This window comes from Anolis carolinensis, chromosome 1 (genome assembly GCF_035594765.1).
Source record: "Anolis carolinensis isolate JA03-04 chromosome 1, rAnoCar3.1.pri, whole genome shotgun sequence".
Taxonomy (NCBI): domain Eukaryota; kingdom Metazoa; phylum Chordata; class Lepidosauria; order Squamata; family Dactyloidae; genus Anolis; species Anolis carolinensis.
Genome location: NC_085841.1, coordinates 228,015,456 through 228,159,634, shown reverse-complemented (window position 1 = coordinate 228,159,634; position 144,179 = coordinate 228,015,456). Strand labels below are relative to the sequence as shown.

General features: G+C 41.9%; 1 protein-coding gene and 1 long non-coding RNA gene across 9 annotated transcripts in view; one reads left to right on the top strand and one right to left on the bottom strand.

Moving 5' to 3' along the window:
* The window catches only part of zeb2 (zinc finger E-box binding homeobox 2), a 186,433-nt gene extending 169,275 nt beyond the window's left edge, over positions 1-17,158 (bottom strand). For 2 of the 7 annotated variants that reach the window (XM_062966567.1, XM_062966581.1), the window contains exons 1-2: positions 16,667-17,157; positions 13,801-13,959 (exon numbers count right to left, since the gene is read on the bottom strand). In XM_062966567.1, coding sequence (XP_062822637.1) covers positions 13,801-13,873 — 73 coding nt within the window. In that variant the 5' untranslated portion in view covers positions 13,874-13,959; positions 16,667-17,157. Of the gene's footprint in view, positions 1-10,683; positions 11,642-11,682; positions 12,189-13,800; positions 14,182-16,666 lie in introns of those variants that run through there. The other 5 variants (XM_062966538.1, XM_062966548.1, XM_062966560.1 and 2 more) reach the window with 5 other exon arrangements.
* Positions 17,159-63,440: 46,282 nt separating this feature from the next.
* LOC103279183 (uncharacterized) lies at positions 63,441-134,332 on the top strand. 2 transcript variants are annotated; one of them, XR_010001489.1, is made up of 7 exons: positions 63,441-63,734; positions 123,888-123,966; positions 125,817-125,932; positions 129,395-129,548; positions 129,619-129,827; positions 131,713-131,808; positions 133,485-134,332. It is a non-coding gene; the product is annotated as an uncharacterized LOC103279183 (long non-coding RNA). The 2 variants fall into 2 exon arrangements; XR_010001488.1 differs by having other exon boundaries at positions 63,444-63,734; positions 129,627-129,827; positions 133,485-134,331.
* Positions 134,333-144,179: the final 9,847 nt, after the last annotated feature.

Below are 144,179 nucleotides of genomic sequence, written 5' to 3'. Positions count from 1 at the left end.
CGCCCGAAAGAAAGCCCTTATTGCGCATCAGTGCGCGTCTGTGATTCGTGCCACCCCCATCCGGGCATCAAACGGGTTCCAGGATTTCCCATGGAACCATCTGCGCAGCGCAATGCTGGTTGGAAACTGCATTAAATAGTCAGTGTAGATCGGCCACTCCGGTTTTCAGCGCGATCCGGTCCTGGCTCGGCAAGGGACGGTGCCAGACTCAATTAGATCACAAATGGGATCAGTTTAATACGGTGACCCTGAACCGGGCTTTCCAACAAGTCTCCCACAAGAGCTTTTGCATTTTTCATCTACTCTGTGCCCCCCAAGCCCCCATCCCCTCTTTCCAAAGCAATCCCGCCTGCTCGGTCATTCATAGAAAATAACATAAAACATAATTATGGGATGATTTGGCAGTTGACGTCCCTGCCAAGAGAAGTGCCAGAGCCCAGCAATGCGCGGCTGGCTACTCCGGAGTGGAAGCGAGGAAGGCTTAAGAGAAAACCGCGGGCTGTGTGTGTGTGTGTGTGTTTGTGCGTGTGTGAATGACACGAAAGGGCTCTGCCCCATCTCTCCTAAGCATCCTTCACTCGCATCCGATCCAGAAAGGGGGGGGGGGGACACTTTTGTAAAAAGGCTGCCTCCAGCCGGAAAAAGCAAGAAATAAACGGCACTCTATACCAGCCCCCTCTCTTTCTTGCTCTTTCTCTCTTTATACATATATATGTGCACGCGTACACCCATCCATCTATCTGTGACAAAAGGAGCCTGCCAAGTTGACACGCGGGTAACAACATCGCAAACACCTTTAATTCTGTCACGTCTCATAGCCTTTGCTTTCTCACACGTTCCTGGCGGTTCTAGCGTTGGCACCTACGGGGTTTCTTCCTTTTTGTGAGTGGATGTGGGTCCCCCCTCCTCCCAAGGATGGAAAGAGAGACACCCTGAGAAAAGCGATATTAAAGGAAAGTTGGCGGGGGAGAAGGAAGGGAAGAGCTTACTGAAGCTCCACGCGTGGTAGGAGCTAACCCAAATTTTAAACTAGTGCGATTTCCTTCCACGCTCACGAATCGTTTGGGTATAGAAGTGAGAGAATGTTGGAGTAGTGTCCTATTTGGAAGAAGCACGGCTCTCAACCACCACTGAAATTAATGAGATTTTAAATCACCACCATACCCGACTTTAGGAGGCAATCCACAGCCCCACTTTTGGAAACCTGGATGAGAAAACCAGTGGTGGGTTTCCTCATTCAACAGACTCGCCTTCCAAGGGACCTTTGTCTTTCTGATCCAAAGGACATAAACACCTGGAGTGGAGAAAAGGGCCACATTTGGATGTGTTGCTGGTTTTGCCCAATCAGGCCTAAAATTGAATTAACTGCTAGTTTTGCCCTGGTGTTTTGAAGGCAGTGCCCCAACCTCACATTCAACTTCTTGCAATACCTCTGGATGCATAAACTTCGCTCTCTCTTCCTCTTTCTGTCTTTCTCAAATACATACACACAATTATGTTCAGGCATTACAGAAGAACCTTAACAGAATGCCTTGAGCACAGGCAAGCTGATCAGATGAAGGCAATGGGGCTGCACGCAAAGCGTCAACCCCCCCCCCCCCTCCTTCCCTTAGTAGGTTAATATCACAGCTGCCTGGTAAGCCTTGATCCCCTACCTCACTCAACAAAAGCTCCCCCTCTTTTTTTGGAAACAGGCTCCTACTTCGCTTCCCCCAGCCCCTTAACTCACCCGCCTCAATGTTCAAGCTGCTTACTAAAGTCAGTCTGCCTAAGTCCTCCATAGAAGTCTTAGGAATGGGCTCCCCAAAAAGTGGGTGGCAAGGTTGGCGGAGAGAGAAGGTGTAGAGATAATCTCCTTTTCAAGGGGTGAAAATCAGGAATCTGTGTCACATGCTTCTCTCTAGCATCTAGCTGTGTGCGCTTAGTTTGGGAAGAGGAAGATCTGTCAGAGCTGCTGCAGGAAAAACGAGCTGGGACTTCACATTGTTCCAGCATTCCCTTTCTTAAATTTCCTTTAGCACTTTTAATCTAACTGCTGATGGAGATGAGGGTTGTTACAATCTCAAAAAACAAGGCACACACTGAAGAGAAAACCACGGGGTTTTGAAAAAATGACAGTTCGGAAGAAGAGAAATAGTATACTCGAAAACTTGTCACTTAAGATTTCTCCAGGAGCTTGGCTATTCCAAGCCTAGCAATCACATATTCCTTTCTCTCCCCCACCCCACCACGCCGCATCTTAAAAAAAAACTTGTTACAAATGGAAGCAAAGAAGAACACAGGCAAAATTTGACAGCTCTGCCTGAAAGGGCTTAAATACTTTTCTGTAAGCAGGATCTAGTTATAAATAAACGCTCTCTTCTTGTGTGCACGCGTGTGCGTCTGTGGAGAGAGGACGCAAATAGAAGCTCAGAAAATTAGAACTTGGTTAAGAACAATAAGCATCCTGCAATGTAAATAAGAGGAATCAGAAATTATTTCCCCTTCCCGACCCATTCCATGAGACAGCATTAAAAAGTAAGAGGTAACAGCAGTTAAGGGGAAAGGTAAGCCAAGGTAGCAGGTCTGTTTTATTTTCTGTTGTGAAGGGCCAAGTGACAGCCCCCTTTCCAAATAAACCCCACTTCTGAGCCTGATCTACCAACATCAGGAACCATTATAACATCTCACGGAACCATCTCCTTTGGCTGATCCTAATTGCTTCACATCACTATCTTCATATAGAATAGATTTCACGGGGAAATCTGATTGTAGCACCAGAAAGCATTATTGGGTCAACTGTTGAGTAGACCTTACTTCACAGTAACCGAGTTAACAGACTTGTGGATTTACATAGGAGTGTAACTACAGACAAGGGCAAAATGAAGGTGTTGGCCCCCAAAATAAGAATTGTGCCTCCCAGTTATACTGTTTCTTCAATCCCCAAACTTCTAGTTTTAACTGAAATCATCAGACATAGTTTACGCATTCCAAGAAAAAGAGATGGGCAAAGTTAGACACAGGCACCAAGTGGAAGAGGTCTGGATGTGGGTGATTTTCAGTACTTTACTGTCTGCAGGGATGGAAATTCATGTCCTGAAGGAAATATTCATTGGGAGAGGCAGGATTCTTATTTGAGGGGAGATAATCTTATTACCCCCCCCCCCCTTTTCTGGCTGTACTTGGAAAGCACTAAGCAGGTTCTATTTATTTTCACAACCTGTTTTAAAAGGGAGCAAATATGATTCACTAGCTTCTTGGAGCAGAGATGCCTTATGGATTATTTAAACTATCCAAAAAAGATGAGTTAAGTATGGTTAGCATCCCATCCCGAACACGTTTCCTTACCAGTTGCTTGCTGCCTGGTGAAGTGTTTAAGCCTGCAAACTGGAATGAAAGGCCGTTTAAGATGGTTTTACTCAGAAAAAAAGACCCACTGAATCGCTCCTGGGTTTAGGACGCATGGGATCACACTATTCACACTGTTAAGTGGGGATAAATCCCAGTGAACTCTGTGGGACTTACTTCTCAGTAAGCAGGCTGGGATCAAACCATGGCTCCCTTCAGTGAATTCAGGCGTGTCCTTAATGATCACGATTTGCTGCTTAATCCCACTCTCCTGCGATTAGGAAGGGTTTATCACTCTCTAAACTGATGTCAAAAACCCACCTAGAGATGGGCATTGATTTCAAAGCCATGCCACCGGACCAGGCAACCTGACGGATATATTAACACTGAATGCACCAGCATCTCCATCCCAAATCTGCTAAGCACCACTGGACAGTTAGTACTCCGAAGTAAGTCTGTGATCCTGTAACACCAAGCCCTCACCTCGCCAGCAAGGAGACCCTAATAAGACAGTAGTCCAAACCCAGTTTCAGCGTCAAGGATAGAAACATCGGATGGGATAAGAATCCCACTTCAAAGCCTTTGAGCAGGTTTTTGACCAATAAATCACGAGGAGGAGGCAATGAGTTTTCAAGTGAGCTTTTCTCCTCCCCAGAGGATGCTCGAGAAGGCATGGAGAAGGATGTTTAAATAACCCCACAAGCAAGCAGAATTTTGAAAGGCAGGGTGAAGGAGAAGGAGAAAATGAGGAAGGAATGAAGGAATGAAGGAATGAAGGAATGAAGGAAGGAAGGAAGGAGAAGAAGGAGAAGGAGAAGGAGAAGGAGAAGGAGAAGGAGGAGGGAAGATTAACCACTGCTTTCCTTGGGATAGTTTAAACCATTAGTTCTCAACCTGTGGCTCCCCAGATGTTTTGGCCTTCAACTTCCAGAAATCCTAACAGCTGGTAAACTGGCTGGGATTTCTGGGAGTTGTAGGCCAAAACACCTGGGGACTCAGAGGTTGAGAATCACTGGCTTAGACAATCCCACAAGTAGAAGTTTGAAAAGCTCAAAAGCTGGGTAGGGTCAGACGCAAAGGAAGAGGGCGAGAAGATGGAAGAGAAGGAGAAAAAGGCGGCAGCAGGCCAGACTGACACACTGCCTCTCTTGGGATGGTACATGGGTTAGGAAGCAGGCCTTCAGAGGATGCTGGAAGTCCAGACCCGGCCTAGGCCAAAGGTCGGTGGCCCTGCCTCCTAAGTGTCCCCTTCTCAAACCTGGTCCCCGACTCAAATGGGGGTGGGAGGTGAAGAGGCGTGGGCTCCCTCCCTGCCCCTCTCCCCTTTAAGTGTGATCAGCGGCGAGTGGCCACGAATAGTACCCGCATGCCATCTTGTAACACTATCTGCCTGTCAGGAGAGCGACGGCTGGGGCAGCTATATAAGGCTTGTAACCAGGGGAAGCCCAACAAACAGCCACAAACACCTCAGCTATTTGATTCAGCCTCCACCCTTCTGGCTTCCCTTCTTCTTCTTCTTCTTCTTCCTCCTCCTCCTCTTTCTTCCTTCCTTATTTCTTTCTTTCCTTCTCTCCTCCTCCTCCCTTTCCTCACCGTCTCCTCTCTCTCTCTCTTTTCTCTCTCTTTTCATCTTGGCTTTCTGTTGCAGAATGCAAATCTAGCCTGCCGGCGGGTGAATGGACTGAATTGTGATTAAGAAGAAGAAGAGCTCTTTTCTTTGTTCTCCCCTCAGGGGATGTTTACTGGGAGAGACACAGCGGATCAGATATGAAAGGCATTCAGGTCAGCATTGATGTGAGCGAAAGTGAAATCATACCTAAGGCATTCAAAAGACCGCCGTGTCAGGGGTTCAGCTAACGGTGCATCGACTCTGTGCCTCTCTGTCTCTGTCTCTCTCTCTCTCTGTGAGCCTCTCTCTCTCTGCTTTCCTCGTAGACACACGAAAATAATAACACAAAATAATAATAATAAAAATGATAAAAAAACACTTTAAAAGGGGGACTGTCCAAAAACAGGGCGTGTGGTTTATTTATTTGTAAAGCACCCAATATTTCTTTTCCCTGGAAAGTTCTCTCTGTGTATTTTACAAACCCTAAACCCTACATACTAGAAACTTGGGGAATAAATCATATTTATTTCTCCTCTCTCTCTCTCTCTCTCTTCCAACACGCCCAGGGGATGTTTTGCAAATTTATTTCCAGGTGGAAGGGAAGAAGGTCTCTCCATTCATTCATCCATCCATCCATCCCTGCCTCTCCCTCCTCCTCCTCCTTCTTCAGCGTGTAATGTGAAACCTCTCTTTCCTTGGCGACTCCATATGGGCTCTATAGGGCTGCGTTAGACATCTAATTGATATGACTGGAGCAGAGAGGAGGCAAGCCAGGCTAACCCACGCAGCCTGACAGACACGCGTGGATGAGGGACAGATATAGCCCAACACATCTGGCTCATAGGAATAAGTATCATTGAAACAGAGACTTGGGCCCTTCCACACAGCCATATAACCCAGAATATCAAGGCAGAAAAATCCCACAATATCTGCTTTGAACTGGGTTATCTGAGTCCACACTGCCATATATCCTAGTTCAAAGTGGGATTTTCTGCCTTGATATTCTGTATTATATAGCTGTGGGGAAGGGCCCTTGGAAGAAGCCACAAGGGTCATCCAGTCTAACCCCTTGGCAGGCAAGAATTAGAGAGAGAGAAACTGCCATTGACCCTACATTAAGATATGGGGAAGGGGGTGAGAACCTGGAAGGGCATTAAATTTGAGAATTTGGGGAATGAAGCCATCAAACACTCAATTTTCTCCCCAACAATAATGACTGAGAGAGAAGTATTTTGGAGTGTACTTCTGTGAAGTTTCTAAAGGCAGAGACACTTTGCTGAAAGCAATGCTGATAGCTGCACTGTTAGTTGTAAATATGTACCTATATAATTAACACGAACAGATAAACACCCTGACACTAACACAAACAAACACACACACACACACCCCTTTGGGAAGTCTTTCTGAGGGCCCTTCCACACACCCATATAACCCAGAATATCAGGGCAGAAAATCCCACCATATCTGCTTTGAACTGAGTTATTTGAGTCCACACTGCCATATATTCCAGTTCAAAGCAGAAAATGTGGGATTCTATTCAGCTGTGTGGAAGAGGCCTGAGCCCAGCAAGGTTTCTTTCCTGGAAAGTCTGCCTCCTGACCAAGGAAGAAGTTGAGGCCTGAGGGAGTTCAAATTGGGTTTATAAAACATAATGTAAAGGGAAATAATAATAATAATAATAATAATAATAATAATAATAATAATAATAATAATAATAATAATGGGAGGGGGGAATGTCACATTGAAAAATCATGTTTTTCCCCCCAGAAAAGTGTGACAGTTATCAAGTATTTTCTCCCTTGGAAAATACCAAAACACTTTATCTCCCCATTTTCTTTCTGGGCAACATTTCCTGCTGCCTGGCTGTTTCCCTCTGAGATTTCCCCCTCTTAAGGGCCCTTCCACACAACACTATATCCCAGAATATCAAGGCAGAAAATCCCACAATATCTGCTTTGAACTGCTCTGAATCCACACTCAGATATAGTGGGATTTTCTGCCTTGAAGTTCTGGGATGTAGGTCTGTGTGGAAGGATCCTAAGAAGACAAGGAAAGAGAGAAGGACTTGTGAGAAGGACAGCATTATATGGACACAGACACGAAGCCCATGACAAAGGGGCAAACATTATCTTGGGGTCTAATTTAGGGGAACGACGGTAGCCATTTCCCTGAGGCTGAAGGAACCCCTTCTTGGGGTGCCAAAGAGCGTCTAATTTAGGAGGACTGTCGGCAGCCATTTCCCTGAGGCTGAGGGAGGGAGGTGTGGGAAGACGAGCACCTTTCCTGGCCTGAGGGGAAAGGCCTGAGGGGAATCATCACTTCAGAGGGAGAGAGGAACTGACTCTTCCACTCCTGAGGGAATCGTCTCCTCCATCTCTAACCCCTTGGTGTGGCTGTTTGTTTGTTTGTATGTGTTTATTTCGTTGTAAACGGATTCCAGAGAGCGGCCTCTCCTCCACAGGCTTTGAGGGAGGAACGTGAGGGAAAGTTTGGGAAGCCGTTGAGGGGAGAGGGTGGGGGAGGGGCGCGCGCGCTCCCTCTTTCTCGCGCGCGCTCCCCAACCCCCCCCCCCCCACACACACACACACACCATCTCTCTCTCGAGACAGAGTTTCCCGCCCAACGGACGAAGGAAGGAAAGGAAGGGAGAAGCAGCGCGTCCACCTTGGCAGCGGAGGGAGGGGGAGAAGGGAGGTGGAAGAGCCCCTTGTTGGCTGTTCCGGGCACCTCCCTCGGGTCCTCGGGTCCCACTTCTTGCATGTATCTCAATACGGATTTGTGTTTGTGTGTGTTTAGCCTGAAGAGAAAACAAGACGCTCGTAAAACTATTTCCCTTTTTGACTTATGAGTGAAACTGACTAGCTTCAAGCCCTCTGCCCAGGAAATCAAACTGCTTATTTTATTTATAAGAAGCAAGGGGATGATGGGGATCTTATTTATCTTTTTCTAATTTCTGTCTCCCATCCTCCCCCTCCCCTCAGATATCTCACACTCCATCCTCTCGACGACAAACAACTCCCAAAATGTCCTGGGTTCAAATCCTCTCCCTTTTTCTTTTACCCTCGGGGACTCGTTTTATTTCCACGCGTGGAAAACCTGGGACCTTTTTGTCACGTGTGGAATGAGGCTCCCAGTGTCGTTTAAGCGGGACCCAAAAGGACCCGGATGAATAGTCGCTGGGGAGCCAAGAAGGGAGCGGATAATGGGGATTCAGGGAGAGCAGGCGCCCTTCCACACAGCCATATAACCCGGAATATCAAGGCAGGGAATCCCACAATATCTGCTTTGACCTGGGCTATCTGAGTCCACACTGCCATATATTCCAGTTCAAAGCAGACAATGTGGGATTTTATTCAGCTGTGTGGAAGGGGCCAAGAAGACTTTTAAAAACCAAATCAATTAGGGGAGCCAGGAAAGAAGGGGAGAATGGGGAGGATAGTGATTCGGAAGAGAATGGGAGATATTTTTAAAAACCCAAAATAAATCAGGTGGTGATGGGGAGCCAGCAAGAGAAGGCGAGTTGTGACAAAAATGGGGAGCCTTACACACTATCGAGATTCCTTACACACAATCCGGATTCCTTATACACAATCCGGATTCCTTACACGTTATCCTGATTCCTTACACACTATCCGGATTCCTTACACATTTTCCTGATTCCTTACACACAATTCGGATTCCTTGGACACAATTCGGATTCCTTGGACACAATCCGGATTCCTTGCACACAATCCATATTCCTTACACATTATCCGGATTGCTTACACACAATGCAGATTCCTTACACACAATCCGAATTCCTTACACACTATCCGGATTCCTTACACACAATTTAGATTCTTTACACACTATCCAGTTTCCTTACACACAATGCAGGTTCCTTGCACACAATCCGGATTCCTTACACACAATTCAGATTCCTTACACACAATACTGCTTCCTTACACACAATCCGGATTCCTTACACACAATCCGGATTCCTTACACACAATCCGGATTCCTTATACATAATCCGGATTCCTTGGACACAATCCGGATTCTTTACACACTATCCAGATTCCTTACACACAGTGCAGATTCTTTGCACACAATCCGGATTCCTTGCACACAATCCGGATTCCTTGTACACAATCCAGATTCCTTACACAACATCTAGATTCATTACACAGTATCCAGATTCCTTACACACAATCCGGATTCCTTGTAAACAATCCAGATTCCTTACACAATATCTAGATTTATTACACAGTATCCAGATTCCTTACACACAATCCAGATTCTTTATATACAATGCAGATTCCTTACACACAGTGCAGATCCCTTGCACACAATCCGGATTCCTTACACACAATCCGGATTCCTTACACACAGTCCAGATTATCTAAATCAGCAGCTCCTGAAAGTGGGTTTTTAATTCATGTTCTATCAAGGACTTTTCTTTGAAGAAGAGAAGGGAGAGAAGAGGCTTCTTTCTTTGCCCCAAAAGATTTGGTTCCTCCTTGCAAAAGAAAACAGCCCCAGCCTCTTCATTCCCCATCGTCTCCATCACTTTCACCCGACCATTGCCACTAGCAGCGGGGACTTTTCCTCTGTGGATGATGGTGATGGTGATGGTAGAGAAGAGGAGGGGGTGACGATAAGGGGGAAAGAGACCCCAGCCAAGGGGAGGCTTGCCTCCATCTCCCAGGAGCAGTGCTTCCATGCAAAGCAAGTCAGGCGGCTGGGAATCATCTGACTAGACTTTCCTGAAAAACTGACAGTTTTCCTGGGCTGTTGAGGGGGCTCCTGGAAGCCCCCCGAAAGAGGCAGACAGACAGAGAGCCCACCTCTCTTTCCCTTCTGTTCCAAGCCACCTACCCAAATCCTGTCCCTACAGGGTCCACACATACCGGCTCCAGCCTCCCCTCCTTGCTTTCCCATCAGCTTCAAAAACAACAACTCTGGACAAATCCGAAGCAGCATCTTCGCTTCAAATTGGCGACATCAATCCTTAAAAAACCTCCCAAATAATCTCGCAATGCCATGCAATGTTCCCTCCTGGAAAATATCTGCTCTGAGAATTTCCATTTGTATTTTAAAAGAGAGAGAGAGAGACCTCAAAGCAACACAAATAAATAAAGTTGTCTCACTATCTAGTTTCTTCTCTTGCCAATTTTGGGCAGCCTTTTATTATTATTTTATTGTTTGCCTTTCTCCCTCAAGCCATAAACATTTACATTCTCCTGCGACCCTGAATTTGGTTTTTTTTTTTAATGTTTTTGGATTAGTACCTTTCTGTGTCATGTTATCAGGGGGAAACACAACCTCCGTAAAGTGACATCTTTTCTAGGAATCTAGAAGAATATAGTACCATCTTTTCCAGGAATCCAAAAGAATTGGGGGAGAACACACACACACACACACACATATATGTTCTCCCTCATTTTTTGATTCCTAGAAAATATGTCACTTTATGTTTTTCCCTGACATATACACACACACTTTCGCTGTTCAGATAAATCCCCACAAATTCCCAAAGGGCCCAAATACATGTTTGGAGAAACAGAGATGAAAAGGGGAGGGAATGAAACAGAAACAGACTTTAGATCCATCTGTCTACCTGCCCCTCGAAAAAGCAAGCATTTATCATTTCAAAAAGAAGACCACAATCACTGCAGATTTCTACTTATTTTTCTATATCTTTTTAATTCTAAAACTGAGTAGGTTTGGAGAGAGATAATAAAAATAATGAAATACCCCTCACTCACCCTCAGTCTGCAACCCAGGTTTTGGGGGGCTCCTGAGACTTTGGCAGAAGTTTGCAAAGGCTGAAAGACAGACAGGGCAAAACTTTGGGGTCTGTGAAACAGACACAGCAACATTTGGGGATCCCTGATGCTTTCTAGGCCCTCTAACCTCCCCACATATATTGGAGCATATCAGAGGAGCAGAAGAAATATTATTTCTGATTATTTTGCCCCCTCTAATAGTGCCAGTTTCCTGAATGTATCGCATGCATTATTATCATCCATCTCTCTTTCTCTCTCTCTCTTGCTCTGGCTGAACAAACTGTTAGGCGGAAACATGGACGGTCTAGATATACACGCAGATATTTACCACACCGCAGTGGACAAGCTTTAAGGAGATAAGCTAACAGTCTTACCATACAAACACACACACACACACACACATCCAAGAAAGATAAGGAAGGAGGATTAAAGTACACCATCTTTCTCTCCAACACTCCACTCTTAAATAAGAAGAAAGCCTGGCCTGAAAGATCAACCCATTTGTTCTTTACACAGAGGAAGGGCTGTTTAACAGAAAGAGGGCACAGCAGAGCTGGCACAAAGGTTCATCTTTTTTACCTTTTGGGAAAACATGGAAAAGGAGGATTTGGAGGGCTGGGAGAGCCCTACCACCAGGATTCATTTAGAACCAAGCGATACAATTATAATTATAATAATGAAATCCAGACGAGGAGAGAGACATCTTCGATGCCATGTCAATAAATTCTAAAATAACAGTGAAGGGTGGAAAGACTTTCTTTCCAAAGACCACCTTAACTTTTGACAGGCAAGACGCAAAAGAGAAGTCAGATGCTGGGAAGTGACTCTCTGGAGTTGTTTTAATTTCTATTTCTGGTTTCTGTTTGTTTGCCTTTCTGGAAAGAACCCTAAAACCGAGCGAGGAGATCAAAGGCAACACCACGACAAGGGATGGAGGGAAAGAGGGGGGGGGGGGAGACACCAAGGAGTGTGACTTACTTAACCCAGCGTTTTCTGCCTGAAAGTCTTCTATCACTCCCCCATATGGCTCGACACCTCCACAACCGCCAAGCATTTTTGCACAACAACCTCTCCGGCCAAGGCTTCCCAAAAAAGCATTTGTTTGGAGCTAGGCTTGCTTTGTGTGTGTGTGTTTTATTTACTTCTCCACCCCCCCCCCCTTGTTGTTCCAGCTGGGAAGAAACCGGTTCAGATTCACACAAGGAAGCTCTCCAATCCGCTTGGAGATCTCTCTCCTCTCCTCACCCCTTTGCCCTAGTCTCTCTCTCTCTCTTGAAAGAGGGAGGAAAGTTGCTCGAAGTGGGGCCGAGAGAAAGTCCACTTCGGAGCGTGCGAGGCGTGGGGCTCAGTGTAATTGGAGGGGGGAGAAAGTTGGGCTTGATTGGGGCAAAGGGGAAAGGAAGAAAGGCAACTGAACAGAGACACAGATCAAAAGCTGCCGGATCCGAATTAGCACACAAGTTCCTAGCGCTCTTGGTAATCCCCCAATACACACACACACCAATTCCTCCCCGAGTGGGCAACCCCAGGGCCACCGGGACTCAATCCGGACCCGACTCCGAAGCCGGCGGAGGAAGGCCAGTTCCGGGGCGAAGACGCGCTCGGCCCTCCCAGCCGCCCCTCCGAGGAAGGGCTCTTCCGCCAGTTCCGCTCCCGGTTTCTCACGCTGCCCCTCCACCCCACCCCCTCCTTCCCTCCCTCCCTCCTTCCCTCCTGGCTTTTCCCAGAGCCTGGCCAAGCGCTTTGGGGTTTTCCTCCCTGCCTGACCGCTATTTCTCTCCTCCCTCCTCCCTGCTTTTAAACAGAGCTGGGAAAGAAGCGCGCGCTCTCTCTCTCTTTCTAAAACAACATAAACCCACACCTCCTTTCCTTCACCCCCCCTCCTCCGCAAACTCTGTTTGATACAAGGAAGGAAAGACCACCGGAAGGTTTCTCCCCCTTTCTTTGACACAAGGAAAGGAGAGTCCGAGGAGAGAGAAAGGCCCACCGGACAGTTTCGAAAGCACTCCCCTCTCTCACTCACTCCCTTTCTTTTTCTCTTTCTCGCTCACACATTAAGCCCGGCGCGCACTTTTCTCCTCTGCCTTTGCCTTGCTTGCTTTGCCTGGGTCTTGTGAGAAAGAGAGCGAGAGAGAGGGAGAAGAAAAGCTTGGCTTGGCTGGGAGGCGACTGTGGCGAGAGGAGGCAGCGATCAAAGACAAACAAGAGAAGGAGAGAGACGAGGCGGTGGAGCCAGGGGAAGGAGGGAGGGGGCTCCATGGGGCACCTAACGGGGCTTCCTGGGCGAGCGGACCGTTAGTTCCCTCGCCTTCCGGGCAAAAACTTTCAGAGTCGTACCTAGGAGAAGGCGAGGGGGGCGTCCTTTCCTTCACTGCTCCAACCCCCTCCCTTGCTTCCTTCCTTCCTTCCTTCCTTCCTTCCTTCCTTCCTTCCTTCCTTCCTTCCTTCCTTCCTTCCTTCCTTCCTTCCTTCCTTCCTCCCGGAAGGAATCTGCTCCCAACTCTCCCTAAGAAGCCCTTGGATCCGTTTTCCTTCCGTCTCTTCCCACTTTGATGGGACTTCAATGAAGGAAACCGGGAGGGGCGCGGAAGACGGTGGAGGGGGGCATAAAAAGAGAGGAAAGAAGAGAAGGTGGTGTAAAAGGAATATGGTAAACAAGGAGGGTGGTAGAGAATAGAAACGCCACAGTTTTCCTGACACTCACTTTCTCCTGCCTTGAACTCTCTCTGCTCTCCAGAAACACACAACAAGCAGGCAGATCCCCCCTCCTCCTCCTCCGGTCTCTCTCTCTCTTTTCCCTCTCGGTGGATCTTTTTTCTCCTCCGCCACAGCTTGGAAATCCCTTCCTTCCCCAAGCCTCCCCCCCCCCCCCCGGTATACAGACCCCTTCGCCCCTTGCTCGTTCTCCTTCCAAACCCACCCTCCTTTCTCCCTCCCCACCCCCTTTCCTGGGTCCTCTTTCCCTCTCGGAGCAAAGTCGCTGGGACCAAAATGTGAAAAGAAGCGAACGAAAGAGAAAGAAACAAAGTTTGACGGCGGCTTCCCCCCTACTCCCCCAGCCACCACCGCCCCCTCCGCTTTTCCGCTCCCGCTTACCGTTTTTCCTTCTGGGGTTGGCTTGCTTTCGCCTCTTACACCTGGGGCCATCCGCCATGATCTGCTGCTTCATTGATAAGCGGGGATCAGATGGCAGTTCGCATGGGCTCGGCGGCGGCGCCTGGCTTCAGCCTCAGCAGCAGCAGCAGCACGCAGGCTCTATGGAGCAACCAAACACAGGCACCGGGTGGGCATGGCGGAGTCCCGTTCAAACGCAGGGCGCCAAAGGAGCCGCAGCAGAAGCAGAAGGAGGAGGAGGAGGAGGAGGGGGAAAGCCAGGAGGCGGATGGCAGACCAGTTGGGCTTGAGACCCCAACCCCAAGCCTTGCCTCCCTTGGAAGCGCACCGGCCACCTGGGCGACCCATCCAGCGCTCCTCTTTCGGCCTCCTCTCCCTCCTCCTTTGCTTAAGCTCCCCCCCAACCCACCCCCACCCTATTTTCCAGTGATTTCTCTCGTCTCTCCCTCCACCGGGGAAGGAGATAGAGACACACATGACATCTTTCAAGTGACTCATGACCCTCGGGTTTCATTTTGCGCTTTGTTTGGGGCGCTTCCCTCCCCCCTTCCTTTAATGGGGTTCTTTTGAAAAACAAACAAGGGCCGTTTGACTCAAGCGCCTGGGAGGGTTTGGTTTGGCTCCGGAAAGTCCTGGGGAGCTCACCGACACAAGAAGCAGAAGCAAGCGCATCTTTCTTCTCTCTCGTTTTCTCTCTCTCCCATTCTCTCTTTTCATTTTCATTATCTCTCATTCTCTCCCCCCCCCTCTCTCTTTTTTTTGAAAGTGCGTGGCTACCAGCTGATAAGAACCACAGAAGAACAGGGCGATTTGCCTTGATCTCCCCCTCCGTTTAAAGTCATGCTGGCAACCTCAAACCTTTCTTCGCCTCTCCTCCTCCCTGGATGACATCTTGGACTGGAGAAGGGGTTAACAGAGGAAAAAGAGAAGCAGAGAGAGATTGAGAGAGACGTTTTGAACCCCTCTCAGGAGACTTTCTGCCTAGGTGATCTCATCTATTTGTGTTTTATTTTGTGGCGAACGGGAGCAACTTCTCGCTTGCCCGGCTTTGGGGTCTGGGCTGTCAAAATGGAAGGGGGGGGGGGAGGAAGAGGGGAGAGAATGGGATTAGAGTCCCCACCATGCCAGGTCTGGAAAGAGAGACTGTCGCTTTAAAACATATTTAAATACATTCACCCTATTAGCACCGCTATCTGCTGGAACTTGGTGGCTTCTTTGTGGGTGGGGAGTGGGTGGGTGGGTGTAAACCGGGGGGGGGGGGCGACGCTTATAAAAGATATAACAGATGCAAACGGCAAAAAGAAGGGACGATTAACCCTTGCTCTCCTGCGCCGAGGGCATCCACCGCTTTTGTCTGGCCCTTCTTTTGATTTCTCTCCTCCGGAGGCCATCCAGCCGTGGATCCTGAAAGCACGGTGTGTCCACCGCTTCTTCCCTGTGCTTTTTCGCGACAGGGAAACCCGCGGCGAGAAAACACGGGCTGCCCCCCAAAATCTTTCTTTACAAACCCTGTTTGTGTTTGGTGGCACAGAGAGACACTTTCCTCCTCCTGTTGTTGTTTCCCTATGAACTTTACATGCTTTTAAAAAAAGGAATAATTAAACTCTTCAAGTTCTCCAAAGAGTTTGGCTAAAAGGACTCTAGTTGGGCAGGTAAGGCGAGGACTGTGGGTCAAATTCTGCTCTCTCTAAACTCATCCCAAACAGGAGTAAAGAGCCAAACCTTCCCAGTTTAGGTTTGCTGCAGACTCCCAACTCCCAGGAGAGTTTGCAAATATCTCAAGTTAAAACACCCGCACACAAACACACACTCCAAAATCTAGCAGGAAGCCACCAAGCATTCCAAACAACCATCTGCCCTTTTGAAAAATCTCTGGGCTGAATGGCGAAATCTTGTCAGAACATCCCCGTTCATGGTTCCCACTATCTGTGTCCTCTTTCAGATTCAGTGTGATGTGTTTTCCCCCCTTCATTGAGAAATCCGGGAACGTCCAAAAAGTTTCCTTCCTCCCAGTTTCCTGCTTTCTTTACCTTTTTTATTTGGCTTTCTTTATCTTTCTGCAAGCGAGTTTTAAAACAAGTTCCAGTCACTACTTTCACTTCTGGCTGAGGATCCCAGAAGCTGAGATGTTCACCTCACCCAGCCTCAGAAGGAAAGCAAGAAAAGCAAGAAATGAAACTGCCTAGGCAGGCAGTTTCAACTGTAAACTTTCTTCTTTGCAGGAATAACAATAATAATAGTAATAGTAATAATAATAATAGCAATAATAGTAATAATGATGATAATAATAATATGATGTTTGTTTGGGTGGTGAAAATGCTTTTTTTAAAAAGGCTCCAGTTAAAACATGACTACCCAGTGGTGTTGTTCTTGTTCACAGCTTGAAAATCATTAACAGGTAAGTGCAAACTTTAAGATGTGTAAATGGGAATCCGAGCGGACTGCTGGTTCAAAACCGAAGCGAAGAACTGGAAAGAAGAACGTTTCACTTTCCTGGTGGAAATTGCAAGACATGTAATATTTTAAAGGTTGGAAATATATACCTTTTCTACCTGCTTAGCCAGGTAAACTGTCTGGGAAAAAAAAACTCCAGGTAAAGAACATTTGGAAAGGAGAAGGAATTGCTTCTGGACTGTGACCCCAAAGTGAATGGAGGAAAAATCCAAAGTTGTTTCCCCTAACATCACACCACTTCCTTCCCAGCTACAAACAAGGAAAACCAGAGCCGAGCCAGCAATTGTTTTAAAAGAGGGAAAGAGAAACAGAGAGGGAAGGAAAAGAGGGAAGGAAAGGCGGAACAATACTAAGTAAGATAGAAAAAGAAGAGAAAATATATAAGGGAACGTACCTGCGAAGTCTTGTTTGTAGTTTTGGCCAGCAATGGAGAGAAGAAGAAGCATGAAAAAGCCGCGGAGTGGAGGAAGGAGGAAAAAAAGGGGGGATGTTCAAGGAGATGTGTGTAGCTGTCGGAGGGGGAGGAAGGATGGCTCGCCAGCCTCGCCAAGAGTTTGTCGGAAGAGGGACCGTTATTCCTGCCGGGCAGGTTGGGACTGATCTCTTCTTTCTGCCACTCCAGGAAACACCAACCTGGGGACGGACTGACGTGTTACGCCTCTTCTAATGACATTTTTTTCTTTCTCTTTTCTGGAGGAGAGAGAGGAGAGGAGAGGACCCTGAAACACACGCCACCTATCTTTGTGGGGAGGGATAATTGGAGAGCACCAAACGTGAGCATCATGTGGAAACGTGATCGCCAAGTTTCTCTCTGGGAAGAGAAGAAAAAAAAGGAGGAGGAGGAAGGATCTGGGATAGATTATACCTTGAAGTCCCCGCAAACGCTTTAGTGGAAGAAATGAAATTCCACCTCCCTCTTTCCTCCCTCCCTCCCTGCGAATTTCCCTCCCTCTTTCCACCCTCCTTCCTTCCCTGGCCTGCCTCTCTCTCTCTCTCTCCCTCTCTCTCCCTCTCCTTTCCTCCCTCCCTAACCATGAAGTCTTTGGCATCATTATCCTCTCCACTAAATCCTACTGGATGCGAGGCGGAAAACGGGGAACACCATTCACAGAGCTCGCCGCCACTCCAAAGGGAAGAAAGTTACAAGAGGCTATGCCATTGCCTGCCTCTTATCCCTGCCTCGACCTCATCTCCGCAGAACAACCCAGGCCTCCCAAAAAATGCAAGCCAAACGCTAGCCTCCTTCGCCCTCGCCCCTCAATACCTGGGTCCCATTGCCCATTCCCAGAGCGTAAAGGACAGGAAACCAGTTAACTGGGGAGCAGGGAGAAAAAGGATGGAGCCAAAGATAACCGGTTTTCTTTGAACTCCTAACAGGGAAGCCCTTTCATTTCTGGAAAGACACACAGAGAGAAATATTTCTCGACCTAATTTTGGGTGGCTATCTGAGCGGAAGCAACTTGAGGGGAGTCTGAGGACATCTGCCTTGAATTGCTGGGATGGATTTGCAGCCACTTAAAGGTGCAAAGCCATCAAAGCACATTAAAGGCAGATGCATTTAGGTACTGTGTTGTCGAAGGCTTTCATGGCCGGCATCACTGGGTTGCTGTGAGTTTTCCGGCTTGTATGGCTATGTTCCAGAAGCATTCTCTCCTGACCTTTCGCCCACATCTATTGAAGGCATCCTCACAGGTTGTTGAGGTCTGTTGGAAGCTAGGCAAGGGAGGTTTATATCTGTGGAAGTACCAGGGTGGGAGAAAGAACTCTTGTCTGTTGGAGGCAATTGTGAATGTTTACATTAATCACCTTGATTAGCATTGAAAAGGCTTGCACTTTCAAAAGCCTAGCTGATTCCTGCCTGGGGGAATCCTTTGTTGGGAGGTGTTAGCTGGCCCTGGTTTTTTCATTTCTGGAATTCTCCTGTTTTCAGAGTGTTGCTCTTTATGTATTTTCCTGATTTTAGAGTTTTTTTAAAATACTGGTAGCCAGATTTTGTTCATTTTCATGGTTTCCTCCTTACTGTTGAAATAGTCCACATGCATGTGGATTTCAAGAGAGGAAATCCCCTATTTAGTATTTAGTGGATGCATTATTATTATTATTATTACCATCACCATCATCATCATTTGGTTAAATTTTTTTCTGGGGTGGAAGGAAGATTTTGGCATTTCTCCCCCTTGTGTTTACAGAGACTTAAGACTATGGTAGTACTTTAATTCTTTGCAATCTGCCTTCATTTGCTCTGAGGAATTTGCACCCAGGTAAATGTGCAGATGTAATTAGTTACTTCCAAGGGGATGTATACTATCATCATCATCATCATCATCATCATCATCATCATTTCTGGAGAGGAGTATGTATATGAACATATTATCATTATTATTCTTATTGTTACCACCACCAACATAAACATTTTTATCATCTAGTGAAGTGTGTAGGTATACTATGATTTTTTCTGGAGTGGAGTGTGTATGTGTGGATATTATTATCATCATTATTCATGTTATCACCACCAACATAAGCATCTTTATCATGTAGTGAAGTGTGTAGGTATACTATTATTTTTCTGGAGTGAAGTTTGTATGTGTGCATATTATTATAAATATCATTCTTATTGTTACCACCACCAACATCAGCCTCTTTATCATCTAGTAAAGTGTGTAGGTATACTATTATTTTTCTGGAGTGGAGTGTGTATGTGTGCATATTATTACCATCATTATTCTTATTATCACCACCAACATCAGAATTTTTATCATCTAGTGAAGTGTGTAGGTATACTATTATTTTTCTGGAGTGGGGTGTGCATGTGTGCATATTATTACCATTATCATTCTTATTGTTACTACCACCAGCATCAGCATCTTTATCATCTAGTGGAGTGTGTAGGTATACTATTACTATTAGCACATTATTACTATATTATTACTATTATTACCACTACCGTCTTCATTACCTAATGGGTGAAGATTTTGGCATCTTTCCCCCTAGATAGACACAAAACGATGAGAGTATTATATTATTATATATGGTGAGTATTTTATTATTTTAAAAAAATCTTCGCTTAAGAAGGCTGCAGGACTAATAGGGAGCAGAGGAAAGATGTCTAAAAATGGGGGAGAAGCCCCTGGAGATATGAGTATAGAGACACGACATGGGAATGGCATATTGTAAAATATTCTTATATATGTAGGGGGCTGGGATATGCTTTATTTAATCAGGAGTAAACTCGCAAGAAGTCTGACAGATGCACCTGAACCTTAATTTAACCAAAGAGGTGGAAGGTCCGCAAGCACGCCTGGACACTCGTGTAACCTCAACACGAGTACGTGTGCACGGATTAGACGGAGAAGTTTATACCTGGATAGGTGGGAAATAGAAGAGCCAGCTCAGCCTTTTCAGTCTTCGTCGGGATGGCAAGGAAGCCCCGAGACTCCACCTTTGCCCTGTGGGGATTGGTTCTGCCAGTAGGGGAGGGCTTTCCTTGCGACTGTGCGGTTAATTAAATCATCCTCCGACGCGGTTCCCGACGTGACGCGCCCCTCCTAATCCAATCAGGGGCCGGAGGTCCTAAACCGGAGTGATCCTCGCCTCCCCTTCCCATCTGCCCACATCTGGAAGTCGGCAATTGAGCAAATAGGAACCAATTGCCAGCCCTTCTTCCCAGGGGAGCCTTTAAAACATACACGCAACTTCAAAAGTGCGTCCTTAACGGAGGCCATCGAGGAAGCGGCTTTGGAAGGAAGAGAGAAGCCACACTGCAGACTTAACGCAGTTTGACACTGCCTGAACTTGTCAATGGCGCATCTCTATAGCTAGAGCCCTTTTCCTCTCCCCATTGAAATAAATGAGTCCCCAACTTTGACAGGAAGCTAGTCGAGCAGGATGGCACACACAGCCCTCCCAAGAGAGACTTTTTCTCTGTTTTGTGCGTCCGTGTTTGTGCTGGGATCCCCTTCCTGGGAGCGGGAAAAGAGAAGCCGACAAACCTTCGCGGCCGCTTTGCTTTCTCAAACTCTGGCGCTCCGTTTCCAAAAGAGCCAAGCATCCCCATGTATCTGAAAAGGGCATTGAAAAAGTTTCTGCCCCCCCCCCCCCCCGCGCCTTTAATAATATATTTAAAAAGCGGTCTTGCAAAGGGGCATATTACGCGTGGAAAGGGATTCCTTGAGCTGGAGTTTAAAAACCCGAGTCAAAGGGGAGATATTCAGGTATCTTTGAAGGATTGGTGCAGGACTGACTGCCTTGGGACGGGAGGCCCTTGCTTCCCACTCCCGTCCTGGCTCCGGCGTCACCTCGATCCCTCCCTCCTTTGTCAGTCCTTCACGCAACCCGACAGTTGCTTTATCCGAATCCTCCAAACAACCAGCGTTGGGCGCCTCTACACTGTAGAATTAATGCGGTTTGACACCCCTTGAACTGTCGTGGCTCAATGCTGTAGAAACTTGGCTTTGTAGTCTAGCTCAAGACAATATCAAACTCCCATGATTCCATAGCATGGGTTGTTTTGAGTTTTCCGGGTTGTATGGCCATGTTCCAGAAGCATTCTCTCCTGACGTTTCGCCTACATCTTTGGCAGACATCCTCAGAGGTTGTGAGGTATTGGAAACTATGCAAGTTGGGTTTATATATCTGTGGAAAGTCCAGGTTGGGAGAAAGAACTCTTGACTGTTTAAGGCAAGTGTGAATGTAGCAAATGGCCAGCTTGATCAGCAGTTTCAAAGCCTGCCTGAAGGAATCTTTTGTCGGGAGGTGTTAGTTGGCCCTGATTGTTACTTGTCTGGAATTCTCCTGTCTTCTGAGTGTCCTTCTTTATTTACTGTCCTAACTTGAGAGGTTTTAATACTGGTAGTCACATTTTGTCATTTCCAGGCAGGAAACAGCCAGGCTTTGAAGCTGCCAGGCTACTCAATGCTAAATCAAGCTGGCCATTAGAAACATTCACACATGCCTCAGGCAGACAAGAGTTCTTTCTCCCACCCTGGACTTATATAAACCCCACTTGCATAGTTTTTTTTAACAGACCTCACAACCTCTGAGGATGCCTGCCATAAATGTGGGCGAAACGTCAGGAGAGAATGCTTCTGGAACATGGCCAGACAGCCCGGAAAACTCACAGTGATTCCGGCCATGAAAGCCTTCGACAACACATTGTAGCTAAACTGTATGAATTCTACAGTGTAGATCCACACGAAGGAGGCGAGAGGAGATAATGTGTGGCTTCTTTCCCCAAAACACACCTGTAGACACAGGTAAGACAAGCTCGGAAACGTTCTTGGCGCGAGACTAACCGAGAGACATTTCCACGGAAGATGTAGTGCGAGGGTGCGTCTACACTGTAGAATTCATACAGTTTGGCACCAATTGAACTGCCATGGCTCGATGTTATGGCTTTCTGGGAGCTGCAGTTTTACCAAGTTTTTAAGCCTTCTCTGCCAAAGAGGTCTGTTGCCTCACCAAACTATAAATCCAAGGATTCCACAGCATGGAGCCATGGCAGTTGAAGTAGTGGCTTGCTGTGAGTTTTCCAGGCTGTATGGCCATGTTCCTGAAACATTCTTTCCTGACCTTTCGCCCACATCTATGGCAGGCATCCTCAGAAGTTGTTGAGGTCTAGGCAAATGGGGTTTATATATCTGTGGAAAGTCCAAGGTGGGATAAAGAACTCATCTGTTGGAGGCAGGTGTGAATGTTGCAATTAATCATATTGATTAGCATTGAAAAGCCTTGCACTTTCAAAGCCTGGTTGATTCCTGTCTGGGGAATCCTTTGTTGAGAGGTGTTAGCTGGCCCTGATTGTTTCATTTCTGGAAATCCCCTGTTTTCAGAGTGTTGTTCTTTATAAAATGTCCTAATTTTAACGGTTTTTTAAAAAAAAATACAGATAGCCAGATTTTGTTCATTTTCATGGTTTCCTCCTTTCTGTTGAAATGCTTATTCTGTCCACATGCTTATGGGTTTCAGTGGCTTCTCTGTGCAGTCTGACATGGTTGTTGCTAGAGTGGTCCAGAATTTCTGTGTTCTCAAATAATATCCCCAGACAGTAAACAGCCAGGCCTTGGAAGCTAAAAGGCTATTCAGTGCTAATCAAGTTGGCCAATTGCAACATTCACACTTTTCTCAAACAGACAAGAGTTCTAGACATTCATTCCACAGATATATAAACTCCAATTGCCTAGTTTCCAACAGACCTCACAACCTCTGATATAGATGTGGGCGAAACATCAGGAGAGAATGCTTCCGGAGCATGGCCATACAGCCTGGAAAACTCACAGCAACGCACTGATTCCGGCCGTGAAAGCCTTCGACAACACACAGACCCTATATTACTCCTATGAACTTCTAAAAGTGCTTCTTTCAACTGTGAAATACTAATGAATTCGGGCGAATCAGCTCCTCTTCTGATCCGAAGTGTTTGAAACGTGTCACCTTCTATGTCTGTTTCCCTACATTTCTGGTATTAAACTTGCCTCTAAATTTCCTTTTAAAAGAGAAAGAGAGTGAAGGGAACGACCTTTTCACTGAAAATAAAACAAACCTTTCTGAGGACAGAGACTTAAGCCGACTGAGAGAGCCAAGACTTCGCAATGGGGAAAACAACGGGCGAGGTATTCTCTTCAAGCTTCGACAGCCTCCTTTCCCGAGTTTTTCTGGTCATTGAAACACTTCAGAACAGATGTCCTGCGATGCTAGGACGGGCCTCTGAGGAAGACACGTGTCTGTGCGTTCGCACGTCAAACATTTGCCCCAAACCGCTGTTTCCCCCGCTTTCACTGGGCTGGAGCAACACAATAATAATCCAGGCTTTTGAATGCTGCTGAGGGCGAATGGGAAAGGTATGCGGTGGGATTATTATTTGCTATGGCAAATAATATTATACCATGGCATGGGCCAACTTCGGCCTTCCCGCCAAGTGTTTTGGACTTCAACTCCCACAATTCCTGGCCTCAGGCCCTTTCCTTCCCCCCCCCCCCCCTCAGCCGCTTAAGCGGCTGAGGGGGGAAAAGGAAAGGGCCTGAGGCCAGGAATTGTGGGAGTTGAAGTCCAAAACACCTAGAGGGCCGAAGTTTGTTCATGCCTGTATTATACCAACAGGCATATTTCTCCTCACAAACCCAGAAATAAACAAAACCAAGCGCCCCTTCCCGCCAAGACTTCAATCCCACCAAGGCCGCTTTTCTAACTTTTCTGTTAAGGAAGCAAGAAGTGGTTTGTTTTGATTTTACTTGAAACGCGCATTACAGTCGAAGCTCAGCATCCGCGCCGAAAGCAAAGGGGACGGTGGATAAGTGGAAACATCTCCCATCCCCCCCCCCCTTCTGCATAAAGTCCAAAAGCGAACTCCAAAACCCCACGGAAACGCCTATGCAATTAATTAGCAACACAGGCATGGCAGGGAATCCCAATCTTTGCGCGTCCCATTCCCGCCGCAGCGTCAAGCTCCAATACGCGTGGGAGAACCGGCGTTTCTTTTGGAGTTGTCAACTCATTCGATTCAAGGGAGAGGAAAGAAAGGGGCGACACTTCAGCGCAAAGTGGCGTCTTCTCGTCGTCCTTCCTTTGCTCCCCTCGCTTTCCCTTTTTCAATGGCATCCCAGGAAAAAAAAAAAGAGAGAGAGAGCGCGCGCGAGCCAGGGAGAAAAAAAGAGAGTGGAGAAAGAGAACGCGCGCGCCCCTCGCTCGCGCCCATCCGATCCGCCGGGACCCGGCTTGCCCAGCGCCACGTGACGTCGCGGACCCATTTCCGGTTTGCCCGGGCAGCCCCTGCGGCCACCTGCCTCAACTCCCTGGCGCGAGGCGAGGCTCATTTGCATGAGAAAAGGCCGCGCGCTCCAGGCGCATCTTGGAGGGAGAGGGCCACCAAAAGCCAAGGCGCGCTCAATGGGGAGTGTGTGTATTTTATTTATTTTACCATATTTATACCCCGCCTTTCTCAACCCTTGAAGGGGACTCAAGGCACCTTTACACATCTATTCGATGCATTAAAACAATGTTCATTTAAAATAAGCATTTTAAAATTGAATTTAAAACACATTAGGTGAAGGTAAAGGTTTTCCCCTGACATCAAGTCTTTTTATCCTTTTGATATTAAGTGAAGTAGCTGTGACATTGAATGTTTGCCGTTTATATGTATGCTAAACGCCCTGAGTCTCTGGGGAGAGAGGGCGGTCTAGAAAATAAAGTTCTATTATATTATTATTACTAGTCCTGTGGGATTCTGGGGGTTGGTGCTTATCTCCATTTCTAAGCTGAAGAGCCCGATTTGTCCATAGATGCCTCCAAGGTCATATTGCCATGGAGCGCTATTACCTTCCTGCAGGAGCGGTACCTATTGATCTACTCACATTTGCATGTTTTCGAACTGCTAGGTTGGTAGAGGCTGGGAGTTCACCCTGCTCCCCAAATTCGAACCACCGGCCTTTCGGTCAGCAAATTCAGCAGCTGAGCGGTTTAACCTGCTGCACCACTAGATTTCTAAAACACATGAGAAAAAATTAAAAACATTACATTAATTGTTAAAACTACGCTATCTGCAATCGTAATCCGGGCCATTCCAATAGTCATTGCACATCATTCCATATCCATCTATTGCACTACAATTGTTTTCCAAAGGCTTGGTCCCAAACCATGTTTTCACTGTCTTATGGAAGGTCAGGAGGGAGGGGGCTGATCTAATATCCCTGGGGAGGGAGTTCCACAGCTGAGGGGCCACCACTGAGAAGGCCTTGTCTCCTGTACCCAACAGTCACACCTCCCCAGATGATCTTAATTTCCGAGATGGTTCATAGAGGGAGATCCGTTCGGACAGGTAAGCTGGGCCAGAACAATTTAGGGCAGGGGTTCTCAACCTGTAGGTCCCCAGATGTTTTGGCCCTCAACTCCCATAAATCCTAACAGCTGGTAGACTGGGATTTCTGAGAGTTGTAGGCCAAAACACCTAGGGACCCATAGGTTGAGAACCACTGGTTTAGGGCTTTATGTGCTAATGCCAGCACTTTGAATTGTGCTTGGTAGCAGACTGGCAGCCAGTGGAGCTGACTTAACAGGGGTTGTATGCTCCCTGTATGACGCTCCGGTGAGCAGCCTGGCTGCTGCCCATTGCACACTTAGCACTTCCGAACAGTCTTCAAAGTCTATTTGAGGTGCAACTAGTGCATGGACCGCTATGGCAAAGTCTGACTTCCCAAGATACGGGTGCAACTGGTGCAAAAATTATATTTGTGCAAATACTCTCCTGGCCACCACCGAAACCTGTGGTTCCAGGCTGAACGATGAATCCAGGAGAACCTGTGTCTTCAGGGGGAGCGTAACCTTGTCCAACACAGGCTGTAAACCTATACCCTGTTTGTCCTTGCGACTGACCAGGAGTACCTCTGTCTTGTCTGGATTCAATTTCAGTTTGTTCATCCTCATCCAGACCTTTGCAGCTACCAAGCACTGGTTAAGGACCTGAACAGCCTCAGGGACAACTCAGCACTAGCAGCGAGGAGAAGTGTATCTATGCTGTAGAAGGAATGCAATTGGATCCCACTTCAACCGCCTTGGATAAGTGCTATGGAATCCTGGGACTTGTAGTGTGATGACACTCTAGCCATTTTTAGCAGATCCCATAGCACTGGACTATGGGATCCCATAGCACTTAAAGTGGGGTCAAGCTGCATTATATCTGTAGCGCAGATGCTCTCTCTCCCTGGTTTGCTCCACATTGTAGAGTGAATGCAGTCTGACCTCATGTGAACCACCTTGGCTCAATGGGATGGAGGCCTGACAAGGTGTTTCACCTTCTCTGCCAAAATTGCTGGTGCTTCACCAAACAGCAACTGCCAGGATTCAATACCATTCCATTGAGCCATGTTAGCTTAGTAATATAAAGCTACATTCTGTAGTGAAGATGTAATGCGGTCTCATCATTTATCCAGTAGGTTACCTTATCTAAGCCTAGTATTCTGGCGTGTTTTCTTCTTGGTCCCAGTGCTGAGAAATTTTCTGGGAAATTGGAAGGATGGTAGAGAATCTTTCTTTTTTAATAAATGAATAAATAGCTAGACCTATTTCATAACTGGATTGCTCAGTCCAACTTAAGGGTTTTGTTATTGTCAAGTCATCCAACCCATGGGAATCCTAACGAAGTTATAAGGTATTCTTGGCAAAATTTGCTCAGAAGAGGTTTGCCATTGCTTTCCTCTGAGGCTGAGTGAGTGTGACTTGCCCAAGGTCATTCTGTGAGTTTCATGGATGAACATAGATTCAAACCACCATACTGCAAAAAAACAAAACAAAAAACAAAAACAAAAAAAACACCCCCCCTACATTGCTGTAAACAACGTGGTAAATAACCTCTGATGGTGCAGGAGGATAAACCTCTGAGCTGCTGAACTTGCTGACTTAAAGGCTGGCAGTTTGAATCCAGGGAGCGGGGTGAGTTCTCACTGTTAGCTCCAGCTTCTGCCAACTTAGTAGTTCAAAAATGTAAATATGAATAGATCAATATATACCGCTCTGGTGGGAAGATAACCACACTCCATGTAGTCATGACCTTGGAGGTGTCTATGAACAATGCCAGTCCTTCGGCTTAGAAATCGAGATGAGCATCAACCCACAGAGTCAGATAGACTTAATGTCGAGGGAAAATTGTTACCTTTACCTATATATGCCAATAATAATTTCTGACTATCCGTTGTGTAATTAGAATAAGACAAACTACTTGGTCCACATATTGCTGAAATGAAGACATTTTTGCTTAACTAGAAGTGGGTTTTACGTGGAATACTAACAAGCTCAGTTCAGCCATACAGTTGAAGTTCATACAGTTGCCATAAGTCCACAGGCAACTTGAAGGCACACATCTATAATTCCTGGACTCGAAATCCTTGATTTCCAAGTCTGAATCTTTCATGCTATCTCTAGTGTTATAAAAGGAAAGCAGTAGATCTTTAAAATGTTAAGACTGCTTCTCCTGACCAAGCAAATCTACATATTTGCCTTTTTAGATAATCTCTAACTTATTTGGGTAACTAGAGTTTTCTTTCTGTTATTTCCCTCTCAAATTGAGCCTGGAAAGCAGTTTCACTTTTGGCTGTGTCTGATCATTTGGAAGGTGGTAGAAACCTGCAATTGCAGAAAGGAACACATTGGAAGGATATAATTCTCAGCCTGCATCCCAGCTCAAGACACAGTTATGTGGTTTCAAATTACTAATTTGTCTGAAACTTGAAAAGTACAGAAAGGTTGGCACTTCACTGACCTTTAGCCTCATAAATGGTGACAGTGAGGATCTTAGAAATAAGTTTTCATCTTTCCTGTTGGTAACATTTGTTGACTTTCATATGTGCTTTGTACTATTTGTATTGCAAATGTCTGGTATTCCCATTATGACTTTGTAAAAAACTAACAGCACCATCATATTCAGGAACAAGCCCCACTAACTCCCCATGTAAATGAGTATAAGATTCCAGTCCTAGTATTCTTATTTAAAGCAATTTCCCAAAAAGTGAACAGTTTAGTTTTCCTTCAGATTTGTATCCCCATGGGTTTGCCTTCTCAGACTTCAGCTGTGTAAGATTTTTCTAGTTCACTGGGAATACTTGTTTCGCCTTCAGGGCAAAGAAGTGAGGCTTGAGGTTCTTCCAGACAGAGCATTTTCCCCACCTCCACACTACAAGTCAAAAGGCACTGTGTACATATTTGTGTCTTCACAACCTGATTTTTTTGCTAAGAAAAAGAAGAAAAACCAACAGAGAAACCTGGTCAGAGAGGATTACAAATGGAAAAGAGAATTGTCTCAAACTCTTGTAAACACCTGGGTTGAGGTGAAGTGATTATTGCAGATCGTAGCAAATAAGCACTGCATGGATGGGTTCACTGCAAATACAGCTGAGGCAGCCAGTTGATAAAAATTTGGGCCATATACATCCAAGAAGCTCACTTCTCTTCACATATTACGTACAAGCCATTGCCCACAAAGACTTCACACATAATGCACATACTTTTACCTATAGTATTCTAATACATCACTTTAACCAGAACATGGTTAGTATACATCCATTCAATAATTTTAAAGGTGGATGTTGGCTTTTGTGTTAGTGCGAGGAGAATCCACCCTGGATTTCAGTCCAAATGGTAAATGACCTATCCAAGGCCCTGAACCTTAGAAAGGTAAAGGTAAAGGTTTTCCCCTGACATTAAGTCTAGTTGAGTCCGACTCTGGGAGTCGGTGCTCATCTCCATTTCTAAGCCAAAGAGCCGGCGTTGTCCGTAGACATCTCCAAGGTCACATGGCTGGCATGACTGTGTGGAGCCCCATTACCTTCCTACCAAAGCGGTACCTATTGATCTATTCACTTGCTGGTTTTCAAATTACTCGGTTGACAGAAGCTGGGGCTAACAACAGGAGGTCACCTTGTCCTTCGGATCCGAACTGCTGACCTTCCGGTTAGCAAGTTTTGCAACTTAGCAGTTTAACCTGCTGCATTACTGCAGCCCCATTGCCACCACAGCCCCTTGAACCTTAGAAAAGGCCCTTTAAATTCAGCCTAAAACTGATAGTAGATGTGTTTCCTAAGGGTGCATGTACACAGTAGAAGGAATGCAGTTTGACACCATTTGAACTGCTATGGCTCAATACTATGGAATTCTGGGAGTTGTAATTTTACAAGGCCTTTGGCTTTGAGCCATGGCAGTTCAATTAGTGTCAAACTCCATTAATTCTACAGTGTAAATGCACCCATGTTACAGTTGTAACACATTGAAATGGTTTAACTTAACTTTTAATAGTTGCAGGATGGGCATGGCCTCGCTTTGTACCACATTCTAATTTCTAAAAATTGTGACATTTCAATTTTTAAAAACCAACTAAAAGTAATTGTCTTGGTTACTTTAGAACAGGGGTCCTCAAACTTTTTAAGTTTAGGTTTAAGGGCTGGTTCATGGTCCCTCAGACTGTTAGAGGGCCAGACAATGATGAAATAGTCCATCGTTGTTGTTGTGTGCCTTCAAGTTGTTTCAGACTTAGGTCAACCTAAGTCTAAATTTAGGACAGGGGCTAGGTTAATGACTTTGGAGGGCGACATCTGGCCCACAGGCCTTGGTTTGGGGACCCCTGCTTTAGAATAACAAGAAAATAAAGAATGTTACAATATCTAGTTAAAAGAGGAATGGATAGCAGTTTTCAAAAACAACTAGGACCAGGGAATATCTGCTAGAGCTTGGATCTGGCTAGGTGGCTGAAAAGCTTGGAAGAGATCCTTTGTAGACCACAATTCCCACAATCATCAAGCCATTGTCATGGGCCATACTGGCTTGAGGAGCACTGGTCTGGTAGTTGTAGACCCCCAAAGCAACATATCCAAGCACCAACCTGTAATACTTCTGATGTTCTTTTGCATACAGTCAGCCCTCCACATTTGCTGGGATTAGGGACACAAATGCGATTGTTTTACGTGAGAGAACCTCTCTATGAATTTCTAGTTCTTCCAGCATCACAGTTTTCCCTTGACATTAAGTCTAGTCATGCCCGACTCGGGGTTGGTGCTCATCTCCATTTCTCAGCCGAAGAGCCAGCGTTGTTTGTAGGCACCTCCAAGGTCATGTGGCTGGCATGACTGCATGAAGCGCTGTTGCCTCTCCTCTGGTGCAGTACCTATTGATCTACTCACATTTGCATGTTTTCAAACTGGGGCTAACAGCGAGAGCTCACCCTGCTCCCCGGATTCAAACCACCAACCTTTCAGTCAGCAAATTCAGCAGCTCAGTGGTTTAATCTGCTGCGCCACTGGGGCTCATAGAAAGAACATTTAAATCAAATCCGTGAATAATCAAATCTACAAAAGTCAAACCCACAAATGTGGAAGGCCAATACTATTTACCAGTGCACCAAAAGTGTACCTTTCCTTTGAAAAAAGGAAAATAGTGAGGTTATCCAGATGTTCTTGTACTACAACTACCACTATTCTCCAACCGTTGGTGATGCTAGCTAGAGGCGATCAGAGTTGCAGCCTGACAATATCAGGAGGGCTGCATAATTCTGACCTAGATAATGTTATTCTGAGTGGATTTAGGAAGCTGTTTTTTTAGTATTCATTTTTGGATATAATGGGCAGTTGCCGTTCTTCCGTCTCTTGTGACACTTATGTTCAACGTGGGGCACTTTCCCTGGTGGAGCCGGTTGGTTATTAACATTCATTACTTCCCTTTGTTTACAGTTTCTTATTTACTTTGTTGAATTTTTTAAAAGTTGCAAGATTTCTGTCAAATACATATATATATTCAAGAGTATTTAGGCCTCAAAAATAAAGATGCATTAGAAAGATGCCTATTATGCTTCAGAATTATTAATTGACATTTTTATGATGAATAATTAATCATTGGAATAATTTTTGTATCTCTGATCTGAACACATATTTGCATATCTAATGTCTGATTTTTAAATGTGGTTTCTTTAGTTGCATTCTCCTAGGACAAAAAAGATGAAGTAAGAAATATCCTAATATAAAAGTGCCCCCCCTCCACACTTGTGAAAGTCTGTTTATTGAAGGAGAAGTTTTTTCTCGAGATATAAAGTTGTCAGCAACTGTATATGCCCTTGGGCACACTACACAAAACATATGTGGATATGTCTGACATGAATTAATCCACTTAGGGCATGCTTTGCTAAATTCATTTGAATTTTGAGTTACACAGATCTCACTCATTTGACAGGTGGTCTTGGCCTGTATATGTTTACTTAGGTCTTGTAGAATTCCGTGAAATTTAATCCTTAGTAAATTAATGCAGACTTCCAGTTTTGGATTGATTATCCACATACTCCTAGACCTGAAAAGAAAATTTTGCTAGGTTTACTCCCAGAAACTTGGAGGCTGCAGCAAAAGTCTGTGTCCTTTTTTAAGCAGTCAGAAAAAGGTGGCTCCATATCAATGGATTTGCAAATTTCAAACTTTAAAAGAGCTACCAATTTGGGAAATAGGGCTGGTATTTTGTATAACCTCTTTAATATTAATTTTAGAATTTCAGCCATAATGGTTTGAATGTTGGGCTACAAATCTGGGGAGTAGGGTGTAAATCCCGACTTAGTCATAGAAACACATTGGGCAAGTCACACTGTATCTCTGGTTCTCAACCTGTGGGTCCTCAGATGTTTTGGCCTTCAACTCCCAGAAATCCTAACAGCTGGTAAACTGGCTGGGATTTCTGGGAGTTGTAGGCCAAACATCTGGGGACCCACAGGTTGAGAACAACTGCTCTATCTGATGGAGAGAGGAGGCAAAAGCAAACCCTACTAAACGTTAACCCTTATTGATACCATAATCCAGAAACGGCTTGAAGGCATGCAACTACAACTAGAATCTTGGATGGATTCTCTGTCCCACTGTGGAGAAGTGACGTTGTGGACTACAGAATCCACAGCTTGGTCATGGAAACCGACTTGGTGTATCACACTCTCTTGGCCTCAGAAGGCAAAGGCAAATCTGGTCAGACCAAATCTTGTCAAGAAAGATTTATAACAGGGCCACTATAGTCAGAAATAATTTGAAAGCCCCCAGTGGTACAATGGGTTAAACTCTTGTGCTGGCAAGACTGATGACTTGAAGGTTTGGTTGCTAACCTGAAGGTTGCCGGTTCAAATGCAATCTGGGGAGAGTGTGGATGAGTTCCCTCTATTAGCTCCAGCTCCATGCGGGGACATGAGAGATGCATCCCACAAGGATGGTAAAAACATCAAAACATCTGGGCGTCCCCTGGGCAATGTCCTTTCAGACAGCCAATTCTCTCATACCAGAAGCAACTTGCAGTTTGACATGTAAAGAAAAAACTTGAAAGCACAGAACAAGAACAAAATGCTGTTGACCTCTGTAAGATCTAATTGTGAATGAGCACAAATAGTACTGGGATGCATGCAATGCCAGAGTTTTTTCCAATTTGTTTTAAGATGGAGAAGACAAGAAAATATGTTGATTTCCAATGATAGCCAATTATGTCAATTTGGAATTGAGGTCCCTTTGTAAGGAAGGACAATCTGTTTTGTTTCAATATTTAAATTAACGATGATAGCTTTAAATTCCATTTATTCAGAGTAAGTTTGGAATTTTATACTCACTCACCTGGAAACAAGTCCTGTTAAATATATTGGGACTGACTCATGAGTAAACACACACAGCAATGCATTCCTTATGTGGCTGTTCTCTTCAGCAGTGTGGAAATGTTGAGTTGTTACCAGCTGCTTACCTGGCTAAGCAGGAGAGATGTTGGGTAACTTCCGTTTTTCTGTTTGATGCAAATAAATTCACATTCTATCTAATTAGGAAACAGAAAAGAGGAAGGTGGGTTGGAGGAAATGCAATTACCAGGAAAGTGTAAATAGACTAAGAACTCCTGCCCAGGCCTGCAGAACACATCCTTGAAACATGATATTACTGAGGGAAATGGTCTGAAGACTTCATATCACTTGCCTCCAGATGTCTGCATTTCATTCATGGTTGAAATGCTGAAGGACTAGAATGTTGTTCTAGGTCCTGAATTCATGATGTCTTTAGAGCAGTGGTTCTGATCCTGGGGTCCCCAGTTGTTTTTGGCCTACAATTCCCAGAAATCCCAGCCAGTTTACCAGCTTTTAGGATTTCTGGGAGTTGAAGGCCAAAAACATCTGGGGACCCCAGGTTGCGAAAAACTGCTTTAGAGGATGCATTCCTGTTGGCAATGCAACAAAACACAGTAAAATACAACAATGGAATGATATCTTCTTTAGGCCAAAAATGCAAAATACACAACACAAGCTTTTGAAGATCATGGTTTTCCCTCCCATCAGACATGGATTTTAAAAGCCATTTAAGGGGAAGAAATATAATAACAGGTCAAAACATCTTTCTTGAGATGTTCAAGTTTCAGATCCTGTGGGCAGGTAAAGGCTATGCCTTCTTGGTGACAATAAGGAGTTTTGGACACAAATCTACATTTTATCATTAAAAACAAAGGCAATTCCTTCATTTAAAAAGTAGATTGTATCCATTTTACTTGGAAATAGTCAAAACAAGATATAGATTTTGGTGCAACCACCTCAAGTCATAATTAATTGTTTTAACAGCATGAAAGTAATATTTTTCTGGACTACAGCTCCCAAAATGCTCCCAGAGATTGTGACTACTGGCTATGCTGGTTGTAGAATTTAGTACGTTGTAGTCCACAGTGGTAATGTCTCCGAGCAGATGTGCAGCTTGTTTGGTGTGGTCCAACATTTGTGAAATATGGAGGAATTTCCACTTGAACAGGTTTTTCATCATAGCTAAATCAGATACCATCATGATTCACGTTTGGTTTTCTCTCTATACCAGGGTTCCCAACCCGTGGTCCGCGGCCCAGCAGTGGACCACGAAAATGAAAATACAGTCCATGAACCTCCTTCCTCTTTATTTATTTTATTTCTGCTCCTTTATGCAGAGCTGACCATTGCATTGGATAGACCACATCAGCTCTAGATTATTAAATATGGTTTTTTGTGGGCAAGCAGATGGCGACTACTGCATGGTATATGTTCTGTATCAGAAACTGGAGCTGATGTGGTCTGGCCAATGCAGTTTTCTGAATCAGCACCTCAGATAACCAAATTGAATCTAAAGTTGACTAAAAACTGATTTGTAATCCTTTTGATACTAATGTTGGAGAGGGTTCCCGTGTCAAAAAAGGGTTGGAAACCACTGCTTTATGCCTTAGATTGATAGGTACAGTAGAGTCTCACTTATCCAACATAAACGGGCCGGCAGAATGTTGGATAAGCGAATATGTTGGATAATAAGGAGGCATTAAGGAAAAACCTATTAAACATCAAATTAGGTTATGATTTTACAAATGAAGCACCAAAACATCATGTTAGACAACAAATTTGGCAGAAAAAGTAGTTCAATACACAGTAATGCTATGTAGTAATTACTGTATCTACGAATTTAGCACCAAAATATCACGATTTATTGAAAACATTGACTACAAAAATGCGTTGGATAATCCAGAACGTTGGATAAGCGAGTGTTGGATAAGTGAGACTCTACTGTATCAAAGAACTGTCTTTAGATTTCTTCAAACCCTTATTTTTCCAGAAAGTCAAAGCATCATTTTAAAAAATACAACAGATAAGTCAGAATGTCCACTAAAATCAGGCTGGGTGGCTGTTGGAAATGGGGTTAGCTGCATTTGCATCCATTGTTCTCCACCTCCCCAAAACATTTTTTTAAACCCACACTTTTGTACCCAAATGTTTCCCAATTATCCAAGGGGATTGGGTAAATTTTACTATTGGTTTACCAGATAAAAAACTGAGAAGGGGGAATTTCAGCAGATGTTGCTTGCCCTCCAATCAAGTAACAAGCCACTCCTGAAATTCCCTCTTCTACACAAGTTTAAACATAGCAGCCTTCCCCAGTTTTCACTCAAGAAATCTTAGCCTTATTTGCGCCCCTGTCTGCTGCCATTTAAGACCATTTTTTGTACAGGAAATGCAAGTCTATTTCCAAACCACTATTTTTTTTAGGGTCTATAATACCTCCCCTGCTCCCTCAAATGTGGCCAAATTGTCCTGAGGAGGAAATGGGTACATTTCTTTTGCCCAAAAATACAAGGTACTTGTATGTGTGTGTGTGGAGGGGAATTATACTTTAAACTTTCCAAAAGGTTCCAGCGTAGCCCAAGACATATTACTGTCTGAGGCGAGGTGCAAACTAAGTGCTTAGTGTCTAAGGCCTGATTTGATTTTGCAAAAAACACTGAAAATATCTCATGCACCTTTTTCAATCTAGCAGCAATACATATGCAACTGACTGAATACATACACAAGCCTGATTGAAAATATTTTTTTATCTGAAGCAAATGTTGCCCCATAGTGCAAACTGGCGGTGGGTTATGTAATAGTTATATAGAAGAATTTCAGCCAGAATTATGTACTTGACTGTGTGACAGGCAACACCTGCTAAAACTACCACATTTAAGTCACCATTAAAGGTCCAGGAACCCTCTCAAGTTTTCACTTTGGCAACCTTATGCTCCAAGTCAAAGTGCATATATTGATTAGAAAGAGCTATAGCTATGAACAAAGGGACAGATGTAACATCTGAAACAAAATGTAGGCCTAAGATTCTAACCTGGTCACTTTTCTTCTCCTCTATGATTTTTAATATCTTTGCCTGATGAAGAAGCTAGTGAAGCTTTGAAAGCTTGCATGATGCATTTTGGGCTCTTTAGCTGGATGTAGAAGCTTGTTCCCTTTAAGAGCCATTTCACATTACCAAACTACACTGTCAAAATCTATCTGTCTATCTATCTCTATATTCCACTCCCCATAAACATATCCAAGTTCACATTGCCAAACTGCAGTGTGTGTATATACAGTAGAGTCTCACTTATCCAACATAAATGGGCTGGCAGAACGTTGGATAAGTGAAAATGTTGGATAATAAGGAGGGATTAAGGAAAACCCTATTAAACATCAAATTATGTTATGATTTTACAAATTAAGCACCAAAACATCATGTTTTACAACAAATTGACAGACAAAGCAGTTCAATACACAGTAACGCTATGTAGTAATTACTGTATTTACTAATTTAGCACCAAAATATCACAATGTATTGAAAAGATTGACTACAAAAACTTTGGCTACTAACAAATTGACTACAAATAAAGATAGATTTGCATACAATGAACTTACAGTAGCAACATTTTTGGAAATTAAATCCATAAAAAGTTTAATCCTTGCTGTCTAGAGAAACAGCTGTTGATCGGGCGGGAGGCAAACTGCGTTGGATAATCCAAAACTTTGGATAAGTGAATGTTGGATAAGTGAGACTCTACTGTATATGGATGTGTGTGTGTGTGTGTGTGTGTGTATGTAGGCCCCTTCCACACCCCTGTATAAAATCCACATTGAACTGGATTATATGGCAGTATGGACTCAGATAACCCAGTTCAAAGTAGATATTATGGATTATCTGCCTTGATATTCTGGGTTATATGGCTACGTGGAAGCCCCCATAGATATAGATACAGCAGTTTGGTGATGTGGAGTGGCTCTTAAAGAGATGTTGCTTCTCTATCTCCCTCTATTAAATATTTATTTATTTATTTCCAGTATTGATATTCTGCCCTTCTCACCTCAAAGGGGACTCAGAGCAGATCACAGATCATACATATGTGGCAAACATTCAGTGTAGTTTATACACAGATAAGACGTCAATTGTACATAGATAGAGGTATAGGCTTTTCCCGTCTTCAGCATCTTGGAGGCTTGTGCTTGGTTCCGGCCATGGAGTGTGTGGTGTGGTGGGGTGTGTGTAATCGCTCCATCTCTCTGTCAAACAGCTTTGTTCGCAAACTTCCTCCTTGATCAAATTGCTGGCATTTTCTAACTTTTTAAAATGGGGTCCCTAAAACACAACCCTATATCCCAGAATTTCAAGGCAGAAAATCCCACAATATCTGCTTTGAACTGGGTTATCTTAGACCACACTGCCATATATTCTGGTTCAAAGCAGATATTGTGGGATTTTCTGCCTTGATATTCTGGGATATAAGGCTATGTGGAAGGGCCCTGGGGGCCTTAAAATACCTTCCCACTTACCTATTTATCTACTCACATTTTGCTTTGAAATGTCTAGGTAGGTGGAAGTTGGGCTTTGAAATGTCTAGGTAGGTGGAAGTTCAGGAGCTCACCCTGATCCGGGCTTCGAACTATCGACCTTTTGATTGACAGGATTTACTGCTGCTGGTGTTTTAACCTGCTGTGATAAAGCCCACCCCAAATAAAGAATTCTGTCAATTCTCTTTCACTCCCCAAATTTATAGCCTTGTAGAGAGTGAAAACTGAAAACCCTTCCCCTTTTCTTGCTGTCAATTCAACTTCTACTTTGAATGAGAGACCACTGGGGCCTCTTCCACACAGCTGTATAAAATTCCACATTATCTGCTTTGAACTGGGTTATATAGCAGTGGGACTCAGATAACCCAGTTCAAAGCAGATATTGTGGATTATCTGCCTTGATATTCTGGGTTATATAGCTGTGTGAAAGGGCTCTCTTTCACCTTGGCTTTCAGGGAAAGTTCAAACTTGATTTTTTCTAGGGCCTATTGACTTGTCTTCTTAACAGTCTGCAGTGTTTGTAGAACTCTTGTGCAGTACCATATTTCAAATTTATTAATATATTTATTTTCTTCTCTGTTCAGCTTTCATAACAATGAATAAAAATTGGAACTTGAGTACAGTGGGCCCTTTGGATACAAGGAGACCACAAATAGTCACATTCCATGTTAGCAAATGCTGGCAATGTGAACCCTGACATTTTAATGGGGAGTGGGTAAAATTCTTATTTGAGGGTAATAGTCTCATTTTGCCCCCTCCAGCAATAACCTTGGATTTGGTCAGTGAAGGCCAGCTGGTTTAGAAATCACCTACCACTGAGCTGTATGTTAGTTCTTTTTTATATTAAAGTAGTTATATGATTATGATAATACTTGAGATCTATTATAATAGACAGGAAGTACTTTTAGTGTCATCAGTGGAAAACCTATTTGACATTTTAAAAGAACAACAGCTAAGATCTTACATTCTTGGTTCCCCTTACCCCTTATTGTCTAATAAAAGTACAGCTGTTGAAGTAATAATTTTTGTAGCAGGAGTATATCACAAGAATGTGGTAATTTGGGTAATCATACTGAATGATGTTCTATAAAAACAATATAAACCTTAATGCTCCGCGGAATTGTACATTTAGAAATGGTATAGGTAGGCTTGCTGAAAGTAAATGCTTAAGTGCATTCATGCATGCTATTAACCAAACATGTAAGATTTAGAGCAAAAGAAAACAAAGTTTGGAACTCTCAGTCAAAACATGTGGGTCTTTGGAACAAGGTTGGGAAAAGGGGGGCTTAGGATTGTGTGTGGACGTCAGCATCATTTTGTGCATTCCTTGACCTAATTCCAAAAGCCCTATGTAGATGCAAGTGGGAGCTGCCCCTTCTCAAGGCAGCTTGCTCAATGTGGAAGAGGAGAGAGCAAGGAAGAAGGCAAAGAGAAGGAATGATGGAAAGTCATTGCAGATGCCTGCTACTGAAATGCAGCTCCTGATAGATGATATTTGAGGGTCCTTCCTCACAGCCCTATATCCCAGAACATCAAGGCAGAAAATCCCACAATATCTGCTGTGAACTGGATTATCTGAGTCCACACTCAGATAATGTGAGATTTTCTGCCTTGATATCCTGGGATATTGGGTTGTGAGGAAGGGCCCCGTGAAAATGTTGATTTCAATGCAAGAGAGGAAAGGATTCACCCCACCTTCCCCACATACATAGAGTCATATGGCTTCTACTAAGTGTAGTGCCTTTCATCTACCTGTTCTGTTGTGTTCTCATGAGCCATAAACAAGTCGACTTGAAGTGGATTAGGTCTACACTGATTGTCCAAGCTATCTCATCCAAACCAGTTGGACTTGGAGGACCCACTTAGAAGCCATGATTGGAGAAAATAATGGATTGATGTTGGCAGCATTCTTCTCCTCCTGCCACTTTCCTCTGGTCTTTGTGCACTTGCTGCTGGTCCCTTCACCATTCATAGCAGTACGACTGTGGTCTTTTTCACACTAACTTTAAATGGGATCCTGTAGTTTGTGGATTGGTAAGGCATCAAATGAGCTCACTGGCTGAGAATTATCAAAAGTTCATGAAATTACACATACAGTAGAGTCTCACTTATCCAACATAAACGGGCCAGCAGAATGCTGGATAAGTGAAAATCTTGGATAATAAGGAGAGATTAAGGAAAAGCCTATTAAACGTCAAATTATGTTACGATTTTACAAATTAAGCACCAAAGCATCATGTTTTACAACAAATTGACAGAAAAAGCAGTTCAATACACGGTAACGTTATGTAGTAATTAATGTATTTATGAATTTAGCACCAAAATATCGTAACATTTACTACAAAAACATTGACTACTAAAAGGCAGACTGCGTTGGATAATACAGAATATTGGATAAGTCAAGGTTGGATAAGTGAGACTCTACTGTACCAGGATTCCAGAGGATGGAACCGTAACAAGTAGTAGTATCAAAGTGATATAATTGTGTTATGATTGAGCCTCATGGCTCTGTTACTGACAGACGTGGGCGTAAGACTCCTCGAGAGTCAGATACTCTCGAGGAGCGAGAAAGAAAAAGACTGCGAGACATTTTTGCAGCACCATCTGACGAAGAGTCTTTTGAGGGGTTTACGGAGAGAATGGAGGAGGGGCTGGTTAGCTCGGAGGAGGATGAGATGGATTGGACTCGGGTGAGGGAGGAATTGGGTGCCACTGGCCATGATGGGATAGAAGATGAATGGGGACCTTCAGGATTAGACCCATGGTTTAGCTGGAGGGATGGGACGGGATCCACAGCTGGAGATGCTGTGGGGCGTAGTCAGAGGTGTTCCAGCTCTGATGAGGAAAGTGATGAGGAAACGCCCGGGTTAAGGAGGACAGCTGACAGTGATGAGGATTTGTAACTGGCATAAAATGGGGCTTGGGAGCAATTGCAAATTGCGTTGGGCAAGGTAATCTGGACGAACGCTTGGGATCTGTGTGGGACGCTTTCCTGAAGACTGGTGTGTTTTCGTGTGCTGATACGTAAGTTGTTTTGGAATTCAGGGTCAGACGGCGGGAGGAATTGTGTGGGCATTTGTTTGTGCAAACCTGTGCTTACTCTTATTAGCTTGACCTTCCGTCGTCTTCTTGACGGACGCCATCTCCTGCTTTGAAATTCGGACTGAACTGACCACGGCTTGACTTCCCCCTTCTTGGACTTGGAAACTACAAACGTCTGCTTCTGGCTTTGATCTACGGAAAGGAACTGGGTCTACTCTACTGCTACAATCCTTGGCTGATCTGTTCGTGTTGGAAATCCTGTCTGCTGTGTGTGTGGGAGCGACGCAAGTTACTCTAAGCACAGTGTTGGCAGCAGAGAGGAATCTGCTGCCAATTAGTTGCATTCTTTTGTATCTTTTGTTCCTCGGCTTTTGTTTTGTTTATCCCCAGGCTGAAGCAAGCAGTTTGTTTTTACCCGGATTAAACTCCGGTTTAATCCGGTTTATCTTTTGAACGTTTTTCCTTGTCCCTTTTTGCTCCTAAAGGCTAATACTGCCTGGCCCTTGTATTTTACGGGCATTTTTGAGTTCTGTAATCCAATAAACTCTGTTATCTTGAACCTTGTGGCGTTCTGTCCTTGACAAATTGTGTAGTGTTAAACAGAATTATTTAGGCAGAGCTAATCCAATCCTGGTAAGATTCTGATTAGTTTACAAAATATGTTTGTTCTACAAGTACCCAACTATTCCTATTGACCAAATGGGGGAAATACCTTTGGAAGAATATAGCTTCTCCTATAAGCCGTACTGGTTTGAGTATCAGGCTACAACTATAGAGGTATGGGTTTGAATTCTTGCTAGGCCATGAAACCCAGGCCCCTTCCACACAGCTGAATAAAATTCCACATTATCTGCTTTGAAGTGGAATATATAGCAGTGTGGACTCAGACAACCCAGTTCAAAGTAGATATTGTGGACTATCTGTCTTGATATTCTGGATTATATGGCTGCGTGGAAGGCTCCCCAGTGAGTAAACTTGGACATATAATCCTCTCTCAGGGCCCTTCCACACAGCCATATAACCCAGAATATCAAGGCAGAAAATCCCACAATATCTGCTTTGAACTGGGTTATCTGAGTTCACACTGCCATATAATCCAGTTCAAAGCAGATAATGTGGGATTTTATTCAGCTGTGTGGAAGGGGCCCCAGCCAGGAAGGCAATGGGATATTGAACAAATTTTGCCAAGAAAACCCTGTGATAGGTTTGCCTTAAGTTCATCATCTTAAGTTGGAAATGACTTGAAGGCACACAACAATAACAATCACACAATGGCTGAGGAGGGTAGTGGACTCATTTATTCCATCTGGACTGTATTGTCTGAGTCTCCTTTAAAAACTGTGGAGGCTATATACTTGTATTTTTCCATCCCAACTAGATTTTTTTTAATGAAAAAGCTCTGCAAAGCAGAGAACAGTAGAGGTGAAGAAAGAAACATAAGGTCTAGTCTTGAATTTTTGTCCTGGATGCCTAACTTGATGAGTCACTATCGCAGAACCATCTGCACTGGCTTCCTAACACTCAAGCACTCTGGAGGTTACTGCCTGATGTTTGATTTTCCCAGTGAAATATTTCCAGCATTCATTTAGATCTGTACATGTGTAATATAGTGTGGGACTGGAAGCACTTTAAATATATATACAGCATTTACATTATCTTTAGAATTATTGACCGCATTTGAGAGCATCAGTATACTTCCAAGCGGCGGAACATTCTACTACTGAAATACAAAAATAACATCTCAAATAAGATCCATTTATTTTAAATAACATCTGTGAAGAAATGGCCATTGCGGGCAATCCACAGACATCTTTCAGTCATCAGTTGCTGAAATTTGTAATAAATAGTTACAGTAACAATTCATGGTGGATTACTCTATCATTCTGGGAATTTCAGTTTTTATTTTTGTTAAGCTTCTAACCTTCAGGGTGGCAGAAGGTGCTAAGATGTATGCATGTATGAAGGAATGTTGAGACAGGCAACATATACATTTCTAAAAGATTTTTTGGGACGCTTTAGGTAAAGATAAGGGTTTCCCCCTGACATTACGTCTAGTTGTGTCTGACTCTGGGGGTTGCTGCTCATCTCCATTTCTTAGCCAAAGAGCTGGCATTGTCCATAAATGCCTCCAAGGTCATGTAGCCAGTGTGAGTACATGGAGCGCCATTACCTTCCCACCGGAGTGGTACCTATTGATCTACTCACATCTACATGTTTTTGAACTGCAGGAGCTCACCCAGCTCACCTGATTCGAACTGTCAGCCTTTCTATCAGCAAGTTTAGCAGCTCATCGGGAGCTCCTTTAGGTTATATTTATTAATAACCTCTTTCTTCCAATGTGGGACCCCAACCGGTTTAAACTATAGGTGAAAACAAAATTTAGCAAAAATACTCTATACTGCAAAACTATGGATAATTGCAAACTCTATTAAAATGAAGGACTTGTGGTTTAGGAATACCATGGAGTTATATTAGAGGACCTAGAAAATGCCTAAAGAGGACATATTTTGTCAGAATTTGATAAATGAAACCATGTATACCCGCCCCGTGGATATGGGGTCATACTGTACTCTTGACATCTACTTTATAATCTTTTGGCTGTTTCCTTTTGGGTTGCTGTGGGTTTTCGGGGCTGTATGGATATGTTCCAGAAGCATTCTTTCCTGACATTTCACCTGCAGCTATGGCAGGCATCCTCAGAGGTTGTGAAGTCTGTTGGAAACTAGGCAAGTGGGGTTTATATATCTGTGGGAGAAAGAACTCTTGTCTGTTTGAGGCAAGTGTGAATGGTGCATTTGGCCACCTTGATTAGCATTAAATGGCCTTGCAGCTTCAAAGTTTGGCTGCTTTCTTCCTGGGGGAATCCTTTGTTAGATGGCCAGGTAACACCTCCCAAGAAAAGATTCCCCCATTTAGGAAGCAGCCAGACTTTGAAGCTGCTAGACCATTTAATGCTAATCAAGATGGCCAATGGCAACATTCACACTTGCCTCCAACAGACAATAGTTCTTTCTCCCACCCTGGTCTTTCCACAGATATATAAACCTCCATTGCCTAGTTTCAACCTCTGAGGATGCCATAGATGTGGGCGAAATGTCAGGAGAGAATGCTTCTGGAACATGGCCAGACAGTCCTGAAAACTCACAGCAACCCAGTGATTCTGGCCATGAAAGCCTTTGACAACACATTGAATATATTTATTTTTGTTTACTCAGCTATTTTACTCTGCTTTTGCTCAGCCTGCTTTGTCATTTTTACCTCCTCCCATTTATTCAGGTGGTTAATACTAGCATTTTATTGTATTACATTAGAATTTGAATAACCTATTATCCATAGTGTTTGACAAGATCTGGACTTTGACTTGACGTGGAGCAGGTTAGGAAGAACTGTTCTGCAAGATTCTGTCTGTTAGTCCATCTCAATGAGCGTAAAGGAAGAGAAAGGAACTATTGTCTAAACCAGGGGTCCCCAAACTAAGGCCCGGGGGCCGGTTGCGGCCCTCCAAGGCCATTGACCTGGCCCCCGCCCTCAGTTTTAGACTTAGGCTCGCCCAAAGTCCGAAATGACTTGAAGGCATAACAACAACAATCCTACCTAACTTGACTATCTCATTGGCCAGAAGCAGGCCCACACTTCCCATTGAAATCCTGATAGGTTTACACAGTATATTGGTTAAATTTGTTTTTATTTTTAAATATTGTATTGTTCTTTAGTTTACTAATACTGTGCAATCCTAATAATATAATATATTGTGTATACATATAATATTGATAATATTATAATGTAATACAATATAATATTTATTTATTTATTACAGTATTTCTACCCTGCCCTTCTCACCCAGCATGGGACTCAGGGCGGCTAATAATAATAATAATAATAATAATAATAATAATAATAATAATAATAATAATAATACATAATAATATTGTATAATGTAATAATATGAATTATATATTATATATCAAATGTAATATTACTAATAATATTATGGTATAGTGGTATAGTACAATATAGTAATATATAATGCTAATATTGTGCTTTGCTAATAATATAATATATTGTTTGTAAATACAACTTTTAAGTCGCTCTGAGTCCCCTTCGGGGTGAGAGAGGGTGGGGTATAAATGTAGTAAATAAATAAATGTTGTTGGGTTTTTTATTTTGCACTACAAATAAGACATGTGCAGTGTGCATAGGAATTTGTATTTTTTTAATGATAATTCGGCCCCTCAACAATTTGAGGGGCCATGAACCGGCCCTCCACTTAAAAAGTTTGAGGACCCCTGGTCTAAACTATTGTAGTTTGTCTGAATAAACAACCACCACTTTCTTGAAGAAAGCACAGCTGACTTAGTTTCGGCAGTTGTCTTTTTAAACATTTTATCTAATGAGCAACAACCCTCTCATATCTCTGTGGGCCTCTTTCCTGAGCAGACACTGAACACTTCATGCCAAATTGTAGGGCTGTTTTGCAATATGGATACATCTGTACGAAGGACACCAAAACTGATTTTCCTTAAAGTTTCAGCCAGCTCTGCATGCCCTTGCTGTCCGGAGGTGAAAGGCTAATGAGGACAAAAGAATTCTTGGATGGGAACAGGACATTTGGGCCCAACAAGCCTGCCCTTTTTATATTTATGACAACACACCTCTCCGCATTGTTAGTATATCCTCTGACCTTGCCCTCCTACATCAACATGTGTAGCCATCTCCTTACATTCTTTGCTGATTCTCTTGGGGAATGCCTCAATGTATGTGAAGGTGCAAATCAAATGTTTCTTGCTGAATGGATAGCTTATTTCTACATTCCCAGATTTCTGTGCCAGATTTTAACTTGTTAGGATGATAAAGGCTGTTAGCCTCTAACTGACCCTTCTTAGCAGGGACAGTACCTTTCCCCTGTTCTCTCGAAACTGCTATTTGCCTTTTAGAGATGCCTTGTGGATGATTTGATAATATTGTAGGCTGATCTTCCAATACTAGATCTCTAGAAGTTTCACCTTTATGTCTAGTGGCACTCAGTGGGTTAAAGCCTTGTGTCGGCAGGACTGCTGACCTGAAGGTTGGGTTGCTGACCTGAAGGTTGCCAGTTCGAATCCAACCCGGGGACAGTGCGGATGAGCTCCCTCTGTCAGCTCCAGCTTCATGCGGGGACATGAGAGAAACCTCCCACAAGGATAGATAAAGGTCAAGGCTTCCCCCTGACATTAAGTCTAGTTGTGTCCGACTCTGGGGGTTGGAGCTCATCTCCATTTCTAAGCCGACGAGCCAGCTTTGTCCATAGACATTGTCCATAGACATCTTCAAGATCACATGGCCAGCATGACTGCATGGAGCGCTGTTACCTTCCCGCTGGAGTGGTACCTATTGATCTACTCACATTTGCATGGTTACGAACTGCTAGGTTGGCAGAAGCTGGGGCTAATAGCGGGAGCTCACCCCACTCCCTGGATCGAACTGCCAACCTTTTTAGTCAGCAAGTTCAGCAGCTCAGCGATTTAACATGCTGTGCCACCGGAAGCTGTAAAACATTTTAAAAATCTAGGCGTCCCCTGGGCAACGTCCTTGCAGACGGCTAATTCTCTCACACCAGAAGCAACTTGCAGTTTCTCAAGTCATTCCTGACATGAAAAAAAAACCTTCATGTCAGGAATGGATTAATATTGCTTTCATTATCTATATCCTCCAACTTCACGAAGCTGGGTGAAGCCCCAATTTGATATTCTAAGGTTTTTGGTTCAAAAAGAAAAGATATGGATTTCTGTTTTTAGGAAAATGTGAATATCTTATGCTGTTAAAGTATATCTTCATGGCATAAACATGTAACTCGATATGTATTCTAAACAAAACATGCTTTATTTATGGTTCTAATCAATCTTCTACACTGCCGTATAATCCAGATTATCAAAGCAGATAATCCACACTATCTGCCTTGAACTGGATTATAAGAGCAGAAGGGGTCACAGTCTGCGGCCAAAAGGACATCATTCTGGCTTTTCTGGGAAGAAGGAAGCTCCAGAGTTGAGGGGCAGCCACTGAGATGGCCCTCTCTCTCATTCCAACCAGCAGGATATGCCTACACACCAGATACTTTGATACATGGCAAATCAAAATTTACATTTTTGATTTTTTTTCTTACTATTTTTGAGTCCTGGTTGGCTGAAACCATGGAAGCAAAATCTGTGGATATGGAGGGCTGAATGTATACATGACTTGAAAATATTTCTCTTTTCCAGCAGCTCAGCTAGCTTATTCTTCACTGCCATTTTACAAGTTCTTTAGACTTTTCGGTCAATGGTACAATGCTATAGAATCATGTGAGCTGTAGTTTTACAAGGTCTTTAGGCTTCTCAGATAATGAGTGCTGTTACCTCACCAAACTACAACATTTTGTAAACAAATACAAATGTTCAAATAGAACCTGGAAGTCTTTCTTTGGTTAAACAAAAACTTTCCACTGTTGTGGAAAGCAATATTTGTAGCAGAGTTCAAGAACAGAGTTAGGGAAATGTTGTTGGCCATTGGCAACAATGGGGGACACCTGGCTCGACAGCAGTACATGTGAAAAAGATCTTCAAGTTAAACGTGAGCCAACAATGTGATGCGGCAGCAAAAATGCCAATGGGATTTTGGCCTGCATAAATAGGAGTATGGTGTCTAGATCCAGGGAAATCATGCTACCCCTCTATTCTGCCTTGGTCAGACCACATCTGAAATCCTGTGTCCCATTCTGGGCACCAGAGGAGCTCCCGGTGGTGCAGTGGGTTAAATGCTTGTGCTGGCAGGATTGCTGACTTGAAAGTTGGGTTACTGACCTGAAGGTTGCCGGTTTGAATCCAGGGAGAGCATGGATGAGCTTCCTCTGTCAGCTTCAGCTCCCCGTGTGGGGACATGAGAGAAGCCTCCCACATGGAGGGTGAAACATCAAAACATCTGAGCATTTCCTGGGTAACGTCTTTGCAGACGGTCAATTCTCTCACACCAGGAGTGACTTGCAGTTTCTCAAGTTGCTCCTGATACACACACACACACACGCACAAATTAAGGGAAATGTTGACAAGCTGGAATGTGTCCAGAGGAGGGCAATTAAAATGATCAAGGGTCTGGAGAACAAGCCCTATGAGGAGCGGCTTAAAGACCTGGGCATGTTTAGCCCACAGAAGAGAAGCCTAAGAGGAGACATGATGGCCATGTGAGGGGAAGTCATAGGGAGGAGGGAGCAAACTTGTTTTCTGCTGCTCTGGAGACTGGGGGCCCTTCCACACAGCCATATAACTCATAATATCAAGGCAGAAAATCCTACAATGTCTGCTTTGAACTGAGTTATCTTAGTCCACACTGCCATAAATTTCAGTTCAAAGCAGATAATATGGGATTTTAATCAGCTGTTCGGAAGGAGCCTAGGATGCGGAACATTGGCTTCAAACTACAGAAAAGGAGATTCCACCTGAACATTAGGAAGAACTTCCTCACTGTGAGAGCTGTTCAGCAGTGGAACTCTCTGCCCCGGCGTGTGGTGGAAGCTTGTTCCTTGGAGGTTTTTAAACAGAGGCTGGGTGGCCATCTGTCAGGGGTGCTTTGAATGCGATTTTTGTGCTTCTTGGCAGGGGGTTGGACTAGATGGTCCTCGAGGTCTCTTCCAACTCTATGATTCTATGTTGCTGTTTTCTATTCACAGCATAGCTTGGGAAATTTAATTTTAACATTACTATTTTTCTCATTTGATGGACATTATTTGTTGTCGTGTGCCTTCAAGTTTTACCAAACATGTGGTTACCTTTAAAAAAAATGAATTATATGCTTTGAGCAACTTTCATGGCTGCATTAAATTATCAGGCTTCACAAAACCCTCAAGACCCACCTCTTGTGACATTACTGGGGGTGCTCTGAGGTTTTGGGTTTGGGTCCTGATATCTCTGTGTCTGGAGAGCTCCTGACCTGGCAACCCTGGCTGTCACCCAGTTGCTAAGCATTTCTACTAGCAAATCAGCCATCGACTCCAGAGTAATGCCAGATTTTACGGCAGTGTGTTAGAATAGCTTTTATTCTTGCTGCCTTCCAGGAATGGCTCATTAAAAAGACTAATCTCTGATCACCTTGAGTTGCGGCCAATCCAAGCTAGATTTACAAGGCAGAATGCTTTCAACAGAATTCCAGTGGATAATGCCTCTAGTAGATAGGTATGATTAAAATCCTTATGTTTGATAAGAACCTAAGCGGGAGGTATGGTGTTTATTTTATTTTTAAAAAACAACAACTAATGAATTGATACCCATCTCACCCTGAATCCCACAAGACTGCCTGCCAGGTAAGGCCTTCTGTCTAATCTATGCAAAAGATACAGATTAAAATATCAAAGCTGCTGCGGACATCACAATTGCCGAGATCCCAGCTTCGGTGGTGTAATGCCCTGCTACAAAGGCAAGATCCAAATCTGCGTCAAAACTGCTCCATCAGCAACAGTGGGAATCAGCACTGGTTGGTCTGTCTGTGGCTGAAACTCAGACCTGGTCAAACAAAGCGCCTTTTCCTCCATTGCTGAGGGTGGGAAGATCAAAACAGGAAGAGACAGAGATTGAAATCAGGGACAAAAGTAAGCCATGGAAAGGCATTTATCAAGGACAACACAGATGGAAGCCAATAAAGAAGAGCAGGAGGCCCAGGCAAGACAGAAGGGTTTGGCTGACACAATATGAAAGGAATTTTTAATTGGCCCTAAACTATTGGCATTTCCGTCTTTGAAAGAACTCAGTTCCTGCTGCTGCCAAGGCCTGTTTTGATACAGGATTCATGGAGAGTGTTTACCTGTGTAAGCTTTCTGCACATAACTGGTCGGGTTTAAATGCAATTGCACATGAAATTCACATGTGGCAATTTTTTAGCAACTTAGAAGCACACACCTGCAGGAGGTTGTGCATCTCTAATGGGTGTTCTGCATTCACACTCGAATGAGTGGGCACATCTGATACAATTAAATGCCTGTGAAGCCTTGTACAAGCAGGAGTTTCCTCCAAGTCTTATCTTCTTTTGTGTAAAAAAAACAACAGGCCCACGTCTGGCCTAGTGAAGAATAGGCATTGTACCTTTTAAAATTGTATTGATATTGCTCAAAAGTAGGGAAGAGGGTTGATTCTATAGCATTGAGCTATGGTAGTTAAAGTGGTGTCAAACTGAATTCATTTGTCACTGTAGATCAACCCTTACAAAACAAACAGGGCATTCATCACAAGTGTCTCAAGTCAAAAGCACCTAAGGGTGCATCTACACTGATATATTAATTCAGTTTGACATCACTTTAGCTGCCATGGCTCAATACTATGCAATCCTGGGATTTGTAGTTTGGTGAGCCGACAGCATTTTTTGGCAGAGAAGGCCAAAGACCTTGCAAATCTACAACTCTTATGATTCTATGGCATTGACTTATGGTAGTTAAAGTGGTATCAAAATGAATTCATTTGTCACTATAGATCAGTGGTTCCCAACCTTTGGGCCTCCAGGTGTTTTGGACTTCAACTCCCAGAAATCCCAGCCAGCTTACCAGCTGTTAGGAATGGTGGGACCTGAAGTCCAAAACATCTGGAGGCCCAAAGGTTGGGAACCACTGCTGTAGATTAACTCTTACGCAACAAGCCTATCACTAATTGCCTATTTTGAAGCAAGCCCTATTAACTTCAGTGGAAGTTAGCAACTTTCAAATGCAGGGAATTTAACATCCCAATCATGGTTTTGAAAGTTTTCTTTGACAGGGAGAGCAAAGGATGGAGAAAGAGAGTGAAGAAAGTAGAAGGATGGCTAGAATAGCAGAGGAGAAAGAAAAGGTGCAAGAGGATGAGGAAGGAGAGAAAGGAGACATAGATCAATCTAGTTGGGAAAATTCTGTGAATTGTAGTCAAAAGACTAGACTTAATGTCAGGGGAAAACCTTTACCCTTAAAAGTTTTCCCCTGACATTAAGTATAGTTGTGTCTGACTCTGGGGGTTGGTGCTCATCTCCATTTCTAAGCCGAAGAGCCGGCATTGTCCATAGACACCTATAAGATCATGTGGCCAGCATGACTGCATGGAGCGCCGTTGCCTTCTCCCCGGAGTGGTACCTATTGATCTACTCACATTTGCATGTTTTCGAACTGCTAGGTTGGCAGAAGCTGGAGCTAACAGTGAGAGCTCACCCTGCTCCCTGGATTCGAATCGCCGACCTTTTGGTCAGTAAGTTCAGCAGCTCAGCGGTTTAACCCGCTGAGCCACAGCGGACTCAAAAGACTAAATTTTCTAAATCCTGTTGATGGATGAGTGGAACAGAACTGGAAGGATGACTGATCCTGGACATTTAATAATAATAATAACAATAATAATAATACTTTATTTATAACCTGCTTCCATTGCCCCGAGGGAACTCACAGTGGTTCACATGGGGACCAAGCCCGATCAAAAGATAAAACAATACAACAGCATATATAATTAAAACAATAACAGTAAAATAACATTCATAAAATACATAAAATACATTTTTGCTTCCTGCACGCCCCACAAAGCATGAGAAAGTCACTAATTTTTGTGAATTTGGGATTCATGTAAAATTCCTGGCAAAGAGTTTGTATTTCTAGAAGGCTCTCTGATCCGCTGCCTGTAATCACTTGAAGGGGAATGAAACAGTGTTGTGTGTGTATGTGTGTGTCAGCAGTCACTGAGGGATTCAACAATGTCTTCATACAGTTATGAACAACCACAAAAGAGACAGGATTAAGGAGGTGTCCCCCCAGTTGCCACTTCCAAGATTACAAATAAGCACAGTTGCTACTTTGGAGAAAAAAAGGCAAGCCGTGGACGCATTCATTTCAGTCCTAGCCGACCCTGCTCACGAAGAGAGCTCAATAAAGTTACTTTTTGAACTACAATTGAAACTTTTTTTGTCTTTTGAACAACGGAAGATTCTCGAAATTTTGCTTTAAGGAGGAAAAAAAGGTCAGCCCTTGTTTTTATGGAAAGATTTCTATTTCCATATATTCACTTACCCAAACGTTTAGCATCGACCGGTTAGATTTCTTGCCAAACTACACAGACGGTACCTTAAGTAGAGTTTTGTTTTTTAAGCATGGAACACTGTCTAAGGCAAACATTTGCAGGATAACTATGATCATATTTCTTGACTTTTTTTGTCTGTGTATAAACATGGGCTTTTGTGCTGGCTTTTAAATGCACTTTGGCTGGTTGGAAATGAAATGTACAGATGCAAGGTTGGCATAACCTTCCAAACCAAACTGGTAGGATACAGGAATGCTGAGCCAGACCAAAATATGAGGTCGAGGAAGTTACGCTTATAATAATAGTGGTTATCTGTTTAATGTGTGATCCGGTGGCGACTGGATGTTGACCATAAGCAATTATGCATGCTTTAAAACCGGCTGCATAAAAAAACCCTAGAGGATCTGTAGACCAGGCATAGAGCTCAGGTTGTGAGAAAGGGCAGCTCGACTTCCTTTTTAAATTGTTCCTTTGATTTGATTTCACCCATTTTAAAAGGCACCATTGAATGTCTACCAGGAGTGCTGCTGAATGTAACAATGTTCCCAAGCTCCTCCTTGTATCATGAATGTATGCAAAAGGTTTGCATAATGGCCTGATACCCAGTGATAGAAACAGTCATGGCTCTTGCTTGTTGCAGTGGCTCTTATGCCGGAGAGCTTTTTGAGGGATCATGGCATTGCCATCATCATCCATCACGACTAATTAGGCAACTTTATATAAAAACGATTGAAGGTATCTTACAATTATATCAATATCAATGAGTAGAAAACCCAATACAGTAGAGTCTTGCTTATCCAACATAAATGGGCTGGCAGAACGTTGGATGGGGTTGTTGTGTGTTTTCCGGGCTGTATGGCCATGTTCCAGAAGTATTCTCTCCTGACGTTTTGCCCACATCTATGGCAGGCATCCTCAGAGGTTGTGAACGCTGGATAAGCGAAAATGTTGGATAATAAGGAGAGAATAAGGAAAAGCCTATTAAACGTCAAATTACATTATGATTTTACAAATTAAGCAGCAAAACATCATGTTTTACAAAACATGTCATTAAATAAAAGTGATTGGGCCATGTTCACATTACTCTCCTGGAGGGTGGCATTTCCTCTTTGGGGCCTTTGGAACAGGAAAGAGTCCGATATGGAGAGATGTGGTATAAAACAGCATTAACTCTCAGTTTTTCTTGAGGTTCAGTCCCATTTTATGAGCATAATTTTAATCTCATCTGCTTTCCCAGTGCTCATGCAGTATTTGAGTGCTTAGGATATGACTACACTACACCATGCATGGGACAACGCCTGCAATTGGCCACCTTGATTAGCATTGAATAGCCTTGCAGCTTCAAAGCCTGGCTGCTTCCTGAATTGGAATTACAAAGGGTAAAGTGTCAGGACCGAACTCTAGGTAGATCAGGTGTGGGCCAACTTGGGCCCTCCCTCCAGGCATTTTGGACTTCAACTTTCACAATTCCCAACAGCCTTCCTTTTCCTTAAGCGACTGAGGTGGAAACAAACAGAAATGGAAAGGTCCTGAGCCTGTTAGGAATGGTGGTTACCAACTTCCTACCAATTTACACTGCAATGTACACTGCCAGGAAGGGCGAGATGCAGCCAGTGCAGGCTGGACACTGTGCCCAGCAGGAAAAATCTGCCAGCCACGTCTCCTTCCTCCCGGCGAGTGCTCGGCGGGAGGAGAGGTCCGCTGTGGGAGAAACAGCTGTGAATCCAGGTGGGCATCGGATAATACAGAACATCGGATGAGCAGAGCTCGGTTAAATGAGACTCTACTATACTATAAGAGTGCATGCTTGTTCCATATTAAATCATAGTAATTGTCAATTGGCAGAATTAACCATAGCAGGGAAATGGCTGATAAAGGCCACTTACTCATCACCACCACCATCCAAACCTCTCTTAGGCCCCTTCTACAGTGTCCTTATGTCCCAGGACCTGATATCAGATTATCTGCTTATCTCTGTGGAGACTCATATAATCCAGTCCAAAGCAAATAACCTGGGATCAGATCCTGTGATGTAAGGACAGGGTAGAAGGGGCCTAAGAGAAGGGTCTCAAAGGAAGACCTCGGGTGTTATTACTGCCACCTCGAGTCCCAATAGGAAAGTGGAATAAAAATAAAATAAATTGTAAAACAATAAAAATAAAAATATTGCTAGTTCCAGATAGACCAATTAGAGTGAGTATCCCAGTATTTTTGGCTTTAAACTGACTTGGACTGACTTTAGTAAAAGTCATGGGATACTCCAGAGCAGTGGTGTCAAACCTAGGACTCTCCAAACATTTTGGACTTCAGCTCCCAGAATTTCTGGTCTTTGGACAAGCTGCCTAGAGCTTCTGGGAGTTGGAGGGCCAAATATTTGTTTGACACTTTTGCTCCGGGATTTACTTGGAACTCCAGAGTATTTTGGGGCTTTGGAGCAGTTTGGACACCAGGAACAGGTCTGATTTGGCCCAATCCCATGTCCACTACCATTCATAGCTGACCATAGAGTTCCTTCTGAGGGTCCTTCAACACAGTCATATAACCCAGAATATCAAGGCAGAATATCCCTCAACATCTACTTTGAACAGGGTTATCTGAGTCCACACTGCCATATATTCCAGTTCAAAGCAGATATGGGATTTACTTGGAACTCCAGGGTATTTTGGGGTTTTGGAGCAGTTTGGACACCAGGAACAGGTCTGATTTGGCCCAATCTCATGTCCACTACCATTCATAGCTGACCATAGAGTTCCTTCTGAGGGTCCTTCAACACAGTCATATAACCCAGAATATCAAGGCAGAAAATCCCTCAACATCTATTTTGAACAGGGTTATCTGAGTCCACACTGCCATATATTCCAGTTTAAAGCCGATGTGGGATTTTATTCAGCTGTGTGGAAGGGGCCTGAGTTTCTGGTCATCGTCTGTTGCTTATGTGGTGTCAGAATGGGGTGGCCATATGACCAGGAAGATCAACTCCTTCCTACTTGCTAGTCATGCGGCTGCCACATTCTGCCATCCTAAGGTGAGATAAAAGCTGAATTGGTGGAAGATAACAGCAACAATCCTTCAAAGTTGTATGTGTGTGTATATGTTTTCAGGTCACCTATTGACTTATGGTGAGGCAACCCCATGAATTTCACAGGGTTTTCTTAGGCAAGGTGGTTTTGCCAGTTCCTTCCTTTGAAATATCGTAATAGCATCAAACCACAGTCATTGTATCGTTAGTATTAGATCGCTTTATATTTAAAAAGATGATGGTATCTTACAATTTAATATCAAGAGTTTTTGAAAATGAATGGTATTATCTTTAGCATTGAACAACAGTCTTTAAATTGAGGCATTGTGTGGTTTCTGGGCTGTTCTAGCATCATTTTCTCCTGATATTTCACCTGCATCTGTGGCTGGCATCTTCAGAGGATCAGTCTTTAAACTGTTAGTTAGACAAGGCAACTGTCATGAAAATGCTGGTGTGTGTGAGTGAGACAGAAGCATAACAGAATTAGGTGAAAAGCAATAAATAGAACTGAGAAGTAGATCTAAGTGTGGAATGCACACTTGCCAGATGAAAGGTCTCAGGTTCAGTTCTTGACATCTGCAGGTAGAATGAGGTGACAGGGATGTGGACCCTGCTGGAACCAATTTTGTTAATCTTGGTGGACCAATGGCTTGGCTGGGGATCAGTCAGCTTCCTGTGTTCCTCAATAAGAGATTTTAGGAATATAAAGCAAGTGAAACTGTATAGTCTATCTGGCACGGCTGACTGAAACAATTGACATGGAGTGTATAAATGAGGAAAGAACACAAGGCCAGGTAAGCAAGCAGGAATAGATGAGTGTACAATGAATAAAATTACTACTTGCATAGAATACCGAAAGGAACAGCTTCACCAAGATTCCCTAGGGGACAGTGAAACACAGAAGGTAGAAAAGAGACATGATTTTGAAAAATAGATTTGAACAGCCCAAGCCAAAGATTCTGTGAAGTGGTGTCGGGAAGGTATTCTAAGTGCTGGGCCCTCCAAAAGGGCAGGATCTGGGAGCCAAGAAGTGTGCCATGATGAGACGTGGCTGGAAATGCGAGGTGCGCATGGCTGAAGTAGAGGATGTCACCGATCAGCTCAGGAGTAGGTCTGTAAAGCTTTGCTTTTTTATCACACCTGAGAACGAAATGTTTCAAAGCTTTCTTCCTGTGGAGCATGATAATTAGTTTTGTTATACTTCTCAATTATTATTGCAATTTGGGATTTTGTTGCAATGAAACAAAAGGGCAATGATTTTTGTAATTTTTCAAAACGTGCTTTTGGAGAAAAATGTCTTGCACAAAGCCCATTGGTTTTGCTGTTGTTGCTGATGAAAGAAAATGTTGGCCTTTTTGCTCATGTGTGGTGAAAACAATCTTGTGGTGGCTCTGATTTTTTCCCCACCAGTCATCGTGATGTATCAAAATAACTTTTCTGGTGTGAAAATTTGTGCATAGTGATTTTATCACTACTCAGGAGGACAAATGGAACACAATATAGTCCTAGGCAGAACTTGGAAAGTTACCTTTAAAAAGTAGTTATTTATAATTGTATTCTTAAGGAACCACAGTACAGTATTTCCTTTACATCTTGGTTATCATATTAAATGAATTGCTTTACTTTTTTGCTTCTTAAAAGTAGCTAATATAGCTACTTTCCCACTTACACATTTGCATGCTACAGATAATTATTGGTCCGTGGTATGAAACACACACTCTTGTGTGCTTACTACTGATTTATTCAGTTGTCCACCTCTCCTCTTGAAACTGAATGGAACTGCAGCCCTCTTGTCTACAACATCAGGCCTTCATTTGAGTCTTTTCTGTAACTTTACCCATCCCCGAAGTAGTAGTAGTGGTAATAGTAGTAGTAGTAGTTGTTGTTATTATTATTATTATTATTATTATTATTATTATTATTATTATTATTTGGTATTATTATTTTGTTGAATTCCAGGACCAGAGAAGCAGATGGCGAAAACAGAAGAACGGCTTGCCTCAGGGGAGTGGGCTTGCTCCATCAATGTTTAACATTTACACAAATGACCAGCCACTGCCAGAGAGGACAGAGAGTTTCATCTATGCTGACGATCGTGCCATCACCGCCCAAGTAGGGAGCTTGAACCGAAGCTCTCCAAAGCTTTAAGAGCTCTTACTGCCTATTACAGGGAAAATCAGCTAATTCATAATCCATCTAAAACACAGACGTGTGCTTTTCACCTTAAGAACAGACAAGCATTTCGAGCTCTGAGGATTATCTGGGAAGGAATCCCAATGGAGCATTGTAGCATACCCAAATACTTGGGAGTTACCCTGGATTGTGCTCTGATGTACAAGAAGCACTACTCAAATATCAAGCAAAAAGTGAGTGCTAGAAACAATATCATATGAAAGCTGACTGGCACAACCTGGGGATCACAACCAGATACAGTGAAGACATCTGCCTTTGTGCTTTGCTGCTCTGCTGCTGAATATGCATGCCCAGTGTGGATCTCATCTCACCACGTTAAAACAGTGGATGTGTCTCTTAATGATGCATGGCACATCATCACAGGATGTCTATGCCCCACACCACTGGAGAAATTATGCTGTTTAACTGGTATTGCACCTGACATCCACCGGGAAGTAGCAGCCAATAATGAAAGGATCAAGGCAGTGACATCTCTGGCCCATCCCCTGTTCGGATATCAGCCAGCATGCCAACACCTTAAATCAAGAAATAGTTTTCTAAGATCTACAGATATACTTGCAGTATCACTTCAGCAAGCGAGAGTCCAAAAGTAGCAGGCTAAAACCCGGAGCCATGGCTGATACTGAATGAGAGACTCACTTCTGGGCACACAAAAGACTGGGCAACTGGGAAGGTGCTGAACAGATTGTGCTCTGGCACCATGAGATGCAGAGCCAACCTTAAAAAATGGGACCTCAAAGTGGAGTCCATGACATGCAAGTGTGGAGAAGAACAAACTACAGACCACTTACTAGAATGCAGTCTGAACAATGGAGGACCTTCTTATAGCAATACCAGAGGCACTCCAGGTGGGTGGTCAAAGGACATTTAGTATAATGCCAAGTTTTAACTTTGTTTGTGTTTTTAAATACATTACAACTGTACCCTCGCTTTGCTTCTGATATGATAAATAAATACTATTATTATTATTATTATTATTATTATTATTATTATTATTATTATTATTATTATGGCCCTATGAAAAGTTCTGGAGAATCTACAACAATGTTGTGGCATTTGGGTTTTCCCTAATGCGGGCATGGCCCAGCTGTGGATTTGCACCCGCTCCCTCCTCCCGGCCTGGCCAAGCACAGCACAGCAATCTTTGTTTCTGTTCTGATAGCCACATGCCAGGGCTAATGATGCATGCAGTGACTGTAGTCTCCTTTACTTCTGTTTCCCAGTAGAAAAGCCCTAAGAGTCCAAACTAGATTAGATGGTATCATAATTTAACCTGAATTTTGGTTTTATAAATTTTTTGAAGTATTTCACAAGACACTATGGGGGACACAGACAGAGAAAGATGCCTGGATTGATTTGTAATCAAATGCTGACATTATATTCCTGTTTGAGTCGCCAGATCTTCCACTGATGTGAAGAGTGCACATGATTTCCCCTCCTTGTTTATGTATTTGTGCCAAATCGTGGTGGTAGCGGTGTCGAAGGATCTATCATATTACTGAAGGAGAAAATTACTATTATAATACTTTCTGCTCCCGCTTCCCTCTACACGGTAATGCCCTTACACCTTTTCCTTTCCAGGCTTTTTGTAGCATCCTAAACAGGAGGATATTGAAGGGAGCTGATGCCGCTTTGATCCTTATGCTTGTTGTCAAAGCGCTTGGGAATGAAGAGACTGTTGGCTACAATTGACTGTGACAATTAGGAGATGATCAGAGCCCTAGAGTGGAGCACTTAAAGGGTAATTTACATGTCAGTTTGTCGAATAAAAAAAAAGATATTCAGCTAAGATTTTCCCCCCTGTCCCCCCCTTGCTCTCCCCCTCTCAGTGCCTTGTAAACTGCAATTTGTGCTCTGGTAAAGAGAAAAAAAAACCTCTGGCAGAGGAGTTAGGATAGCCATTTCCATTTGAAAAGAGGCAATCATAAGGCCACTGCTGAGCCTATTGTCCACTAAAAATGCTGATTTGCAGTCAGAGAGTGAAAGGGGGGGGGCATAGCTAAAGAGAACCTAGCACACAAGGTAACACCCTCCCCTGTTTTGGTGGCTTTTAAAATGTGGTTTAAAGGACTTGCTGTACCTTAAATCCCCCATTTTGCTATCAGCCTCACCATGTTAGCAAGCCTGAATGTCTTTTGTCATGTAACAACAGCAACTTTTTAAAAAAGATGTCAGCACTGAGAGGAAGGAAAGAGAAAAAAAGGCAAGTCCACTAAGTCAGGTTGGATACTTTTACTGCCTATCTGTTTCACCCAGTCTCTCTCTCCCCCCCTTTGTATGCATTTGTGTATTGACTCCATCAGAGTTTTTGCCCTTCGCAGGGCTGCTCACAAAGCCCCCTTCCTCCCACTGCTTCCTCCATGCTTTTGCACCCATTTATTTATTGTGTCAGAAGTGAACCGAGGTTGTAATGTATTGGGAAAATTATTTATTTATTTATTATTTATTTACAGCATTTATATTCCGCCCTTCTCACCCCGAAGGGGACTCAGGGAGGATCACATTACACATATAGGCAAACATTCAATGCCTTTTAACATAGAACAAAGACAAGACAAACATAGGCTCCGAGTGGGCCTCGAACTCATGACCTCCTGGTCAGAGTGATTCATTGCAGTGATTCATTGCAGCTGCTCTCCAGCCTGCGCCACAGCCCGAGCCCAAACACAAACATTTTTTTAAAAACAACAACAACTTGGCATTATCCTAATTGTCCTTTGACCAGTAGCTGGCCACTTGGAGCTCCTCTGGTGTTGCTGTAAGAAGGTCCTTCATTGTTCATGTGGTAAGGCCCAGACTGCATTGAAATAAGTGCTCTGTGGTTTGCTTTTCTGATTGAGGCCAGCCACTGATTGAGGTTCCGGGTGTTAGCCTGCCACTTTCGGACTCTCACTTTCTGAGGGGTTCCTCTGAGTATCTCTGTAAGTCTTAGAAAACTGGGTTGTTGTATGTCTTTCGGGCTGTGTGGCCATGTTCCACACAGCCCTAAAGACATACAACAACCCTGTGATCCCGGCTATGAAAGCCTTCGACAACTCTTAGAACACTATTTCTTGATTTAAGGCATTGGTGTGCTGGCTGATACCTGAACAGGGGGTGGCCAGGAGATGTCAATGTCTTGGTCCTTTCATTGCTGGCTGCTACTTCCTGTTGGATGTCAGGTGGTGCAATGCCGGCTAAACAGTATAATTTCTCCAGTGGTGTGGGACGTAGACATCCTGTCTCATTAAGAGCCACATCCAGTTTTAATGTGGTGAGATGTATTCCACACTGGACATGCATATTCAGCAGCAGAGTAGCAAAGTGCAAGGTCAGATGTCTTCACTGTGTCTGGTTGTGATCCCCAGGTTGTGCCAGTCAGCTTTAGTATGATGTTATTTCTAGCGCCCACTTTTTGCTTGATATTTGAGTAGTGCTTCTGTACGTCAGAGCACAGTCCAGAGTAACTCCCAAGTATTTGGGTATGCTACAATGCTCCACTGGGATTCCTTCCCAAGGTAATCCTCAGAGCTCAAGATACTTGTCTGTTCTTAAGGTGAAAAGCACACATTTGAGTTTTAGATCGAGTAGGGATCAGCTGGTTTTCCCTGTAACGGGCAGTAAGAGCAACTAAAGCTTCAGAGAACTTCTGTTCAACCGTTTCAAAGCTCCCTGCTTGGGCAGTGATGGCACAATCGTCAGCATAGATGAAATTCTCTGTGCCTTATGGCCATGGCTGGTCATTTGTGTATATGTTAAACATTAATGGAGCATGCATTCCCAGGAGGGCTTCACACATTTCCCACACAACCTTATGGGCTGGAGCTAAGCAGGAGGTGTGGGAGGGAGACTGCACTCTAACACAGCTCTTGCCCAAGAGCATTGACAGCTGTTTAACATGTGGCTGAGCTAAGAGTAAGTATCCATTGTATCTACAATCTACAACTCATCGTTTACACAGCAGCTTGAGAAATTAAACTCTCAAACAGCCAAGGCTGAGGACCAGGATTTCAGTGAGGTCTTATTGGATTTCAGAATGAAACTTAAGACTGTTGTTTCTAACTTTTTGATTTTTTTTTATCGTGTAAGAAGTGACTTGAGAATATATTGCAAGTCATTTCTGGCATGAGAGAATTGGCCGTCTAAAGAGATGTTGCCCAGGGGACGCCCGGATGTGTTAGCTGGGAGGCTTCTCTCATGTCCCTGCAAGTTCATCTTTTCTCACAGATTCGAAGCAGCAACCTTCAGTACAGTAACCCAATCTTCAGATCAGCAGTTCAGTCAGCACAAGAATTTAACCTATTGCACAACCGCAGTTCTTACTTTTTGAAATGGGAAACACTGAATACTGTACTTCAGGAAAGAGAAAGCTGCTGTATCACATCTTGCCATCAAGAGAAGAAGAAGATGATTTGCCACATTCTGAGAAAGAATCCCCCAGTGGTGATCAATGCTCAAAGTTGAGAACATTTGGTTGTTCTTGCATGCCTTAAAGTTGTTTCTGTCTTATGGTGACTCTAGGGCAGGGATTCTCAAACTGTGCTCTGTGGAGCCCTTGGGGCTTTGTGGATGATAGTAAGGGGCTCCGCGTTGCCATACTGCTTCCCACCTACTCCCCTTTCCTCCTCCTCAGAAATGCAGGGAAATTAAACTTTTGAACTGCTGGAAACAGCATCCTCCTCCTCCCAACCAGTCGGTCCTCAACCAGCCGGTCACCCCTTTCCACAGCTGCGCAGCATCGCCAAAACGCTGCGTTGCCAGCCACACCCCCATTGTTGGAAACAAGTGGTTGAGGAAGCAAGCGGTAGAATTTAGTGGGGAAGGAGTTGCAAAGCTCCATCGCTATGGTAAGTGCCTAGATTTGAATGGTGACTACGTGAGATGTGGTATTCGGGTGTGGCTTTCAACTGCATATGGTAAATGTTTTCTCCTATACTTTGTTCATTTTTAATTCCAAAACGTAATGTACTTTCTGGATAACCCTCGTATATACATTATATATTATATTATATATACTATAATATATACACATTTCTTGTGGCTCCACAATAATTTTTTGCTTCAAAAAGGGCTTTGCAGTTGAAAAGGTTTGAGAACCCCCACTTTAGGGTAAAATAATAATAATAATAATAATAATAATAATAATAATAATAATAACAACAACAACAACAACAACAACTTTATTTCTATCCCGCCACCATCTCACAGAGGGACTCGGGGCAGTTCACAAAACACTCAAAGTGTCATGCAAAATACAAAATACAACAAATACAAAACAAAACATAGGCAATAAACAGTCAACACAACATCCTATGGGTATGGGGCCTTCTTGGCAAGATATGTTTAAAGTGGGTTTGGCCTTGCCTGCTTTTAAGACTGAGAGAGTATGACTTGCCCCAGGCCACCCAATGGGTTTTCATGGTTGAGTGGAGAACCAAACTGTGGCCTTTCGAGTCTGATGACCTCATCAGATGGTCTGTCCATTGTATATCACTTGCTTTCCCCTTTCGCAATTGAGTCCATTACACGACACACAGCAACTTCCTGCCAGGCTCCTTGGCGAAATAGAAGAGCAAGTGGCATACTTTGTGGCTGCGACAACACAGGAGGCTTCACATGTTGCCTTTGGAGCAATGGGGCGTGGGGGGGGGGGGAGCTGGGCAGTGACACTTCTCCCCATGAGATGGGAGGAGAGGTAAGTCGGGTGATGTGGGCATGGAGTGATGGTTCTCCATGCCCCCCACCGGGACCCCATGGATTTGCCATGATGCATGGTGAATCCATAGGTCTTTACGATAAGGTCCTAGTCTAATGCTTGAACCAGTGACCTCTAACCCTCCAGATGTTTTGAGCTTCAATTCCCAGCATTCTTGACCATTGGACAAGCTGGCTAGGGCTTCTGGGATTTGGAGTCCCAAACACTTGGAGGACCACAGGTTGTACGGGTCTGACTTAAACTATAACACCATGCTGCTGTGGACGTAGCCCACTTTCCATTATCTTCAGCTGTTGGAAACAAGCTGCACCTACCCTTGTTTCCATACTTTTCTTCTGCTATCTGAGGCTAGCCCTCAGGTAATGGAAATGTGAGTTAAATTAAGCAAAGCAAAAAGAATTTGTGGTAAGAATGCATCAACCATGTATGTGGTGTATATCCTTCAAGCACAATCCCACCATAGAATCCTTTGAATCCATTGCAAAGTGAACCCCCCCCCCCCAAATACTATTTTTAAAGGGACAAGGAATAAGGAAAGAAAGAGTTCCTTGGGGAAGGACATCGTAACAGCAGATGGGCTGGAGTCAAGCAAAGGAGGTGCGGGTCTCACATGTATATCCTCCAAGCCGAATTTCCTCTCCTGCTTAGAAAACTCAATGCATCCCATCTGCTTATGCAAAGTCACTTCTGTCTTGTGTGGGGAAGCTCTTCCAACTTTCCAAGAGCTATGTCCATCAAGGCAAGAAGATCCATTGATCGGACATAGGTGATTTGCATCCAGATGCCAGCTTCTCCATCATGTGGTCCAATGAAAGAGAAACAGAAAGAAACAGCAGAATCCATATCTTTATTTGGCCCAGGGCAAGTGAAACAAAATGGCCTGAAGGCTAGATAAACTAAGCAAGGATCAGTATGGCCATGAAAAAGCCCCTTTTGTCATTCCAGCCCAACCCAACTCAGCAACTGACAGAACATCCAAGAGAGACACTCCAGAAAATCTTAACCATTAGCACAGTCTTAAATGAGAGTAATCAGTCCTTGAGATAGACAACCTGAGCCACTTCAGTCTTCCCAGTGTATATATTGTTTTATCTGTTGATCGGGTTAGGTCTCCATGTGAACTGTTCCGAGTCCCCTCGGGGAGATGGAAGCGGGTTATAAATTAAGATTATTATTATTATTTGAAATGCAACAAGATGAGTCCACAGCATTATTATTATTATTATTATTATTATTATTATTATTATTATTATTATTATTATTATATATTGTGAAGGGAGTTTTGTTGCTCTACACTGGCTTCAGAAAATATACAACAGAGCTAATTTCAATATCATTGTGAAATTAATGTTTGTGTCTGCTGCTTGTATTTTAACTTTGAATACCCGTGGGTTTCTTCCCACCTCATTTGCTGGATGTGTCATATCAGCAAAAGAAAAAAAGGATGGATGGAAAGAACCAGCAGGCACACTAAGAGCAAAAAATACAATGGAAGTTGGGAGTCTGGGTGGCTTTTGGCTTCACCAGTATCTGCAGAATCAAGGCAGAGTAAATGTGTATCAAAAAATCAGCCACAGTAGGAGGTATCCGTCTCCCAGGTAATAGCTAAATGACAAGCAGATGAGCCGCCATCGTATTGATTTAAGCATTTCGTTCCAGCCAGTCACAATTAACTTTGATTTGTTTTTACTTTCCTCTTACAGGTTTGCATTTAAAGCACTCTGAGAGCACTAATTGTATAAAAATTTTACTAAACTGCACATTCTCTTTCTGGAGAGGTAATGAATGAATGAACATAAAAGCTGGAATTTGTCTGAGATTTGAAGCCGGAGATTTTCCCAGCACTTTTTTCTCTGTGTGAAATTGGAACTGAAGGTGAGTAGCAAAGGGAAACGGAGTGCTTTGGAGAAAAAGGGAGGGAGTGAAGAAAAGGAAAACCACAGTAGACTCCAGCTTCTCTGTGGAAGGACATCGGTATTCAACTCCCTTGCTGTAATAGCTCCACTAGCTACTCGTCAGTTTCTACAATTAAAGGGCTGACTTTGAGTTATTAAACTATAGGGCAGTGGTTCTCAAACTGTGGGGCACGACCCTTAGGTTGGCTAATGGGGAAAACACAAGAAATTTTGCGCTCAGAAACAAGCATATCCATCATATTCAGTATAAACATTACTGGAGAAGAGTCACACCAGCAAATATTAAACACATGATTAATTAAAAAATCAAGTAAATAATATCATGAATTTCAAAAATGTGCTGTGAATGCTGATTTTAAAAGCTAAAGGATATTATTTTGTATTCAGTTAGGGATTAAATTCATTTATACATAAATGTGAAAATGATAACATGCACACTAAACGAACAGAAATACTGCCATTTATATACTATACTGAGTGGAATATGTGTGCAATGTACACATTTAGACGGAAGGTCACAGGAAGAAAAAGTTTGAGAACCACTCCCATAGGGTTTAGGCCAGTGGTTCTCAACCTGGGGTCCCCAGGTGTTTTTGGTCTACAACTCCCAGAAATCCCAGTCAGTTCATCAGCTGTTGGGATTTCTGGGAATTGAGGGCCAAAAACAACTTGTGACCCCAGGCTGAGAACCACTGGTTTAGGCTCTCTGAGAAACTCTGGTTTCTGTCCAGACCTTGAGCTTTATAGGAGAGCCCATTTTTTTCCACTGCATTACAATGCAGTTTGTTGGGGGTGGTTGGAGGGCTCAAGATAGGGCCTCCCTGGTGGCTGCTCCTGGGCTCTGGAACTCACTCCCAAAGGAGGCCAGAATGGCTCCCTCTTTGCTGTCTTTCCATAACAGGTCAAGGGAAATTGCCCTTGGATATACACAGCAGCAATGTAAGTCCAAAATTACTTGGCACAAGTGGGGCAGAATATCTGAAGATGTCATAACACTTGGGCTTGGTAATATCAACTCTCCTGGAAATCCATCTGGCATGAAATATTTGAGAAAGCCTCCTGTCTCATTGAATAATGCAGAGCTTCCTAAACATTTTATGTTGGTGATAGACTTTTGAGACTTGCATAATTTCGTGACACAGTAATTCAGTTGTACTAGCAAATCAGAGGTTAAACCAACCCCTTGTAAGAGATACAGACACATGTGTAAATGGTAAAAATGAAATGTATGGAGAGACATTGTATCTCATGAAAATCTTTTAAAATATATATTTAAAAATATATGATTTATTGCTTATTTCACCTAGACTCAGGTTTCTTATTACATTTGTGTGACAGACCTACAGTCGACACACTATCATAGAATCATAGAGTTGGGAAAAGACCTCATGGGCCATCCAGTCCAATCCTCTGCCAAGAAACAGGAAAATCGCATTCAAAGCACATGTTGCAACACACAGTTTGGAAAACTCTGAACTAATGCAATGTGTGTGTGTAATATTAAATTATAGTAATTTAATTTTAGTAATGATGGCTGGGGAAGGCTTCCATTTAAGATGCAGTGGCCAATCAGCTCAGCATTTGGGTGCTGAACCCTGACTCTCCATAAAGGTCTAGCTCCTTGGATAGCTTTTTTTTAATAATCTGGACTAAAACTCACAGTCAATTAACCACCTCATTCAATGGAGCCTATTAGCAGCTACCACCTTATCACATTGAGTCATAGAACACTTTGGCCTCTTTTCAAGCATAGAGAGGCATTAAGCTCATCACATGAGGCTTCAGGCTGTCATGCATAGACCTCCATGGTTGGAAAGAAGCAGAAGTGTCCTGAAGGGAGGGAACTCCAGCAATCAATCTCATTGAAAATTTTCCCCCTGGCAGGACACTTCAGCCTCTTTTCAACCACGGAGAGGCATGGAGCTCATCATATGTTCCAGGGTTGAAAAGAAGCAGAAATGTCCTTTTAAGAGGGAACTCTGAACATGGGTCAGCAATCATGTTTAGAGCTTCAACCACGTATCGCACTTTACTCCTATGTTTACAGCTGAAAAACAAGTGTGATGGGAACCATCAAAAGTTTCCCATTCTGTTTCATTGCTTAACTATCAGCAGTCTCTTGTATCCTATGGGCTTTGATGCAGAACAATAGGATTTCATGGAAAGAAATTGTTACTTGGAGGTTGTTACTTGGGAGGTTGTCTATATTATCTATAGCCTTGAGAGATAAGAACATCCTCCCTCCCTCTCTCCCTTTTTTGAACAAAATAACACCGGTGGTGCAGCGGGTTAAACTGCTGAGCTGCTGAAATTGTTGACCGAGAAGTTGGTGGTTTGAATCCAACCAGCAGGGTGAGCTCTCACTGCTAGCTCCCGCTTCTGCCAACCAAGCAGTTCGAGAGCATCCAAATGTGAGTAGATCAATGGGTATCACTCTGGCAGGAAGGTAGAGTGCAGTCATGCCGGCCGCATGACCTTGGAGGTGTTTATGGACAACTTAATGCCAGGGAAAACATTTACCTTTACCGAGCTATAGCGTTGTTGTTGTTTAATAGGTAAAGGTAAAGGTTTTCCCCTGACATTAAGTCCAGTCGTGTCTGACTGTGGGCGTTGGTGCTCATCTCCATTCTAAGCCAAAGAGCCGGTGTTGTCTGTAGACACCTCCAAAGTCATGTGGCCGGCATGACTGCATGCAACGCCATTACCTTCCCGCCGGAGCAGTAGCTATTGATCCACTCACATTTGCATGTCTTCGAACTGCTAGGTTGGCAGAAGCTGGAGCTAACAGCGGGCGCTCACTCCGCTCTGCGGATTTGAACTTGGGACCTTTCGGTCTGCAAGTTCAGCAGCTCAGTGCTTTAACACACTGAGCCACCGGAGGCTCCAGTTGTTTAATATTTCAACTTTATTTCAGTTTGGAACTAAAGGCAGTTGACAACTTAAAATGATTACAATACAGTTACAAACATATGTGGCCTATTATGTGGCAATAGCCATGGTGATCCCCAAATGTATTGGCTACAGCTTTGGTACAATATAGCCAATTTCCAACCCTGCTATTACATAGTTGCTATTCTGCATCCAACAGTTCAGAAGACACGATGGGCCAATTGACATTGCACAGTCAGCCAAGGCTCTGCGGGAAGCCATGCTTGTGGTGTATGAGCTGCCTTCTAGAACACATCGTTCATTTTTTCATGTTTGCAGTGAGAGTGGCTAAAGAGCTCATGACATGTGCTTTCTCTTCTTATTTTTATCTGACAAAGCAGGGAAAACCATATCTCATAAACCACAGAAAGAATATGGTTTTCTCTGGTTTACTGGCAAGGAACAAACCAATGAACGAGTATGGTGTAGGGCTTTGAGTGTTGGACTAGTTTCTTGGAGACCAGGATTCACATCCTCACTCAGCCATAGAAACTGTGGCCTTGGGCAAGTCATACCTTCTCAGCCTCAGAGGAAGGCATTGGAAACCTTCCTCTGAACAAATTGATAAGAAAACCCTGTGATAGGTTCATCTAAGGGTTACTATAGGTTGGACATTTATTGAAAGTATACAACAACAGTAACAAGGAACCTGGGTAGAGTGGCAGCCCACATTCACACAACATGATACACAAATGATGAAAGAAACCTCCACGGTTTATTTAGTTGCTCCTGTTGCAAATGGGAGCGACTGAGAATTCCTGATACTATGTTGTTCTACATACGTTTTTCTGTCTCTCATTGGCTCTTTTCTGCTTGTTATTTAATTCCACCTATTTCCTTCTTTGGGTCCAGTTTGATAATGCCTTCATAAAGAATGTCTCCTTTCTTCTTTTTCTAGTGTCTGGCTAACTTAGTTTCATGCCATTTACTAATAAACACTCTGTTTAATGTCTTTGTATCTCCCCATCCCCCTTTTGTTATATAGATTCCCTTATAGATTGGAGGTGGCATTTCAATAGAGAAAAGACTGAACCTCACTAGTAGGGTGGAAGGCATTTGATGTAAACAGATTAGGAAATGGCTATAAACTGCTTTAGGCCTTGGAAGTGTGGAAGTGTGTATGGGGAAACTTAGCAGAGATTCGAACATCTCATTTACTGTGTGCTATTGTTTTTTTTTTCTTCTTAAAGTTGAATTTAAAGTAAAACTTGAGAAACTCTTCCAATCTACTAACCAGTTTCCAGCTGAGGCTGGCAGAAGAAAAGCCTCGCTTGGAAATGGCAGAGCCCGGTGAGGAAAGTCTGTTCTTATTCGACTTCCAACAGAGACTAGAAGTTGGAGAACTAAACATCTTAGCACACAACCTGTTCCTGTGAGATTTCCACCCAGTTTAGCAGGCTTGGGGCCAACTCCTCATACAGTAAAAGAGGTAGAGAGGGGTGCAGTTCTTTTCCAGACTCAGGCAACCAGGAATATTTACATTACAGTTTCAACATTTCAATCAAATGGCAGAGTATGGGAAATTTACTTTTTGGACTATAGCTCCCAAGCTACTTAGGGCAGCCACCAGCTGGTTCCTTGAACTGTACCCTTTCCCAGAGCAACCCTTTTCAGCCTTTGATACTATGACTTAAACTGGTAATTAATTTAAAAAAAATATTTCATGAAATTTTGCAGTGTTCTATAATATACATACACACAGCATTATTCTAATTCTTGGAAGTGCAGGACCTTATAATTATGTTCATGAGACTTCCATTTTGATTTTACAGAATTTTCTTTGTGATTTAAGAGCTATCTTAACTTGCTCATTTTCTAGCTCCGCAGCTCTCTGGAGGAAGAAGCACCACTTCTTGGAGGAAGAGGTATCTGAGCCACCATAGTGGTAAAACTGTAGTTGTCTCAGCCTGTGCAGAAGAGGCCAGACACATAGGTCTGCTTTAGCATGGAATTAGGGTGTTTCCCAGCTACAGTGACATACCTTGTGGGAGTTGTAGTTTTTAAGGTCTTTAGCTTTCTTTGCCAAAAAGTGCTGGTGCCTCACCAAACAGCACATTACAGGATTTGATAGCATTGGGTATGGCAGTTAAAGTGGTATCAAATTGAATTAATTGTATCGTGTAGATGCAGCCTCCATCTCTGCTTTGAGAGTTGAGGTTCCAAAAGAGTAGATAGGAGGAGTGATAATTTTTAGCTACAGGCCAAAAGTACCTAAATTAAGTATTTCTAAGAAAGAATAACTAAAGAGGAAGTAATATGTGTATTTTTAAAAAATGTTTTTTGGTGTATGTATGTTTTAGCAATGTTGTAATGTTGTATGTATGTTTAGGTGTATGTATGTTTTAGCAATGTTGTAACCCATCACGAGCCATGAGGAGAGGCGGGCAAGAAAAAAAATATTGTTATTATTACTATTATTAAATTTATTTTTACTAACAGCCATATCACACAAAGCAAAAGCGCATCCCTGCGTGTAATGAGGAGGTGTCAGCTGCTGGCTGAGATGCCGGGATTTCCCCGCTTCCATCCAGTGATGCCCAGATTTGCCATGGAAGCTGGCGAATAACTATGCTAAACCTCATCCGTGTGATGAGGTCCTAAGTGCATAATACAGTAGAGTCTCACTTATCCAAGCCTCGCTTATCCAAGCCTCTGGATTATCCAAGCCATTTTTGTAGTCAATGTTTTCAATATATTGTGATATTTTGGTGCTAAATTCGTAAATATAGTAATTACAACATAACATTACTGCGTATTGAACTACTTTTTCTGTCAAATTTGTTGTATAACATGATGTTTTGCTGCTTAATTTGTAAAATCATAACCTAATTTGATGTTTAATAGGCTTTTCCTTAATCTCTCCTTATTATCCAAGATATTCGCTTATCCAAGCTTCTGCCGGCCCGTTTAGCCTGGATAAGTGAGACTCTACTGTAATTGTAATGAGCTACTATTGGGGCTTTAGAAATAGATTTAATACAAAGACGGCTTTCCAAACAAAGGTCTAAGCCAGATTTAAGCATTTGAAAATTTTTAACTTTGGAACATTGTGACTGAAGTATAGTTCCTCTGCATTATGTTGTGATTGTTTCATTGGTTCATACTAATGTGTTGCTTCAAGCATGTGAATGAATGAGATACATCTCTCTTCTTTAAACTTCCTTTGTTCCTTCTTCACAGGGTGAATTATGGTGGATAGTACGTGAAGGTATACAGTAGTGGTTCTCAAACTGTGGATCCCCAGATGTTTTGGCCTTCAACTCCCAGAAATCCTAAATAGCTGGTAAACTGGCTGGGATTTCTGGGAGTTGTAGGCCAAAACACCTGGAGACCCACAGGTTGAGAACCACTGGAATAAATGAATGCCCCAATCTAAGATTGATGCACATGTAAAAATGGAATGGATTTCTCCATGTGGTTATGCTTTGAAAATTTGCAAAACAAAAGCTGTACAACCTTTTTAATTTTCAAATAGAGATGTGCATAACATCCGTAGCCATAAGTGTATCAGTGAGCATGTTCTGCAAGTACTATTCACCTGTTTTGGGGGGTAGGAATCCTAACTCCTGTTCCAGTTTTTTTCCAGGCATCAGATAATGTCTTATGATATTGGATAGATAGTTACCCTGTTTTCTCAATAGTTCTGGTGCTTTCCTTTTGAAAGAAAATTGAACTAGATGTTGAGCAAAGCTTGGGAAAGTTATGTTTGTAAGAAATCTTCCAAGTTCTAGCTCAGAGAGCAATTTTCAAAAGAGCTTACAGTTTGAGGTCTAATTTGGTTTCTTGGAGAATAAGGATGTATTATGATACAAACAAATGAGAATGCTATAGTATTTATTCTTTTCAGGAGTAGGAAAGACTACTAATGGTTTATGTCACAGCTGGAAGCCTTGCGGAACCACGCCCTCCCATATCTGATGGACCATTACTGCCCAATGAGAAAAAATAGTACACTTAGTTGTCATATGCTTTCAAAAGTGGTGTGGCGAGCTTCAGATGTAAAAAGGAGACCGAAGAGGAGCAGTGCACTATTCTAAATTAAGGATGACTAAAAGGTGGCCTTGGGGATGTGGGCAGACCAAAACTCCCATACAACCCTTGTGGTGGCAAAACATTAGAAAATCTCCAGGAACTACAACTCACCTTTTAAACAGTAAATTACTGAAACACACCTGAATATACCCATTTCCCAAAACTTTTGTCCACATTTGGTTTTGATTTATTTATTTTGGTGGTTTTTGGGGGAGCACTTTTGGCAGTGTTTGCAACCTAGAAAAAATCCCAAGGGCTAGAAACTGGTCCACCAAACTTTACTATTGTATAAATTTTCATATGTAAGTGCCAACCTCAGAAGAGGTATAGAAAGGTCAGAGAAGATGTCTATTTAACACAACTGCATATGGGTTGAATTACAGTGATGGAGAAATTGGATTTCACTAGGGAGACCTGGGTTTATCATGTGTTCTAGACCATGCAGAATGTGTTTTAAAGCCAACATTTGAGTTTTGTTACTGCGATCTAATAGTGGATTTACACCAGATGAAATCTGGGCCCTAATACCTCCTTTGTAGCTAATTATTAATTTGTTCAGTGTGTAAGTGAAAAGAAAAATATGTTTTTAATTAAAAGAGCCTGGGAAAATATAACATGTTTTAGTAGCATTTGTCATTTAGCTGACAAACAAACAAACAACAATTAAACTTTACACTTAGTCATCTGTGAACTATGCGTTTGAGAAACCTAATTCAGTCTTCTTGCCATATTAAAAAGCCACCATAGAAGATTAGTTGTATTTATTATTGAATTCTTATTATTGTAAAATGAGATAGGATGCTTTTTTTGACAAGAAATTGGCCAATATTGTTAAATGATGTGTTAATTGCTCAGATGTCCATATGCTAAGTCCCCTTGAAGGTAGAATAACTAATCTCACTATTTTATGTGTGTTTGTGTATGTGTGTGCGTGTATGTGGATTCAGAGGTTCCCAGAATGGAGAGATGATAACCCATAAGGCTTGGAAACCTCCCAGTAGTAGAGCCTCACTGCCAAAGCCCTCCAATGCAGTAGAATAATTGTGTTTCCAAAGCTCAATAAACCATGTGCAATGTATGTTCCACATATGTTTGTATGCATGAAAGAGAATATTATCATAACAAAATGAGCGCCAACCTTTTGTCGGGAGTGCCACTAGTCACATCTGAAATATGTCAGAGTGCCACTTCAGCACTGTATGCAATCCAGTATATGTCCCAACATGCTGCCGCTGGAGCAAGGAGGAGGAGGAGGAGGAAAGAGGAGAAGGAGGCAACAGCATGTTCCTCCTCTTCCTCTCTATTGCCTTCCTCCTCCTCCTCCTCCTCCTCACTCTGGTGGCAGCATGTTGGGCCAGTTGTGCTCGACCATAGTGCAGCTCATCGAGGGGCTCAGCAGCTCGGGGAGCCCCTCCAGCCAAGAGGCAGCCTCGACCTCGCCTCCATCACCTGCTCCCAACTACAGCTCTGTTGCTGCTGCTTCTTTGCCCTCCTTGCCCTCTTCCACCATTGCCAGCTCCTGCAGACTGGATCTGGTGGTTCCTCAAAGCGAACTAGCTAAAAAGGGTGGTGGGAAACTTCTAGACACAGGCATCAAAAATCTTCTCCCAGGGATGACAACATGTATTGAACTGTATTGTGATTATGTGGAAAAATAATGTAATACCCATGCTGTAATCCATATAAGTTTTATTAAAATATATTCATTCTTTGTATTTTTTTAAAAAAATCTTGTAACCTTATGTTCCGGATATCCCTCGTATGTACAATCCCTTCCTCAACATGGGTGATTTTGCCTGTAGTGTGTTGAGAGGACATTTGAACAATGCTAGAGAGACAAGCACAATTATAGACCAGAAATGTTTTCCATGGCAGTTTGAGGATCCGAACCCTGATCTCCCAGAATTTTTGGCTGGATCTTCATTGATTTGGTGTGTCCTACATCAGATTGGCCACACAGGGAGCTCCCAATGCACTGTAGACGGGGGAGTCTCCACTACCTAGCATTGCCAAATGCAGTTCAGCAACACTGGGAGGCCAACTTTCCTGCCACCCCTCCACCCTCTGTGTTATGGCTGCAATAAAAAGGTAAAGGATTTCCCCTGACGTTAAGTCCAGTCATGTCTGACTCTGGGGGTTGGTGCTCATCTCCATTTCTAAGTCAAAGAGCCAGCGTTGTCCATAGACGCCTCCAAGGTCATGTGGCCGGCATGACTGCATGGAGTGCTGTTACCTTCCTGCTGGAACGGTACCTATTGATCTACTCACATTGGCATGTTTTCGAACTGCTAGGTTGGCAGAAGCTGGAGCTAACAGTGGGCGCTCACTCCGCCCCCGGGATTTGAACCTGTGACCTTTCGGTCTGCAAGTTCAGCAGCTCAGTGCTTTAACACACTTCGCCACCAGGGCTCCTATGGCTGCAATACAGGACTTATTTTTCCATTATTGTTTGCAATGTCACCAGTCAGGGTGATGGAACAGACTGGGAAGGGAGGGGGAGAGGAGTGGGGATCCATGTCGTTCTGTCCAATTTCACTATACATAACAATGGAAAGTAGGACCCATATCATGACTGGTGACTACTGTGACATGGAAGGCAGGAGGGATGGTGAATGCTATTCCATGTTCCTGGGCTGTCCAAGCCTAGGATCTATGGGATGGCAGTGGGGAACAGTTGCGGCCAGTTCTATTTCATAACCAGCCCAACTGTTCCCACAGGTGGAAAGTCAGTCTGATTTCTGTGCCAGAAATAAGACTTCCTCCCAATTTTGGGTAATGTAGGACAAGGCCTCATTATCCTGGATCAGCGTCATGCAATGTTAGACCACTACAGACCTCATCTGGCTTTGTATTAGTGGTTCTCAACTTGTGGGCCCCCAGGTGTTTTGGCTACAACTCCCAGAAATCCCAGCCAGTTTACCAGCTGTTATGATTTCTGGGAGTAGAAGGCCAAAACATCTGGGAATCCACAGGTTGAGAACCACTGGTCTATACCAATCCAAGGGTTCAGTATAGATGTGGCCTAATACAGTGCTCAAGCTACTACAACATGCTGGCATTCACTATTTGCACTAGGGTTGTTCTATCTAACTTGAAGAGGTTTTATTCATTTCTCTTGCAAATCCCTCTTTTCCAGTCATTGTTTTACCTCTTTGTTTCTAACTGGAAGAAAATATATTTTCTATCTTTTCAGGCTTAGAGAGCCTGATTAGAGAGATGGGCTGAAACTAACAAAATGAAGCTCAACAGGGACAAATGCAAGATACTCCATTTAGGTAGAAAAAAATGAAATGCAAAGATACAGAATGGGTGATGCCTGGCTCGACAGCAGAACGTGTGAAAAAGATCTTGGAGTCTTTGTGGACCACAAGTTAAACATGAACCAACAATGTGATGCAGCGGCTAAAAAAGCCAATGGGATTTTGGCCTGCATAAATAGGAGTATAGTGTCTAGATCCAGGGAAGTCATGCTACCCCTCTATTCTACCTTGGTCAGACCACACCTGGAACACTGTGTCCAATTCTAGGCGCCACAATTTAGGGGAGATGTTGACAAGATGTTGGCGACTATGATGTGGAACAATGGCTTTAAACTACAGGAAAGGAGATTCCACTTGAACATTAGGAAGAAGTTCCTCACTGTGAGAGCTGTTCAACAGTGGAACTCTCTGCCCTGGAATGTGGTGGAGGTTCCTTCTTTGCCTTTTAAGCAGAGGCTGGATGGCCATGTGTTGGGGGTGATTCGAATGCAGTTTTCTGCTTCTTGGCAGAATGGGCTTGGACTGAATGGCCCATGAGGCCTCTTCCAACTCTATGATTCTATGTTTCCAAAACGAGTGTTTCTACATGACTGTTCTTGATCTTGAGACTAGCCTCACCCTATCCTTCGACCCCTTCTCAGATCTTTCTTGCATTTCTTTTTCAGAACTGTGTTCCCAAATCTTACCTTCCCCAGACAGGGCTTCTAAAAAGTTATGCTACTCCTCCTACTAAAGCCACACAGATGTTTTCCCTCGGTAGTTCTGTTTTATGGGTTCTCTTGCGGGGCTGAAAAAGACAGTGAAGAAGGCTTTGTGGATTTACTAACTGCAGAACACCAGGTGTAGTGGGGATAAAGATGACCTCCAGATTTCTGTTTGGGGTTTAGCTAGTAATTCACAGTTCAACACAAATGAAAGAATTGTGAACTTATAGGGTATTCACACAGCGGTTCAGAATCAGTTCTGATGTCATTTTACACTCAGAAGAAAGACTAGACACTGTAGGATACAACATGAATCAGACGATTTGGGATTCACTTCTGTTTCCAATTCTTAGCTAATGTTTAAGTTGAAGAATAAATTATCTTTGACATTCTATATCCATGGAGTGCAAGAGTAAAAGAGAAAGGGAGATTCACTGAACTATTAATAATCACTGTGAGAATTCTAGTATGTAAATATAGCACTGGAATTCAGAAGAGTTCCCATTATTTAAAGTTTTAAGCCTACTGTGGTTAAATTGCTTTTATGTGAACTGCTCACACTTTAATGTACATTAATTTGCTCCTCTTCTCATTAATAGGTAATTGTTTCTATGTTGCTTCCCATGCAAGGTATTCTTCAGAAGGCAGAAAACTGAAAACGCAGCCTAGCACAGTATCTTAACAACTGGCTGTGTTAAACATGAAGCCAAATATGGTTTAATTTGTCAATTCATTCTTTTTTATTTGCAATGATATGCCACTTTCTTTAGTTACTGAGTTTTGTATTAATATCCTATTTGCACTTATTTAGAGATCACCATTTTGAGAAAAATGTAGGAGAATCATAACTTACTAATTAAAATCGTACAAGTTAGCAATTGAATTTGATGGATAATTCTCCAAAGGATATGTACAGAAAAGCTGCAGGGTCATAATTTTGGAAAATGACAATATGTTTTTATTTATATTTTAATATCCGTTTTTAGTAAAAACGGTGTAAGACCAAGGACAGTGATGTACAATATCGCTTAGAACTAGAATACTTTTATGTATACTTTACTCCTCTTTATTGTTCAAAAAGTTTAAAAGTACTGATATACAGTGGAGTGGGGAGGACAATTATGACGCAAAAAATGATGCATAAGTGATCAGCATTTTGTTGAATCAAACAGACTCCCCTTAAGTATCTCAAAAAGAGTTGATAACTAAACTAAGTTATCTAGGACACCAAATGGTAGACAGAATGAAGATATTTTTATTACATTCTTCAGGAAATTGGTCGGCTCAGTTTTTGGGTTATTGGGGTGAAAATTGCCACACATGGAGGGCATTTCAACATTGGATGTAATTGGGAGGCTCTGCTCTCCCAGATCCAGCTTAGGGTGCCAGAATAACTGCTGTTCTTAATATTAATATAAATATGATCATCAAGACCCATTGATCCACATCGGATGTAATTGGGAGGCACTCCTCTCTCAGATTCAGCTTAGGGTACCAGAGTAACTATCGTTATTTATATTAATATTATTGTTAACACCCATTGGTACACATCAGCTGTAATGGGAAAGCAGCCCTTTGTCAATACCTGCTTATTGTTATGGGGCCGAAACAAAAGGAAACGAAAGCAAGCACGATTATTGTGCAGCTTTTATTTTCATGTTGTTTCTCATTTCCTACGAAAATATCGTCATTCGTTTTGTGTAGACGGAAGGTCAAAACGAAATGATAGCATGAAAGAAACGAAGGAAATTTTTTCGCGCACACCTCTAGTTGTTAATGAACATTTATTAATTTCCTCTATTTCTCAGTTTTTTTCCATGTCAGGAGTGACTTGAGAAACTGCAAGTCGCTTCTAGTGTGAGAGAATTGGCCATCTGCAAGGATGTTTCCCAGGGGGTGCCTGGATGTTTTACCATCCTGTGGGAAGCTTCTCTCATGTCTCCGCATGGGAAGCTGGAGCTGACAGATGGGAGCCCACCATGCTCCCCGGATTCAAACTGCCAACTTTTCAGTCAACAGTCCTGCCTGCACAAGGGTTTAACCTTATTGCTCAGTGTGTTGTAAGTATTTCTAAAAAAAAAACAAAGATTCATTTCTCAGACCAATACTAGTCGATCACTTTCCTATGTGCATAGGGTATATAATTTGAAGGACAATATAGCCCATCCTCTGTGTCCACATATTGTGCATCCATTGATTCAGTCATCCATCACTTCACAATATTCACACACACAATTCCAGCAGGTGAACCTTACTTTTGCCATTTTATAAAACAATTACTATGTTATTGTATATAATAACAGAGTCAGTCTGCTAGTCTGCTACCAAGCACAATTCAAAGTGTTGGCTTTGGCCTATAAATCCCTAAATGGCTCTGATCCAGCTTACCTATCTTGAACGTATCTCCCTTTATGAGCCAGTTAATTAAAATCAGCCGGGGAGATCCCACTCTTGGTCCTGCTGCACTCACACGTGTGATTGGTGGTACAAGATACAGGGCCTTCTTGGTGGTGGCTCCTCAGCTATGAAACTCCCTCCCCAATGAGATCAGATCACCCCCTCTCTCTCCTAGTGTTTAGAAAACAAGTCAAGACCTGGTTATCTGAGCAGGCATTCTGCAATTGAAAGGAATATGGAAAGACACCCGGGATTGATGCAATAACCTAAAAGTTTTATAGGGTTGTTGTATGTCTTTTGGGCTGTGTGGCCATGTTCCAGAAGTATTCTCTCCCGACGTTTCGCCTACATCTATGGCAGGCATCCTCAGAGGTTGTGAGGCATGGATAAACTAGGCAAGGAAAGTAAATATATATCTGTGGAGAGTCCAGGGTGTGACAAGATTCCTTTCTCAGTTGGAAGCCATAAAAAAAGTTTTATGTTGTGTCTGAGATTGTTATCACAATTTTATAGTTTTAATAGTTTTTATTCTATTGTTATATGTTGTTTTGATATTTGATGTTTACATATATGAGGCATTGAATTTTGCCATTGATTATGCTGTGAACTGCTTTGAGTCCCCCACAGGGGTGAGAAAAGAGGTATATAAATGCAATAAACAAACAAATAGAGATTTGTGCATCCATGAATTTTGGTATCCACAGTGGGCCCTGGAACCAAACCTTAATAGCAAGGGTCCACTGTATGCTTTCCCCCCTTTTGATCATAATAGCAACTCTAGAAATGTTTGAGTATTGTGGCATGCATGTTCACAACACAACCCACTTTATTTGCAGAGAAAGACCCGCAGTTATATACTTTTCTATAATTATCACCAATTGTTTTTAGCATGAATACAACATTTGCACCTGGCCTGCTGACTTTTATCAGCATCTCCAGCATGGCTTGCCACACACATGACTCAGCAGGTAACGTTTCAAAAGATATATAGCAGAAGATCCTCAGCTGGTGTAAACAGGCACAGCACTATCAAAAATCAATTAATCCCTTTCAGCTCGAGGCAGCTCCAAGTGCGACTTCAACATTTACTCATAGATTTCACTGACTACACATCAGTAAAAGGCCTTTTGTTTCATACTACCTGTAGAAAAAAATCATGCCAAATGTGAATGAAATTACTGTGACTCTTGAGTGATGTTGAAAGAAATTTATTTATCATGTCAGAAGTGAACCAAAGGTACAGTTGAAAACACAAACAAAGTTTAAAAACTTGGCATCTACTAAATGTCCTTTGTCAAGTAACTGGCCACGTGGAGTGCCTCTGACGTTGCTATAAGAAGGTCCTCCATTCTGCATGTGGCGGGGCTCAGACTGCATTGTAATAGGTGGTCTGTGGTTTGCTCTTCTTCATACTTGCATGTCGTAGACTTCACTTTGTGGCCCCATTTCTTAAGGTTGGCTCTGCATCTCGTGGTGCCAGAGCGCAGTCTGTTCAGTGCCGTCCAGGTCACCCAGTCTTCTGTGTGTCCAGGAGGGAGTCTCTCATTTGATATCAGCCATGGATTGAGGTTCTAGGTTTTATTATTAGTGCTTATGATTAGTGGTTTTAACTATTCTTGGATACGTGTATAATGTTTTAATTGTTGTATGTTTTAAACTGATTGTATGTTCTTGATATGTTGGAAACCACTCTGAGACCCTTGAGGAAATAAGGCGGTATATAAATAAAGTTTTTTTATTATATATATTCTATTTTAGCCTGACATTTTTGCTGAAATAGAAAGAAATAGAAATGCAGAAGAACCTCTGTAATACTAAGGAACCAAGCTAACATCAAATAGGAAGACCGTCATATTTTGTTGCCGATGATGTGGAAGCAGTAAATGGTAGAGATTATCTTCTCAAAGAGGATGGCTTTCTACAGGATCCATCTGCAACGTGTAAACATGTCATCAATCTTCATTTCGTATATCCAAAACATATTGCCTAGGTCCATACTTGTTTTTCTACGCAGTGACTGAAATCCTCCCAAGATGCTGTTTCACAAATGCAAAACCCACACATTTCTCCTTTGGAACTGAACGTTTCTGTTTGAAAGTTTGCTCAAGAGCTCAGGCTGCTCTGGTGACACATCAGCTCTCCTCCCCCCTGCCCTATTCTTCTGCTACCTCAATTCTTGTGTTAGGAACAGTCTATTGAGCAAAGAAAAATGGGAAAGAGCTTTCATGTGTTTTTCATTTCTACCTTTGGCATTTGCTGTCATTTTCCCATTCTCTGCACCGACCCATGCACATGTTTTGAAAACACATTTTAACACTTAAAATGTTAATATGAGAGTACTTAAAATCTGAACTTTGGTGGAAGAATTTGATTTGTAAACCTTTTCTCGTTCAGCTTGGTGGGAATAGGAAAAGACTCCCATATTTCCGAAACATAGTGCCTCTACGATTGAATGTAGCAAGAAAAGGTTTCTCATAAATGGTGGTTTAATTCCCAGAGAAAGTTTGATGGGAGAAACATGGTCGTTTTAGTTGCACTTAATTATATGTTTACCTCCCACCCTGCCTCCCCAAGTTTTGAAAAAAAGTTACCTTAGCTGTGAAGCTCTGCAGTAGTCTTTGCCTGTCATTTTTAATCAGGTTGTTGGAGGTAATTTTTGTTATGCCCCCTCATTACTGCCTTGTTTATCAATAGGTGCGCCAAGTGTCACTAGCTTTTCTCATCAAGCCAGGTCTGACAAAGAGCTGCAGCGCATGGGAAAGAGGCAGCTAGGTGAAACTAATGCCATAGATGTTTGATTCATTAGGAGCTTATTGTTAACGGGGATGTCTGATTGTAAAGGCTCAGTCAAGCAAAAGAGTGCAGAGTAATCAGTTGGATTTATAGTTTGCTGGGCTCAAAAAAAATCAACACAAACCTTTGGGATATAGCAGAAACAGAGCAGGAGGGGGGAAATCCCCTTTGGGCAGCCCTAACCTGAGACCTGCCAAATAAGGTCATGCAACATGAAGGTTGCCTGTTAGGTGATGGGAGATATAGGAGGATTAAAGCCATATGGCATGGCCTATCATACCTTCTGACTTAAGATAACAAAGCCAAGCCTTGTGCTTAGCTGGTTTTGACTGACATCATCTATTTTATTTTATGTTGGTCACCTCCGGTAACAGGGAAAAAATGTCCCAGGGTTGATAACACAGCCCTTTATTATTTTTTTCTTAAAGTATTAAGATGCCTTACAGCTAGGGGAGGGTGCGCACTGTTGTTTTTGTTGCCTTCCCCCTACTCTATATATGCATTTATCTCCCAAAGAATTAGAGGCTTGTGCTTCTATCAGCCATCCCCCAGCAACTGTCAACCTCTTTCTCTCCGCTCCCCGCCCCCCCGCCACAATCTCTCTTGTTTTCCCGTTTCTACCTTGCAAATGAGAGACAGACTTATTCAGAACCAGATGTAAGGTTCCTACAGAATGAGCGTAAGCTGTTGTACTTTAAGCCTAATGGGAAGTTTTATATGCAAGGGCCTTGAACTGATTAGTATAATTCCCTCTTTAATACAGCTGTCCCTCCAGATTAAGGTAAACCAAATGTTGCAATCAGAGATTAGTGTACCTTGCCAGTTATTAACATCCCCGGTTGCTCAGTAAGCACGTCAGACACTAATGCTGTGTATTTATTTGCTACTTCCACCCTGTAACTTGAACTTCTGCACCTGTCAAAGCATTCCAGAGTAGAGAAAGAGAGAGAGGGAGAGAAGGAAGGAGAGAACGAGAGAGAAAGCAGGCTGTATATTATTGGAAAGCAAAAGTTTTTATACCTGTACACCTGCTTTATTTTGTCAAGAGTCAGAAAGATTTTCCCTTCCTTCGTCTTCTTTTCCCCCTTGCCAAAACCACCAGGTGGTTTAATCCTCTGCTTGGCTGGGTTTTATGAAGGAGGACTTTGTATGCAAAACCGCACTTGTGACTCTCTGATGCCATTCCCCCCCAAAGTGGAGCTGTTCCCTTAAAGGGTATTGTTTCTTTATGGGTTTTTTTAAATGTAAGTTTAAAAAAAAATACTGGACAAAGGGCAAAAAGAAGCTGAAAGTTCTCCTTCTGAGCAGAGATCAGTTAGTAGTGCCTCTCTTTGCAAAGGTGGGTCACGCAGTCGTCTCATTACATTTGGCAGGATATCCTTTCCATCAGCAACACAGATGTCAAAGAGGACAATGTCTTGGCTATGGCAGATAGGTCTTTGCTTCTTCCTCCGCCTGAGCAGATTTTGAAGATTACCACATACAACTTTTTTTCTCAAAGCAAGAACACAGAGGAGGCTAGGATTAGTGTGTATATGCCTGAAACCTGGTTGCAGCTTGAGTATCTTATTCCTCTCTCCCAAAATCAATCTGTTTGGCAGATTATGTTCAAATGCAGCTGATTTAGTGGAAACATTAAGGAAGGTCTATGTATAGAAGCAAACAGAGTGGTGTAGAGGACTATATGTGCCATGAACATGTGTGTGGTGTGCATGTGTGCGTGCATATGCCTGAGTGTGAGATCTGGAAAACACGTCTTCCAACGGCAACAATAAAAACAGCAGATGACAAATATTAAGAAAACGTGTTCCTGTTCTTTTCAAAAAGTCAGCTATGGTACTGTTTAGATAGCACATTAAATGCTACTCTTCCTACAAATGTTGCGACAAGGATCACACAATAAAGAATTCAAGTTACTTGAAGGTCTTGCAGCACACAGCCTGTTAAGCTCAAAGCAAATCCAATGCACATTTAAAGGGAGGTAAACACAAATTTCAAGGGTCAGCTTGGTATAGTGCAGTGGTTTTCAAACTGTGGGTCTCCAGGTGTTTTGGCCTACAACTCCCAGAAATCTCAGCCAGTTTACCAGCTGTTAGGATTTCTGGGAATTGGAGGCCGAAACAACTGGGGATCTACAGGTTCAGAGCCACTGGCATAGCGGTTTGACTGTTGGGCTAGGATTCTGAGGGGCCATCAAGATTGTACAGTTAATACAGTTTGACATTGCTTTAACTGCCATTGTTCAATAATGTGGGCACATGGGAGATGTAGATTTACAAAGTATTTAGCCTTCTCTGCAAAAGAGTGTTGATGCCTCACCAAACTACAACTCCCAGGATTCCACAGCATTGAGCCATAGACCAGTAGTTCTCAACCTGGGGTCCCCAGATGTTTTTGGCCTTCAACTCCCAGAAATCCTAACAGCTGGTAAAGTGGCTGGGATTTCTGGGACTTGTAGGTAAAAACATCTGGGGACCCCAGGTTGGGAACCACTGCTATAGACATTAAAGTGGTGTCAAACTTCATTAATATTTTGGTAGATGCACCTTGAAAAACAAGGGTTCAAATCCTCAACCATGGAAATCTACAGGAAGATCTTGGGCAAATCATATTCTCGCTGTCTCAAAGAAAGACAATGGCAAACCCACTCTGAGCAAAACTTGCCAAGAAAACTGTAGGATAGGGTTGCCTTAAAACAGTGTGGTCCATGCTTTAGTTAGGGCCAATCAAACTTTAGTATAGGAATGTGAGGACCAGAGACATTCCAGAAAGAAAATGAATTATAAAGAAAATGAGTTTTATGAAAAAAGTGAAGACTTGGCTTTGTGAGCAAGCGTTTGATGAGTGAATTCTGTTGGCTTCGACTTGGTCCAGATTAAGGTTTATGTACAAGGTTTTGTGGACAAATGGTTCAAACATTTTATATTGTACTGTTTTAAATGTATTTATTGTATTTTGTTAAATTATCCAATCGTTTTAATTGCTTATCTTTTTGTATTGTATATTGGCATTGAATTTTTGCCAGACTGTGAGCCATCCTGCGTCCTCTTCGGGTGAGAAGGGCGGGATAGAAATGAGGTAAATAAATAAATAAATTGCATAATTAATATTGAATTACATAATTAGAATATTAATATTGAATTACATAATTAAAATATTTTTCCAGTAAGAAGGGCAAGGGCCAACAAAAATGAATTGGTGGGCCACATGCAGCCCAGGGGCTGGACCACACTGCCTTAAAAAAGACACACACACAACCAGATCGCTGGTTTTTGCACTTTTATACAAAGTTACCTATGTTAGGGAACCCCGGTGGTGAAGTGTGTTAAAGCACTGAGCTGCTGAACTTGCAGACCGAAAGGTCACAGGTTCAAATCCTGGGAGCGGAGTGAGCGCCCGCTGTTAGCTCCAGCTTCTGCCAACCTAGCAGTTCGAAAACATGCCAATGTGAGTAGATCAATAGGTACCGCTCTGGCGGGAAGGTAACGTCACTCCATGCAGTCATGCTGGCCACATGACCTTGGAGGTGTCTACGGACAACGCCGGCTCTTCGGCTTAGAAATGGAGATGAGCACTTAACCCCCAGAGTCAGACATGACTGGACTTAACGTCAGGGGGAAACCTTTACCTTTACCTTTTACCTATGTAAAGGGGGCTCAACCTGAAGCTCATCTACATAAGATCATAGCTTTCCACTAAGAGAAAAATGTCCCGGAAACACCCCAATCTCCACCTCCCTTTCATAAGTTTACTGCCTGCTATATACAGCCTGCCCACAGCAGCTTAATTGCAGATTTTCTGAAAAGGCCAAAAAAAATTGAAATAAAAATGTTCATATCTCAGGAATTATGTTTTGCAGGCCACTAAATATGCTAATGCTTTATCCTAAGCAGGGATAAAGTTCTTGCCATACCACCCAACAGTTGGGTGGGACATGCTGCCAAGTTATTGTTAATTGTTCAGCCGCCGCTGCCACATAGCAGTAGCAAGCTTTACAATCCATCTTAATTGTCATACTCACTTCAGGTTTGGTGATAAGGCACAACGTTCGGTTTGAAAGTGACAGTGTTGACAAGCAGGGGGGAGGGAAGGGTGTGGGCCCGGGCTTGTGGTTCTGGAGGGGTTATGCGCTCTGACCTGCCGTACGTTGATATGGACAGCCTATAAGGGGATTTGAGTTGTCATGGGGTCCCCTGGCAGTTGAATAGAGCCGAGTGCCTGTCCTGCTTTTTCCTGTTAGGATCCTGACACGTGGAGCATTGATGAACTCAGCAGAACACTGAATAGGAGCTTTTTGGCAGCTGAGACACAAGGGCTAAGCTGCAGGTCAGAGATAACACCGCTGCAGAGATCTTCTCGTGCACACAGTTACTCGCATGCTGTCTCCCTTCCCGAGTGCAGGAAACAGCTCATGTTTAACACACTCTATTTTCAGGGGTTTTCCCTTCCCTTTTCTTCTAAAATGGATCAGGCTGTTCAGCTCCCTTCTTTCTTTTCCACCCTCTACCACATTTTATCACTACCTTTGCTTTTTTAACATCAAAAATACTTTCCAGGAAGTCGGAGTTAATCTTGCTAAGGAAATGATAAGGTGAGCCTTCTATCCTCCCTACACATTGTTCGCTCAGGGACGAGTAGAAGGATATGACTGGCCGGCCAACTAGACCTCCTGTACACTTTATATATATATATATATTAAAAAGGTTTTCCTTTGCTTTTTCCTTTCACATCACTTAGAGGCTAGACTTGTCACAGTTCAACTTCGGGAAGGTGGGTGCGGGCAATTGCCAAACATTTTAAATAGCAGCTGGAAGAGGAAGGAAGTGCTGGGAAGGTACATTGATCAAAACAATTCCCTTTGCTTGTCTCTCCAGAAAGATCAGGTGAATTAAGTCATCAGCTTTCTTTAAAAAAACTTTGATGCAGTCTGGTTGGCACAGAGTTTCGTCTTTGAAGTTGTTTCAAATTCAGCCAATTCTTTTGCACCGTTTCCAAATGCGAAATAGCAAAAGCGAGAGCACGAGCATTGTCTTCTGCTAAATGATGTCAAGCCAGCATCCTGTGTTAATGAAGACAATGTAAAAGTTTCTCTCTGCTTTTGGCATTAGGATTAAAATTGCATTCCTTTTTCCAATACTTGGGATAAATGACTCAAAAAGATTGGCCAGATGCTCAGACACAGAAGCAAATTCTTTTGCAACTGCTTGTGAAAATGTAGGCTGGGAGAGTAGAAGCAGATACCTGAAGTCCATTTCTAAGCCTGGCAACTTTTACAGTGCAATCTGTCTGTTTTAAGATGAGGATACATTTTAATTCAGGTCCATTCACACTACACAGTCATAGTATGATTTCAGTTTAACTACCATGGTAACATTGTATGGACTTCTAGGATCAGAAGGTTCGTTACTGTGTGCCATTGAGTTGCTTTCAACATATGGTCATCCTAAGGTGAACCTATAACAGGGTTTTCTTAGTAAGATTTGTTTATCTTTGATTCCATCTGAGGCTGTGAGAGCAACATTTGCCTAAGGGGTTAGCCCTATGGTGCATCTACACTGTAGAATCAATGCAGTTTGAATCCACTTTAACTGCCATGACTCAATGCTATAGAATAGTGGTTCTCAACCTGGGGCCGCCAGATGTTTTTGGCCTTCAACTCTGAGAAATCCTAACGGCTGTTAAACTGGCTGGGATTCCTGGGAATTGTAGGCCAATAACATCTGGGGACCCCAAGTTGAAAACCACTGCTATAGAATCACAGAAACTGTGCTTTTATAAGGTTTTTAGTTCTTTCTGCAAAACTACACATCCTAGGATTCCTTAGCATTGAATAATGACAGCTAAAGTGGTGTCAATCCACATTAATTCTGCTGTGTAGACAAACCCCTGTTCTCCAAAGTCATACTCCAGTGCTCAAACCAAAACACTATTTGATCATTAAGGAAGACTATTTAGAATTCTTAGACAGAGAGCTCCTCTAATACTTCACAAACTAGAAATCCAAGGATTTGTATCATGATTGTATTGGGTTAAAGAACCCCAGCTCAACAAAGCTCTGCTACAAAATAGTGGCTCTGTCTCCATCCAATGTTTCCAATAGCATTATATGCCATTTCCCCCCATCTCTGTGTCTTGTGATTGGCTTCTATGGGTCAGCAAAATAATTTATTTGTTTACACATTTACCTTATTCCTCCAAGGAATTTGGGGTGACAGTCAAGCTCCTCTTTCACACTTTGGTATCAGAAGAACACTGTGAAGTAGGCTAGGCTGCGATGTGATGTGTGAGCTAAGCATCAATAAAATATGTCTCCCTCATTAAATGGGGAATTCAAGTTCTGACTCCTATCGGATAATGCTAATTAGAGTAGACTATCTGAATCAGTAATTTAATGGCGAGTCAACACATAGGGCTCTTCCAGACATATCAAAGTCCAGAGAGAAATCGGGATATAAAATCCCGATTCCTCTCGGGACTTTGTCCCTACTCCAGCTCCCAAAACCAGATTTTCCCTCTCTAGCCCCTCATCTGGGCGCCTCAGGCTAATCCGTTTTTAGCCCGGGTTTTAGGGCCCATAGCGTTCATTTTCCGGTCCCAATTCAAGGTGCAGACTATCATCTATAAAGCCCTAAACGGTTTGGGACCCACCTACCTCCGTGACCGTATTTCCTTTCATAAACCTGCCCGATCTTTACGATCATCCGGGGAGGCCCTTTTAGCACCACTGTCTTTATCCCAGGCCCGCCTTGTGAGTACAAGGGAGAGGGCCTTTTCTGCTGTGGCCCCCCGATTGTGGAACTCAGTGCCTACTGAAATTAGGCAAGCTCCCACGCTGTTAGCTTTTAGGAAAGACTTGAAAACATGGCTCTTCCGCTGTGCCTTTGGTGAGTAACTTCTGTTATTTCTGTGTTACTCCCACCCCCGAACATCTATCCTCTAGATTACCCCACTTCCATATGTCCCTGCCCGCAGTGGAGTACCCCTATGTCCCTCTCACTCCAGGTTTTATCTTTGTGTTCACGTGGCCTGCCCTTGTTTTACTGTTTTTTTGATTTCTTGATGTGATGCATTCATTGTATTTTTAATGGTGCTATGTTATGTTGTTTTATATTTTGTTATATTGTATTGCTCTGGGCATGGCCCCATGTTAGCCGCCCCGAGTCCCCGTTGGGGAGATGGTGGCGGGGTATAAATAAAGTTTTATTATTATTATTATTATTATTATTATTATTATTATTATTAATCCTAATTAATACTCCAGTTAGTCTGCCTCATCTTACTACTCTTTATTTTGTATTAGCTTTGTCATATCTCAGCCCATGTTTTATTCATACATTTTATATCTCCTATAATATTTTTATTATAGAAGAAAGAAGGAGCAACTAAACGCATGCTACATTTTTATGTGCCAACCATGGGTTTAGGATAATTTCCAGTTCTAGTCCTCACTTTATGGAGCTGATTTAAGAGCATAGACCATTTACATTTCCCATATCCAGCATGTCCTTCTTTTTGTTGTTATTTAGACTGAAATTAAGCGTGCATCTACACTACATGTACAACTGTTTTTAATAATGACTTTTATTGCCATGCCTTCATCCAATTGAATTCTGGAATTGATAGTTTGATGAAAGTCTTAGAAATCTTTGCTACTATACAAGTGTAGCATTTTGGTTAGGGGCATGTGTCTCAGATCTCTCCATAACAGAAAGAATTCCATGTTCCTCGCCAAACTACAAAGACCACAATTCTGTAAAATATAGTGACAGTTAAAGTGGTATCAGACTGCTATACTAGTGTAGTCTAGATGCACAGTAAATATGTTAATTAAATACAATTACAAGAAATAATGGCTATGGTTATCCACCCAAATGGAAGCTGTAGTGAAACTCCCCAGTCATTTTGCAAAGAGGTAGCTGGGAATTAGGATAAAAACTTTGGGCTCTTCTACACATGCCATAAAACGTGGAAGAAATTGAGAGAAAAGGGAGTGGTGGCTAAATGACGTTCCATGAAAATGCCTGCTGATTTGGATTAACAGCTAAAAAACACGTTTTAAAAACTGAGCTTAAAACCCAATTTCAACCAAAAAATGTGCATATTTATATCATTGTATATCCCTGCTGTCAAGGAAAATACGTAATTTCATTTGTATAACCTGATGTAGATTGTTCTAGTGTATGTGCGCATTTAAAAATCCTGAAACAGCTAATCTGGGCTGTAAAAAAATGGAACCACAGACATACAGGTGGCTAAATGGTAGCACAATTGGAAAGCAATTCCCATGAGAATTCTCTGTAAGCATTCATTTGTTCTGATTTCTATGAAATTAAACAGAGCTTGAATTTACATTAAGGTGAGGACAGATCATAAGAAATCTGCTTGTGTGTACATTTAGAGATCCACATGAGTGCATATGAGGTCCAGTTCATTTCGAAGTCATTTTTTTTTGAAAAAAGTAAACTTCTGCCAGATGTCCCCCATCCATCTTGCAGATTTCTAAAATCCTCCATAAACAAAGTTGTTAGGACCATTTACCAGGACTGACAGGTCTGTGTTTGGACTTGCTGTCAGGTCCTGCAATTTTTTCGTCCCTCTTATTTGTTTCGTATTTTGACGCTGTCTGGAAGTGCCCTCTGTTGCATGAAGCTGCTATCTCACAGCAGTATGTGATTACCGTTAGAAGCAACATAGTGGTATAAGCATCTTCACTATCACGTGTCTCTGCAGTTGTGCAACTGCTCCGATTTGCTGATCTAGAGTCCCATACTCCTGGTTCTACATAACCTGCCCTGCCACACTTCTGCTGTTCCATAATCTTTAAATATCCTAAAATAAGGTCCATGAGACATGCAGGGAAAATACACTCTAGACTATTAAATGTGGTTTTCTGTGGGTGAGCAGATGCTGACTACTGGATGCATATGTGCTGTATCAGAAACTAGGGCTGATGTGGTCCATCCAATGCAATTTTCTGAATCAGCACCCCAGGTAACCAAACTGAATCTAAAGTTGACCAAAAACTGAATCTTAATCTTTTGGTACTAATGTTGGAGAATGGTTCATGGTCAAAGTGGTCCCTGGTCAAATAATCCCTGGTCAAATAAGAGTTGGGAACCACTGCTTTAATAATACAGAATGATAAGAAAAATAGATAATATTTAGAGGGCTACCTACTCCCTAGTCATATCTTTATTGAATTCCTTCTTCCTTGGCTCTTTCTTTCCCCTTTCTCATTTACATAAATTTTAGTACTTACTCCGTCCCACTGCACTCTGGTTGTTTTCACTACCTTCATTTGGAAATGGACTTTAGGGAATTGGTAGAGACAGCGATAAGCTATTGTAGTGGTGTTCTTTCACCTTCTTCTGTTTTCCTGCAATATGAATTTAGGTCCCATAGTTTCCTTTAAAAGTTTGCTGGTGGAGAAATTGGGATTATAGTATATGGAAGTGTACTGTATGAAATACTGCCTGGGTTCCCCTATTTGATTTTTTCACTATGGAGATTTCCTATGTTCTAATGATGTTGAAGTATGTTTTAAAGACCTTTCTGTTTTTCAGAACTATGACATGTTTTGATCTACAGAGTTTCTATTTAATATGACTCTTTTATCATTTTGGTGGTTATCCTGATTTTTTCATGATTTTATGTGATATTTATATTGCTTAAGTATATGCCTTTTGTTTTGAAAAGCAGGGTATTGGTACCTTGAAAAACAGCAAGGGCCTAGAAAACTAGCAAGAAAAGATAATGTAATAACCTGGGAATATAAAACAGCCTTGTTACATTTGTTAGACCTTCACTGAGTATCTGGCTAGCAGGATTACATTCTTCCCTCTTTACCTGAAAAGGTATACCACCTCCAGCAAATCAAACTTTGCAACAATGCCAGCATGCCAGCAGGGTCTTCACAGCATATCACTATGAGTAAAGATAAAAATACTGTTAACACTACTAGCCAACCAGGCCACACAGATGGTGAGGAACTATGTAAATAATATATAAATCTACTCATTCTTAGCTAAAAACAACTCTTATATTGCTTGGCATTAAATGGTGCTTCTATTTCTTAGATGAAAAGTAAGTGCCCTCTTTCTTCTCCTTATCATTGTGGTTTAAGAGGAAGATGAGATCTTGTAACTGCTGCTTTTTCGTGTCATTTGTTCTATCAGAATAATACAAAACATTTATGTTCTTTTTTTCCTGAGGAGTGGGGCTAAAACTGGCATGGGTCACACATGTGACTGGTTTGTTCATATAGAGAGTAGTTCAATGTTACTTATGGTTAAAGGAACCCCCGGTGGTGCAATGGGTTAAACCCTTGTGCCGGCATGACTGCTGACTGACAGGTCGGCAGTTTGAATCTGGGGAGAGCGGGTGAGCTCCCTCTGTCAGCTCCAGCTCCCCATGTGGGGACATGAGAGAATCTTCATTCAAGGATGGTAAAACATCAAACATCTGGGTGTCCCTGGGCAACATCCTTGCAGACAGCCAATTCTTTCACACCAGAACTGACATGCAGTTTCTCAAGTCACTCCTCACATGAAAAAAAAAATACTATCAAGTTTCCTTTAACCTATGGCAACCCAATGAATGAGAGATTTCCAAGACACCCTGTTATAAACAGTTCTGCTCAAGTCTTGCAAACTCAGAGCTGTAGTGTCCTTGCTACATGTTTGTTTTGGTATATATCTACATGGGACAAATAAAGTGCTGCAAAGAGTCTATATGACCTGCAGCTGATTTTGCAATAGAAGCACTACTTCCATTTGCTAATCTGGCACAAGGGGAGCCAAAATTTGCCCCTAAACTTCCAGGAAGTGCTAGAGCAGTGGATCTCAACCTGTGGGTCCCAGTTGTTTTGGTCTACAACTCCCAGAAATGCCATCCAGTTTACCAGCTGTTAGGATTTCTGGGAGTTGAAGGCCAAAACATCTGGGGACCCACAGGTTGAGAACCAGTACTCTAGAGTGATTCTCTTGAGGTGTAGACAGCTCAACCTGGCTGGATCTGGCCTGATCCAGTGTTCAGAAGTCCAACAAACTAACTGCTGCATTGTGGTCCAGAAGCCACTCTCCTGCAGAGCTTTGTTGGCATGTCAACTCTTCTAGTAACTGGTCTAGATGCCTTGTTGTGACCTCATCTGAAGCAACATTGCTAGCAAAGGCAGTGCTGGAGAGCTGCTTTCGGCTGACAAAATAGCAGTTGTTGCCCAAATGCACTCTTGGCCTGGCAGGCCATTTAGACACTAAACATAATAAATAATAAACATAATAATAAACAGCTCCAGGAATGCTTCCATGCTGCATCCAGGGCAGCTTTGGAGGACAATACTCTGGATTGTTTTGGTAAGTGTAGTTGCAGCTTTAGGATATTATTTTCACAGGAATCTGTTCCCAGATGCTACTAGATGCTTTCTTCATCTTCTCTGTTGTATAACTGCGTCAGGAGCATTAGTCTATCAATTTACTTTTAAACTGAGATTTCTGTCTGATATTAATATAAAGATGAATAGTAACTCCAGAGAACCTTGTTCAGCCCATTAGAACTGCCACCTAGAAAAACCAGGAATGAATATTCCAAATCTTCACAGTAGAAGTGTTGGCATGGTTACTTTAAGTCTCTTGGAGCAAGAATGAGGAAGAGATTACACCCATTCTCTTACCTTTGGTCTTGCCATTCAATTCTCAAGATTTTAGCAAAGGTCACTGCATCACAGGTGGCTTCCATTCTCACAATGGAAGGTTCAGGGTTGCAATTCATTTTAAGAGAAGGTAGATGGTTTGCCCTCTGTTAGTACATAGTGGTTCTGTGAAGCAATCATCCTTTTAGGTGCAATTTCCAAGACCACCTCTTGGTCTCCTGATTCCCCCTCCTGGCATACATCCAGCAACACAGCAAAATTTCATGATCTTTTTTGAAGACTTGTAACCAGAAAATTAAACAGAAAACAGCAGAATGAGCGCCCGCTGTTAGTCCCAGCTCCTGCCAACCTAGCAGTTCGAAAACATGCAAATGTGAGTAGATCAATAGGTACTACTTCGGCGGGAAGGTAATGGCGCTACATGCAGTCATGCTGGCCACATGACCTTGGAGGTGTCTACGGACAACGCCGGCCCTTCGTCTTAGAAATGGAGATGAGTACCAACCCCCAGAGTCAGTCACGACTGGACTTAATGTCAGGGGAAAACCTTTACCTTTACCTTAACCAGAAAATTGCAATAATTCTATGAGTGGCCCAAACATCAATTGGTTCTAAATCAATTCTAACATAAGAAACGAAAATGCAATTGTGCAGAGGCACATTTTAATAGATAGAAGGAGAAATCAACAAGCAAAACTGTTCCTTCCATTGGTTTTGGGATAGGGGAAAACTCCTTCTACTGGTTTCTGTGTATTGTGCAGATATTGAAAAGCACCTTGTTCATAAAATGCTGGCAACTTTGACACATGGGGCACAACAAAGGGGCATAGCAGAAAAAGGCAAGCATTTCCCCACTTGTCTGCCCACCATCTTAGACTCTTGTGGTTACTTGAAGGATAATGATCATATAGTTGTGTGAGTGGAAGACAAGTGGATAATTCTCCCAATCATAATATTACAGCACTATCCATGGGAAACCATTGTAGTTACCAATGCTCTGAAGCTTTAGGTGTCTATTACAGTGAAAACCAGCTAACCATCTAAAATTCAAATTGTGCTTTTCACCTTAAGAACAGACAAGCATTTTGAGCTCTGAGGATTACCTGGGAAGGAATCCCACTGGAGCATTGAAGCATGCCAAAATACTTGGGAGTTACCCTGGACCGTGCCCCGACTTACAAGGAGCATCGATTGACTATCAAGCAAAAAGTGGGTGCTAGAAATAATATTATATGAAAGTTGACTGGCACAACCTGGGCCAGATACTGGACAAAGGACATTAATAATAACGCCAAGTTGTTGTTTCTTAAATTTTGTTATTTCAAATGCATTACAACTTGTACCCTCGGTTTGCTTCTGACACAATAAATAAATAAATACCAATGCTCCCTTTTCCTGAGGTCTTCTGCTTTTAACGTCTGAGGAGCAAGTAGATGAATTCAACAGGTGAAGTTTTATTTTTTCTAGCTGGCAGATATTTTTCCTTTAAAAAACTAGTTCATTTTCTAGCAATTTTGGAGTGATTTGAAGTAAAAGATGCCCACTAAAACTCTATGACAACACTAACCAAATGTACTAAGCAGATAGCATAGGTGTGAACTATTGAGGCCTCAAGATGGGCTAAAACAGTATGATGATACTTAGGGGTTTCAGGTTCAGAAAGAAACACATATACTGCCAGGTATGGCTTCTGTAATTGCTATATCATTCTATGAGGGAACCTCACATGTGTGAAAGTCCCATGCAGTTCCCATGCAGGATGTGGCAACTATCCCAGTTCTGGATATGTGAAAATATTGCCCTTACATCCTGTGCAGACTGGATTTATGAAAATGGAGCATTCAATATTTAAGGGGAAGCTAGGGCTGAGTTAACTTCACAAGTGATAAAAAAACGCATCTGGGATATTATTATTTATTTTTAGCCATACCAGTGAAGCGCTACAATATTCAAAAAGTACAACTGGGGTCTTTCTTTGCCTCTGTCAATGGAAACTTGCAGTACAGATCTTTTCTTGGATTGTGCATTGTCCTTGCTTGGGGAAGCAAAATTTATGATGAGAAGTGCCTGCTAAACGTTTAGAGTACAAGTACATGAACACTTAGATAAATCTGACATATTTCAGACACAAAATGCTCATGTTATATTAGATTGTGTATGTGTGTGTGTCTGGGGGTGTCCTGAGGGAGTGGGGATTATTCTGAAGCAAAACAAAGATTACAAGACAAGCAGAGAATACAATTTTTTTAAAAAAAAGATTGGCAAGCCATGCATGTTTGAAAAATACTAATGATGCTCACCACATACATGATTCATTACTTTTGAATGTCATCATATGAAACCTAATTTCATACATAGAAAGTGTCTGCTTGCTTTTGTGCAGACTTCTAAGATAAGACCCAGTTTTGTCTGGCTGTGTGTGGATACCTTAATGTTCCCTCCTTGTTCATATACTTTGCCAGAAAGAAACTATAATGTAGAACTTTTAAACCAATGAGGAATTTTGCAGAAATATATTTTCAAAGACAGGAAAGCATGTGTGTTCTGTGTTGAATGCACTTCTATTGATTTTAATTCTTTCACTAGCAAGCCTGGATTTCCAGGCTCCTATATTGTTTGGAGAAGATAATGATGCTAGGGAAAAAGGAAGGAAAAAGGAAGAGGGTCCGATCAAGGGCAAAATGGATGGATGTTATTCTTGAAGTGACTGGCTTGATCTTGAAGGAGCTGGGGGTGGCTACTGCTGACAGGGAGCTCTGGCGTGGGCTGGTCCATGAGGTCACGAAGAATCGGAAGTGACTTAATGAATAAACAATAACAAAATATAGCTTTGGGATTTTTGTGGTAAAATGTGAAACTTCTGTATTGAATTGCAACCGGCACATCTATGATAGGGTCTATGACTGTGATAGGCACTTGCTGGACAATGCCTGATGTCATGATGATCAGATATCATTATGTCTTTGTGTTTGCCAATGCAAACTAGAAAGCTTAAAGACACAGATTCTTCCTCTTCTTCTTCCTCACTTTCTTCCTTTCCCTCTCCCTACTTGCAATGTATAGGATGAAACTATTTGTACAGCTGCTCCAGTCCTGTTCAACCTGATGGGTGGAAACCTATCTACTTACCTACACATCACACAATATCCTTGCAACTCAGTTTCCCTGCAAACCTCTTATCTTCCAGATGTTCTGTGTGACAACCCGCCATCATCCATAGCCACCATGACCAATGGTTGAGGATACAGGAGATCAAAGAATCAAACATCAGGAAAATAATAGACTGGAAAATTGTTCCAGGTGGAGCTGTGACTGTTTGCTGGCAAAGTATAAGGTCTATCCTGGATTATTCCTGTGTTAACGCCCAGGCGGAGAAATTAAATGAAAATGGTGATTGTTCTGTTTTCTCTTAAATTAAGAAAAGGAGGTGCAATGCTAGGATTTTTCAACAATTTCAAATGCTCTTCCCTTTTATTCCTGATGTTTTACCCTTAGAAAGAGGCCATGACTCTTTCTTAGCACTATGGCGAACACTTGTCCAGTGCCATGGATCTTGGTAGCTTTCATCTCAATGGGCCAGCAAATCTTCTCTGGATTTCAACCAGAACTTTAGAGGCGATCTCTGTAGGTTGTTTTAGAGCAGTGGTTCTCAACCTGGGGTCCCCAGATGTTTTTGGCCTTAAACTCCCAGAAATCCTAACAGCTGATAAACTGGCTGGGATTTCTGGGAGTTGTAAGCCAAAAACATCTGGGGACCCCAGGTTGAGAACCACTGTTTTAGAGGAAGAAACTAGCAAACAACCTCTGAGTATTCCTTAAGAAAACTACATGAAATTCATGGGGTTGCCATATGGTGACAGGTGAATTGAAGGTACATGCACAAAAACACTATGGTGCCAAGCCCTATTTCTAAAGTAGATTTAGCATCTTGGATAGCTTAATAAACAATTCAGTTTATTAAAATAGGCACCCCAGGGTATGACTTTGTTCTTGGTTTTGCAAGGCTATAGCCACCACTGCATATTTCTCCCCTGTTATTTTTGTCCACCTTGAAGCCATTTCTAACTTAGGACAGCCCAGTGCCTTAGGGTGAATCTAGCATGGGGATCTTTTTACAAGATTTGTTTAGCGGAGGCTTTGCCTTTCTCTGAGGCTGAGTGTGTGTGACTTACCCAAGGCCACCCAGAGGTTTTCCATGGCTGGGTGAGGATGATACCCTGGTTTCCAGGGTTGTAGTCCACCAGTAAGTCCACTACACCAGGCCTACACAACTTGCAGCCCTCCAGGTGTTTGGGCTTTCAACTCCCAGAAGCTCTATCCAGCTTTTCCAATGGCCAGGTATTCTGGGAGCCGAAGTCCAAAATACCTGGAGGACTGCAGGCTGTGCAGGCCTGAACTACACCATACCAGCTCTCTTAACGGTCTCACCTACCTATGTTACCTTTTCTTCCATGTTCCTAAGAGTGGGACAAAAAGAGACGAGAAATGGCTGCCAAGACCAAGTTCTCACAAAGACAGCCCTAGAAAGGTAATGGCAATATTTCTTTCATGTGTCTACAATCTGTGATATACAGCAATATCAAATTATATCTTCCGTGGTGCCTTTTGTCAAAATGTTCATCTACCTCTTCCTGTGTTTGAGACAGCTGAAATCTTGTGCAAACGAACAGAAAGTTATGAGGATTGAGTTCCAAACAAACTAACCCTACTTTGATTGTTTGTATTGATATTTCAAAGACCTGTGAATGATGATTTATAGGACAAAAGAGAAAAGTTGTAGGTCCTGATTTACAAGGGTGATTGAGCCAATGTCAAATGTAATTGAAAAGGTGCCTGGGATTTGAATGACATGAAAGAGAGAGAGAGAGAGAGAGAGAGAGAGAGAGAGAGAGAGAGAGAGAGAGAGAGAGAATTGTGTCTCTATGGTTCTTATAAGTCAAACTATACAAAGACAATGATTTACCCATTGGACAAAAGAGTGGTTTCATTTCTTATGGACTGGTGGGAGAATAGTGCAATTTGATTTTATAATACCACTACTGAAGACATCCCTTACCTCACTGAAAAAGTAGAGAAGAGTTGGACTTCCTTGTCGATTTAACAAGAATGATGGTTTAGTGTTAGGAAATGATGCTATATCCATTTCATATATCTATTCCATATAAGGAAATTATGTAGTACTTTAGGGCCAGAATATGAAAATAGCTACTATTTTGATGTATTGTCTGTATGGTTTTCTTTCCAGCAATTGAATGTTTTGCAACCGCCCTGAGTCCCTTTGGGGAGATAGGGCGGTATACAAGTAAAGTTTTATTATTATTTATTATTATTACTTCACAATCAATCAGTCAATCTATTTTATTGTCAGCAGACTGTTCTACATGGCTACTTTGGATGTAGCTTACTTTGTTTCGGACAATTTAAAAAGGTAGAAATCAAAATGCTTTGCTAACTAATATATTAAAGTCTTTTTGTAGTTATTCACTTTTTAAAAATCTTGAAAAACATGTATCATATATACAACTTCGTGTATAAGTTGGACAGGATTTGGGGTCAAAATTATGGATTTTGATGTGACCTGTGGATAAGTAGAAGGTCATTCCAAGGAGTAGGAAAGTGCTAGTGTTGCCTCCAGGCGCCAAATGCCATTTCCCATTCAGAGCTTCAAAAAGTCCAAAAATAGTGCCTTGAGAAAGAGAATAGAGAAGGTTTTTAGCTTCTCCTGAGATGGACTATGCTCTCCCTTTTAACTACTCTACTCAGGGAAGGAGATGTCTCCTTTTTAAGATAAAAGTTAAGGTATAGTACTTACATTGACCCATAGATAAGTCAACCCAGGTTTTTGAGTGTTATTTTGTGACTAAAATTTCTAGACTTATACATGAGGATAGACACTAGACAGTAAGAAACATTAACACAAAAAATAGAAATAACTTTAAAAAAACCCCATACATTGCACATATGAACTGAGCCCAAATATAAGTAGTGACAAAGAGTGCAAATATTTCAGTCTCTTGAGATTAATTCTCCTAATTTCTGCTGCATAGTGTATGTGACGGGAATGGAAACACAACTTGGATCAAAGTTAACTGATATAACTGTGCATAATATCAACTAAATATCAGTTGGTTCTAAAAATGTCAGTTCATGAATTTTACCCATTCCTTAGACAAATCAGAAGGCCAAAGAAGAGAGAAACCTGAACATTTTAAAAGTAAGTGAAAATGAAGGAGAACAGGATTGTTCTTGCCAAACTGGGAGGGCATGGCAGTGTCCATACTTCTCCTCATGACATTTTAGTTGGGCCCATGTCATTAGCTCTTGCTTTGGCATCATCTCATTTACACTTATGTGAAGTATCACCAATTACTCAGACAGATCTACAGCCAAATGTTTCTGCATGTTCCCAGGTCTCCTTCGAGTCTGCACGTTTTTGTTGGCCAGGGCAGGACATTATAATGTACAGTCCCCGAAGGATCAGTCAGAATGGATGCCTATTGTGGGTGAGTTCAAATATAAATAGAGAGGGCCTTTTTTCTATGCGCCTACTGAAAGGTTGTTCAAAGGAAAATCACAATAGGCTAAAAATAATGAATCCAGGTGGCTGAATACCAATTTTCCACATTTAAAGAGAGTTTCATGCTGACACTGTGTTGGCTCAGTGCCATGGCTTGGCATTTAGGGTTTGTTTGCCACTTTCAGGGTTGGGAAACCACTTGATACTGGACTCATGGTCTGTGTAATAACACCGCAGGGGACATGGAAGTCTACTTTTTAAGAGTTATGGGAGAACTTAACAGAGAACATCTCCATGGCTGCTGTGGTTCAGACCTCCAGGTGGACTTTGGCCCTTTTCACACAGCTGTATAAAATCCACATTGAACTGGATTATATGGCAGTGTAAACTCAGATAAACCAGTTCAAATCAGATACTGCCTTGATAGTCTGGGTTATATGGCTGTGTGGAAAGGCCCTTAGTGTTCTGGAGATCTCTAGGTTCCTTATCTTAGAGAAGGTCCAAGCATTAGATTTTAACTACACTTAAGGCTTCCAGTCCGCTACATGGAGAATGTTAAATCAGCATACCTTCTAGGTTCACCTCTAATAAAGCCATGCACTGAGTTAATTGGAGGTGCCCGAGGCCCCTTCTGTACTGCCCCATATCCCATAATCTGTTCCCAGATTATCTGCTTTAAACTGGATTATATGAGTCTCCACTCCATTTGGGTTAAGCAGATAATTTGGGATCAGATCCTGGGATATAGGGGCAGTGTGGAAGGGGCCAGAGTAAAGACTGAAAGGTCAGGAAAGAAGCAGAGCTTTGAAATGTTACCTTTTTTGACAGCAAATCCAAAATGCCCAGTTCTGTATCCCAGAATCTCATAGAATCATACAGTTGGAAGATGTCTCAAGGTCCATCCAGTCCAATCCCTTGTCATACATGAATATACCATCAAAGAATTCCTAACAGATGGCCATCTAGCCTCAGAAAAACTCTAGAAAAGGAGACTATATCACACTTCAAGGCAGCATGTCCCACTGTTGAGCAGCTTTTATTTTCAAGATGTTTTTCCAATGTTTAGTATTCTATGCTGTTCTACATGGGGCTTTTGAACTTGTGCTGGTACGGCTGTACCAGAAGTTCCAACTTTATTTTCTTGCTGCTAATGTTTGCAGTCATAGGACAGGTCACCTGTCAATCATCATTATGTTTGGTTCCACCCTTTGTTCAGGGGTCTGGGAGGGAAAGAGCCATTTTTAAGTCAGTCTCACTTAAGGAAGCTAAGCTATAGGACGTAGAGCAGCTCGTCCCATAGAAAAGCTTCATATCTCAATAACATCCAGGGATATAGAACATCTGAGAAAACAGAAACAGAAACAGAAATTCCAGGGGAAAAGGTCCCAAAAGCTCTGGCTGAGAGCTTACAGCCTCTCAGCCTCACAGCTCCTGAGGGAAACAGCCCTAAAGTTTTCAAAGAAACCTCGGAGAGAGAACAGCATCACAGATTCACGGAACCCCAGCTGAAACATCTGCAAGCCTTGGTTGGTAGGTCTACTCGATGCCCAGACGCATTTGGAATCGGTAGTAGGTCCCACATCAGCTAGGCCCATATGATAGACAACCTGGGAGAGGTTATAAGGGGATTTTCTTCTTCCAGAGAAAATATAGTTATCCCAAGCCAATTGCCCATCCCCTGAGGACAAGATTGAAAAGCCAACAGTTTATTAAGGAAACCTTGAAGTGTCATTTGACTCCTTGAAGATTTATTATTTGTTCATCAATAAAGACTCTGTTATTTCATAAAGACTCAAAAGGCCATCCTTTTCAGGGAAATCCTCAAGAACCTCTCTTTAGGTGCCCTGGCTTCCCGCTGGGCATAAAGTATACGTCCTATACAAAAGACAATAGTTACAGGCCCAGCGCGTGACAGAAAAGAACTTGTTGTCTATTCGTTCAGTCACTTTTGACTCTTCAATACCTCATGGACCAGCCCATGCCAGAGCTCCCTGTCAGCTGTCGCCACCCCCAGCTCCTTCAAGGTTAAGCCAGTCACTTCAAGCATACCATCCATCCACCTTGCCCTTGGTCGGCCCCTCTTCCTTCCATTTTCCCCACATCATTCTCTTCTCCATGCTTTCCTTTTCTTATTATGTGGCCAAAGTACTTCATCTTTGCCTCTAATAGCCTTCCCTCCAGTGATCAGTCGGGAACTATCTCCTGGAGTATGGACTGGTTGGATCCTCTTGCGGTCCAAGGCACTCTCAGAATTTTCCTCCAACGCCACAGTTTATTTATTTATTTCGTGTCAAAAGCATTGGTACAACAAATACATTTCAAATAATGGAAATAAAATAAAAAAGAAGAGAAATCACAAGCAACTAAATAGTTTTGGACCAAAAGCGGGCAACAGCAACCGCATTGTCTGTAGCTTTAAACAACTCCTCCTCCATACATGAGGCAGGGCATTGTGGGGAAGCATACATATGCTGAGTTGTTTGTTCAGCTCCACAGTCACACAAGGTGGAGGATTCCTCCAGGTAGTGCCACCTTGCCAAGTTGTCTTTTTATCTGCCCACTCCACTTCTGAGTCTGTTCAGGGACTTCCAAGTTGCCCATTCTTGGTTTGCCCCTGGAGGAAGACCCTCTTGGGGGGCCGTCCAGTTAGAATTGCCAGGTTTAGCTGCCCAGAAGGACACCCTTGCTGTTGCTGGAGGACCATCAAGAGGAGTGGTGGTTCTCATGAAGCCCTTCCTTGATTTGAGTCTGGTGGGAGGAGGGTGATAGCCATGCAGTGGGTGGCTTTCACAATGTTTGACCTTTTTTCTCTCACCGTTAGCAGCGACTTCCCGTCGCACGTCAGGGGGGGGGGGCAATGCCAGCTAACTTGTAGAGTTTATCAACAGGTGTAGGTTTAAGGCATCCCGTGATGATTCTGCATGTTTCATTCAGTGCTATGTCCACCTGCTTTGCATGGGCAGACTTGTGCCAAACAGGACAGGCATACTCTGCAGTTGAGAAAGACAAGGCCAGGGCTGATGTTCTTATTACTTGTGGGTCTGCTCCCCATGCGCTGCCAGTCAGTTTCCGCAGGATGTTATTGTGTTATGTTACTTTGTGCTTGGTGTTCATGCAGTGTTTCCTATATGTTAGTGTTCGGTCTAAGGTGACACCAAGGTATTTAGGATGGAAACAGTATTTGAGCTCTTGGCCTTCCCAAGTAACTTTCAGTTTCCTGTTGGCTTCGCGGTTATGTAGGTGGAAAGCACACACTTGTGTCTAGGCTTCAGGTGGTTCTCTTTGTAGTAGCTGGAGAGATCTTTCAAGGCATTGGTGAGTTGCTTTTCAAAATCTTTTGCTTGTGTTGTGAGGCCAAGGTCATCAGCATATATAAAGCTCTTTGTGAGTGGTGGTTGTGGCTGATCGTTCGTGAAGATATTAAATAAGGTTGGTGCAAGAACGCTGCCTTGGGGTAAACCATTCTTTTGCCTCCTCCATCTGCTTTACTGGCCCTGAAATTCCACATAGAAGCTGCGGTTTTCTAAGAGGGTCTGGACAGTTTTTGTAAAGTCAAAGTCCCGGGTGATATGGTAGACTTTATGCAGCATTTTTCTATGTTACACCGTGTCATAGGCTGCCGTAAGGTCCACAAAAACTGTTCCCGTGATGCAGCCTTTCTCGTAGCCTTCCTCGATATGTTCAGTCAGATGAAGAATTTGACCACAATTCAAATGTGTCTATCTTCCTTCACTCAGCCTTCCTTATGGTCCAGCTCTCACATCGATAGGTTACTACGGGGAATACCATGCTTTAACTATGTGGACCTTCATTGCCAGTGTGATGAACTAAGCTGACCATCACAATCTTTAAAAATTATTCATACTTTTGGCACATTAGGGCTTCCATGACATGATCACATTAGGATAGTATATCATTTCTTTCCTAATTCATAACATTCTCTATGTTCAGGAAGACAGGTTAAAGAGAATTTCCCACTAGTGAGGGAATAATCAATGGGGTGGCAGGGAAATACCTTTCCCCTCACATTATAAGCATTCTCCATACTTCAAATGGACATTGAAGTTTTCTTCCTTTAAAAAGGAAATCCTTTCTGATGCTTTTGTGTGCAGTGTTAGTTGCCTTGCCAGGCTCAAGCTGGCACTGTGGGTTTTCTGTAATCACTGAGCTGAAAAGAGAAAGAGAGAGAAAGAGAGTTAGAAGTGCACAGTTGCCCTTTATTTTAGGTTGCTTGTAGTTACTAAGCCGAACAAGAGTTTAGGAGATGTATGCATAACCCTTCCTGTTAGCCTATCAAGTCAATATCTTAGATGCTGGATAAAAATATTTGACCGTTCACCATAATGCTCTCAGCTTCACAGTGGGTCATTTTAAACATTACAGCTTTTGTACTCATAAAGTGCTACTTTGAAGTATAACCTGCATGTAGATTATCATATGTGGAAATTGTAAGTGTATGTGCCAGAGCTTGGAAAATTATCTGGTGGATTACATCTCCCAGGAAGCCCAACCGGCAGGGCCGGTGGTCATGTGTGCTAGGAATTCTCAGAGTTATAGTAAAAATTATCATTTTAAGCTGTGATATTCGATTCTCAAGCAAAATAATCTATGTATGTATGAATGAATGTATGCCAGGCTTCTTTTCTTGCTGTAAATGTATAATGTGTTAAGTGGCCATATGATGTGAAAGTTTTTTTGTGTGTGTCAGGAGTGACTTGGGAAACTGCAAGTTGCTTCTGGTGTGAGAGAATTGGCTGTCTGCAAGGATGTTTCCCAGGGAATGCCCGGATGTTATGATGTTTTACCATCCTTGTGGGAGGCTTCTCTCATGTCTCTGCATGGAGCTGGAGCTGATAGAGGGAGCTCATCTGTGCTCTCCCCTGGTTGGATTCGAACCAGCAACCTTCAGGTCAGCAACCCAACCTTCAAGTCATCAGTCCTGCCAGCACTGCACCACTGGGGGCTCCATGTGAAAGTAAAGAACACAATTATACTCCTGCTGTTATTTCCTTCTCTTTCTCTTCCTCCTTGTCCTTCCACATATAGGTTGGGTATCTCTAATCTGACGTGCTCAGGACCAGAAGTGTTTTCAATTTGGGATTTCACCCCAGATTTTAGAATATCTGTATCTGCCTATTCATACATAATGAGCTATTTTGGAGATGAGTCAGAAGCCTTAACAATTAACAATTCACCTGCATGGTTTTATCAGCATAGGATTGCCATATACAGAAGAGTCTCACTTATCCAAGCTAAACAGGCCGGCAGAAGCTTGGATAAGTGAATATCTTGGATAATAAGGAGGGATTAAGGAAAAGCCTATTAAACATCAAATTAGGTTATGATTTTACAAATTAAGCACCAAAACATCATGTTTTACAACAAATTTGACAGAAAAAGCAGTTCAATACAATGCTATGTTGTAATTACTGTATTTACGAATTTAGCACCAAAATATCATGATATATTGGAAACATTGACTACAAAAATAGCTTAGATAATCCAGAAACTTGGATAAGCGAGGCTTGGTTAAGTGAGACTCTACTGTACTCAATTTAGCTACATTCAAATCATGCAACCTGTTGCAGAATTGAAATATCAACCAAATATTACTTTTTTAAAATGAGGAATCTAGACCTTGTAGAAGCCAAGATATGGAGCAGAAGGTGGAAATATTTTGTAGCCAAATTGTTCGGCAAAAAAAATTCACCTGGGAATTTTATATATGAAGTAAAGGATACTGTGGGTGATACTTGTGGGTGAAGGGAAAGAAGCAAGTGATGTAGTGCGATGGATCAAGGTGAAGCAAGGCTGGGAATTGGACAGTTGGGAGAGCAAGTTGTGACAGTGGCAAAATACATGAGGCAAGTGAGCAGTGGACTGGAAGAAGCAAGGAAAGGTTTACTGCAAGGACATGGGGTGAGGTGAAAGCGGAGGTGGGAGCAGAGCAGATTTGGTGGTGAAGTGCATGAAGCAAGAAAGGGGTGCTCTATGAATGTAAGTGCTCAGATTTGGGGCAAATGGATCTGAACAATGATAAATAAAAGATAACGCTTTTTATGGACTAATGCCTCATTTATTTCTCTTGGGAGAATGGTATGGGCATTGTAAATTTCTACTCACACATATACCCTTCTAATTTAGATATGCCTTAAAAAGAACACTCTTTCCCTCTACAGCAGATGTGCCAAACTCATTTTCACTGAGAGCCACACCAGCCTTAAAGAATTATTTGTAATTGTAAGGCTGTATAAATGTAACTATGTTGTCCTGGCATCGAAAGCTTTGTGGGCCAGATTAACGTCTAGGAATCTGGGAGACCAGGGTGTAAATTCCTGACCAGCCATGGAATCCAACCGGTTGACTTTGGATAACTCACATTCTCCCAGTCTCAGAGAAAGATAACAGCAAGCCCATTTTGAAGAAAGCTTGTCAAGAACAATCTGTGATAGGATCACCTTTAGGTTGACATAAATCAGAAAGGATAAAGAATCATACAGTATCAAACACAACCATATACTCCATTTGTGTATGGTGGGCTTCCAACATGCTGTCCCATTAGCAGGAACCATAAGAGAACTGTGCCAGGTGGAATTGCAGAGCAGTAATGGAGTAGGGGACTCTTTTTATTAGAAAGTTGGGATCTAATTTAAATTAATTAAATAAATATATTATAAATAAAATAGTGTCAGGCTGAGGATCTTTTTTTTGAACTGAGGGATGGCTTGCTTCTGGATAAGCACACCAAGGCAGAATGAAAGCAGTGAGGGGGACTTCTGGCATGTCATTCCCAACATGATTGTTCAGACCTTCTTAAATAATATATACTCACATCTGAACACTCACAACAAACAAAAACATAGTTTTTAAAAGCCACATGCATCAGGGGAAGGACAATTATTTTCAGTGAGAAGTTGAAGCACAGTGGGCACAGGTAATCCTCTGCTTCCCAGCATCAGCCTTCTCTAATGCCATCTGACCCTGAAGGAGAGCTTTAGAAAGCCCTCATTGGTACCAACAGAATTTTTATCAAAGGCTCCTTGCAGTGTGGGAGGAAGGAAAGCGGCTGACTTATCTCCAGTCACTGATTGGAGATAAGAACAGCAGAAAAGCTGGCAGGGAGATGGGGACTCTCATGGGCTGTCATGGGACTCATGTTCTGTTCTGTATTGGCAAGCACCGTTGTTGTGTCCTGTTAATGCTTACTTTGTATGTTGTCAAAGTTTGCCTCATGCAAGAGTTTGGAGGAGTGGTGCAGCTGGGATGTGTGTCGGTGTGGGAGAAAATAGTAGCAGCAATATGTGCACTTCACCTACCAGTCAGTTTCAGAGATCCCATACATTTCAATGAAATAGAAGTGGTTCGATGGCTGTAAATGTGGCATGCAGGAAGTTATCAGTAAATATTCTCTTTAGATGTTTGAATTATTTTCTCAAGCACACCTCTTTAGCTGCTAGAAACTGCTGTCTTTTCCCGAGGTAGGGAGAACAGGGACTTCTATGAAGCATCGGTTTCCCCAAGAGGATATTGGATTTCCCTTCAAGCTCTATGATACCAGAGGGAACTGATGCCCTGTGTGTTCCTTGCTTTTGAGAAGGAGGCATCCCATACACTACACTTTAGCCACAATTAATATGTGTTTTCCTACCAGGATCCTACAAAATAGATGGTGTTCGGAGGGTTGTTGTGTGTTTTCCGGGCTGTATGGCCATGTTCCAGAAGTATTCTCTCCTGATGTTTCGCCCACATCTATGGCAGGCATCCTCAGAGGTTGTGAGGTGTATGGAGAAACTAAGCAAGGAAGATTTATATATCTGTGGAAGGTCCAGGGTGGGGGAAAGAACTCTTGTCTGTTGGAGGCCAGTGTGAATGTTGTTCAGTTAGAATACCTTACTGCAAGTGCTTTCAGGGCTCCTAACTAGTTTAAGTCTAGTTTAAGATTAAACATACTCTCTTGGGAATATGTCCTCTTGAACACTGTGAGGTTTGTTGTTGTTGTGTGCCTTCCAGTTGTTTGTCTGAGGCTAACCACCTCATCATCCAATGACTGTCATCCACGACTATCAGCCTCCTCCCACCAGACTCAAATCAAGGAAGGGCTTCATGAGAACCACCACTCCTCTTGATGTTCCTCCAGTAGCAGCAAGGGTGTCCCTCTGGGCAGCTAAACCTGGCAATTCTAATTGGATGGCCCCCCATGAGGGTCCTCCTCCAGGGGCAAACCAAGAATGGGCAACTTGGAAGTCCCTGAACAGACTCAGAAGCGGAGTGGGCAGATCTATAGACAACTTGGCAAGGTGGCACTACCTGGATGAATCCTCCACCTTGTGTGACTATGGAGCAGAACAAACAACCCCGCATATGTATGCTTACCCACAATGTCCTGCCTTATGTACGGAGGAGGAGTTGTTTAAAGCTACGGACAATGCGGTTGCTGTTGCCCGCTTTTGGTCGAAAACTATTTAGTTACTTGTGATTTTCCTTTTTTTTCATCATTTTAAAATTTATTTGTTATGCAATGCTTTTGACACGAAATAAATAACCATCTCATCAGATAGCTGGCAGCAGAAGGAGGTGGTGGTCCACTTCGCCTTGAGGCATGGGGAATCCAGCACCCCACACCTCACATCGCCCGCCTCGCCAGGAGGGTGATCACATGGGGGGAAACATTAAGTGTGCAGCTTCCCCCCATAGATTGGGCAACATGGAAAGCCTCTTGTGTTGTCAGGGTGGTGGTGGCATGCCAGTTCTGTCCCTCTGGATCCACGGAGACAGCACAATGTCGTTTAATGGGAGCCAGCTGGCTCCATTGGTGACTGGGGCTATATCGGCATTTGACAGCGAATCTAGCCCTATATGATGAGGTCGTAAGAGTGTGTACTATTCTGGCTCCTACTGTGTGGTTTACTTCTAAGTAAATATCCATGGGATTGTTCTGTAAGTTTATTCTGTGGATGTGAGTATTCCAGTCAACCCCGAGAATGTATACTAAATTGATCCCTGAGCAAGTGAGAGTAAATTCTTACATAATTTAATCAAGGCAAGGGATTACTTAAGCAATCCCTTCATATTGTCCATAGCATACTGAAACTTTATTGGGACGCAGGAAAATTAAAATAAGAAAGCCCTATTTGCTGTGGAACAGAGGGTGATACAATGGTGTTCAGTAGAAGATAAGGATCTATAAAGTCAGTGTTGGCCTATGGGTTGTTAACATTTATTTATGTGTGTTTTAGCAGCCAATGTATTTCCATTCTTCAGACACATTCCAGTCACCCTTGGAGATTATGTTTCAGAGAACAATAATGACTGCTGCCTTCCAACATGATGTTTTAAAAATAATCGTCTCGGAGTAATATTTATTTTAATAACTGCTATTTTTCCTGCCTTAAACCTACAAGGCGATAGACGTTATTGGCCTAATTTTGTATTTACATGAAGTAATCGGTCAGGGAACTCTCGTGGGTGGAAGAAGTGGTTTTCCTCACAGCAGCTGCATCAAAAAAGGGGATTGAGGAGGGGGAGGAAAGGAGAGAAACCATTAGAACACTTTGCCTCACGTTTCCTCTTTGGCCACATAGGTTCGCCAAAAGTATTGGCCCCTTGGTATCCAGGTCACATTCCTCAGGCAAACTCAAACATGGGAGAGAAACTTAATAAGCAAACACTTTCAAAACCCTTTACAGATCTCTTGGGAAATGTCCTTTCTTGGTTAAGGAATAAATATGAATATATTTGCTGGTTTGGAATAATTGTCCAGATCGGTGTAATCTAGCACTTTGCAATTCACGCTTTGTACATCTCTCTCCCACAGTCTGAGACCTGTTTCCTTTCTGCCAGTACCTTAATATCTGCTTTGCCCAGGAGTCTGCTGATGAAGACTTCCTGTTTGTTTTGAGTCACTGCTGGAGTGATAAATATACTTTCTCCTTTAAGAGGAAAGAAACCAGCTGCCCTGAACCAAGAGACAAAATATGTAGAAATTCCACCCAATGGCCCTCTTATCATAGAGCCTTTATAGAGCCCTACAAAATAAGCAATAAAAAAGCTACGACACAGGAAACTGTTTACGCGTTAAAACATCCCCAAACATGAATAGACATTCGTTGCTTTGCTTTTAATCCCCTGCCTGTAATTTTTAAATAATTCTGGGACAAATAAATACATCTGACCAAAAAAAAGTCTAGAAACGCATGCCTCAGTGTAATACTTGGCTAAATAAACAAACTGTTTTAGTTGTGGTTTCGTGATCTGACCACAAGCTTTAAATCCTGTTTGAGTATAACTTGGTTTTGCATGAAACTCTAATGCTTCTGGATAAATGTATGTTTATGTTGTCAGCAGCGTCCAGTGTGCTGCTGGGTAATTTTCCCATGTAATTTCTATTTCCAGAAGATACGATAAACCCTCAAAGATTAAAAAAACACCTTTGGATAATTTTAAAATAAAAAGTGTATTCATGGAGCTGTTCATATTTCACTTCCTAATTTTCAAAGAATGCAGCAGTATCCTTTGGCCTTATCTTTTCATCTCTTTTCATTATCTCTTTTCCTACATACAGAGTCCAAAGGATAATCCTGCTCCCAGTCCCAAGAGCAAGGTTCACATACAAATCTCTAGTCCCTAACTGTTTTGTGCAGTATTCAAAAATTTATACTCAGGAATATCAGATTCCCTTATGGTGGGAGATTACCAAGATGGCCATAGTTACCATATCAACAGTAATAGTAATTCTGGGTTAAATTGAAAAAGAATTGATGCTTTTTGCATGAGAAGAAAAGACAAAAAAGAGGATTGTGATAGAGATATATATAATAATATGTATTTCACAAAGAATATGGATAAGGAGAACTTTCCCTCTGTCTTTTGTAATACTTAAACCTGGGATCATCCCCCCAAGATGAATGGTAGGAAACCAGACTAATCAGACAAAAGAGCTATACATTTTGGTTTAAATATAGGTACAGTAGATTCTCACTTATCCAACACTCGCTTATCCAACATTCTGGATTATCCAACGCATTTTGTAGTCAAGGTTTTCAATATATCATGATATTTTGGTGCTAAATTCGTAAATACAGTAATTACTACGTAGCATTACTGCCTATTGAACTACTTTTTCTGTCAAATTTGTTGTATAACATGATGTTTTGGTACTTAATTTGTAAAATCATAACCTATTTTGATGTTTAATAGGCTTTTTCTTAATCTCTCCTTATTATCCCACATATTCACTTATCCAACATTCTGCTGGCCCATTTATGTGGATAAGTGAGACTCTACTGTACTTAAACCTGGGATCATCCCCCCAAGATGAAACCAGACTAATCAGACAAAAGAGCTATACATTTTGGTTTAAATATAGGTACTTAGAAATCCATAAAAATATTTTCTCAAAGACTCAATTGTCTTTCAGATAACAGGAATTGCCTGAAACAGTATCTTCAAAGGAGAAATCAAATGCTTCATCTAAAAGTAAAGAAAGAATGCATCTTCCTCTTTCAGAACAAATACTGGATTCATATTTTGTTCATATGCAAATCTCTAATCAATGATAATTTTGCAGTGTTGGGTGGCAACTGCTCTTGCAGTTACCTTGCCCAAAGTGGAAAATTTGATATTGGTCTACAATCCAGGGAGTCTAGAGAAGTCTTTCCCCTCTAGAACAGTGGTTCTTGTGGGTCCCCAGATGTTTTGGCCTTAAACTCCCAGAAATCCCAACAGCTGGTAAACTGGCTGGGATTTCTGGGAGTTGTAGGCCAAAACACTTAGGGACCCACAGGTTGAGAACAACAGCTATACAATTTCTTCTTTTCAATGCAATGGAAGATTTCTGTCTCTGAAAGATGCATCAGTGATATGTTGCAATTGAGATCTAACTGCATATCTTCCCTGGACAACCAGCCAAGATGGACAGGGATTGAGAGGACAAGTAGCCCGCTTTATTCTTCCTAGCCATTGGTCCACATCTGCGGTATTTATCTGATGTAATCTTACTTATGGATTTGCTGAATACCGTCCTGTTAGCTTCTCTGACAATAATGACAATGTCTAAATTGCGTCTTAACTGAGAGATTTGTATCTATAAAATGACCATTAAAAGCATAATAGTAAACTGGAGAAGGTTCTAGAACTGGATTTGGGGGAAGGTGTCTGAGTTAGACCTCCCATCACTCAGAATAGTTTGGCTGGAGGTGAATTTGAAGACACTTTCTTCACTACTCATATTGCAATGAAGCAAAGATGTTTTCTATATCATGTCCTCCATCAATGCTCAAGTCATTATCCTTATAGTTTCAGCGTTCTCAGATCTTCTGTATATAAAGGAGCTCAATTATTAACATGTTGGAGAGGATGTTTGGGAACGATTGTGTCAATATCTTGACTCAGGCCTTGATTTCATCTACTGAGCAGGCCTGGTTGTTGTATGGTTGGAACAGAATTCTGCAAAAACCAAAAACCTAAGTTGTGGTGGTATAAAACTGCTGGTGCTGTCATAATTTACGAACAAGTGGCCAGTTCTCATTTAATGTATGCCTTGGGTTCCTCTAGACATATTTCTGAGATTTTTAGTTTAGGGATTTCTTCATCTGAATTAGAATCTTAGATTGTGGGTTGGATCCAAATGGGTATACAGTGTTCCCTCACTTATCGTGGGGGTTATGTTCCAGGACCACCTGCCACACAGGGGGCTTCTGGGAAGAAGAAGCCCCCTGCCGACGCCATGGCTGCCATAGGGCACCCAACCGGGGCGGGACTGGAGCACCGGCAGAAAAAGAAGCCTGGCTGCCTCTTCCAGACTCCTCTGCTGCCGTCCGCCCTCACTCTTCTTCCCTGGCTGCAGGAGCAGAGGCAGCCAGGGCAACTTTATTCAAAAGTGGGGCCAGGCTTTCGAATAACAATTAGCAACACTAATTATTGTTATGTACTCTGGAACTCAATCAACAGATCCAGTCCTTTAAATTTGAACATGCCCATCTGTATTTTAGAATGTGTTTTATGAATGTCTGATGTAAGTTAATAATTTTAACTGTTTTATAGTGCATTGTACAATTTTTATATATGTGTTTTATTGTAAGCTGCCCTGAGTCCCCTGTTGGGCGAGAAGGGCGGGATATAAATATTATAAAAATAAATAAATAAATAGATAGATAAATAAATAAATAAACATGGCAAGCAGAAAGCAAGGGGCCCACTGGCACCAATAGGAAAGGCTTCACTCTCCCCAGGGCTTGCAAGGGGGAGAAAGGCCACTTAACTATTAAAAACAGCAATGGGGTGGATAAACAAACAAACAAAGAGATATTTTGTTCCCTACGAAACAGTGAGTTCACGATAAGCGAACCTCCAAGTAGCGGGGGATCACTGTATAGTATAACTCAAAGGTGTGCTGGCTACAGAAAATTAGGATTGAGCACAAGTTTTTCTGAAAGCAGATATGCACTTGCATCACCTATTTCAGCATTCTGCTGACAGAATATTATTTTCACAGAACATGATAATAATAATAATAAAATAATAATAATAATAATAATAATATTTATTTATACACCACTTTATCTCCTTAAAGGAGACTCAAAGAGCCCAAGAACCAAGAAATGAGGTAGAGAACAGGCAGGATAAAAAAGCAGTTCAGTTGCATTTTTGATCCAATGTTCCAACAGCTCAGGGACATAGCCACAGGGCTGGCACAATGTTAGGCCAAGGTAATGCCATTCAACTGAAAGGAACCTAGATTTAGCACATTTTCAGCTGGTCTAGTGTCATCTCAGCTGGTGGGCAGTGCCTGCAGTTAGAAAAGGGTGGATGTTGGAATTTATTGGGATTTAGCATTAGTCATGACAAAATCACAGACCATTCATTTCAGTGATTCTGCTTGGCATGACTTAGCTTGGATTCAACCTTGCAACAGCGACAGTAAATATTTTAGAATACTTTGACTAGTACCTTGTCTGTGGTTTACCTTGACTCTGTTCTCATAAAATATAATTTGTTCAACACATGATAAAAACCCATTTTCACTTTAAAGTGGGTTATTTACTTTTGTTTAAGAAAGGCTGTTAGTTTAGCTATCTCTCTTAGAAGCTGATTCTGAGTCATGAGGGTTGAAAACATCAGTTTATAGCACATTTACTCAGCAGCTATAAAATGTATTCCCTGGTGTTACGTTAAACATGAGAAAGTATACCACAGTGTTTTCATTATTCAGATATATGGTAGTATCTTACTCTTTTTGATTTAGGCATGGAGCTATATGCAAAACTAATATTTGCTGCAGAAATGAATAATCTACATATCATGTGATGGAGAAAATAACTCAGAGGGATGTGCTTTGGGGAGAGAAAAGCTACCTGTAAAGAATTGCAGAGAATTGGACAGATTGGTGTCATTTTTATTTTCCAGGGTGGAAGTACTGTATTATGGGGGTGAACTAAGTCCTTTATAATTTCTTCATGGAACTGTGCCATTATTTAGAAGAGGCATTATATCTAGTGGTGTGCATTCGGGTAAAAGCTTGTCTCATTTCGTTTCTGGTTTTTGTTGTGGGGGCTGATCTGTTTTCGGAAAGCCTCCTGAAAATGGAGGAGACTTTCCAAAAAAGGAAGGAGGGGAAGTGGTTCCTTCTGCTCTGATGCTGAGTGTGGGGCTACCCGGCCGTGACTCCCGTGAGTGAATGTGGGGCATTGTGGGTGTGAGGGAGGGAGGGAGGGAGGAGGAGAAAGAAAAGAAGCATGCATGAAATTTTGGCTCCACACGAATGCAGGCTTTCGTGTTGAGCTAAGTTTCTTGTGGGGAGAGGGGCTTTCTGTTTCATGCTTCCGAATAAACGGAAGACACGAAAGACACTGAAGAAATTATATGAATTTCACACACATCTCTAATTATTTCCCTTGTTGCTGCTTTGCTACTGTCCTTTCTCTTTTCTCTTTCCATGAGCAATCCAGGTGCCACCTATACTGCCAGTTTGACTCATATAATGCAGTTCTGAGCAGTTAGATGAATCTACGCCGACCATACAGTACAGCTTCAAATTGCATTATATGGCAGTGTAGATGGGGTCCCTGTCAATCACCAAATACTAACTTCATGACATGATATAGGTAATCAGTTTGGGCTAAATCTGATTTGATTGTACCTTCTATCCTCCATCCCTTTATAGATCTTGTACAGTGAGAATGATAAATGTGTAGTTAAGGTCAGAATATGAAGCCTGTCACATTTCAAGGCTTCTCTTAGATTTCACCACCATCTTTTCTTTTGTACAGACAGTGACTTGGGAGATGTTTTTTTTACAAACTTTCCTGAGTGCCGCAAACTCTTGGCTCCGGCTAGCAACTAAACTAGGCAGTGGGTCACCGGTTGCTGCTTTAGGTTTGTTCTTGTGGTTGTAGCTGTTGCAAAGAGGAGGAGGTGGAGGGAGTGAGTTCAGGTTGCTGACACAGCGAAAATCAGACAAAACATTCTGGCTTTGTACTTCTCAAATGCCTGTTTTAGAAAATTGCTCAAGTTGTTCTTAACATCGCCACCCACCTTCCCTTTCTGGTTCTGACATTGTGAAATAATAGATAATGTTGACATATGCTCCCTGCTGGTCAGAAACCTTATACTTCTGTGAAAGGTAACCTTTTTCAAGAAATGACAAAATGTATTTTGTTTGGACAAGGACGTTGGTTATTTGACTAATCGCACAATGTGGGATGTCATGGGAGTAAAAGGTTTACTGTTATAGTTGTGGGAGAAAGTTTGTTGGGACAGTAAAAGCAGCAGCCCTGGGTGTGTTTAGTTTTTGCCAGTTCCTGAGATCCTGGCTTGGTATCAAAACTTGTGTGTCCTCAGGAATTTAAAGGAAACATTTGCAGCATGTATGAAGAACAGCTGTCTCTGGCAGGAGTGAGAGCGACTTTTCAAAATGACGATTTGAACATTTTCTCAAGGAGGGATCACTGAACATAACTATTTGTTTTCCTACCCGCTCCCAGGCTATTTTTATAGATTAGAATTACAATTTGGTAGTTTAATAAATAGTGTGTGTGTGTGTTTGGGAAAGAGAAAGAGAGAGACAGAAAATTATTTTTTGTATATATGTGCTTCCCATTAGACAAAAACATACTAAAAAATCCAGAAAGCTATTTTTTTCAGGACAAATATGGTCAGAAGAAGCAACTGAAGGAATGAGCAGAGAGAGTCAAAGAGCCCCAACTTTGCACAAAGGTTTGTCACATCCCAATATCGGAAAAGCTCCAATGCTTTTAAGAGTTGAATCATAGAGAAATTTCACCCAGGGCTGCTTCTCCTCTTCTTGCATCAAAATCAGAAGAAACAGACTTGCTAGAAACAGTGAACATCTTTTCCCATGGAGTGATTTGCAGGGTGGAAAAAGGAAACAACTTTTCTGTTCTGTTCTGTGAAACAGTCCTGACTCCTGGGTGCTTGACCTGTGTCATGATGATAATTGTTGTTTTGAATTGCTCTGGTTTTCATTCCCTCTCGTTTCTCCATTAACTCTGTGTCTTCCATTTCCAGATGCCTGCTCTGAAAGAAAGAGAATTGGCATTCGTTCTTCCTCGTGCAAGGAAAACTTACTCTGTACATTCTCCAAAGTTCTCTGCTTTACTTAGAGCACTAGAATACTAGCGAGACCTACAAACATTTCTGGGTGTGGAGTGGGGAAAGTGAAACCGTGGATATCGAATCTGTCGATCAGTCGTTTGTACTATACTTGGAATTCTAAACATAAAGAGACACACATTACGACTAGTATCAAGATTTTTTTTTTTTAAATCAGAAGTTTTTGTCTTTTAATTACCATGTAAGGAGTCTGGGAAGAGTAATAATTTTGAAATTATCTCTGACATATTCAGCAGACAAACATATTAGTTTATCTCGAATTTTTAGAGCTGGGACAAAAATGGCTTCCTGTGGTGGTAGACTTATAACTAAGCTTTTCATAAACAATATCCTTTCATGTTAGCTAAGAAGGCAAAGGCCAAGTTTGGGAAAAATGCAGCTTTTCTAATGTTCCATTCCAAATCCACATTACAACAATACCCAATGTCATAGCCCTGTTTGAGCAGGAGATATCCAGCTTTGACTAATAAAGTTTCAGGGAACATTGGCTGCCTTGTCAGAACAGGGCACTAGAAAAAGTTAGCAGGAGACTATGTGTGCATGCTTTATAATATATAGTATGGATTGAATAAATCAATTAGCTTTATCAAATTATTATTATTATTATTATTATTATTATTATTATTATTATTATTATTATATTTTATGACACAGCAAACAAGATAGATGTGCTGGATTTTGTTTCACAAAATCACAAGTCGAACACTTCCCAAGTGTCTAGGACTGTATGATGTATTTTTGGATGATGTGCGCAGATCCCAGTAGGGTGGCCTTTTGCAGATGGCAGATCATAATTTTGTCAATGTCTATTGTTTCCAAATGCCGGCTGAAATCTTTTGGCACGGCACCCAATGTGCCCATCACCACCGGGACCACCTGCACTGGTTTCTGCCAGAGTCTTTGAGTTCAATCTTGAGGTCCTGATAGCGGCTGAGTTTTTCCTGTTGTTTTTTGTCAATGCGACTGTCACTTGGAATGACGACATCAGTGATCCAACCCTTTTTCTTTTCTTTTTCTTTTTTCTTATTATTATTATTATTATTATTATTATTATTGACACAACGATGTTGCATGACACAGCAAACAAGATAGATATGCTGGATTTTGTATCACAAAATCACAAGCCAAACACTTCCCAAGTGTTTAGGACTGTGTGATGTATTTTTAGATGATACGTGCAGATCCCAGTAGGATGGCCTTTTGCAGTTGGCAGATCGTAATTTTGTCAATGTCTATTATTTCCAAATGCTGGCTGAGATATTATTATTATTATTATTATTATTATTATTATTATTATTATTATTATTATGCCCTCCACATTTTTTGTGAGTTTTATTTTTGCTGATTTGATTATTCATGGGTTTGAGAAATACGTGTTGGCAGATCGTAATTTTGTCAATGTCTATTATTTCCAAATGCTGGCTGAGATATTATTATTATTATTATTATTATTATTATTATTATTATTATTATTATTATTATTATTATGCCCTCCACATTTGTGAGTTTTATTTTTGCTGATTTGATTATTCATGGGTTTGAGAAATACGTTCTTTCTAACAATCCCCAGTATGATATACACTATAGAGTTGAGCTGGAAGACCTAGAGATTCTTACGAACTCATCGGGCAGGGTGAAATAAGTGTCCTAGGATGCTTTCACCCTGTCTGGAGGGATGGAGGCCAACGCCAGACATCACACAATGTCGTGTGACTTCTGGCATAGATCCTGCCCCTAATTGGGGTGAAAATGTCATTGGATAATTTCGCCTCAACATGGGAGGCATCCTGTGTTGTGTTGACACCAATGGAGCCAGCATTGGGCCTCTCCATGATGGTGACACTTTCCCCAGCTGATGGGGAAAGCATTAAGGAGAGGGAGCAGCATGTGGGGTTACAGATTCACTTCGCTTCTCCTACTGTCCTCATGGAAGCCCCTTCAAAGCGGGACACTTTGCTAAGGCTTTCTAATGAGGTGGCTAGAACACTTTTGTAGGTCCTCCAGCATGATTCCACAATCATCTTCTAGCAAACATTGAGCACAGATTTGTGCTGGAGGACCTAGAAATTCCTAGAAAGGAGTTCTCACAGATTAAAGAACAGTGTGATGTTGAAGGCTTTTATGACTGGAATCACTGGGTTGCTGTGAGTCTTCCAGGCTGTATGGCCATGTTCCAGAAGCATTCTTTTCTCACGTTTTGCCTGCATCTTTGGCAGGCATCTTCAGAGGTTGTGAGATAACCTCATAACCTCTAAGGATGCTGGCCATAGATGCAGGTGAAACATCAGGAAAGAATGCTTCTGGCACATGGCCGTACAGCCCAGAAATCTCATGGCAACCCAGTTAAAGAATATTGATTTTTAAAATTTGTGTTTATTTTCCCACTTTTTCAGGGATTTTGCTTTTCTAGCTCTTTCTGGATTCAAAGCCGAAGGTAGACCAGTGCTCCTGCTTATTATACAGTGGGATACTATGTGGATTTATAAGCTATTGTTCTGTATTTGCAATGAGAAGCCCAACTACACAAAGTGCAAGACTGCTGAGCTGTTGCCCATTTATACTGCACAATTATAGTGCTATTACTCCACTTTAACTGCCGTGGTTCCACCCACTTAAACCCTGGAATTTATATTGTGGGGTGGCACAAGACTTCTGTCTGGGAATTATAAAGGTCTTTCCCTAAGATGTCAATCCCAGGAGGGACCTATAGTACTTAAATTGAAATAGTAGGACTATAACTGTGTAGTTTGAATAGGCCCTGATCTACATGTAGTCTACATGACACAGCATAACCCATTCTAGGGTTTTGAAAAAAACAACCACTGTAGAGGACGAAAAGGACAATGCGTGACATTATACATTTTCTTACCAATGTGCATGATTTGTTACACCTGAGTGATGTACACAGTGCATTTCAAAGGAGCCTGGTAGCATAAAGAATAAAAGCAAGATGTGCAGACAGTGTATAATGTCAATGAATACTTAATAGAATATGATCAGGTCATTTAAAAAAAAATTAAATCACTCACCAAATGTGTTGGTGTCATTCCTTGGAACATAAGCATTCACGGAGAAGGGAACACATGGATCTGTGTGTGTCTGTATACACACTCTGGAAAACAGGACATGTTCAACTAAAACTTGTGAAACCAGTAACTTTATTCTCTGAAGTTTGTTTTTATAATGGAAATGCTTCCCTTTTGTTTGTTTTCTGGTTTTTTTGATAGAAAGTTTTTTTTTTTTGTAATTGCTTACTCTTTGATTAGTTTCTTCTCACAAAATCAATTTCATACACCAGGGCAACAGAGGAGGCCCTGACAAATGGATCTATGGACAGTTGTTGGACTGGCTTTTGCATTCATATATATATATATATATATATATATATATATATATATATATATATATATGGTATGTTATAAATTCTACTTATTGAGGAATACTCTTCATGTTTCTGTTTTTTTTTTTTTTAAAAAACAGACTTAAGAGTTTACTTTGAAGAAAGACTTTGAAAACTTGCCAAGATGTCTTTGTATTTTGAAAGTCCACATCAAGAAAGTAAATAGTCACTGAGGGTAGGAAAAAGGAAGCCATTAGCATTGTTTTCTTTTAAAGATAAAAAGAAAAAAAACCAGTGTGAAACTTCATCATCTATGAAATGTGTATTTGTTATTTGAATTCATTTAAACTAATTGTCACTAGCAAGTTCATGATATCCTGCCTTCTGAGCAGCTTAAAATACCTCTGTATTGGCTGGCTTCGTATCTTGCTTTTATTTATTTGTTTTTTTCCCTCTTGCATTTCATCAACTTTACATGTTAAAACATTTCTATTAAACTGCAGAGTTAGAAACTGCACTAAGGCTTTGATGCGGGTCTGGAGAAAGCACCAACTATTCAACTCTTGGGGTTTTTTTTTTGTTTAATGTAGGGACATCTATTACCATAGATTTGCATACAACGCTAGCTTTTTGAATCCCTTTCCTAGCGTCTCTGCTTGTGTTTCCTGTAATGTGCTCAGATGAGATAGCATGTCTCCTTCTCCCCACTTGCGGAGAGACATAATGGGAGAGAATCTTTCTCATGGAAATCAATGAAGTTACTATTGGGTTCCCATTCACTAGCAGAGATAATATTACCCTCTGAGTCGCCATTTAAAATGGCCTTCTTTATTTGTTTAAAAACATGCTGAAATTCTTTTAATGCTGGAAAGCTCGAGTGGGCACCCAGCTGATCAGGAGCACATTTAGAATGAAGCATTAGGAAGTTACACCAAGGCACTGGTGCTAAGGTAGAAGTTTTTTCTGACTTCAGAGCTGGATGCTGGACCTTTTAATACTATGTAATTATATGCGATCGAGTCGTTAACTTGCTTTTTACTCTTGATAATGCAGGTTGTACTTATGCATATATTAATCGCAATGCCATTAAGCTGTCCCATGTGTAGGGTAGTAGTATGAGCGAACTGCCTGTTCACTTTAACTTTAATAAGTTCAATACGTGTTCAACTAAAAATGAATCTCTGCTGCATGCAATGTGAAATATTCAGTAAGAAGTTATGCACCGTACAAAATGACTGTTTTGATACTGATGTGAAGTATGAAATTCAGGCACTAGAAAGGTGAATGGTTCACAGTGTCTCCAAGGCCAGTGTGAAATCCCTGTGGTTCTAAGGTCTCAATTGTGGCAGATTTTTTTTGTTGTGCATAGAAATACTGCAGATACCCACAAAGGATACAACCACAATTGTTTGTTTCCATGGCATTCTAAGGTCATTATGGAGTTGGCCAAAGCAGCAGATTCCATCTAGATGAATTTTCTCCAAAAAGTTGTGCTTCATGTACACCATTCTTCCCAGGCTTTTGGAACTTCTTTCTGAATATTGTTAAAGCAATTCACTGGTAACAGGTTCTCAAGCTGACATGGGTTGTAGAATTCACTCTTAATGTCCATTCAGGGCTGAGAAATGTATTAGATCACCTGTTGTGTGCCTTCAATTCATTTCTGACTTATCATGGGGTTGTCTTGGCATGTTTTGCCTTCTTTTGAGGCTGTGAGAAGGTGGCACTCCCAAGGTTGCCCTAAGTCACCACAAATGTAATGGGTGTTGTGCTCCCTTTCATTATACATGATGGTACAAAAATTGGGGGAAACGGGAAGAAAGGAATAAACAGGAAGTTCAAAAATCTGGTCTGATGGACTGGCCTTTGTGTGTGTCATAAATGAAGACGAAAACACCACACTTCCTTTTCTTCCAGGACTTGAAACTCTAAATTCAGCTTTCTGTTTATGTCAGGTATTCATTGAGCAACTTAAATAGAGCACAGTTGCTCTTCCAGTGTAATTCCTCAGGAAAGTGGGTAGTATTTTTTTTCAAGCAGTTGTTGAATGAACTGATATTTCTCAGGTTTGTAGGTTACTTCATCAGGTTAAACACCCCTGACTTGGTTACATTAGCACTTTCTCACGAGTTGCTATCAACTGAAGCTACCTGGAGAATTTACTTGACCTACGGCATTATGTTGGAACCACATATGAATTGGTAAAGGTGTTACACTGGAAGCAGAGCTTGTTGGATTGAGTTACATTATTTGGAATAAGGAAAAATATTCTCTGTAAAGCTTTGTATATTAAATCATAATATACAGAGCTGGACATTAAAAGTCACTGGTTATGGTGGCAAGATATAGGACAAGCAGACTTCAATTCTGCTGTTCTTCCCATAACCTTATTCTTTTCGGGAACTAATGGAAATTGGGTCATCCTTTGACAATGGTCCCAGAGCAAGTTTAATTACAGTAGAGTCTCACTTATCCAAGCTAAACGGGCCGGCAGAAGCTTTGATAAGTGAATATCTTGGATAATAAGGAGGGATTAGGGAAAAGCCTATTAAACATCAAATTAGGTTATGATTTTACAAATTAAACACCAAAACATCATGCTATACAACAAATCTGACAGAAAAAGTAATTCAATACACAATAATGTTATGTTGTAATTACCGTATTTACGAATTTAGCACCAAAAATTCACTATTTATTGAAAACATTGACTACAAAAATGGCTTGGATAATCCAGAGGCTTGGATAAGCGAGGCTTGGATAAGTGAGACTCTACTGTAATACTGTATTTTTATAATATGCATTTTGTTGGTACAATGCATTTAGCAATATGTCTGCCAGGTGATATCATCTCTACTTAGTTTGTGCACAGACTTCTTTTCTTGCCTATAGTGTAGATAATGTTGATTTATACATAAATAAAATTCACATGAGTCCTTTATGGTGTGATCATATTTTTGAGCATTACTGCCCAAAATTCATTTCCTCTACTGCCACTAAAATCAAAGAAAGAAAAGCCTCCAACTTTTTGCCTAGATGTGCTCATTTGCTACCCTTAGGGAATGCCTTTTAAAACATATCTAGTTTCCCTTAGCATGCCCTCATCCAAATGGAAGCATCCAAAAAGAATGATACTAAGTGATTTTGCTGAACTTGTACCTAGGTTCTATAGCACTTTTGCTGTACTTTTTAAAATATAAAGGGTACATAATAATATAATAATAAAACTTTATTTATACCCCGCCACCATCTCCCCAATGGGGACTCGGGGCGGCTTACATGGGGCCATGCCCGGGAAAATACAATATAACACAATATAAAAACAACATATCATAATACAATTACAACAATACAATAAAGAATCATATACAGTACAACACAAAATCCAAAGAGCAATATAACAGGGCAGGCCGCACTAACACTCAGTTAAAAACTCGGGGTGAGAAAAGGATAAGAAAAGGATAAGAATAAAACCACAGGGAACTAAGGAAAAAGATAGCAGACAGTCTAGAGGATAAATAATGGGGGCGTAACAAAAGCATGTAACAGTTACTCTCCGAAAGCACATCGGAAGAGCCATGTTTTTAGATCTTTCCTAAAGTTTGAAAGAGTGGGGGCTTGCCTGATTTCAATAGGCAATGAGTTCCATAAATGGGGGGCCACAGCAGAAAAGGTCCTCTCCCTAGTTCCTACAAGGCGGGTCTGGGATAAAGGCAGTGGCGACAGGAGGGCCTCCCCTGACGATCGCAGAGATCGGGCAGGTTTATGGTAGGAGATACGGTCACGAAGGTAGGTGGGTCCCAAACCGTTTAGGGCTTTATATATGATGGTCTGCACCTTGAATTGGGATTGGAAAATGAACGGAAGCCAGTGGAGCTCCTTAAACAGGGGAGTAGATCTCTCCCTGTAATTCGCCCCAGTTATTAATCTGGCAGCCGAGCGTTGGACCAGTTGTAATTTCCGAGCCGTCTTCAAGGGAAGCCCCACGTAGAGCGCATTACAGTAGTCCAGTCTAGAGGTAACTAGGGCATGGACCACCGTGGTCAAGTCAGACTTCACGAGGTATGGTCGCAGTTGGCGCACAAGTTTGAGTTGTGCAAAAGCCCTCCCGGCCACCGCCGACACCTGCGCTTCAAGCGTCAGCGCTGAATCCAGGAGGACCCCCAAACTGCGGACCTGTGATTTCAGGGGGAGTGCAACCCTGTCCAGCACAGGTTGCCACCCAATACCCCGATCTGACGAGCGACTGACCAGGAGGGCCTCTGTCTTGTCAGGATTGATCCTCAGCTTGTTCCTCCTCATCCAGTCCGCCACAGCGGCCAGGCACTGGTTCAGCATCCGAGGGGCTTCCTTGGAGTCAGGTGGGAACGAGTAGTGGATTTGCGTGTCATCTGCGTAGAGATGGCAACACCCTCCAAAACTCCGGATGACCTCTCCCAGCGGTTTCATGTAGATGTTAAATAGCATGGGGGATAGAATAGACCCTTGCGGGACCCCACAGGTCAATGGCCAGGGGTCCGAGCAGGTTTCCCCCAGCTTCACCATCTGGGAACGGCCCTCCAGGAAGGCCCGAAGCCACAGCAGAACCGTGCCACCGAGTCCCATCCCAGCGAGCCTCCCCAGAAGGATACCATGGTCGATGGTATCGAAAGCCGCTGAGATGTCCAAGAGAACCAGCAGGGTCACACTCCCCCTGTCCAGCTCCCTGCGGAGGTCATCCACCAGGGCGACCAAAGCCGTCTCGGTGCTGTGCCCAGGCCTGAAGCCAGACTGCGAGCGGTCCAGAAAATCGGTGTCATCGAGGAACTCCTGGAGCTGCGTAGCAACCACCCGCTCCAGAACCTTGCCCAGAAATGGGAGGTTGGAAATTGGCCTGTAGTTGTTACATACAGATGGGTCTAACGAGGTCTTTTTTAATAATGGTTTTACTACCGCCTGCTTAAAGCAGGATGGAACTGACCCTTGAACCAGGGAGGCATTTATAATAGCCACAAACCAATCCAACAACCCATCTTTGGCCAGCTTCACCAGCCAAGAAGGACAAGGATCCAGAGCGCAGGTGGTCGCCCTCACAGACCCAAGAATCCCCTCCACGTCATCAGGAAGAACAAGCCGGAAAGAATCCCATAAGATCGCACAGACAGGTACCTCGGTTACCTCCGCTGGGACCACAGTTAAGCTGGAGTCCAACTCACGGCGTATCTGAGCAACTTTGCCTGCAAAATGGTGCGCGAAATCGCTGCACCGAGTTGCCAAGTCATCAGGAAACTCCTGGGCCTCGGGAGGCCGCAGGAGCTCCCCAACAACTCGGAACAACTCCGATGGCCTGTTGGCTGCAGACGCTATGCGGGCAGTCGTGAAATCTTTCCTGGCAGCTCGCAGAGCCACGGAGTAAGCCTTAATAGCGGCTTTAGCCCGTGCTTGGTCGGACACGTCCTGAGATTTCCTCCAGATGCACTCTAGTCCCCTCCTCCTACGTTTCATCACCGCCAGCTCCTCGGTGAACCAAGGAGTCGACGCGATTCTACGCAGTGAGAGGGGACGTTCGGGAGCGATCGTGTTCAGTGCCCTTGATAGCTCACTGTTATAGCGATCAGCCAGGACATCGACAGGATCGCCAGTCTCCAGGATAGGAAGATTCCCAAGAGACCTCAGAAGTCCATCCGGATCCATCAGTCTCCTGGGGCGGACCATCTTAATGGGTCCACCACCCCTGCGGAGGTTAGAAGGCACGGCGATACTTAAACAGATCAGATGATGGTCAGACCATGACAATGGAAGAATGTTTTGCTCTTCCACTCTGACTGTCTCATTTTTGCAGGGGTCCCAGGCCTCTAACCTCAGCTGGCTGTATTTTCTTTTCAGATATTCTCACCTGCTGTTTCTGAAGCTATAGTTTCTGAGCATCTCATTTCTGACCAGATTTGACCACTGATCAATAAGGGTGTGTACAATTTAGCAGTACTGAAATGACCATGCAATGTTAAGATATCATAGTGATTTCCAAACTGTCTGAATTTTCAAAACACTCCACATCAACCCATCTGCCTGGGAGCTTTTTCTTTTCACCAGAGAACCCTTGGCCACCTCCGAGTATTTAGGGGAAGAGTATTCTTGTGTTCACAGTCAGCTGTTGCAGGATACCATCTGGCCTCACACCAGCAGTGCCAAACTTTACTCTGAGCAGTGCCAGCTGGTGGCTTATGTGTCAATGGGGAGATGAATTCACTCTGCATTTCATTGGAACTTGTACCTGGGTTCAACTCCTTGGATAGTTTTTTGAAAGTTCAAACCAGCGTTTCCCAAACTCTGGTCTTCCAGGTGTTTTGAACTTCAGCTCCCAGAATCCCTGATCATTGGCCAAGGCAGCTGTGCCTGTTGGGAGTTGAAGCCCCAAGCACCTGGAGGAATACAGTTTGGGAATTAGTGGTTCATTATAAACCTCAGAATGAATTCTCCATTCCTTTACAGCAGGGGTCCTCAAACTTTTAAAGCAGAGGGCCGGTCCACAATCCTTCAGACTGTTGAGGGGCTGAATTATCATTTGGGGAAAAAAATCCTATGCACACTGCACATATCTTATTAGTAGTGCAAAACAACAACAATAGCAATGAAAAAACAATACAATATTTAAAAATGAAAATAATTTTAACCAACATAAACCTATCAGGATTTCAATAGGAAGTGTGGGCCTGCTTCTGGCCAATGAGATAGTCAGGTTAATTAGGATTGTTGTTGTTGTGTGTCTTCAAGTCATTTCAGACTTTGGGCGAGCTTAAGTCCAAAATTATTTATTTATTCATTTACTACATTTATTTACTACATTTATATCCCACCCTTCTCACCCCGAAGGGAACTCAGAGCAGCTGTATGTACATACAGTATATTATATTATTAGCATAGCACAATATTAGCATTATATATTACTATATTGAACTATATCACTATACTGTAATATTATATGTAATATAGAACATATAATTAATATTGTATGGTATTATTATTAGTATTATATTGTATAAAATGATAATATCAATATCATATGTATATACAATATATTATATTATTAAAACGGATATAAAATATTATATTATAAATGAGGGCCGGGGGCCAGGTAAATGACCTTGGAGGGCTGCATCCGGCCCCCGGGCCTTAGTTTGGGGACCCCTGCTTTACAGAGAGGCTACCAGCTACTACTGTTTGTGAGGTCCCTTCTTGCAGAGACAGAGCAGTTGTGATGGTCAAGCTATTGGGAACTCCTGACCAGCTTCTGAATAATCTTGTTCTTGCTTTGTTATGTGCTTTCAAGTCATTTTTGACTTATGATGATCCTAGAACAAACTGATCATACGGTTTTTTTTGGCAATATTCATTTAGAGGATATTTGGCACTGTCTTTCTCTGAGCCTGAGACTTTCCCATGTCGTGCCATTGTTCATTATTCATTTGGCTGTGTATTCAGTTGTGCAGCTTTGCTTTTCCACCTAAGGACAGTTATTTATTTATTTTATTTATTTCCCTTATTTCTATCCCACCCTTCTCACCCGAAGGGCCCAATCAATGCATAACTCCACATTCAGAGATTTACCTTATGGGCAGTCCTGATGAAGGAGGTTTGTCATGATGTAAAAATATTATTTAATGTACAGAGTGACAACAGGACACTCCTATCCCGCCTTTCCTAAGGCCATTTTCCCAATAAAATCCCAGTGCTGTAGAGTGAGTCATAGCTGATAACATTCCAGAAAGAAAAGGAATTACACCTTAGCTGAACTGATATAATGGTGTTTTGCAGGATGCTGTAACAGACATGAGTGATGTTTTGGCAGGCAATTGCAATAACTCTAGCTATCTGATTGCATTACCGTCTACTAGGCAAAGGGTGTCTCCTGGGAAGAAGCATTACTTAAGGTACTTCATATTTTTAACTTGCTGTAGCCATTTTATAACCTAACCTAATGATGTTTTCTAAAAGGCACATAATAGAATGGAAAATGTACATGGAGTGATTTGGAATCATAGGCATTGTTTTGCGAATAAGCACTGGAGCACACTGATGGCAATTTCTATGTGCTGCATAATATAACTTGTAGCTCTCAATTCAAATAAAAATGGTGGCCTCACAGTTAGAATATATGGTAACCATCAGTAAGGCTCAAGGAAATGTTTGTTTTTAATATTTTACATTTAATTTTGAATTTTATATGCTTGAAGTTCATTTGGTGCAGTTGGCTTTAGGCACACTCCAGACCATGTTCACAATCAAGGCCTTATTGCAAGTCAGTGGCAAACTTTTTATTCCCTTTAATAGTTCTGGGTCACACATAGTGCATTTAATGATAACTTTAAAAACTGGGAGGGCAGGTGGAGAGGAAACTCAGTGAACTCAGCTTCGATTTCCCATACTTATTAACAGATATTGGGGCTGAATTTTCACCATCTAATTGTATTATTTGAACGTGTTGATTACATGTATTATGCACAGACCTTTCTATTTGTAACACAAGCCTGTGATTCTAGAGCCTGACAAATATAGAATAAATGTATATTCAGAGTAGCTGTGTTGGCCATGCAGCAAAATACAACAAATTCCCAAATTTCCAAATAAAACAGTGATAATTTTATTGAAGCAACAGACAGGTACAAAATACATTATGCAGGCTTTTGAAGTTTCACTGGATTCTACATTAGGCAAGGAAAGGAAAAACCATACAGGAGAAGAAAAAGGATGATATTAGAGTCACAGGCCAACCTAGCAGTTCAAAAACATGCAAATGTGAGTAGATCAATAGGTACCGCTTCAGCGGAAAAGTAACGATGCTCCATGCAGTCATGCCAGCCACGTGACCTTGGAGGTGCTCACGGACAATTTATTTATTTATTTGCAGTATTTCTATCCTGCCTTTTTCCACCCCGGAGGGGACTCAAGGTGGCCTTACATAGAAGGCAGCTATTCGATGCCTTGATAACAGCAATAAAAGACGTTTAGACAACACACACTCTTTGGCTTAGAAATGGAGATGAGCACCAACCCCCAGAGTCGGACATGACTAGACTTCATGTCAGGGGAAAACCTTTACCTTTACCTATCCTTTTGCTCTGGAGACTTGTCTGGAGGAACTGAAAGTTTTCTATTTTGAAGCAATATCATATACTAGGGGCAGTGACAATGCTCAGATATAGAGATTTGTGAATGTGTGCCGTTTCCTGTAGTTTCTTAGCAGACACTATTCTCTCAAAAAGATTGTTTATGTCACTAATGCCATTTTTGGGCAGAAAATGGGAACCTTGGCACATTGCTCAGAATGACTTGGTTAGATACTACAGAGAGAAGGGAAAAGGCCATTCCTGGTTCTAAGTGTTTGCTACATATACAACCAGCAGAAAGTAGTGGAAGTCCTTCCTTCCCCCTTTTCTCTCTCAAAGTCCAGTGACCCATTTCAGGTAAATAAGGTCTTTCTCTTGCTTTGGCACATTGATGCGCCTTCACACTTGGCTAGGCCTGAGGTGCGTTTGTGCAAAGCCAGATTGTTTTAGTTAACATAATAAGTGAACTCGCTGTTCTACCTGCATGTCTGGGAGAATTGCCAGGAGACTTCCCAACATTTCAATCAGAGGCTCAGGATTGTAAAGCTGTCAGTTTCCTTGTAGGTTAATTTGCCCTTTCCCTTGGACCTACCATTTCTGTTCATTTCAAGAGAAAAATCAACCCAGGTCTTGGGAGGTGATATTTTATGTTGATTTTAGTACAAAGACTTTCTTTCTCTGTTTTCTTTGTTCTTTGGATGACTGAAGATGAAGAATGTTCTAAAGTACTAAAGAGAACTTTGAAGTGGCCACATGCAATTTTATTATATATATCTATGCACATGCACACACACTAATAACCTTCTTCTTCTAGATGAGCCTTTCTCAGAAAAGGTAATAGTAAAGGTTTCCCCCTGATATTAAGTCTAGTCATGTTCGACTCTGGGGGTTGGTTCTCATCTCCATTTCTAAGCTGAAGAGCCGGCATTATCCATAGAAACCTCCAAGGTCATGTGGCTGGAATAACTGCATGGAGCACTGTTACCTTCCTGCCGGAGCGGCACTTATTAATCTACTCACATTTGAATGTTTTCTAACTGTTAGGTTGGCAGAAGCTGGAGCTAACAGCGGGAGCTGATCCCACTCCCCGGATTTGAACCATCAACCTTTCAGTCCGCAAGTTCAGCAGCTCAGCGGTTTAACCTGCTGTGCCACCGGGGACTCCTTGTCTCAGGAAAACCCTGCATTAAAAGTTATTACATCTACAGCTCATTTCCCCCCAGTCGTGGTCTTTCACAGAACCACATATGATCTCTCGCAGAGCTTTAGGGTTTGAGGAAACCTTAGTTGAAAAACCCTGTTCTAGTTCCATGTGAAAGAAACCCTAATCTGAGTTGCTTTAGTTTGAGAATCAACAACAGTCACAGAGAAGTAATGTCTTCTCACTTGTGGCCCCAAAACAATGTTATGCAGAATGCTGGTGGATATTTCAAAATAGTCTTTTTTAAAAACACAGTATTTCACTCAGCCTCTTCATTGCTTACTTAAGACTTGATTTAGGCTACATTTTTAGGTTATCCAGGGAGTTAGCTGTATTAAATTCAGTAGGACTTACTGGTACTTCTGAGCAGCCATGTCTATGATTACACTGATAGTGAGCAGCAAGATTTCATATTGGACTTTAATTCCAGAATATCCAACCTAGGAGCAATTTTGGGAAAAGGGGAATTATTTTGAACTATGATTTTCATATTGGGAAAGATTGCTCCCCTCATTTCTCCTTTTTGGTTATTTAGGTCAACGGACAAACATCAGGAGATGTTCTTTTACATTAGTTCCAGCCATATCACCTGTATCTATATTTCTATATGCAGTGCTTTACTCTGGCAATAGTAGTTAGTAAATCTCTTTTTAAATGAATAATGAGGCTTGTCAGGTCAAATGTTCAGAAAGGTATTGGTCTGAGTAATTACAAATGAGAGATATGTTAAATTACCTAAGAGTAATTTATTTTCCTAACAAAATGCACCTACAGCTTTATGGGTTGTGGGGTCAGTTTCACAACCTACTTCCCCCTTCCATAATAAATTCTGGTTAAAAGGTCTACTACTGAAAGTAGAATTTGAAAATAATTTGCCTGGACAGTCCACATTCACTGTTTGCATTCAACTCTTTGAATTATTGGTAGGACTTCCATCTTACAGAGAAAGATATAGAACTCATGTCTCTTCAATATTTTCATATTTTTCTCTGAAAGTTTTCGGCACGTGTTTTTCCTGAACACATTCTCTATTCTCAGCGTATCATCCTGGGTAATAACAGGCTTTGCTGTGTGCTTCTCTTAAGAGCTGGTCATGGCAATAATAACAAGAAGAAAAGGGAAATGGTTCAACACATTGTTCAGCGATCTTTTAGATTTCACTGAGCAGATGACATGAGTGACAGAAATTGAGAGAGTGCAGCGTATGCAGGCCTGGCATACAGCAAGCCTGCAGGAAAGGTAAGCAAAGCTATCAAATACATTTTGTATAAGCGCTTCTTTGGTTGGAATGATTTTTGAAGTTTTTTAGGCCTGCAGGTTAATGTCCCAGGAACATGTCGATGTGGCTGAGAAGCAAGACCATGAACCTGGAAGATAGAGACAGACAGGTTCTCTGGGGAGCGGAGATGAAACTAAACAGGTTAAGAGCTTCACCTGTCACAGATGAACTACCTCTCCATTGAAGGCGGATGTGGAAAAAAGACAGGATCCACTGGCAAGAACTTCCAAATGTGCTGGGTAAACAAAAAAGGGCACGCGGGGAGGGCTAGGCAGGGAGAGAAAGCCTAGTTTGTAACCCAAGGAGAAAACATTCACCATAAATAGCAGCTCACTTGTAGCAAGACTTATGTTAAGGCTTGACAAATTCACCTGTCTAGGGCCTCACACAGAGCTGATTTATATGACTGGGCAGGTGGAAAGTGCTGAGCCTTCTCTGCGAGGAAAGTGCAGTTGCCATCACTAGCGGAGCAACCCACAACAAATGCCTTCCCCAACACTAAGCGAAGGATGGGAGAGTGCCACAAATTAGCATGGTGTAGATGAGGAAATTCAAGCCACCTAATGCAGAAATCTTGGGCCCTTTCACACTGCAAAATTATAGCAATATGATTTGACTGTCATGAAATCCTACTGATTGTAGTTTGGTCTGAAGCAATACAGGTCTCTGGATGAGAATTCTAAATGCCTCTCCCTAAACTGAAGATTTCAGATTACATGGGACAGGGCCATGGCAGTTGACATGGAATTATAGTTCTATAATTGTATAGTGTGAAACGGGCTTGTTCCTCTGCACACAGCATGGTACTGGGGAATTTTTGGTGGATTTTAAACTTCAGTGGAAGAAACCATTATTTCTTCTCTGGAAATATCTCTAGAAATTCAAGAGTGGGTACACTGAACTAATAACAACCATATGCTGCTGAATTTACTCCAGCTTCCTATATTCTACCCAATTTCCTGCGAGCCCACATGATGTAAAGTTGGACTATAACTTTGGAGAACAGATTCAAATCCCCAGTAGGCCATCAAAACTCACTGGATGACCTTGGGCATGTCACATAATCTCAGCCACAAAAAAGATAGAATCACCATATGTCAGAAATAACTTTTTTTTCATGTCAGGAGCAACTTGAGTCGCTTCTGGAGTGAGAGAATTGGCCGTCTGCAAGGACATTGCCCAGGGGACGCCCAGATGTTTTTGATGTTTCTACCATCCTTGTGGGAGGCTTCTCTCATGTCCCCGCATGGAGCTGGAGCTGATAGAGGGAGCTCATCCACACTCTCCCCGGGTGGGATTCGAACCTGGCAGCTTTCAGGTCAGCAACCCAACTTTCAAGTCATTTAGTCCACTATGCCATCTGGGGGCTCCTTAGAAATAACTTGAAGGTACACAATAACAATAGCAACAACAACCCAATTTCCTGTAACCATCTTCTAAATTTCTATTGTAACCGGTAATCCATATATGTAATATAAAGAGGGAAAAGAAGGAATGTCCCATGTTGGTAGGTCATAACCGCCAGGGGTAGAGCAAAGGACACTGGACAGGTAACAAAAACTCAACGATTATCTTCTTCTCTGTAAGATTCCCCCATGAGTGTCTGATAGAAAGAGTTACATGTCCCCCACATGCAGGAATGTGAATGAATGATTGCTTATATCCTTATATCCTGCTGTCTTGGGCTTTAACAATCTCCTATGCTTTATATGTGGGGATAGGAAGCAAGCAAAAGGTTGATAGCAAATGCCCTAAATTTCCATGGAAACTTGAAGATGAGACATTAATTTGCTCATACATTACTCACTTCTTAATAAGGTAACGCCTGTCTGGAACCGGCATAATCTGACATGACTACATTCTAATTTACCAAGTCAAAACAAGTGACCTTAGTTGCATTTTATACTGTTTGTCCAAGGGAAACTGCTCAATAGGCAAACCGTGTTGTCTACATCTGTGTTGTTGTTTTTCAAGCATTGAGTGTTACCTGTCAGTGAAGTAGTCAGCAGTGTGAGATGTGATTTTTACAGCTGAGCCACACATGAGAACAGATGCGTGGGCAAACAGAAAATTATTTTGTTGGTGCCAGATCAGTACTGAAAGATTGTCAATGTCCTTTTCCAGTGTCATATCAATACTGAAAGCCTGTCAACCTCAGGTTAGGGACCCTGGGACTGAAGAAGAAATTCATTTAGACATATAGCCTGACCAATTTGAAAGGTGAGTACAAAAAAAAAAGCAAAGCGAGTAAACAAAAAATTCACCAAACCAAACTGCATCAGAACAGAATATGATGTTGTATTAATAGATCATTAATACCACCTCAACTTTTGGACACATTGTGATTATCATTAGACTTTATTTTTTGTTTTAAAAATCCCTCACAAACATGGGTTTTTTTTGGTAACAGAATACAGACTGTCCCTTTCAAAATCCTCAAATATGTTTCCAAATCCTGGGAGGATGTTGTAAAAAGATTTTAAAATATACAAGTACAGTATTTTGTGAGAAATAGGGGATGTGTGAGAACAGGAGAAATGGGGGAAGTGGGATCCAGGTTCACTATGCAGATGTAAGGCCAAATTTGTGATATATCAGTAGCCATTAAAACATGCTTTTACATATAACGTAAGTAGAATCTTATTTTTATATCAAAAAGTATATGTACATGTGAAAGATTGCCTCTGCGTTTGTCTCTGTCTCGGTTCTATGTGTATATGGGCATTGAATGTTTGCCCTATATGTATATAATGTGATCCGCCCTGAGTCCCCTTCGGGGTGAGAAGAGTGGAATATAAATACTGTAAATAAATAAATAATAAAGATCAACTATTCACTAGTATGTCTTCTTCTGCTTCTTCAGTCATGTTCAGAGTCCAGGTCTCCTTACATTTCATCTTCAGGTCATAATAGGTGCTTGTGAAGGTTTTGAACAAGGATAGAGGCATCATTTTATGCAGGATGTCCACTGCCATGTAGCGTGTCCAGTGCCAATTCCTCTCAGCTCAATGAATTGAGCCAGGCTAAATTTGATGGAAAGCACCTTGGCAGCAGTTCTCTCCAGCAGCAGACAGACATAACTTCCAACACACTCTGCCTTCTTCTCAAATTTAGCCCAATTCAATCTGTTGAGCTGGGAGGTATTGGACACTATGTTTATCTCCTAGGTGGAAGTGGCCATCATTTTTTATCATGAAGTTGACCTTATAGGGAGAGGGAGCAAGATTGTTTTCTGCTGCCCTGGAGACCAGGACATGGAACAATGGCTTCAAACTACAGGAAAGGAGATTCCTCCTGAACATTAGGAAGAACTTCCTCACAGTGAGAGCTGTTCAGCAGTGGAACTCTCTGCCCCGGATTGTGGTGGAGGCTCCTTCTTTGGAGTCTTTGAAGCAGAGGCTGGGTGGCCATCTGTTGGGGGTGCTTTGAATGCAATTTCCTGCTTATTGGCCAATAGCCCATGGGATAGCCCATGAGGTCTCTTCCAACTCTATGATTCTATGTATAAAATAACTCCTCTTGTCATTTTTTAAAAACCCACATGGGAACCTTCTTGGTCATTACAGTGACAGAGCTAAGGAAAGGGAAGAGAGCTGAGCACCTTTTCTGATTTGATGTTTCCCTCCTTTCTTGGAAAGCCCCTGAGATTAGAAAAGCTGAGATAATTTTGACATGACTTAGGGAAAGTTTGCCCACCGCCGTGCAGAACTTCTTCCTCCTTTTTTGATCTAATCCCAAGTCCCCAAAGCCTGTTTAAACAAAAATATTTGACTATACTTCCTCAAAGTATTTGGTCTTTGATTTTGTTGATGTTGCAGAATAAAACAGTATGTAAATCTCCAATCACCGACTCTTTCAACTTTCTCTCTCCTCCTTTCTTTTTCTTCTCCCCACAGGTTGAACCTGGAGGACCATTGAAATGTCTAGATTCTAAATGAACTAGAATCATGGTCTGGCTAATGGAAAATGTCTTGAGGAAACAGAGTCTGTCTCCGTTTTTACCAGAGTTGGCCAACAGGAACACGATCTAACCTATGAACAGTTCAGATAGATTTCACCATTGCATTCTGTCCTGATTTCTCTGCCCATTTCAATGTCTCTCCCCCCCCACTCCCCCGCCCATATAGTTCTACTATGTCTGTCTCTGTGGTTTGCATAAATTTGTTATATTTTCCTGCTGAGGGCAAAGCTGTAGCTGAGTGACTTTGTAAAGAATGGTCAGTCACCCATCATCCTATTTAACAGAATCACTCAACAGCATTAAAATGCTGAAGGCATTTAGCCGGCTGTCGTGAAAACTGTTGTGGCTATTGGGAAACCTTTGTGATCCTGCTAGCCGCAAGCCCTTCAGTGAATTGTTTACAGAGCCACTTTGGAGGGACATTTATTTTACAAGTAATAAGCTACAATTAAATTGAATATCTTCCTTCCCCTGCCCACCCCCCACCCCCCAAACCCACTTCTTACTTATTTCCTCATCTTCAATTTGTTGGCTATGGGGGAAAAATAATCCAATGTAAATTTCACAAAAGTTTTGAAAGATATACTTTATTTTTGTCATAACCATGACAAAGGATGTTGCAAGGAGGTGCAAGGGAAATTCTTTCTAGAGTCTGATCCTGTTCAAGTTGGAATAAACAAAGACTGGCTGTTATGTCAAAACATAAGTAAGTGTACAGCTACGATTAAGGTAAAAGTAAAGATTTTCCCTGACATTAAGTCTAGTCATGATTGACTCTGGGGGTTGGTGCTCATCTCCATTTCTAAGCTAAAGACCCAGAGTTATCCGTAGATGCCTCCTAGGTCATGTGGCTTTATTTAATTATTATTTCTGCTGGAGTGGTACCTATTGATCTACTCACATTTGCATGTTTTCAAACTGCTAGGTTGGCAAAAGCTGGGGCTCACTACGCTCCCCGGATTCAAACTGTCGACCTTTCAGTCAGCAAGTTCAGCAGCTCAGCAGTTTAATCTGTTGCACCACCAGGGGCTATAATTAGATGGTGAATATTTGATCAACCACGTTTGCAGGTTTCTTTCTTTCAAAAATAATGCTCCATTACCCTGATACTTATGGTATTACAATACACATGCATACATATAAATACTCATAATGTAGCATAAAAAGGGATGCTCCAGTGTACATAACATAAAATCATATGATTGAAAGTCAAAGTATAAATCAATACCTTATGTATTGATCCTAAGAGAAACTGGAGAATCTAGAAATAGTTAGGCATATTGAAGTGCCACTGAAATTAGTGAGATTTACGTTCTTAATGAGTGCTTATGTTCAATTGATTTTAATGGGTCTTGTGTGCTTAACTTTCTCTGGATTGCATTCATTATGGGTTAGGAAGTTACGTTATTTTAAATAATCATGAGTTTAGTCCCTTTGTTTTCCATTCAAGTTGAAAACAAACAAGAAGCACAAAATGGTCACATGCTCTTCTTCCAGTTTCATCTGGCAAATATTCGAGTAAATACAAAACATGAAACTCATATGCTGAATCAAAGCACTGTTCCCAAGAGCCAAGTATTCTTCTTCTGAACCTCAGTGACTATCTATGATCTTAAGTAGGGTTATTTCTAGACTGCAACACTTGAAATTCTCAGAATTTGAGACTGAATCTGGGAGCTGTACTGTGCTACTGAGCTACATGCTATATGAGAGATGACTGGTTATTTCAAATACATATATGTGAATTCCAGCCTTATTCTGTTTATATGACTGTTTTCTGCTTGTTTTTTTTTCTGACTCTAATTTGGTCTTCTTCTGCTGGGCAACCTCCGTCACCTCAACTAAACATGTTGTGGCATGCCCAAAGATCTCTGTTTTCCCCTGGTCTAGGTTACTCTTCCCTTACCTCCCATTTATAATATATTTCTTCATGCCTTACTGCTTCTGTAGGATCAGCATAGCTCAGTATATGGCAGAATGAGAGAAACCAGAGAGAATCTAGAAAGGCTAAACATGCTCTACTATATCATAACATGGCAGCAGCTCAGTCAACGTACTTATCACCCAGTGCATTACAAGTGGATTTTGGTTGTTAACTTCCATGTCAGGTGAATGGTGAATGCAGACTTTAAAAGACTTATTAAAGGTGATAAATGTAATATGAAGGGGGCAACAGGGCTCAGAACATTGGATAGTATCTTTAAAATGTATATTAAATCCCAGAGGGGATTAACCAAAGCCTTGATGTGGAAGTCCCTGACCATCACTGATTTTCCTCCCTGAAAATATGTATATTCGCATCATTTCATAAAGGGATAATTTCCTTCCTTTGCCACTGGAAGTCTCAATAAAAGAAAAATCAAATACGGGCACATGTAATATTAAGTGAAATCACAACCTAGAAATTGACCCTAATGTGTCTGGAAAAGTTGGGCTTCACAGAGTAACCACATTGAATTCCTGAAATGCTTAGCACACAGCTGCACAGTAAATATAAGTCCAAGTGAATAATTATGCTTAGTGCAAATGTGTGTAATATGGGAAGGGATAAAGGTTATTTGTATGTGGGCGGGTGGTCTTGAGGGACAATGCATACCAGGGGCAGCCTAGAATGACGCTAACGGTTCAAGATTTCATCCATTCATGTTTGCTGAGGACAACGGAAAAGTAATAAAAAAGTAAAAATGGACTTGCCAAGTGACAGAAGTATGCATGGAATTTTGAATGATTTGAAAATAAAAAAATAGAAAGTCAAGGAAGTTGATTAAATATTTTGGACCACTGAAAAGCTAGCAAGCAGAGGTAAAAATGAGTGAAAACATCAATTAAAACTTGCTAAATCAGTAAATACGGGGTGAAAGATTGATAACTTGTCTCATCCCTCATTGAGCCCCCTGTGGTGCAATGGGTTAAACCCTTGTGCCAGCAGGACTGGTGACTTGAAGATTGGGTTGCTGATCTGAAGGTTGCCGGTTCGATTCCAACCCAGGGAGAGTGTGGATGAGCTCCCTCTACCAGCTCCATCGCCATGCGAGAATATGAGAGAAGCCTCCCACAAAGATGGTAAAAACATGAAAACATCTGGGCGTCCCCTGGGCAATGTCCTTGCAGACGGCCAATTCTCTCACACCAGAAGTGACGTGCAGTTTCTCAAGTCGCTCTTGACACGAAAATAACCAAAGCCAAAAACCGAAATATCTACCACGGAGAAAAAGTCTCAGCATTCTTATAGAACAGGAGTTCCTAAACATTGCTCCTCAAGATGTTTTAGACTTTAGTTCCCAGAATTCCTGACAATTGGACAAGCTAGCTGGAGCTTCTGGCAGTTGCAGTCCAAAATACTTGTTAAAGATGGTGCCCTATTCAGAATAAAGACATTTGATATTTCTAAAAGTACAAGTACATGTGTCATTAAATATGTGCTTCTTTCAGCCCCAATAAAACAAACAGAAATAAGTGTGTGTTTGAAGTTCATTTTGTGTATAAATGCACCGAAATCTTTGAGGACAAGGAAGGCTGATTCAGCCACCTTGGCTTGATTTTCTGCAGCCCTCCATGACTGTATACAGCGTCTTGAGATGTGTTGTTTTTAAACAGGAATGTCTCATCCCTAGGAAATTTGAGAGCTATGACATGTGCTCCATAGAGATATGGTTGGCTCCAGCACTGCAGCACTTTCAGCACTTTAACAAAACTTTTGTGTGGCTAACTTGAGTTATGATTTTTTTTAAATTTTGTACAGCTAATTGTTTATGTTTTTTTGTACTCGCCCACCCCTGAAATGTATAATAAACATTGAGTCAACATAAAGGATAACTCATACGAAGAACTATTACCAGTGGAGAAGAGGTTGATCCAGAAATATGCTGAGCCTTTGATTCTAAGTTAGTAATGTTTGGAAATGCTGACTTAGCTTCTAGAATCTAGGGAAGTCAGAGGTTTTTCTTTTTCTGGTAAATTTGTTAAATATTTGTGACTAGTTTCTTGGGTTATAAACATCATTTTACACTACATTTTAAAGACTGTGTAGCCTCTACTTGTTTGATTCTTTAAAGTATTTTTAGATATAAAATCTACTAGCTGGTGTACCTACATGATGTGTTTTAGATTTTCTCACAATTGGTTTCAGTTTATGTCTTTAGTGGAAAAGTCTCTTAGCCCAGTGCATCAGTATCTAGAGAGTCAAAGGTTCTTTACCCATATTCTTAACTTTATCTTGCCTTTAAATAGATGATGTAACAATAGGATCCACTAGCAATCATCTTTGAGATTTCTTGGAGAACAGGAGAAGTCCCAGCAGATTGGAGCAAACGTGGTCCCGATCTTCAAGAAGGGAAAAAGGACGACCCAAACAATTACCGTCTGGTCAGCCTTCACGTTGATACCAGGCAAGATTCTGGAAAAAATCATTAAGGAAATGGTCTGCAAACACTTATAAAGGAATGTGGTCATCTCTAATAGTCAACACAGATTTATCAAAAACAAGTAATGCCAGACTAATCTGATATCATTTTTCGATAGAGTTACAAGCTGGGTAGATACAGGGAACACTGTTGATGTAGCATTTCTGGAGTAAAGTAAGGCTTTCAACAGGGTCTCCCATGACCTTCTGGCAAACAAACTAGTCAAATGCAGGATAGGCAAAACTACAGTTAGGTGGATCTGTAATTGGCTAAGTGAATGGACCCAAAGGGTGCTCACCAATGCTTTCACTTCATCCTGGAAAGAAGTTATAAGTGGAGTGCCACAGGGTTCTGTCCTGGGCCCAGTTCTGTTCAACATCTTTATTAATGACTTAGATGAAGGGCTAGAAGGCATGATCATCAAGTTTGCAGACGACACCAAATTGGGAGGGATAGCTAATACTCCAGAAGACAGGAGCAGAATTCAAAACGATCTTAACAGATTAGAGAGATGGGCTGAAACTAACAACATGTAATTTAACAGGGACAAATGCAAGATACTCCACTGAGGCAGAAAAAAATGAAATGCAAAGATATAGAATGGGGGGCATCTGGCTCCACAACAGTGTGTATGAAAAAGATCTTGGAGTCCCTGTGGACAACAAGTTAAACATGAGCCAACAATGCGAATAGTGTCTAGATCCAGGAAAGTCATGCTATCCCTCTATTCTGCCTTGGTCAGACCACACCTGGAATACTGTATCCAATTCTGGGCACCGCAGTTGAAGGGAGATGTTGACAAGCTGGAATGTGTCCAGAGGAGAGCAACTAACATGATCAAGAGTCTGGAGAACAAGACCTATGAGGAGTGGCTTAAAGAGCTGGACATGTTTAGCCTGCAGAAGAGAAGACTGAGAGTAGGCATGATAGCCATGTATAAATATGTGAGGGGAAGTCATAGGGAGGAGGGAGCAAACTCGTTTTCTGCTGCAGAAGAACAGCTTTAAACTACAGGAAAGGAGATTCCACTTGAACATTAGTATGAACTTCCTCCCTGCGAACTCTCTGCCCTGGAGTGTGGTGGAGGCTCCTTCTTTGGAGTCTTTTAAGCAGAGGCTGGATATCCATTTGTTGGTGGTGCTTTGAATGAGATTTTCCAGCTTTTTAGCAGGGGGTTGGACTGGATGGTCCATGAGGTGTCTTCCAACTTTATGATTCTATTATTCTAGGATGTATAGTGGTGTATCCAGTTATAGATTCTGTAGCATTTTTTCATACTCCCAGAAAACATTTGTGTTGTCTATTTGTTGTTTGTTTTTCTTTTTTTGAATATATCATTGGTATATTTTGTCCTGAATAAGGTACACTAAAATTGCAACTAAAAGTATATTTTGGGGAGCATAAGAATATAACGGAGGCCTGACATCAGGCGTTCCAATTGATAAAAAAATCGTGCCTAGCTCTCACTGGCAAGATTCTGGCAGGGAAGATTTGTTAGAGTGGTAATGTTCATTTTTCCTTGATCAAAATGATCTAGTCATTTTGTTTAAAAAAATAGCCTAGTTTGGCCAAGCCTAGTTCCCAAGTGAGCCAAGGAATGCTCATCCATTATTAGTTTTGTAGATTTGTATTTTCCTTGATTTAATCAAAACAGAAACAGCAGGAGGGAAAATCAGTGGAATGCAACTCTTCAAATTTCAGTGTGATCTTTCTCAATATGCTATCTTTCCCTTTTTTTCTGGGATATAATTCTTTTCTGGGATATAATTCTGGGATACATTTCTTACTCAAATTAGCCTTAGAGAACATGATGTATTGGCATAGGCCATGGAACAATTGGTTGTTGAACTTAGTAGTATCATGAGTAGACTTGAGATACAGTTAACCTTGTTTCATACCATTCTGGTTTCATTGAATGCAGATTGCCATCCACATAGATGGAACCAGAATCTGTGATTCGGATTTTCCATCCTTTAAAATGCTGAGAACGACTACATTCCTGCATCACTGAGACGCTACAATGATTACAGTGCCACATCATTTATCCAAATAGCCTGGAGGGCCATTGGAATAAGCAGATACTCGGATACTGATGCTGTTTAGAAGGGTTTGGCATGAGTCAGGCACATAGCTGGTGTAGAGTGATGGGACACAAGAGAAAGCAAAGACACACTAAAAGCAGAGACACACTGCCAAACTAAAATTGTCCAACATTTTCTCTCTGAATTTTTAGATGAATTGAAATTCCAAATGTATGTATTTCTTACATTTCCTTGAATTGTCAAATACTTCACAGCATGCATTATTAAGAAACATTCTTGAGAAACCTATATGGAAATATGAACTAGAAGCAAAGGAAGAATGTGGGAAAATTGGGAAGAGAACAGCAACAATTTAAAGAAATGCAATTGACTCCATTCTGTCTGTGCATGTGCTTTAATGTCACCTGTTGACTTATGGCAACCCTATGAATTTCCTTTGGTTTTTCTTAGGGAAGGTATACTCAGATGTGGTTTTGCCAATTCCTTCCTCTGAAAAATAGCTTTTCAGATTTGACACTCAGGAGCAGTATCTCATCCAAGTACTAACCACAGCTGACCCTGATTAGCTTCCAAGTGAGAACACGGGAAAGGGCCTTTTTGGTGGAAGCTCCAAAATTGTATAATTTCCTCCCAAGAGAGACCAGGATGGCCCTATCCCTGCTAGCCTTCTACAAGCAGGACAAGACATTTTTCTGTAGGCAGGCATTTGGAGAAGGAAAAGAGGTATGTTGCTGGGGAGGTTGTGGGTAGAATTTTTGAAGGAGATTGGGAGTTTTAAAATGCATTTTAATTTCTATTTTACCTGTATTTTAACTTACACACAATACTGTTCAATGAATTTTTGTTGGTATTTGCTTTGTTTTAAATTGATCAGAGTGTGTGACTGTTAACTGCCTTGAGTCCCCTCAGGGAGGTAGGTGGAGTATAAATAAAGTAAATAAATAAAACAAATACTGTATATACTCAAGTATAAGCCAACCCGAATATAAGCTGAGGCACCTAATTTTACCACAAAAAAGCTGGGAAAACATTGACTCCAGTATAAGCCGAGATACCAATAAAATTATATTAATTGAGGCATCAGTAGTTTAAATGTTTTTGAATCTTTACATCAAACTGTAATTTAAGATATGACTGTTCAACTCTGATTAAATCATTATTTTCATCTTCTTCAATGTAAATGTGCTTATGTATCCTTTTAATAATCATAGAGTGAAATAATAAATGTAATAATAATAATAATAATAATAATTTCAGTAAAATAACAAATGTAATAATAATAATTAATAGAGTAAAATAATAAATGTAACAATACCAATAATAAAAGAGAAAAATAATAAATATACCATATGTACTTGAGTATAAGCTGACCTGAATACAAGCCCACCAGAACCCTCACCCGAGTATAAGTTGAGGAGGTTATTTTTCAGTCCTAAAAAAGGACTGAAACACTAGGCTTATCCTCGAGTATATACAGTAAATAAAATTTGGTGCTCTAGGATGCTTATGCCTCTTATTCTATACTACTAGTGAAAAATACTTTCAATAACTATTGAGGAAAGCTGAAGAAGAAAGCAGAGTCACAGTTGTACATGAAGAAAATATAAATCATAGCCACAGATAATTTACATAATTTTAAGTGGAAGTTGAAGACACTGAAATAGTCAAAGACTTTCTGTCACTTGGCTAAGTCAGAAATTAAATAGTTTAGTGAAAGAAATTAAAGGAAGACTAAGATCTGGAACAGCAGCTATGAAGGAATTGCATACGACTTGTATATAGATCTTCATATATGAACCTGGTCTCAAAATTTCAGGTAACTGAAGTACACCTTCCCACCTCATTTAAAAAAACCCTAAACAAAACAAAACTGTGTTCATATGAAAATTTTAGGTCTGTGTATATGGTAGTTACTCTTAGGACCTTACCAAACAGGCAGGAGGAAAGCGGGAGAAAGCAGGGGGGAAGCAGAGTGAATCTTCTTACACAGTTCCCTTCCATTATTCCCCATCTTCAGGGATGGCCAACCATCCCATGAGCTTACTGTGCCTTGCCCCATTTTTATCTGCGCTTTACTCCACATTTCTCTGTCTGGGATCAATTAACACCCAACTCCTGACAGCGGTCTTCAGGCTCCATTTCCATGTGCTTGGGAAACAGAGTCCCATGGAGTCCCACTGGAAGGGCCCTTATGTCATCTGATGGCCTATGGGGGACTCCCATGAGACTAAATTTCTCAAGTGCATGGAAACGGAGCCCAAAGATCATGGGATGAACTCCTTAGTGATAGAGCTAAATGATTCAATCTGTGGCCAAATAAACATACTGCAAAAAGGATTTACTGGTTGGGCAGCCTGATCTCCTGTATTTAAATTGCAATACCTTTTTGGGGAAATGCAAAATTAAATATTGTATCCTGTTAATTGTAAGCAAGTGACATGTTTGAGAGCCACATGGTGTAGTGGTGTGAATTCTGGACTAGGACTCTAGAGGTTTGAATTTCATTTCAGAAAATGCTCTAATTGGGAATTTACTCTGTGCAAAATTTGCACATTTTGATATGCAAAGCAAACTGTATTTTTTGCACAGAAAATAATATTTCTGTCAAGAAAATAATATTTTCTGAATGAAAAAGACTAACCTTCACAGAAAATTCCGTTTTCTGTGCAAAACAATCATTTGCGAATTTTGCATGCAATAAGTCCCAAATTGTGAATAGGCTTCAGAAACCATGTGATGTTTCAAGACTTTCTACTAGGAAGAAAATTGCTGAAATTATTCACTGCTTCATTTGAGAAGAAAATTGGTGAAGTTACTTTTGCAGGAGGTAGTGGAATCAATGGATGTCATCGAGATATTAAATTCGTAGCCTAACAATTCGGCAAAATGAGACAGAAAACCTCAGGAAGCATATGTCAGGCAAACAGCAGTGAAGCTTTGGAGAACATGCAAATGGATTCCAGTAGTCTGGCCTATATATCTTAAGACACATCACTGTCTTTAGATGGGATGAAGGAAACTGTCCCACTCACCATTGACCACATTAGAGTCATTGTAACTTGGGCATAAATTAGATTTGGAAGTGTGCATGTGCCATTGTATTCTTTGCCTCTGGTAGGAAAATAGCTCAGGCCTTGATGTTTAATTCAAATGGAACATCATGAATGGAAACTGCTGGACTACAACTCAGTTTCTTTGTATATTATGTTTCTATCTCAAGATGATTGGGTTCATCCATAATCAGAAATATATGCTATTCTCTGTGCAGGCCAGGAAACTCTTCTAGCACTTTGCAACACAGCAAGAGAGACAATCTTCCCCATGTGCCTAATTTACATGGCAATGTTCCAGCTGCATTACCAGCACCCAGCTCTTTTAATAGCATCCATACTGGCATCTCAGCTCAGGAGTAAACAGAATGTTTTTGGTGTGCTTTTGTCTCTGGTGAATGATTTTCTGTTGTGCAGTTATTTATAATAATGGGCATTCATTATCAAGACAGAGTCTTTTGCTCAAGAGTCATCATGGTGCGTGCTGTAAATGAATCTTGACACAACTTTGCATTTGTGTATTAGGGGCTCATAATGCACATTTATGTGTGTAATGCTGAATGCACCAGTTTTTTTTTCAAAAACCAAACTACAGACCATACGTAACAGATGCTTCCAGAATATCATGTCTTAGCCAATTCTTATTCCCCTCTCCAACTTCTAAATAACTTGGTACATACTTAAAAGTAATAGCCTGCCAGCTTTGATTTAAAAGCATAGCCAAGTTTGAAGATACAGAAACACAAAGAGCAATTGAATGCTGTTTTTTTTTCAAAAAAAATCCTTGTAACTTTTAAGTACTAACAGTTTTTATAGTTTTTCTACAAAGAATTGAAAATGTACTGTCTTGGATTTAACCTGCTTCGTGTGTTTCCTGGATTATTATATACTGTATGGTCACAGTTATTGCTCTCTTTACACAGATACAAATCATACATATTTTATATAAGTGATCAATTTCACTTTAAGATAATGGTTTGGACTCAGTAGCAATATGACACACTTGATAATTATTGTTGTTGCATACCTTCAAGTGGCGTTTTCTTGGCAGCCCTAATATGGGGCTTTCTTGGCAAGACTTGCTCAGATGGGGTTTGCAATTTCTTTCCTCTGATGCCAAGGAAGTCTGACTTGC